Here is a 115772-nt window from a genome sequence, read left to right as displayed (position 1 = left end):
TCAAGGGTTACCACATTTTATTCTGCTGTTAGAATACAGTGAAAAGTATGCAGCAAACAGCAATGTCCAGACTTTTTAGAGCTAGTTTTGTGACCCTTTGTGTCACAGTTTTGTGACCTTTTATACAGTGCAAATTCCTTCAGACATTTCCTCTCTTCTCTAGCAGCCACTTCTTAGGCGACATCTCCACCATATGTTCAAGCAGAACTGAAAAACATTGCTAACTTACAGCAATTGGTTATCAACTACTAACTAACATGATAAACCAGACGTAAAACTGTAAGTACGGGCATGTTCTCCACTATCTGCCTAAGTGCTGGCAAAGCTGAGTTTGTTCTGCTTCATCTAAAGTTAAGTCTTTCAGAGGTAGAAAGGTGCTAAGGTGCAGTTCCAATCTAAACAGTGGCAACTGCTTAGCTGGACACTTAAGAAAATCTGATCTGATCCAGGCACCAGATAACCAGAACAGCATTTCCATTTCCATCAGCCTGCCAGTGTAAAACGCAGACCTCAGGCCATGACTGCATCCCATCCCCTCCAAAATCTGCTCTGAAGAGACTGGCTGTGCTGCATATGCTAGTCTACTCTAGTTCTTGTGTCCACAGGATTGTAAGTGCCATATTGTGATCAGGTAGGAAAATGTTCTTTTTATGTCCTCTTTGCACACATTAAGAAGGCTAGGAAAGGTTTTGCACTCTGTTTTTATTCAAGTGAAATGGTATACCATTGAAATTGTATGTGGATATTAGGGGAATTTCCTGATGGAACCACTATGTGTCAGTTCCAGTAAACAGAAAGCTGAAAATGCCTGATACAGGAAAAACCTATTCCAGAATAAACAGAAGATTGCATTCATAACTGCAGGCTTAAGCTGACCTTTGTTAGCAAAACGTTTGACTTAGGGAAGGTTCTGAGCTGCTGAACATAATAAAATGCAACAGTGATTTTGATGAAGAAAGGCTAACTTACTTCACCTGTGGAAATAGGCTTTATCTTCAACAAATTTAAACTTGCAATCGTCCATTTCATTTCGCTGAAAAGACTTTTTTCTTATACCGTGTGTCTTGCATCCTGATATTAAAGGCATAACACACAATTCCATGCAGAGCAAAGTGAGCTGTGCAAGTGTACAGGTTTTTCTACTTTTAGGTGAGGTAATGTTTCTCTTTCTAGTCAAGAGACAGAGTGATTAGGGTAAACAGTCATTTGTGGTAGCTCTAGAGCCAGGTATATGAAGTTCTTTAGAATTCCTGAGGTGAAATTAGAGATAAATAAATTATATATTTGGCTTGTTTTTCTGATTTTCAGATTAAATATGAACGCCCCACTCTTCTCCGATGTTTTCTCCTCTGACTTCCACCTGGCTGGAAACATGCATTTTTATTTTTTATCACTGAATATTAGATTTAAACCAAATTTGATCTGTATGAATATAAATGTTTGTGAGAAGCAAATTTGTATTTCTGAAAAGAAACAGAACATTTTATATTTATTTCATGTGCATTTTAATCACAGCTTACTGGTGCTTTCAACATCATCATGTGTCAAACTTGGATAGGTGTTGTAAGACTGCATTACCTGCCTACCTTTGGAGAGAGAAGGTGCTGTAAGGTTTTCTGTTCCCCACCAGTTTAATTTATATTTTGTTTCTAAAGAGTCAATATGTCCACATATCGTCCATACTGGGAAATTTGAAACTGTAAAAGAATAGTTATTATAAGTTATATTTAGGTGTTCAACTCTGGGCTTCCAAGTTAGCAAATTTCAGCCATAATGTTTAAGCTTAGACCTACTCTGCATCCAGCTATGAACCAGACAAGCTTTTGATATATACACATATATATATAAGAAAAAAAAAAAGAAAACTTTGCTAGTACTGCTAAGTGTGTACCATTCATGTGTATGTGTCTGCATAGAGATATACACTACTGAATGATATTTGCTTTTATTTTGTTCAATACTGAATTTTTCAATGTAATGTGCTTTAGAATACCCCTGCAAATGGAAGCCAGAGACCTGCATTACCTTGGTAAAGGACAGATGTTTAAAATGCATGACTGTCTGTGCAAGGCAAGTTTGTAAGGCAGAGCCCATAGAGTTCATTTTATACTTATGGTGTTTATTTTTATAATTATATCTGTAGCATTTATTTTATATTTATTTATAGAAGGCATGCATCAAACACAGCATTGCTAGCCAGTCAAGGGAAGGGATTGTCCTACTCTGCTCTGTACTGGTGCGGCCTCACCTCCAGTACTGCATGAAGTTTTGAATTCCACAGTATAAAAAGGACATAAAACTATGAGAGTGTGTCCAAAGGAGGTCTACAAGGATCGTGAAGGGTTCAGAAGGTAAGATGTATGGCGAAAAGCTGAGGTCCCTTGGTTTGTTCAGCCCAGAGCAGAGCAGGCTGAGGGGAGGCCTCATGGCGGCCTGCAGCTCCCTCACGAGGGGAGCGGAGGGGCAGGCGCTGAGCTCTGCTCTCTGGGGACAGCGACAGGACCCGAGGGAACGGCATGGAGCTGGGACAGGGGAGGGTCAGGCTGGGGGTTAGGGAAAGGTTCTGCACCCAGAGGGTGGTCGGGCACTGGGACAGGCTCCCCAGGGCAGAGGTCATGACATCGACCTGCTGGAGGTCAAGAAATGTTTGGACAATGCTCTCAGATATAGGGTTTGGTTTTTGGGTGGAATGGGACTCGATGATCCTTGTGGGTCCCTTCCAGCTCAGGATATTCTATGGTTCTATGATTCCACCTGGCCAACCAGCATAATGAGAAAAGCAGGTGATATCTGAATTTGTGAAGATCTGACCTTTTTTTCAAATCATACAACATCATACATCACATGCTTTTCTCTGAAAACGTGACACCTAGGGAAACTGGAGATATAGTTATGTCTTTACATTTAGAAACCTCTTATAAAGTCACAGCATTATAGAAATATGTCTGGGAGGAACCTCAGAAGATCATCTAGCTTATCTGCATCCCCACTAAAAGATCAGCTAAGCAATTCCAGACAAACATTTGCCCAGTCTCTTCTCAAAAACTTCAGACACATCTGAAGGAAAATTAAGTCCAGTGCTTTGCAGTCTGTAGTGGTTCAAAAGTTTTCTTAATGAGTAAAACACACTCTTCTGCAGTTTAAGGGAGACATTAGAAGCTGGGCCTTTCAGCCTGAAATGTGATGCAAATTACATCTCTCAGTTGCAGTGGCTCAGAAGCACTTTATAGCAGATCTCCAGTGCAAGTTTTGTTTGATACTTGTGCATGTGCATGTGTGCATAAATAATACAAGAAGGGTTTAAGACACTACCCAAAAAAGATTGTTTGTCTTGCTAGGATTACCCTGATAACAATAACATTTAGTTAAGTTGTTATAGAACTGAAAAGAGAAAAACAAAACAAAACAGCTACTAACTTGTAAAGGAGCTTGCAGCTTTCTGGTATGCATCCCTTCTGATGCTCAGACCAAATTGCCACACAACCAACACTACAAGCTTGAGGACACCCAGTTAAATCCCCTCTGACATTTACTATTTTGGTGCAACAAGGCACCACAAGACTGTGATGTGTCTACGTGTAAGCAGAAAGAAAATATATATATATATAAAGAAATTTCAAAATTATGTAAGATGCTATTGCATCGTATACCAAGCATGTTGCAGGCTCATAGTTACCTACACTGTACAGAGGAATGCTGACCATGCTCCCCTATAAAGATGGAACAAAGAAAGATTTTTGTGGGATTTCTGGTTGGGAGATAACCAGGATCCCTCCCAGCTGCCCCAGCATAAAGGTTGTCCTTTACTCTTGATCTCGAGCAGGTGAAGAAATGCAGCTGATCAGGTGAGTGAGAACTTATACACTTCGTATAAGCTTTGTTACACAAAGGCTTTTGATACTTTTCTATCATTTCCACTACATTTTAACAAGTAATTTCATAAGTTAGTGACAGCTGTTTAATTGTCTTCTACTCATTCTCATTTTAGAGAAACATAGCCTTTTGTATTAATCATTAGTTTCTTAACAGGTTACAAGAAGACAAGAAAGGCTAAGGCCCATTTGGAATTAAATCTGTCAAGGGATGTCAAGCACAACAAGAACGGCTTCTTCAATACATCAGTAACAAGAGGAAGACTAAGGAAAATGTGTGCTTGCTGCTGAAGGGGTAGGTGCCCTTGTGAACAAGGATACAGAGAAAGCAGAGTTACTGAATGCCTTCTTTGCTTCAGTCTTTACTGCTAAGGCCAGCATGACCCCAGAGGCAAGAGAAGAAGTCTGGAGAAAGGAAAACTTTCAGCAAGGCTTCTGACACTGTCTCCAACAATGTCCTCATAGCTAAGATCAGGAGGTGTGGGATAGATGAGCGGACAGTGAGGTGGATTGAGAACTGGCTGGATTGCAGAGCTCAGAGGGTTGTGATCAGCAGTGTTGAGTCTAGCTGGAGGCCTGTAGCTAGCGGTGTCCCCGAGGGGTCCATACTGGGTCCAGTCCTGTTCCACTTATTCATCAATGACCTGGATGAAGGACGTGCACCTCAGCAAGTTTATTGACAATACGAAGCTCAGAGGAGCGGCTGATACCCCAGAGGACTGTGCTGCCATTCAGAGGGACCTGGACAGTCCAGAGAGTTGGGCAAAAAGGAAACCTCACGAAACACAACAAAAGCAAGTGCAGGTTCCTTCCCCCAGGGAGAGATAACCTCATGCACCAGTGCAGGTCGGGGGCTGAACTGCTGGGAAACAGCTCTGTGGAGGACCTGGGGGTCCTCGTGGACAAGTTAACCATGAGCCAGCAATGCCCCCTTGTGGCCAAGAAGGTGCAGTGGTTTTACTCGGGTGGGCAGCCAAGCTCCACCACAGCTGCTCTCTCACTCCCCCTCCTTAAAGGGGATGAGGGAGAAAGTACAACACCAAGGGTTCAAGGTTTGAGATAAGGATGTTTTAATTAAAGGGAAAAGGAAGAGGGGAAAAAAAAAGAAAAAAGAAAAGAAAAAAGAAAAAAAGGAAAAAAAATTAAAAAAAAGCAAAGGCAGTGCATAAACACAGAGAGAGGAAAGCGGTTACTCTCTACTTCCCATCAATGAGTGATGTTCAGCCATGTTCTGGGAAGTGGGACCTCAATACGCATAGCAGTTGTTTGGGAGGACAGACGTTTCCACTACGAGAGCCCCCCCCCCCCCCCCCTTCCCCTTCCCCTTCCCCATCTTTTATTGCTGAGTGTGCCATCACACCCTTTAGTCTGTTTAGGCCAACTACCCTAGTGATGTCCCCTCCCCACCTCTTGCCCTCTGACTCTATGGGGTTTGGAGGGAATCCTGATGCGGTGCCAGTATTGCGCAGTAATAGACACAACACTGGTGTGATACCAGTGCTGTTCTAGCTACACGTGCAGAGCACAGCACTGTATGGGCTGCTGCAGGGAAAGTTACCTCTAACCTAGCCAGACCCAGCACAGAAAGCCAATGGTATCCTGGGCTGCATTCGGAAGAGTGTTGCCAGCAGCTCAAGGGAGGTGATCCTGCCCCTCTACTCAGCCCTGGTGAGGCCCCACCTGGAGTATTGTGTCCAGTTCTGGGCTCCCCAGCACAAGAGGGACATAGAACCACTGGAGCAAGTCCAGAAGAGGGCTATGAAGATGATGAGAGGACTGGAGCACCTGTCATATGAGGACAGGCTGAGAGAGCTGGGCCTGTTTAGCCTGGAGAAGAGGAGACTGAGGGGAGACCTCATTAATGTGTATAAATATCTGAAGGGAGGGTGTTGAGAGGATGGAGCCAGTCTCTTTTCAGTTGTGCCCAGTGAGTGGACGAGACACAATGGGCACAAAGTGAAGCACAGGATGTTCTGACTGAATAGGAGAGGGCATTTCTTTACTGTGAGGGTGACAGAGCACTGGAACAGGTTGCCCAGAGAGGTTGTGGAGTCTCCTTCTCCGGAGATACTCAAAACCCACCTGGATGCCACCCTGCGCAATGTGCTCTAGGTGATCCTTCTTGGCAGGGGGGTTGGACTAGATGATCTTCATAGGTCCCTTCCAACCCTGCCCATTCTGTGATTTTGTGGTTCTGTGATGATTCTATGATGACACCACCACTTCAGGTAACCAAGAGATGCTGTTCGATTCTACTGTCCTCCTCGGACAGCCAATAGCTGATAATGTTCCTGATATTCTTTAAACATCTCTTGATTTCTCATGCATGTTCCCACTTTCTTGGGCCAATTTCCTCATGCCCAGGCTCTTTTTCACCTTCCCATGTGATAAGCTGCTCCTCAGTTTCTTGTTGTGTCCTCCTTGATGGTCGCTTCAGGGCGTCCCCTGTGCTCAGGTGTCCAGCTGCACATCAAGGACGTCCCTGGCTCCCAGGCACAGTTCCCAGGCCGAAGGCCGAGCTCCCGGCCTGGACCCCAGCCTGGCAGACATTGCTCCTGTCAGTGTGGAGCAGCCATTTCACGTCAGCATTTTCTTACAACAGTCATGTTAATTCCCTAAGTGCTGCCACCAGGGGCACCCCAAGAGCCTTGTGATGTCACCAGAGAGTCGCTGTCACCCTATGGCCTCACAAAAGGCAGCTGGCCATAAGTGCCCTGAGTGTCCAGCCTGTGTCCAGTCCAGCTGGTGGCACTCGAGAGGTCGAGATCCTACTGCTGGAGCGTGAGAGTTGGAGGTGTTGCTAGTGGAAGGCACGACATCACGGTCATTCTGGTGGCACGCGAGATGTCAAGGTCCTTCCTGTGAAACGAGAGATGCGAGGTCCTTCTGGGTGGCAGGTGAGGCACCCCGGTCCTTCTTGTGGAATGTGAGACGTCAACGTCCTTCTGGTGGCACGTAAGATGTTGAGATCCCTCTGGTTGCAGGCAAGGTGTCAAGGTCTTCCTGGTGGAGCACAAAGCATCAAGGTACTGCTGGAGAGCTGCGGCTCTCTGAGATTCTGCCAGCGACCCGTGAGGGAGGTGCTGAGGACCGGAGGTGCTTGATACCTGCTTGTCATCAGAGCAGCGTCCCACAGAGGACAAGCATCTCCCCACCAGGACAGAGGCAGGCACCATGAGCCAGCCACGCCAGGAGCTGAGGACCGGAGGTGCCCAGAGAAGAGTCGTGCACCATCTGCCTGGGCCCGCTGGCTGACGCAGCTCAGCTGGACCCCTGCAGGCACTCCTTCTGCAGGGAGTGCATCCAGCCGTGGGCTGCCCACAGAGCCTCCTGCCCACTCTGCCAGTGGCCCATCCTAGCCTAGCTGGTGCCACGCTCTGTGCAGGACGCCTCGGCTCGCCGGCCCTGGGGAAGGGCCCAACGCAACGCGGGGCTGGAGCAGCGGCAGCAGCAGGGGCGGCGGAGTCCCTCCAGCTACCGGTCCTGCAGCGTCTCACCCAGGTGCAGGGAGCACAGCCCCTCCATGCCACGAAAGCTCGTCCGAAGCTTCTCGTGGCACTGGGAGCAGGATGGGCGCAGACAGCCCCGGTCCCCGCTAAACACCAATGCTGGGGACACATCATGGCTGCGCAGGGCTCAGCAGGAGGAGCCGGGGGCCGGTGACCACAGAGGCTGCCAGGCCAGGCCCCGCATTTAAGGAAAAAATTTAAAAAAATCCTAAAAAGCAACCCAGATGGAAGTCATTTGAGGGATGGGAAATTATCATGGGATTGGGTAACGGGGTGAGGCAGCAACCCTAAAGGTGACCATGCCCTACTGGAAAAAGGCTGACAGAAAAAGTCTCCTGAGCCTGGGGCAGAATAAAATGCCTGCCGGCCTGAGAACTGCCAGCCTGGAAGCAGTACCACAGGGTGCAGTCCTTCAGGAATTGACTGCTCCAGCAGGGGCTGCTCTCCACAGAGCAGCACAGGAAGCTTCTCAGACAAAAGGAGCTCCATCTGGGGTAAAAATCAGGCCTGTTTTATACCATTTACACCTCTTACCCATAAGAAGGCATAGGACAAGGGGGAGTGGTCTTAAACCAGAAGAGGATAGACTAGGCACTATGAGGAAATTCTTCACCATAGAAGGGTGGTGAGGCACTGGAACAGGTTACCCTGAGAAGCTGTGGATGCCCCATCGCTGGAGGTGTTCAAGGCCAGGCTGGATGGGGCTTTGGGCAACCTGATCTAGTAGGTGGCATCCCTGCCTATGGCAGGGGGGTTGGAGTTAGATGGTCTTTAAGGTCTCTTACAACCCAAGCCATTCTTGGAGGCCTGGATCTAGCTGGCGATGTCCCCCAGGGGTCAGTACTGGGTCCAGGATTGTTCAACATATTCCTCAACCATCTGGATGATGGAGCGGAATGCACCCTCAGAAAGTTTGCTGATGACACAAAGCTGGGAGGAGTGGCTGATACCCCAGAGGGCTGTGCTGCCATCCAGAGGGACCTCGACAGGCTGGAGAGTAGGACCGAGAGGAACCTCATGAAGTTCAACAAGGGCAAGTGCAGGATCCTGCACCTCAGGAGGAATAACCCCAAGCACCAGTACAGCTGGGGGCTGACCTGCTGGAGAGCAGCTCTGCAGAGAGAGACCGGGGAGTCCTGGTGGACAGCAGGCTGACCGTGAGCCAGCAATGTGCCCTTGTGGCCAAGAAGGCCAACTGTATCCGGGGCTGCATTCGGAAGAGTGTTGCCAGCAGCTCAAGGGAGGTGATCTTGCCCCTCTACTCAGCCCTGGTGAGGCCCCACCTGGAGTATTGTGTCCAGTTCTGGGCTTCCCAGTACAAGAGGGACATGGAACTACTGGAGAGAGTCCAGCAGAGGGCTACAAATATGATTAAGGGACAGGAGCATCTCTTATGAGGAAAGGCTGAAAGAGTTGGGCCTGTTTAGCCTGGAGAAGAGGAGGCTGAGAGGGGATCTTATCAATGTATATAAAGATCTTGAGGGTGTCAAGACAGTGGGCCCAGGCTCTTTTCAGTGGTGCCCAGTGACAGGACAAAAAGCAACAGGCAGAAAGTGAAACACTGGAAGTTCTATCTGAATATGAGGAAAATGTTCTTTGCTGTGAGGGTGACAGAGCACTGGCACAGATTGCATAGAGCGGTTATAGCATCTCCTTCTCTGGAGATATTCAAAACCCCTCTGGATTCAATTCTTTGCAATGTGCTCCAGGTGTCCCTCCTTGAGCAGGGAGGCTTGGACTAGATGATCTCCAGAGGTCTCTTACAACCTCAACAGCTCTGTGATTCTCTGAACAGCCTTTCTCATAAACATTGCTGTTTGCTCATATTTTCTGTTATTATCATAGAGATCTAAGAACAGTATAAATGACATTGCTTTCAATTTATTAACCTAACTTCCTGTTCAGAGAGTTTCAACTGAGTTGTTCGGAAGTTTTAGTTGAACTATGCTGTCACCTTGTGGTGACCAGTGTTTATCATTCAAATTAAAACATTAAAGTTTTATTTTCAAACTGAAGAATCTGAACACCGTACAAACAAAGGTATATTTTCAAACTAGATACTCTTCTTGTGAGTGCTTTTTAACAGATATTCAGGGCAGCTTTTTCACCACTATTTCCAATGAGGTGTCTACCTTTGAAGATCAAGATGACATACAGAAACAAAAGCATCGAAACTGTCATGAAAATCTTGTCCTTCAATTATTCAATTTTCCTGCAGCCCAACAGAGACACTGTTACCTAGGTCAAAGTGTCCAGTTCCCAACAGGATCAAACATTTGTTTGATCTCAGAGAACACATTTAGAAATAAATACTTCAGCTGACCTGCATTTCTGAAGATAATTGGTATCAAGCACCTACTAGCTTCTAGCATATATTAAGCTTGAATCTTCACTGTTCCTATCCCTTGTAGTCATCCCCATTTGTGCAAACAATGCGCCACGTGTGCACAACTAAGAGATGACACATGATGACATCTGACAGAAGTTGTTTGGGTATCAGTCTCGCATTTGCCACACAGAATTCCTTTCAGCAGTGTTCAGGTTTTGAAGAACCAGAACAACTACTCTGCTTTGGAGCAAATCCCACCATAGTCACTTCAGGGACTGTATAGCTGTACTGTACCCTGGTGATGTTGCTAACTAGCAGTATAACACCAAACCCATGAGAAGCAAATGCCACTGAGGCTATTAGGTGCTTATATCTACCTCGCTCTTTACTGCCTAGGCAGCCCTGTTTTGGCCTCCCCTGTCCCCCAGTTGGACTTATGTGTAAGGCGACACTGTGTTAGTGCAGCCAGGGACTGGAAGTAGGCGATTCTCCTCCTCTTTCCCAGCAAAGTGCCAGGGCAAAGCAAGGAGGTCAGGCAGGTCTATGGATGGGATCAGGTTGAGGCAGAGAGGCTTGTACACCTGAGGGATGGAAGGAAAAATGGGTGGGTATGTCCAGTGTTTCTTTTGGCTTCAGTTTTTCATTCCCAACTATATCAGACAGGCTGCAAAATACTGTGTTAGGGGATACAGAGAAAGGCACCCACCTCCACAGTATTCAATAAACCTTTATCTAGATGCATAGTAGGATCACATTTTCTGCTGGCATTGCAACGACAGTTTCCCCCATCACTGGCTGGACGCCAGGTGCTGTGCAGGAGCTGCAGTATGTTGTAGTGACAGACTGGTGTTTCCTGCATCAGAAGGACAGTCCTGAAATCCAGACCTTCTATATCATTTGGGTTACTTCCTATTGCATTGAAAAAGAGTGAATTGGTCAGTGAATTTAGGCTGGTGACATTCAGCAGCTGTTAGTATGCGAGCCTGTGGTTTTAAGTAGGCCGGAGTTCACAACTGGCAGTGAATGCCATCTTCATGCATGACCTGTGTGGGGGCTAAGAGCTGCTGGGATGATATGGGGTCAGCCACGGCTCTGCCCATTCCCTACTCTGTAAGTTTTCAGTCCTGAATACTGAAGAAGACTGCATGATGATACCAAGAGTCCTTCTTTCCTAACAGGTTTGAAAATATTTAAATGAACAAGATTATTTTTACCCCACAGAGGACAAGAATAATTCCTTTGGCAATGTATCCTTGCAGGCAGCCAAACCAACACACTTCTGTTGGAGGCTGTTGCTATGGTATCTGTCCAACGTCTTCACAGCATCTTACAGATTTCTGAGACCTATCGTGAAAAAAAGAGAAGAAAGGAGGCACCAGATGAAAGATGCACACCCAGGTTTCAGGGAAAATATGACCCAGTCCAGCCTGTAGGATGAATTCATACTTAAACAGTTGTTTGTTTTTTGTTTTTGTTTTTGTTTTTTCAGTGAGAGTTGAGAGAGACTTGTCTCTCACCTTTCACTACAGATGGACCGTGGATGGACTAGATGCGATATATTTCCATCTGGGGATGGAAATCGCCAAAGTGAAAGAAGTGAGGTGCCTGGAACACACCTTTATGTGTCTGGAAACAACGCAGATAATGTCAAAATGGCGTTTTTGCCCCATCTCTCAATCCTAGAAGAAGTCAAAAGCCTTCCAGCACATAAACCAGCGCTGAAGGAATTCGGTGGGAGGCCACGCTCAGGAAACAAATGACAAATTAACATCAGGACAACTGCACAAGGCTGATTTGTACCAAAGCGAATATGCAACACGTGAGGCCTAATTGCTTTTGAGATTGTGCCATGGGCTGATCTCTTTTTCTGTTGAAAATGCTCTACATTACAGGGTTTCAGTTGTCCACGTTCTTCACAAGAGGGCTCCTCATGGTTTGCAGGCTTATAATTCCACAATCAAAGTTAAATAAAGTGGCTTTATCATCATTTCCTGATTTTCGTTTAGGAGTGTATGCATTGAACTGGTGATAAAATAAACACAAATTTATGCCGTTTTCTCTGTATGTGTAATTTTGTCCAGTATTAACTCTGATGTAATTTCCTATAGTCTCTAGGTCTATTGGAGATGTATGGTAGGAGAATGTATGTGGTGCATCTGAATAACAACTGATTTCTCACTGATGATGTGTTTTAATGCTTTAGACGGTATCACAGGAGCTGTGTGCCACGGACGAGCGGACTCTCCACTGTTTACAACAGCTCACTTCGTATTTGTCACAGCCAAAAACGCCCCGCTCCTGCATGTTAACTGTGCGAGCAGCTCTCCCCAAGCACCGCAGCCCAGCAGTGAGGTTTTGGGGGGGGGCGGGCCGCAGCGGGGACAGCACAGGGGAAGGCGGCACGTAGGCCCTGAGGGGCCGGGCCGGGGGTGGGGGGCCGGGCTTGCCTGTGCGGCCGCTCCCCCGGAAGCCGTTTCGGGGCTATAGCGGAAGGGAGGCGGGGCCCGGCCTCTTTGGTGCTGGCGGCGGGGGAAGATGGTGAGCGCCGGGCCGCGGGCGCGGGGCATCGGCCGCCATCCGCCGCCACGCCGCGCCCGGCGGCACCGCGGGCCTCGGCGGGGGCTCGGGGAAGCCCCAGCGCCATGCTGCGGGCCCGACCGGCGGCGGGGCGGCCGATGGAGGGCCGCGGCCTCGGGGCCTGGCCTCGGGGCCTGGCGTGGCGGCGGGGGGGTTGGGGTGGTGCTGCCGGCGGGGCTCCTGATGGGGCCCCTCATAGGGCCCCTCGGCTGGGCTGTGCGGGGAGCCTAAAGGGACGGGGTTCGGTTGACCTGGCCGCCCGCGGTGAGCGTGTGGCAGGCATGCGGGAGACAGGCGCCTCTTGTTAGGAAAAGCAAGTTTAATATTCCTTGGTGAGGAGGTTGGGGGAGACGAGAAGGGCTTTGGGGATAAACGCTGGGTGGTTTCATGTGGATCAGTGCACAGCAGGGAGTGGGGCCGGAGTGGTGGAGGGAAGTATAAGGAACCCATTTCTGAAAGCGGAGGAGGCCTACAGGTAAAACTGGGGTGGTGGTTTAGAGTTCAGCGAGGCTCTGACATGCTCACTGTGCCAGAGTTCCACCCAGCAACTAATTCCCCAGAGGAGTTAGGGAATTTCTGCCAGTATTTTAGACAAAGTTATTCTTTGAGGTAAGTATCTATCTTTCAAGTGGTAGTGATATTTACAGTGTGCAATGTCTTGAAATCCTTTTCAGACGAAGGGTACGTCATCATTTGGTAAGCGAAGAAATAAGACACACACCTTGTGTCGTCGATGTGGGTCCAAGGCATACCACCTGCAGAAGTCTACCTGTGGGAAATGTGGATATCCTGCAAAGCGTAAGAGAAAGTGTAAGTATGGAGCTTTTAACTGACTTGAGCTTAAATACTTGCATTTTTCTTTTTCAGTAGTTCGACTTTTTTTTTTTTTCAAACCATGGAAGAATAATCTGTCATCCTGGAGTATTTGAAGCTTTTCTGAAATTGGAAATTAATACTGATTTAACTAATTTAGCTGATACTTAAGCTACATTGCAGTATTACTACATAAAAATTGACTTGGTTTAAAAGGTTTTTTTTCTTTTGTTGGTCAGTATTTGTGCTATTCAAATGTACTGTGCAGCAAATTATTTTGTGGACATTGTGAGTAACAGTAACTTGCATGTTCTAGATAACTGGAGCGCAAAGGCTAAGAGACGCAACACCACTGGTACTGGTCGCATGAGGCACCTGAAAAAGGTCTATCGTCGATTCAGGTATGATGTTTCATTGCAAACTAGTGTAACTTGAAATCTTAACGTGGATTTCACTGTATTCTGAAATCCATCTTGATTCGGGGTTAACATGTTTGGTTAGCACATTTAATGTGGTAGGGTCTTTTTAAAATATATCATGAGATAAGGAATGCCTTATATAATAGGTAGCATATTCCTTTGAGGTTATAAAGCTTACCATTAGTAATACATGTGCTGTGTAAGAAGCTCTGATGTTTCTTTTAAATGCAGGTAGTGCAGAACAGAGAGGGTATTGTAATAGAATGGCCAAATTTGAAAAGATACTCCCTGTATTTGTGAGTCAGTTAAGTGCTGGTTGCACTCAAGTGTGGGTTTTTATAAGAGAATTCTTGAAATGTGTTCTAATCGCTTCACTTAAATCAACAAAAAAAGTTGAGAATTGAAATAGTTCTGTAGTCCCTCTGTTACCTGGGACTCAGTTAGCAGTAAGTAGTTACAATACCAGATTATGTTGGAGGTTTCAAGAGCTTACTATAAAGCTGGGAGTTGTACTTACGAAGTAATGTAGGGGAAGGTACTGTGCTGTTAAATTAAGAATTCTTCTTGTATTAAATCCATGACAAAAACAGAACTGTGTAACTTCTGGTCTAGTAAGTCCTGGAACTAGGTGTAGTAGAGGGATCATTTTCATAGGTGTTTTTTTTTTTAATTAGCACAGTCTATCACAGCAGCAGCTAGAAAATGGCTCTTTTATAACTGCAACCTCTGTTCCACCAAGTGTGGCTGAAATATAAGTGTCATGTCCAACAGCAAGCTTGGGGGCTGACTTTTGTCATGCCTGTGCTAATTTTTGGTTGGAAGCACGGAGAACTTCTGTAAGAAATGGACTTGCTTTTTTAAGTTCTAACAAACTGAAATGTATTGTTGAGTTGCTTAGTAGAACATAAAATATGGGATGCCTTCAGCTGATGTGCTAGATCTGATTCAGTCTCACTGTTTGCACTCAGTTACTGAAATCTTCCTATTTGAAGAAGTCAAATCCACTTTAACAGAAGAAAGAAAACCATGCCACTAATTCCAAACAGCTTGTCAATGATGCTTCTTACTAAAAATGTCTGAACATATGAACTTCATACTGATTTCAGTGCATTACTGAGATAAGCTGACAAAAAGATGGTAAACTTGATCTGTAATATTGTTAGAATAAATGACCTGGAGTGAAAATACACCTTTCAAAAAGTGATAACTATTTCTAATTGCAGGAATGGATTCCGTGAGGGAACCACACCGAAGCCGAAGAGAGCAGCTGTTGCAGCCTCCAGTTCATCATAAAGATTCATCTATTTGCTAAAATAAATGGTCTTATCCAGAAAATGTTACCTTTTATGCATGCTTTACTTTATTGAAACATGGGATTCCTGAAAATACATATGCTTACACACAAAAATTCTTAAGAGGTTTTATGTGTTACTTGAGAAATCACTTGCAGGAGAAATGGAATGCTGGCAGTGTGGACTTGCCTTTGAGTTTCACCGTGTCCGTAAAGGTGTCCATAAACAACCCTGAACACCTGAGTATTTCTGATGAGTCTCTTAGCATGGAGAATTTATTTCAAAAACAGTAACTTGTATAACAGCTCTTCAGTGCTGTTCTAAGATGCAATAGTTTAAGAGGGATGCTCAATCATAGACGTTGTTCACGGTTTTGTGGCTCTGAAAGGCCGCAAAGAATACTGCTTATTCAGTGGGTGGTTGTTCCAGGGAGGGGGAGAAACTCCCAGATCTGGAGGGACTTATTGCCAGATGAGAAGGGATGGGAGATAGGGAGTTAAAGCAGAAGTTACCCAAATGGTCTGAGAAGGTCAGTGTGGAAAGTTGAGGCACAGACAAATTATGCTGGGTGTAAACAAGTAATAGTAAGGTACATAAGTGAGTGGGTTATGTTTGAATTACGGAATGATACCTGATAAATTTGCACCCTGTGTGGTGTTGCTGGGTCACTCAGCTAGCTTCAAGCTCCCAGCCTTTAAAAAGTTCCTCATAATACAGAGGATGGTAGTCACTGGAAGGGTTTAGAGGATTTTCAGATGCCTTGAAGACAAAATACGGAGTGGCGGTTGGGGGGAACCTGATGTTTCCTTGAAGCATTGGCCTGTTTTTAATTTCTTTGGTTTCATCATAGATTTTACAGAATCACAGAATGGTTTGGGTTGGAAGGGACCTTAAAGGTTACCCAGTTCCAACCCCCCTGCCATGGGCAGGGACACCTCCCACCAGACCAGGTTGCCCAAAGCCCCATCCAGCCTGGTCTTGAGCACTTCCAGGGGTGGGGCATCCACTGCTTCTCTGGGCAGCCTGTGCCAGAAATTTCCAGAGATTGCACACAGCTTTGTCAATACTCGAGGATTAGCGGTTAACAAATGTGTCAACTAGTGCAAATCTTTAAGGAAATTTTCAGCTAGGTTTGAGATTGGGGTGTATACACCTGGAGTGTCTTTAAAAGACATACAGTTTGTGCACTTCAATAATTTAATGTATCTACTTAGGCTGTTTCTAAGCAAGAGAAAATTCGCTCTGTTTTTGCCTTAGCCTGTAACAAGCACACTGCGCTCTGTTTTCAACTGGTCATCTGAGAGATTCACAGTGTAAGTGTTGAGGTCTTAAAATAGATACATTTTGCACATATACATCTATGTATTCACAAGTTTCAGGAATACCTCTGAAATGAGTTTGTTGATGAGGTACTGGAAAATGCTTAAATAGACAAAGTAATCGTACATGCTTTTTTATTAGAGCATCCCCTCAAAGCATCTTAAAACAGAAGGTCAGCAAGGCAATAGGCTTGTTGAACAATACTACACGATACAACACTGCAAAGGCAAGTGCTCAGCAATTTGATGCTGCTACCTGTTAGTTGCTTAGCATTAATTATATTACACTGTACTGTGCTCCTGAAAAAAACAAGCATTTGTAATAATACGCAAAGTAGGTAACAGTGACTGAAACTTGAAATGACTTGCGGTAACTTTTAAACCTACAAACTTTTTCAAGAGAGACTTTTACCTGCAATAAGAGCAAATTCTATGTTGAAGCAGGTTGACAGCATTTTCAACTGTTCTTAAAATGCTTTTCGGTTATATTAAATCAAAGAGCTTGGGTAATCACTAATACATAAGTCATAGCTGGACTACAAGTCAGCTTTGCTGGATGTAGATTCTGAAGCACTTCATTTGCAGTGTTTCCTTAAATGCTGAAAACTTAAACTTTGTTTTTGTTTTTTAGTGTATAGATAATCTTTTGTTGAGATCTCATTAAAATAATCTTGAGGGTTATCCGTTAGAATTGAACCCCTGTGTAGTACTCGCTGTAGTTTACATCAGCCCCTTTCTGCACAGAACTATTACCATACAGTCTATAATTACTGATTTTTGCACCCTTCAGACTGATACACGTGACACAGTTAATCTAAGAGACCATTACACGGTATTACCTAAATTATATCTGAAATTACTAAATGTCATATTCAGTGTTGCAAGTCTCACTTTTCAGACAACACTGTATCAGATTATTTAAATTAAGGTTTCTCAAAGATAGAGAGGTATTTGAGCAACTGTGGTGGCAGAAGATAAATCAGTTTTTGGCACGTCTAGCTCCAGAAGTGTAATAGCATGCTAGAGTTTAAAAAGCAAAACGGATCCTTGTCAGCCTGACTTGAGGGTCAGAATGTTTTTTCAGTCTCCAGCTTGTAAACAGGAATTCTGCTTAGTGCCATGGAGCAGTATTTCATCTGTGTTGTTTCATACTGTAAGCTGAAGGGATGGTGGGATCTGACACAGCTGCTGAATGTATAGTGAACCATACATACTGGACAACTAACCAGGGACCCTCTTTAAACCCAGAGTTCTAGTTTTATAGTAGGGTGATTTTGTTTTCCTTACGTATGGTCTTTTGAGGGTAAGAAGGAACAAATGCGTAGACCAGTACTAATGTTTGTTAGTTGCAGTTGATAAAATTAATGCAATCCCTTAAAGGCAATTTAGACATTTACTACTGTTGTACTTCCTGCAAGTACACACAAACAGTAGTACCTATTTCAGATTGCACGTGTGCACTGGCAAGCCCAATCTCACCTGTATCAACATGAGGTTGTTGCCTCCACCACAGGAACAGCTGAAGATGTTTCTATGATCCGGTGTACTGACATACAGTCAGTTTGCTTTAGGTAGGAGTTGTGACTAACTCCTCTGCTGCTGTATTGATAGGTAGTATGGACACCAGTCCAGCTACTTTTTTTTTTTTTTTTTTTTTTTTCACAATGACACAAAACAAAATTCACCAGATTTTAGTAGCATCCTGGAAAAGGGAGGGATAAAAGTTGAGGAAACTGTTGTGGAGAAGTGTTAATCACTTTTTCCTTATGAGTTTACATGAAAATGGTTTGTGCTTTGATTCATGACAATGATGTAAAGATCTCTCCTAAATTACTTTTCCACACACTGCCTAAATACTACACTGGATTCTTAAGCTTCTCTCACCCTAACTGAGAACCTTTGAGGTCTTGACCTTACAATATAAATGTGAGAGGGCTTTTAGCTCAAAATACCAAATAACTTAACTGATGTTATTTCTCTTACTCAGAATGTGTATAAACTCCACTGCCACATCATGGGGCAGTTGGCATAGGCTGTGTCAGTAAAAACATAAAGGTAAGCTCCAATTTCTGGGTTTTTGTTGTTGTTGTTTCATGAACTAAATAGGTTAATGAACGGTTAATGAACCAGTTAACTAACATGTTGCAGCAGTCCTCAATTCAGGTTGTGTACAAGTTGGCCAAACTCTGCAATTTCTTCCTGGAAACAGCCATATTTCTTGACTGATAGGGAGATCAATGTTCTAGTGCTTTCCATGGAGCATTACTTTCTCAGTGTTTTTATCCCTAGGGAGCCAGCAAACTGTGGCCTATGCCTCCTAACAAGGTGTTTTATATGTAGGACAGAGATCATACATTTATGTATAGGGAAAGATGCTGGAAGACAGACTGAATTTTCTAATTGCAATAAATCTGGGATTAATAACACATTTCATCCCACTTTTTTCTCATGGTAAGCTTACCTAGTGATTCTCTGCTGTTGTATATGCAAAATAACTTTCCATTAGAATTCGAGATATAATTAGTCACTGGAATTCTGTAATCCAATAAGGAACAATTACAGGAATTATTTTCAACTATTTTATCAAATACATGCACTCTTAGTATGTACTCCCCATATGCCCTGGAAATACTGGTAGACACTTTCAGGCTTTTTGCTTCAGTAGTTGCAGGTGGTCCCAGCTATCCCGTGGTTCAAGCATGTCCTACTGAGCAGCATTAAACTCTTGCAGCCATTTTTTCCTTGTTTTTGTATTTCTGTGGCTTCCATCAACAGTTCATGCTTATCTTGTGTGGTTTCTTCAAGGACAACACTGCAGGTTTCTCAAATGTGAATCTATTAATCAGCTTTCTGTGGAAAACATTTTCAACAAACAATGTCTAACCCTGATGCTTATTATTCTGCTGTGGGATATGGGAGGTTGTAGTGGGTTTATGTGGCAAGGTTTTGGTAGCAGGAGGCCGTAAGGATGGCTTCTGTGAGAAGAATCTAGAAGCTGCCCCATGTTAGGTAAGTGCCCTGCTGCTGACCAGAGCCGAGCCAATAAGCCAATAAGATGTTGTTTGCTCCTCTGTGAGAACATATTTAAGGAAAGGGAAAAACAAAACAAAACAAAACAAACAAACAAAAACAAACAAAAGCAAACAAACAAACAAAACCACAACTCTGCTACACAGCAGCTGGGAGAGAGAGAGGAGTGAGAAACTGCCTTGTAGGCACCTAAGTCAGTGAAGAAGGAGGGGGAGAGGTGCTCTATTTCTGGAGCAGAAGTCCCCAGCGGCCTGTGGTGAGGCCCATGGTGAAGCAGGCCGTCCCCCTGCAGCCCACGGAGTACCACGGTGGAGCAGGGTTCCACGCTGCAGCCTGTGGAGGAGACCACAGTGGAACAGGTGGACCTGCACCGACGGAGGCTGCGGCCTGTGGAAGACCCCTGCCGGAGCAGATTCTGGGGCAGACCTGCATGGCAGACCATGGAGAGGAGCCCACAGAGGAGCAGGGGGTCTGGGGGGGAGCTGCTGCCTGTGGGGGATACAGGTTGGAGCAGTTTGCTCCTGATGGATGGACCCCGTGGTACGGAGCCATATCTGGAGCAGTTCTTGAAGAGCTGCTGCCTGTGGGCAGCCCACGCAGGATCAGTTCAGAAGGACGGCATCCCGTGGGAGGGACCCCACAGCACAGGGGAAGAGAGTGACTGAGGAGTGGTGGAGACGAAGTGCTATAGACTGACCACAACCCTCATTCCCCCGTTCCCCTGCACCACTCAGGGGAAGGAGGTAGAAGAAGGTGGATGGGGGGGAAGGTGTTTTCCGTTTCTTTCCTTTATTTCTCACTTCTCTAGCATGTTAGTAATAGGCAATAAATCTTACTGTCTCCATACTCTGAGTCTGTTTTGCTTGTCACAATAATTGTTGAGCGATCTCCCTGTCCTTATCTCAACCCTTGAGTCCTTTGCATCGTATTTTCTCCCCCTTTCCGTTTGGGGGGGGGGGGAGTGAGAGAGTGGCTGTGGTGGAACTTGGCTGCCCACCCAAGTAAAACCACCACAGAGGTAATGGTGGTGGATAAAATATGTCACAGAGTAGAAAGTTAAGTTTATGTAAATCAACATAAAATAGTTTTAGTGTTAGCACTTTTAAAGCTCAGGCGTCATTTTATTACAGAATTGAAATTCAAGTAAATTAAAAGCTTTAATTACTGCTTGCTGATAGCTCTGAATTTGTTCTGCTCTTCCTTAAGAATAGAGGATGCCCAGATGGGAACAAAGCCTGATGCTCGCGCATTTCCCTCCAGTGCTGTACATATGCTGAGGATCTGTTACAGACGGATGGGAACTGCTGCAGAAGACAGGAAGTTCTGCTACAGAGATCAAAACTGCACAAAGAGAAACTGCCAAATTTCTGTACTCTATTCTTTCCCAGTTACATGAACTAAAAAAATTGTACAACCATATGGTTCTTAGTCCTCCTAGTGCTGAACATGAGCTGTGATACAAATTAGAATTTCTGTGGAAATACTTCTCTTTAGATGATGTCCAGAAAGGGCAAAACTAACATTCCTGAATCAGAAGTCAGAAAGAGAACAATCTGGCATCTTTACACATTAACACAGGCTTACTAAAGAACATTAATATCTTCTTTTCCTGCATTACATACTATCTTTTTATATGAATTTATTATGTTTAAATAAAAGCTTTTTACTGGTCAATTAGTGCTTGCTGAAAGCATCTCATATTTTCTGCTCAGATGATCTTCATGAAAATGCTTGAAATTAAAATTCTAAAATACTCAAATCACAATCATTACTTTTATTTTCCTTGTTTTTACTATTTTACCATGTAAAATGTTATTTTATTTCATGTCATGGAAAATTTTACAGGATAAATATTAAGAGGAGTACCTACTTTGCTTAACAACTTATATTTTGGCACTGGCTGAACAAATTACTTTTTTTTTTCTCAAATAATAATAATAATAATAAAGTTTTTTAAACTAATTTGTATGAAATCTTTTTTTTTTGTTTTCCTTTCACAGTAATAAACAGATGGGTTTTAATTTTTTACCCCCTTACGGCAGAGGGATGATTTTAAATATACATTAAAATAAAATTAACAATATAAAAATATTAGTAACATAGATATATGATATATATAATTAATAATTATCAGTCATGTAAATAATATAAATAATATAAAAATATCTTCCAAGGACCAGAGTTTGTTTTCCAACCTCCCGTTAAATTCATGACTGCTGCAACGTAAGTAATACTGAATACTCTCTGAACCAAGTTTAAGGTCATTAGCAGATTTTTTAACTTCCTGTCGTCTGCACAGTGAAAAATCTTTGTGTGGTCTGTATTATAATACATTAATCTACTTGCAGACACGTTTATGGGCTGTGCATTGGGTAGGCAAGGGAAAGCATTTCATTTGGCATCATTCACTCAGTCTGGAGAGCAGCGGAATGGAGAAAGGATGGGAGTTGGCAGCAGCCTTCCTCTCGAGTCGATGATCTCCCCAGACAAAAGTATCTACCCAATTGTCACTTTTTTCCCCCCCAGTTTCATCCGTTTCTTTGAAGGCAGGGCGGGACAGTGCTTTGGGACAACCCGGCTGCAGGCGGCAACAAGGAAGCGCGGTCTGTGGCGCGTCTCCCTGAGGAGAGGGGACAGGTTTAAACCAAGGCTTTGTTAAAACAAAACAAAACAAAACAAAAAAACGACTCCGCGGGCCTGTTTCTGTGAGGGCCTGTGTTTTCAGAGCCGCCTAACCAAGATGTCGCCTCACTGTGGCGCCGGGAGGGACAACCCCCTCTCAGCCCCGAACAAACCGCTCCCCCCCCCCCTCCGCAGGGCCGCTGGGCTGGCCCGCCCCCCCCGCCGAGCCGCAATGGTTCGTTCCGCGCAGGGCGGCGAGGCGGTAAATGCGGCGTTCATTTCCGGGGTTCGGTGCGGGCGGGCGCAGTGTGGTTGCTCCTCCCCCGCCGGCCCACTGTCCCGGCGCGGGCGGGCGGCACTATGCGCAGACTCGGCCCTTGGCTCAAGATGGCGGCGGCGGATAAACAGAAGCACGAGCACGGGCGGGTGAAGATCGGGCACTACATCCTGGGCGATACGCTCGGCGTCGGCACCTTCGGCAAAGTCAAGGGTGAGCCGCTGCCCCGGCTCCTCCGGCCGGGGGAGGGCGAGGTGGCGGTGGGCGAGGTGCGGGGCCGCGCTGTCAGGCGGGGGGAGGGGGAAGAGCGGTGGCTGTCGCGACAGAGTCGCGACTGCGGGGTTGCCGACCGGGGGTGTGTCGGGGGTGTCGTGCTCCGTGTGTGTGGAAGCAGCGCTGGGAGCCGGGCGGTGTCCGGCCGGGGGAGGCGTTAAAAACGGCGGGCTGGGGACGGGGATGAGGGTGTCTCGGCCGCCCCAAGTCTTTGTGACGGATTTGGTCGGTTCTTACCCAACTTCTGCTCTTTTCCGACTTAAAAAAAAGTTTTCCGGGTATGGGTGCAGGTACCCCGCAGCGGACTTGAAATGGAATAGAGATTAAGGTTTCCCTTTATTCCTCTTCCTCATCTGGCGACTCTGATAAAGGTTTCGTTACTTGGCAATTTCAGAAAAAGCACTAAAAAAAAGTCACATTGCTCAGTTCTTATTCAGGTAGGGTTTCCTGTGATGTCTGGGTCAGACATCTGACTTCTTGGAAGTGGGGTTTTAGTTCTAACAGTAGTGGCAACCCCAAAAATGGGCTGGAAAACCAGCGCTTTACACAGTGACCGTTAAAGGTCTCCTGCTGCCAAGGTATCTGTCAGACGAATTTGCCCTTTCACTTGCCTTTTTACCATCCCAGATAACTGACTGGTGTGATGTTTTGCCAATTTAACTCTTCTTCTAGTTCTTGGAGCCCAAATTAACCACTGACCTCATTCACTTGACTGTGCCTCAGATGGGCATCCGTGGAGAAGACAGCTGTGGTTCTAGCCAATACACGGGCAAAGCAAAATACCACAGAAAGGAAAGACTGGGTAAAAGAGAATGCTGAAAATAAATGAGTTTTGTGAAGCATGTTCTCATTTAAATTTTACAAGGATTCAGCATAAAATATTACCCCTGTTATAGAGTTCTCTATTTTTAAAATACCACTGATGTTTCCTGCTGAAACCAAAAGCAAAGTTAATTCCCAGGTGTTTCAAATGATTAGCTTTCATAAAGGAAGGAGTAGTCAGACTTTGTGTAATTTGTGCTGAGATGAGGTTACTATTTGTGGTTGTAAATATACAATACTTGTCCTAGTCTTTAGAACTAGGTTAAGAATGCTGATCTGGATAGTCTGCAACACTGATGTAAATAGGCCTTGATGAAGGCAGTGATAAGACACCTGGCAGGGGACTGTGAAGATCAGTTTTCTATCTAATGTAGTTGTTCAGGAATATGCCTTTGCACAGTGTTAACTTGTGTCCATGTAATTTAGTAGAAACATTAATTTAGCTCTTTTTAAGAGTACATTCTACTGAGCTGTGGATTGGGTTGTTTTTGGTCCCTGTCAAAGTATTTGTGTACCTAGCATGCTTGTTCAGCTTTTTTTTTTGTAGCCTTTATAACTGGTATCTGTATTTCGTAAGAATGACATATTTACTCTGAATGGCCTCACCATTTTTCTTTTCCAGCTGAAACCCTGCTGAGCTGACTTTAGTTTGTTGCTCCTGCATTTAAACAGTTAAAACAAATCATTGCAGCTTTGAGACTTTGTCTCTGAGTGTCTTTGAAAACTTGCTGCTTGTGCATAGTGAAATTTGAAGGCAATTGGTGTTAGTGATAGGGTGTGAGGAAACTGGTTCTAGTTGCACCAGGGGAGGCTTAGATTGGATATCAGAATCTCTCCAGAGAGGATGGTCAAACTTTGGAATGGAGTCCCCACCACTGGAGGTGTTTAAGGGACGTGCACTAAGGGACATGGTTTAGTGATGGGACTTCAGTAAGTCAGGTTGATGATTGGAGTTCTTAGTCTGGAAGAGACTTATCAAGACCAGGTGATTCCGTAATTCTCTTACCAAATAATAAAGAAATACAGAGAAATACTAGGAGCTTCTTTTTGCAGTGCTTTTCTTTTTGAAGGACTGATAGCTGGTACACAGTTGGAATGATTAACAAATATATTTTGATTATTTCTAATTTCTGAGCCAGCCCCTTTTATAGGTAAAACTTACGTTAAGAGGTAATACAGAGTAGCTTTCAGAAAAATAACACTGGCTTCTTGGTTTTCTCTGGGCTTTATATAATGTTATCATCTGAAGTCATGTTTTCAGTTCTGTCTTAATGCTGAATGCAAAAATAGTCAGTGGTCTGTTACCAGTTAGTGTCTGCTGTTTTGCTGGTAACGCATCAGAGTTTGAAAAAGTTTCAGTCATTGTGGCAATTAGTCAACTTATCATTCAAAACACAAAAAAATTGTTGCCTTTGTCCTCGCTGTATGCAATGTGTCAGTGTACACTGGACGCCCAATTATCACTTCAGGACTAAATTGTAATGGGACTTTACCCTGTCCTTTGGAGCACAGGGTGTGGACCTATCAAAAGGGAAAAGACTGACAAACAGTTGATGTGAATGAAGGTGGTGTTCTAGGACAATGAGGTTTCATTTGTGAGAGTAACACTCCTAAAGCTCAAGATAACCTATTTAGATATAGAATAAAATATCTGTCACTTCAAAATATATCCCATCAAGATTTCCAGAATGGTAGTCCTATATGTCAGGAAAGGATGTGTATGTATGTGAACATTTGTGTGAATCCTTCCTAATAGATGATGTTGTTCATAGTGTTACATACACATGAATTAGAGCGATTGATAACTTTTCCATAAATACCAGTTCTGATCTTAATCTTTCTGCACCCATAATTATTTGCAAAGATTTTTCTTTTGATTATATGCTGTGTCGCCAACTGCAACCAACACCTGTTGGAGTGAATTTGACCCTAGTCAAGTGGCTTCTCCATAATCCTGACCTAGCAAGCCTCCTACAGCAGGCCCAGAGAACAGGACAAAAATCTCTTACCAGAGTCCATCATGAAAGTGAAGAAATACATCAGGTATTGTAGAGAGTCAAGAAGGATGGAGAGCATCAGTGGTGCAAGTCCTTCTTGGATGGTCTCCTACAGCAGCAGGAGTACTGAACCTGACTCTGCACCCCAATGTGATTTTACTAACTCTTGATGTTTTCTGTTTACTGCTAGCCATTGCCTTACATATCAGGGTCTGGATGATGGCTAAACAAGTTGCACTGCTGGAAGAACCCCCTCATGTATACAGATTTGTTTAAATTTTCAGTTTATACAATAGGGCGTGTGGAAAACAAAGGAATAAGTGTTGTGCTGTAGCTCATACTAATGATTCTTAAAGTTGCCCACATACAGGCATTAAACACTTGCCAATACATTTATCCCACGGAGGCAGAGTCATGCTGCCACTCAGAGGGTAAAGTGAATTGACTGTACTGATGGGGTGGAGTGTGGCAGGTACACTCTACTCCTTCACCTGAGCTAAGACTTGCTCAGAATTAGGAGCCACAGTAGGCCTTGATGTGATTGTTCCTTGAACTGCTGCACAGTTCTAGGGATGGAGCGCCAGCAGATAGATGCCCGATGCCTTGAAATCTGTCTCTGGAAAATGATGAATCGCATCGGAGTCCAGGAACAACATGAAGCAATTGACTTGTAGTTAAGTTCCCTATCTAATAAATATGGTGCTGCATCATCTTTTCTTATCTGTGATTCAAAGAAAAGCTGTTGGGCATTGTTTCTCTGTTATCTACAGAGTGTGGTGAAGCCTAACACTGGCTCACCCTGCTGTCACAGATGTGGTACAGGCATGGGATGATCAGGCCTCCCCCCGACCATATCTGGGGCCCCTGTGGTGTAACTAATTGGTAAAGGCACAATTAAATGCCGAGGGTAAAGGGACTGCACAAAATGAGCCATAAACAAAATGAAAAAATACTGGAATCCTGGAAAATTCTAAAAGTCACTTATTTCACAATCCTGTAAATACTGATACCAAGGAAGAACTCTTCGAGTTCTTGAGGGACAGCAGTGGGCTGGACCCTTGTTTCCCCCTGAGCTGGGATGCTTTTTCGTGGCAGCCCTGAGAGGACTGCGTCTCGGGGCTGACACCTTGAGGTTCAGGCTTGTCTGTGGACAACTGCAGGTGAGAGAGAAGGGTGATAAATTCACCTCAAAGGGGGATTTTGGAAGCATGTGTCTGAGTTTAGAACCGCCCCCCCAGTACCATGGAATAAGTCTTGCGTGAGCCTTGCCATTCTTGAAGCTTTAACTAAGTTGCTGTTTCCATCGTAGCAAATTATTTTATATAATAAATCCTTAATTACTGCTTAAGTAGAGTTGTGTACAATCAATTCTGTGGCAGCACCATGTACTTTGAACTGCTTCAGCTTCAAGTAAGTTCTTAGGGCACGTGGATAAAGGTTTATACTACATGACAACTATGGTTTTAAGGTGTTTTCTTGGTGGAATTAACCAGCTTACTTCTAATGTGAGGTATACAGTCAATAACAAAGCTGCAAAGCCACTCTACAGTGAAGAAATAAGTCAATTATTTTATTTTTTAAAAAGCATGTGGAAAATCTTGTATTTGCTATTATATTGTAAAGCAAAGTGAAGATTACTTGTGCCTGGGAAGAATGAAAGATTTATGAAAAGAATGTAGTTTGAGATTTAAAGTATGTGATTTGTGGTAGCTGAACAGGAGTAGTGGATACCCTATATATTTGCAACAAGACAGTTTTCATGAAATAAATGGTGGTTGGAAACTCCAGTCTTAGAGCTAGATTTAATATAATCTTGAGTAAAAAAGGGGAGTAAAAACTTGGTAAAATATTACTGAAGAAAACAATCATTAAATTTGTTAACTTGCTAAAGACTTTTCAGACTTCTGGGGATTTTTCTGTATATGCACAAAACCACAATATTTTTTATTTCAATATTTTATTCAAAGTTGTTGAACAGGTGAAGAAGCAGAGAAGCATTTCTTCCAGTCCTTGAATAAAATCAAGGCTTGAGGCACACAGTTGTGATGACTAAGGCTCAGTCCACTGCAAATGTTGCTGCCTAATAAGTACTTCAAATAAAAAAGTTTCAATAAAATGCTTCTTATGTACCTTGCATATTGAATATAGCTTGTTTGTACCTAATAAATAAACTTCTATTGCTTTTTTCTGGGTTCTAATTAAATTCCAGTTGTCATCTAAGGTAGCCTGACAAATCAGAAAAACAAATTGGCTGATTAATTAGACTTTACAACACAATGCATGTCAGAACTGAATATCTGAGCATTTATATGGTAAGCTGTAAAATTGCTCAAATGCATGTGCTACTTAAGAAGGTATTTAACTTAGTACTTTGTAAACCAAAGGGTGCTGCAAATTCTTGTGTAGTGGATTCTCATTTAGTTTCTAAGACATTTCTTATTAACTAGAATTAATGTTAAATTTAACTTACTACTAAAAGGATTTTTTAAATACTTCTGACTTACCTCTGTTCATATTATAGGTAGGTAAAGACACACTAATTCAAATGGAATAATTGTTTTTTGATTGTTTCATGTTAATGATTTGTTACTCCTTAGGTTGCGAACATAAGTGGTATAATTTCTTGGCTTCCTTTGAAACCTCAATCACATTTGAATTGGAGAAAGCAAGAGATAATTGCTCTAATTGTATGCTTGGTTGAAAGCAAATACTTCTTGTGCGCAACATGACTTTACAGTACCAGGCACTCACCTCTAATAATTTGTGGTCTGTCTAGAATTTGTGATTAATTGTCAGCCTTGTCCTGCATTCCTCGGCAGTGTGAATGTGCTTGCCCAGCGTTTGGTTATTGTGTCCCTATTTAGGTAATAGCTCCTGTGCGCTGGGGGATGTGTTTTCCATCCCGTAGTTGGAGCCTTTCTGTGATCTCAGATAAAAAAGGTGTCTCATCACCACATCATGGTGGTTCAGTTTTGTGTGGTCCACTACTCAGTTACTTCCCAACTTAGACATGCTGCTTTGTTTTACATGATAAACATCTTTTTGTCATAAAAATAATCATTCAGAGAGGCTTATCGTTATCTATATCTCACTGCTAAGAATTGCTTCTCACTTGCATTTTTTTTATCTTAGTGTAGAGGTAAATGGCAGCAGGAGGGTTTTGTACTAGAAATGAGATCAACAGATTGATAATCTTTTGCTAATTCTGTCAATTATCTTGAGTGCAGGAAGTTTTTTTTTGTGGATAACTGCAGCAAAATAATGATTCATCCACTAGGGAAGGAACTGTCTTATACTTTCAGAAGAATTAGTCAGTCATGTAGTTCTGGCCTTAAGCTTTAACATCTGAGGTGTTGGCTTAGTCCCTGGTTCTGTGCAGTCTTTGCAATTCTCAATAATGTGGAGTGACATATTTTCTACTTTGTGAACAAGCAACTGTTTCTTGCAAGCAAGATAAGTACTTCCAGATCCATTAGCTATACTGTAAAATAATAAAATGCAAAATTGTTGAGGGCTGTGTGGATAAACGTGTTAATTGTGCTGTGTCAGGTAAACTATATAGGTACAACTTCCAGGGTAAAGTTATTAATTATATCAGAATTGTTTATCACAGCTTCCTATGGATGTACTTAAATATGTCTTGAAGCCTGGGAGTTGGTCAGATTTTCAAGTGAGGAGATCACCCAAATGAGAGAGTACTATGTTCAGCAGAGGTTTGTTGCCAATGTCCAAGTGGACATTTAGCTGTCTTGGAATCTGGCTTGCCTTTAGAATATTGCAGAGGATGGCAGCTGTACGTCTGAAAATGGATATAGTCGTGATATTAGCAGTGTTAAACTACTGCATGCAGAAACTGATGCAGATAGCAAAGTCTTCTAGTGCAAGAGATGCTTACATCCTGTAGTATATCTGTGATGCAGCACTGGATTCTAAAAAAATACTGGCACTGGATTTAAAAAAATATATTCATAGCAACTTTGAAGCCATTTTAAAAAGCACCTGCAAAATTAAGGAATTCAAGAAGGGTAACTGTCTAGTGTTTTACACTTTAAAATTCCTTAAAGAAAAAAAGGAAACAACTTCTTGAAGTAGGAAGGAAACCGAGGAATGTAAGAGGTTGCCTATTTGTATTGCTTCTCATAGTTGTTAGATTCTATTGTGTGCGTTTCATATGTTTTTTGCTATTTATATAATAAAGCTCTGGTATGATAGTCTTTTTTACTGCACAGAATGTGTAGCTTATATAGGTTCAGATTGCTACATGGACAGATAAGTAATTAATTTTCAAGTAAACTGGTCCCTCTTAGCAGTAATTCTGAATAACTGCTGAAACATGCTACTTGAGGGGAAAGGAAACATTTTTTTTAAGTAAATGCAATGCTTGTAGATTGAGTAGGAAAGCTGCAGGAGAATATGTCTGAGTGGATTACCATGTGAGTCTAAAGCTTGGAGTGACTTATACAGTGAAATAAGATGGTCTCCTACTTAGCAAGGATGGCAGTGTTTTGGATAGAAAAATGTTTTGTTTGTAATAGTGCAAAATGTAGTCATGCTGCAAGACTTCTGAGGATGAGGTTTAAGGTTCATTCTTACATTTCCAGTGAATCTTCTAACAATAAAATTGAGAGAGGAATTAGGGTGAAGTGAAGGATATGATATGCCATCTGGTTTTCTATCTCCCTAAAGATAATGGGGATATGTGGAATGATTAATATCTTAACTGTGGTATTTCTTGGTTGTAGTTGAAATGATCCAGTAAATGTTCTTATGGGGTAATTGAAAACCCTGGCTAACTAAATGTTTTCTTGTTCCTTGCAGTTGGCAAACATGAGTTAACTGGGCATAAAGTTGCAGTGAAGATCCTGAATCGACAGAAGATTCGCAGCCTTGATGTTGTAGGAAAAATCCGCAGAGAGATTCAGAACCTCAAACTCTTCAGACATCCACATATAATTAAGCTGTAAGTTTTGTTTGCTATAATCAGATCTATTTAAACAATCTCTTGTGCTATCTTTGACCTAAAACATGGTCAAAGGGCAAAAGCACTATCGGTAACTTGTTAGAGAACTAACTAGCTTCCACGTATTCCATTTTCAGTATCCTCTGATACATTTTCACAGAATTGATATTTTCTGTAGGGCACAGAACTTTCTTTAGGCAGGTTAAAAGGTAGTGGCATAATAGATCCTTCTTGTACCATCAGTTTTATTGTTTTTAGCTGCTGTTTCAGTATTCTTTTTCTGGTTGTATCTGATCCTTTTTTTCTGCTTAGAAATTGATTAAGAACAAAACTGTAGAGTGCTTTCCTGTGCAAGCTTACTGTGTTTTTTTCCTCAAAATATCTTTTATCAACATGATGATCAGTGATTTACGGTTTTCTGATGTAGACAGTGGATTGCAAAACTTTTCTGAATTAAAGATGTGCAGTATGTTAAGTGTGATCTATATAAAAGAATTCTGAAATATCTGCTACCACTTGTCTGAATTAGTACAGCATTTATATTGTGCCTGTTCAGTCTCTTAGTTATTAGTCAATCAATAACTTACCAGCAGAGTTCAGAATACAATTAAATATGTGCTAGACTTGTGATGTATTTTCTCAGACCAGATATAAATGCCACTTATTTTTGACTTTTTTGTTTCATATAGCATACCTACGCATCTAGCAGGGCACATCTATTGTGTATGTAACTTCTACTCTTAATTGTGGTGTTACAGTTCCAAATTTTTTTATTGGCAAAGTCTTGTGTTAAGACCATGCTACCACTGATAGATGCCATGCCAGTACATTCCTTTAGTTTGGCAACAGTATGTAAGTCAGTGCTAAATCAGATTGAAGCAGGTGGTGAGATGATCTGAAGTGGATTGGTTTCAGAAGGCTGTTGAGCTTCTTTGTCTGTCTGCAGCATTGCTAGTGCTTCCAGTGAAGAGTTCATGAACTAGTCCAAAGCACATACCTGTAGCCAAAACAAATGGAAGTATCAATGTATCAGCTGACATATGGGGTGAAGCCGGAATATGTACTTTTGGTTAAGCTGATTTAACAGCAGAATAGGTTTCAGGTAAATATTTCTAGTGAATTATGGGGAAAAATTCTTTTTCTTCTGTGTGCGGAGGAAAGGGTCGAGATAGGAGATAATATAGGAGATATGTAGGAGATAGTGGAAAAGGTGATGGATACCCAAATTTTAAGTTGTTCAGCCTGTACTCCCAAAGCAGAAGGGTTATTAGCATGCATGTAAATATTGTTTGAGCTATAATTGATACAGCTGTGCAGGTAGATGTGCTGGGAACTTAGGATCATGCTGCTTGCTCTACTAGGAACTAGATTGAGGAATTGCTGGGTTAAAAGTAAATGGATTTCTTCAGCTGAACATTACAAATTAGACAATGTATAATTTGGAACACTGTGCTTTACTAAAAATTGTATAAAATGCTTCAAATCTGTCTCAAGATTTTTTTTCTATACCATAGTTTAATTCAAAAACCTTTAGACCATCTCTTTTTCTGGTTTTTAACCTCTAGCAACAGGATGCATTTTGCTTTTCTAAAAATTCCTCTTCCTGCATTCAGTCAACTATGATGTGGGGTTTGATGACTGTACTTGTGTTATAGGTACGTAACTCTTCTTTTCCACAGCGACCTTCTCCATAACAAGAAAAAGCAAACTGACTATAGAGAGGCATTGCTGAATCTTCCAAGAGATGCAGACTTATTGTCTGAGATGATGAGGTTATTTCCCAACATTTTGTTACCTTGCTGTCCAGAAGGTGGACATCTCTGAAGATCTCAGCTATAAACTGTTGCTCATGGTTCCTGAAGTTTATAGTTTACCGATTTCACAACTATGTGAAGTCACACATGTTGTTAGGAATGAGGTTGCAGTGTAACTTTTGACGAAAAAGGATTAAAATACTATTTCTGTATTAGTGGGTCTTGGCCATAGCTTCAAATAAATGGTGATGTTTAAGTATGTGAGGCACTTTCAACCAAGGAATTAGAAAGAAAAATCAGTGAAGATAATTGCTTGTAATTCAAGATACTTCAGGGTAAAACTAACTTTGGAGATCTTATTCTGATATTTGCCTCAGTGGTATCCAGGTTATTACACTACTTTAATATTAAGCTGTTAAAACATGTACACGTACACCTGAATAGTCTGATTTCACTGTCTATGCAGTTGAAGAATAATTTGTCTCAGCAAGCTGAGAAATGTTTGTTTTCCTGTCTTGTCTTAGAATCGGTCTTTTGATGAGTGTTGGAGTTCTGTAGTATGTGTGAATTAACTTTTCTTTAGTTGGAATATATTTGTATGCTTAAGGACAGTACCTAAAAGCATTCATTTTAATCCAATTGCTACCTTCTGTCTTCTCAATAGTTTACCTGAATTTTGACTGAGGAGTCATCAGTGTGCTTTCTTTTTCTGTGTAAAGAACAGTCATTTCTCACTGCTATAAGAGGAAAAGTACTAAACACCTTTTCAGTTAAGGATACACAGAAAATATTTCAAAATCTTCTAAGTAGGGCATTTGTTCATAACCTGCTTATTTCAGAACTCCATTTTCCCCCCAATTTAATTGAAGTATAATGATAAAAACGTGTAGACCTCATAATCAAAGAGAATTAATTTGCATCATCATGAACATTTTTTTCCAGTCTTGAAATACACTTCATTTATGAGAAGGCAGTTTTATTGTCTATTAGGGTTGAAAAGTGTGGATTTTTGAGGCAGTAGCAAAATCCTTTTGTACTTTTGTATTCCTTCCTCACTATGCTAAGCTGTCTGTGAGGTACTTCAATTCAGCACTTCAAATACTTTCATTGAAATATCTGATCTAAGAATGTTCCTCTGAAAGTATGGAGATTGATCTTCCTGGTGGGAAATATAAGTTTTCTTCTAGTCTTTACAATGATGTTATCACATAGTGAAAAGAGAAGTAGGTTCTGAAAAATAGTGTTATTGCAGTAACTGTAAATCGACTGATGAAACTAGTGTTGTGCAAGGAGTTGTGCAGAAGTATACTTTACTCTAAAATGTTTATCTGAATGTAACTAGCTTCTTATACTGAGTACACAGACTAACAGATACCTTCCTCTATCAGGTACCAGGTCATCAGTACACCAACTGACATTTTCATGGTGATGGAATATGTTTCAGGAGGAGAACTGTTTGACTATATCTGTAAAAACGGAAGGGTAAGAAGTAGTCCAACTCTACAAGTCAATGACTTGCATTCTGTTTTTGCTTTTACAACATTTCTATTAAAAGAAGGTTTGTTTTTGTGTTCAGCATTAATTTTGCTGTTAGCAATTAAAGATACTTTATGGCTACATTTTGTAAACATTTCTCATTCCAGAGCATGCTAACTTAGCATAGTTCAGATCTTAATGTATGACTGTTGTAGCATTTTTTCAACTCAACTAAAGAATTATTCCAATTATGGGGAAGCTGCTATTCTGCCCTTACTATTATCTTTGACTAGTAGAATGGTTTCTGTGAATGCCCAACTCCCTTATGTTAAGCTATCTAGATAGGCAGGATCCTTTTACTTAGTTAGACTGAGCTGACTTCCCCATGTTATAGGGCGTGTTGATAGGAAGTGCCTAGCTAAGTCTGCTGTCTGGGGAAAGCTGCAAACAGAACATAAATTGCATCAAAATTTACTGCCTTTGTGCCAATTATCAGCAGCTTTTGTGTTAAGTCTTGTACTGTGCTTAAGTACCAAAGTTCATTGATACTCTGTTTAGACAAAGTTAGAGTTTCAGTGATGATAATTTCAAAAACATGACTGAGAAACTTCCGTAATTCTGAGTGGATACAGTTTTGTCTTAGTCATTTTAGAGTTGTGGTGGAAGCAAAATGATATAAGTTATGAAGCTTTCTACTGCAAAGATGCAGTCATTTGCTGTATAAAATATTAAAACTAAAAATGTTAACTTTAGGTCTTTGGAAACATTTCTGCAATTCATATAAATGAAAAATAATTCATTTCCACTGTTTCAAAACTGTTTAAAACTTTTGTTTGTCTTAGCTTGATGAGAAGGAAAGTAGACGTCTGTTCCAGCAAATCCTTTCTGGCGTGGATTACTGTCACAGGCATATGGTAGTACATAGAGATCTGAAGCCTGAGAATGTGCTGCTTGATGCACACATGAATGCCAAGATAGCTGACTTTGGTAAGCATTAATATCTTGTATGATCACACTTTTGGTGTTACTTAGGTTCTGTTAATTGCTATGGAAAATACTTAATAAAATGTAGTTACTTGGTTATCCTGAAGATGGAACAGAATCCAGGAAGAGTATAAATGCAAAGCAAAACTGTGTTCTTGCACATCTGTAGTTTGTTTTCCTCAAGCTTTCTTTTTCAAGCCAGGTATTTTGTATGAGTGGATGAAACTGAGCTGTCTGGTTTAGTTTTGTTTAAAAATATTTCTCTGAAATGCTGAATTTCAGTGGGGACATAGTTCCCCACTTTGTCACTTGAAAACTGACCCTCCTGTTGCCACCTCCTCCATCTGTAAAATGCAGATGCGTAGCTCTCTTGGAAGTACAGTGCAAGGGCAGTCGTATTTAAGAGCCACTTTGCTCTAGTAAAATGTTACTACTTCTATGAAACTACTCTAAATTCCCTTTAAAAACTAAAGATGTGATTTGGGAAGAAAGTTAAAGTGTAAAAGGTAAAATTGTTAATTTTGCAAAGTCCTAGGCTCTTTGCTACATAGATGCTTAACTAGTCAGAAAGCTAACTTGTTTATACTAGCTGTTTGTGACACAGTGAGGAGACTGGTAGCTAGTTTTTCTTTTTTTTAAAAAAAGGGAAGAATGACTATATAAATACAGTAAGGTATCCATACTGCTGTGTTCATTATGATGTATCTCCTGTAGATGTAGTAGATAATACCTGCCCTTATGAAGCATTTTGAGGTGTCTGATCAAAGATGCTAGCTAATGCTAAGTATTCTAAGTATATTTTGAAAGTGTAGGTGTTCGAGTATGTGGGTATTGGGGATCCTAACAATTTCTCAAGTGTAGAGAATGCTTTGGGTGAAATTGCATACCTGGTGAAGAAAAGAAGTACAGCAACCTATAAAAATTGTCCTGCAACTCCAGCATAAGCAAATCAGTAGCACTCAGTTAATTGTGACTAGCTTACTAAATAAGAGCTTAATAAAAGCTTTTATTTGAGTGTGAAAGCTAGTCAGGCTGTGTTCCTTAGTCTCCCCTCCTGCCCTTGGTGAAAGGGCATAATTCCTTCTCTTTGGACTGAGTTTTCGGGCCTGTAGTAATCTTTATAATGCAGCCTCCACTGAGGAAATCGGAAAATATTTTCCACAGCTATTCTGGAAGTGGTAGTTCAGACTGTGCTGAGAGCTGGTGAACAAAAATGGCCTGGTCCTAAAGTATACTTTAATCACTAACAGTATCTAAACCAAAACTGTACTAAGCTGCAGTGATTCAGGAACTAGTTGAGAGTGCAGGTGGTTGTGGTGACTGTCGCCTGCATATATATATATGTGTGTGTGTGTACATATATATATATAAAACCTCTTAGAGAATTGTGGGCAATTGTTTGGTAACATCTTCCACTTTACTATTTAGAAACGAATATGTTTAAAATGCCTTCTTGTTAATGATCAAAATCCTATCTTGTTCTAAGGGAGACAGAGCAGCATAACAACTCCTTTCTGTCATGTCTGTGTAATCAAAATCGTTTGTCTTAGAATGAATGTATATTTTCAAACATGCCTTGGCTGTGTACAATAATGGATTATGTCAGACACAAATTTCTGCTAAACCTAGGACCACGTAGTGTTCTCATGTATGAAACTTTTGGTAATTCCAAACAACTATGCTTCTTAACTGAGCTAAATGTTAACTTTCCTATTTAAATTACTGGTGACTTGTTCTAGGTGGTATATGCAGTGTGAAATCACTTTGCTCTCTGAATTTTTAGTAGCTACTCTTATACACTTTCAGGTCTATCAAATATGATGTCAGATGGAGAATTTTTAAGAACAAGCTGTGGTTCCCCTAACTATGCTGCACCAGAAGTAATTTCAGGAAGGTAGTTTCTTTTATTTTGGATACATGTGTGCATGTATTTCAGTTATTTTGCTGCTTGATTCTAAAGGTTACAAAACTGTTGACATTCTCAGCTTGATGCTGAGAAACTGGGCTGACTTGTTAATTGCCGTGATAATTTTTTCGTAAGCATTTGAGGCTCCCATAAACTAGCTTTGAATAGCTCCTGTAAGTTGGAGGTGATGTCTAATGCCACAAAATCCACTGTGTACTGTGTCTGAATTAGTTTAAAAATATCACAGCTCACATCTTGGAAACAGGTATGGATAGAATTAGAGGTGACATCTGCTGTGAAGTTGAATAGCAGTGAAACACCCATTGCAGAATTATATTCAGCCTGAACATAACTTCTACTTTTTACTGGACTCTTATTGTTAAGTCTGCTGTTTACAGCAACTCTAATACAATCTATTGCTGATGGCAGGCTGAATATCTATTTTATCTGGGCGGTAGCATATAATGTGTGAAAAGTCCTGTTATATGGACTTCTTTCAGTTTACCATCATATTAAATTGCATTTGTGGAGTATTTATACACAGAGGAGAAAATTACATACTTGTTCCCTAGCTTTCATTATATTTTTGAAAGGAAAGGATGCTAGAGTTCAAGGGAGGCATAGCATAGAACTGAAATATTATAATAATTGCAGATTAGTTGTCCCCAAGTTCACACGATTACAGTAATATAAGTTAAAGTATGTGTGCATGTGTATGTTTGAAATCTATTTAAAAGTATTAAACACAAACCACTAATAGCTAACTTTTTCCCAGGTTATATGCAGGTCCAGAAGTAGATATTTGGAGCAGTGGAGTTATTCTCTATGCTTTGTTATGTGGAACACTTCCATTTGATGATGATCACGTGCCAACACTTTTTAAGAAGATATGTGATGGTATCTTCTATACCCCTCAGTACCTGAATCCATCTGTCATAAGTCTTCTGAAACACATGCTGCAGGTGGATCCAATGAAGAGAGCAACGATCAGAGACATTAGGTAAAACACTGACATCTGCTTGCATCATTGTCTTGGTTTGTGTATGTGCAGTATGAAGAAACCACTTGTACCATTTGTCCTTGTTTTATAGTCTGAGACAAAATAAAAAAAATCAACTTCTGGTCATTTGGCTTTAGCTGTAATGGTTAGAATCATAGAATGTTTCAGGTTGGAAGGGACATTAAAGATCATCTATTTCCAGACCCCCTGCCATGGACAGGGACACCTCCCACTAGATCTATATGGCTAAAGAAGTATTAGTTGGAGGTCACAGTAAAATGTATACATTACAGGAATCTTCAGAAACTCTTGGTTTAAGTAAAGCTGTTTACCTGCAGAGTGGTTTGCAAAAACTGCACACTACTATTCTTTCTGGGGAAAAAAATCTTTGCTTGAAGAACTATTAAAGCACTAATCTGTGCTTTAAATATCTGATGGGAAATTACAACTCTTAACATAGCTACTGCTTAATCCAAGTTTATACAGACCTTGGAAAAATCATGTTAAGATAGTGAATATTCTGTTGATAGCACTCTTTGGTCTGGCTTCAAACCCTAGCATAAACTGGTGTATAAGTGACGATTACTATATAGAATATTGAGGAGCTAAAGCTACAGATAGCTATCATGGGCTCCAGATTCCAAGATGGGATTCTGGAGGGGGTGACTGCTTTGACAAGTGTGAAGTAAGTAAAACAACAACAAAAGAACTTAAGCTGTAATTCATCCAGTAGCATAATTACATTTTCCTGTCTCCTTTGTGAGAAACTCTAAGAAGGAAGCACTACCTTAGTGAAAATGCTTCTTCCTTTAGGCTTGGAAGTTAGGAAGCTAGCAATGTCTGTGTTTTTTCAATAAAAGAAAAAAAATGTGGTACACATCGTTTGGTACTTTATTACAACAGGGAGTATTTTCTTGCAGCTCCAATCAGAAAACATGGAAACACTGAAAACTAAGAACTGTAAAACTTGAGTGGAAAGGAACTCTAGCTTATCTAAGTTATCTTAAGCATGTCCAGATGACAAGTGATATGAAAATGTTGAAAAATGTTGGTGACAGAACATGGGTGGATTTTGAATCCTAACCAGTTCTATACTCAGCTGTAAAACAACAGTTTAAAGGGCAGCATTATTTTAATTACTGAATACCTTAACTGTTCTAGGGGGAAGTGTGCACGTGTGCAAGAGGAGAGGCTCATTGCAGTGAATAGTAATAAAATATTTTTCTGAGCTCAGTTGCCCAGTTAGGGCTGTGGTTTGTGTTAGTATAGGAAAAGCTTTTTCTGCTTCCGAACTGTTTGTTACTGATGAAAGCGCCTTTTGCACAATGTGTTGGTGATGAGGCATTGTTGTGGTTTAACCCGGCTGGCAGCTAAATACCACACAGCCGTTCGCTCACCCTCCCCCCTCCCTCTCTGGGATGGGGGAGAGAAACGGGAAAGTGAAGCCGGTGAGTTGAGATAAAGACAGTTTATTAAGACAGGAATATAATAATAACAATAATAATAATAATAGTGATAATGATAATAGTATTAATAATGTGTAAGAAAACAAGTGATGCACAATGCAGTTGCTCACCACCCGCTGACCGATGCCCAGCCTATCCCCGAGCAGCCGGCCCCCACCCCGGCCAGCCACCCCTATATATTGTTTAGCATGACCCCAGATGGTATGGAATACCCCTGTGGCCAGTTGGGGTCAGCTGTCCTGGGTCTCTCCCCTCCCAGCTCCCGCTGCACCCCTAGCCTGCTCGCTGGCAGGACAGAGCGAGAAGCCGAAAAGTCCTTGGCCTGGTGTAAACACTGCTCTGCAACAATTAAAACATCAGCATGTTATCAGCGCTCTTCTCATCCTAATCCAAAACATAGCACCCTACCAGCTACTATGAGGAAAAATTAACTCTGTCCTAACTGGAACCAGGACAGGCATATTTTCAGATTAATGCTGACTAGATAGAGCTTGATCAGCGTAACTGCTCTTTAATCTGTAGTAAACCTAGTTTTGATAGTTTTCATTTCTGCAACATAGCGTCATGCCATATTCTTTGGCTGTTTAAGCAATTTACTGTAGGCACACAAGTTGCTCAGTCATAGAGGGAAAAAATAAGGTTAATTATCTGGTTAATTCTGGATCTTTCCTTTTCCCCTCTTATGAATACAGCTCATGGATACAGTAGTAAAGAGGTACAGATTGACTTATATGTAGCCTTCCCTCAATTCTGTATGTGTTGGAGACAAGCTGGCTTTTTTCTGAATGGAAGAAAAAATAACTTGTTGGGGGTGTGGAGCATGTGAGTTTGTTCAATAATCCTTGTCAGAACATCTGTCAAAGAAACTATTCAGCACTGAGTTTTCTTTATTTTGTTATTTATTATGTATGTGCTTGTGGAGGAGGGAGCACTTTTCAGATGAAATGGTCTCAAAACTAAGGTACTGGCAGTTAAAACTAAATATATGTATCACTTATGTAAAAAGCAGATTGAGTTACAAAAAGGTATTTTTTGAGCTAAGGTAGTTGCAATGCTTCTAGGAATTTTTTTTAAGTCTCCTGCCAAATGTCAAGCAAAATGTTGTGAAGGAGGCAATTTTTACTTTCCTCTATGTAGAAATGTCCAGTTGCCTTATCATACTTAACTTGCTTCGTCAGAAGCACAGGAGGAGTGCTTGGGCTGACAATTGTTTTTTTTTGTACAGACTGAAAATAACTTCTAAAGAATTTAATGCTAGAAAGGCTTGCTTTACATACATAGCCTTAAACTTGTTGTTTTTAAATCTAGGGAACATGAATGGTTTAAGCAGGACCTTCCCAAATACTTATTTCCCGAAGACCCTTCATACAGCTCTACCATGATTGATGATGAAGCCTTAAAAGAAGTGTGTGAGAAGTTTGAATGCACCGAAGAGGAAGTTCTAAGCTGTCTGTATAGCCGAAATCATCAGGACCCCTTAGCTGTTGCTTATCACCTCATTATAGATAATAGAAGAATAATGAATGAGGCCAAAGACTTCTACCTGGCTACAAGCCCACCAGATTCTTTTCTTGATGATCACCATCTGTCTCGCCCTCATCCTGAAAGAGTGCCATTCTTGGTAGCTGAAGCACCTCGTCCTCGCCATACTCTTGATGAGCTGAATCCACAAAAATCAAAACACCAAGGTGTAAGAAGAGCTAAGTGGCATTTGGGAATACGGAGTCAGAGTCGACCAAATGATATCATGGCTGAAGTGTGTCGAGCAATTAAGCAGCTGGATTATGAATGGAAGGTAAAAGAATAGAAGGTCTTAATAATAGATAATAGATATACTAATAGATAACAGTGTTAATAATAGATAACAGTAAATTTTTGCTTGAGCTGTGTGATTAAATAGACCAGAAGTCTAAAAAAAAAAAAATGCATCTTCTTGTGCAGGAAAAAATCTTGTGCATCTGTGCTGACAGCTTTTGCTTGCTGTACGGGAAGGGTTTTGGGAGAGGCAGTTTATGCTGACAGGATAAATCTTTGTAACATGTCAAACCTTTCTGTTGGGGCTGTAGGAATGTTTTTTTCTATTGGGGGGGAAGCTGTGACAGGTAAGCCTTAAATCACTTAATACCAGTGAGTTGAAATGAGAGAAACAATATGCAGTGTATCTCAAGCAGTTCTGGTAACTTGCTCAAATCTTATTTGTCCTAGGTTGTAAATCCATACTACTTGCGTGTTCGAAGGAAGAATCCAGTGACAAGTGCATACTCTAAAATGAGTCTACAGCTGTATCAGGTGGACAGCAGGACATACTTGCTGGACTTCCGTAGCATTGATGGTATGTGGAGACTTACATAAGTTAGAATGATTTCCCTTACAACTCAGCTAACTGCCAGGTCTTGATTTACTTAGGTAGAAGTAAAGTGAAATTCTTGCCCTTTGTCAGTTGAAATCAAGTGTTTATTTCTTCAATCCTGGTGTTCCTGTGATCAAATGGTTAGCTGGTTCATCCCAAAAATCACTTTTTAGCTGTATTAACTCCTGAATCGCTCCTTTCATGTCTGCACTAGCACTAATGCCACTGGTACAAAAGGGGACAGAGCTATGAGAGGCAATATAGGAATCAACCTAAACTGCCTGTGGGGCTTAGATTTAAACATTAATTTAAATCTGAGCTAAGACTGTGAACATCTCTTCCTAGTGAAGATAAAGCTTGACATGTAGGTGTGCCAGTTTGGCTTGGATTATACATTGTTTTACTGGGTCTGGCTGAGATGGAATTAACTTCTTTATAGCAGGCGGTATGGTGCTGTGTTTTGGATTTGTGACTAGAAGTGTTAGTAGTACTATTGTTTGGGCTGTTGCTGAGCAGTACTTGTGCAGTATCAAGGCCTTTTCTTTTTCCCAACTTTGCCACACATGGTGAGCAGGCCAGGGATGAGCAAGAAGCTGGGAGGGGACACGCACTGTACAGGTGATCCAGACATACCCAAGAGAGATTTGGTGACAAATAATACCATGCTTAGCAAAACATGCTACACAAAGCAAACAAACTGAGGGGAGGGAGAATTTGGGGAGGTAGCCTTTGCTCAGAGGCTGGCTAGACATCAGTCTGCTTGTGGGAGGTAGTGAATGGTCTCCTTTGCATCACTTTTTTCTTGGTTCTATTATCCATGTTTATCTTGACTCATGAGTTTCTTGATCTTGGCCTTCTGATTCTCTTCCTCCATTGGGCTGAGAAATAGAGGAGTGAACTATATAGTTCACTATATTCAGTATATATAGTACAGAAATTAGCTAGACATTCAGCTGCCAGCCAAGGTCCACTGATCAATGGTGGTAGTAGACGATTTGAAATAAGAATTGTAGTAACTGAAGTCTTCAAAGGTGATGGTTTAACCTGCAGCAAGGTCATACTTCGTAAGGTGACTGTCGTACTGCATAAAACTAAGTTGGCTATTTCCTTGAAAATGAATGGAAGAAGGTGTAACCTAACAAGGGTGTAGTAGAATAAAAGCAGAATTACATACAGCTAATGGGGTACATAACTTGCCTAGGAAAACGTGGCAGAGAAGGGATTTACTGGAGTCTGACTGGATTACCGTATAGGATGGCTAAGGCTGGTTTTAGGTCAGTTTAATGTAACTTGTTATTCCTGTTCTTGCCTCATCCCTTCTGACAATACAGGTGTTTGCCTAGATCCAGTGGTACTTGATAGAGGGGACCAACCACTTTCCTAACAACTGTATATAGGAAAAATGCTAATTTAGTTGGAGGGGAGATGACTGCCTAGAGCCATGCAGCTGTGGGAGGTTAGACTGCTGCAGTCCTGCCTTCAACTCCTGAGAAAATACAACCCCAGGGCATGGATTTGGCAGCTCTTCCAGTCATGACGCTTATTTGATACTCTGTTTCTGACACAGTTAACAGTTCTCTACTGCTCTTACCTAAGTAGTTTAAAGTAGCTTTGACTGATGTGAAAAGGCAGACCCTTTTGTGTTCACTAATTTCTCCTGGAAATAACTTCTTAGTGACAAGTGAGTCAAGCTAATGTTCTGTTTAAGTAAGAATAGAGATACTTCAGCAGAACATTACTTCTAAGGTAGGAGTATTTCTTCATACGGGAGGTAAGCTTAAGTTGCTGCAGTATAGGTGTAAAATATACTAAAGGAAAATCTTCCAAAAGAGAAGGATAAATTAATGTAAATTAATAGCAATTGATGCATCAATTATAATAAAAATATTATAGCCAAATATAATTAAATCAAAGCCAAATAAAAATAACAAAGTACTAGCAAAAAGCATCTACAAAATGTGTACGAAGTGTTATTTGACTTACATGGGGTAGCATCATAAGGTTAAATTTAAAAGATAAATTAAGCAGATTAAATCAATTGAACTGTTAGTCACTGAAATTAGACCAGCACCTGCCATGTTTTTCATTAACTAGCTAAAGTAGATGAGATAGGCCTGAAGCACAGTTCATAGCACAATACTAATTTGCATAAGGACATCTGCACAAGATTAAGTCTCAGGAAGGGAAGACATTTGCTGTTCCCCTGGTCAATATGATGTTGATAACTAATTTTTCTACTCTCTCCTTCCCCATTCAGATGAAATTACTGAAGCAAAGTCTGGGACTGCAACTCCACAGAGATCAGGTTCCGTGAGCAACTATAGATCCTGTCAGAAAGATTCAGATGGTGATGCACAAGGAAAATCTGCAGATACATCCCTTACCTCATCAGTGACCTCTTCACTTGACTCTTCAACGGCTGACCTAACTCCAAGATCAGGGAGTCATACAATAGAATTTTTTGAGATGTGTGCAAATCTTATTAAAATACTTGCACAGTAACTTTGAAGATGGGCTTATTTCTTTTACAGCAATAAGCATGCCTAAGTCATAGTCAGATGCTTCCAGTTGTAATCAAGTTAAATTAACTAAGGCGCTGAAAAAACTAGCTGCAAAATGCAATTTACCCAGGGACTGAAATGATTTTGGGCAGTTAGATATATTGCTTTGAAGCTGGAGCAAATTCTGATTGTCTGCTGTCCAATAGCTTAATACAGGTACAGGAAGTCACATGTCCTTTGGACAGTGTTCATAACACTTTACATCAAGTGCACATTAGGCTTCATATAACACTTAAGTTACACGGACCTTCTTGTTTTTTTGCTAGCGATGCATACATCTGATGCACTGTAAGAAAATGTACAATTACTAGTTCAATGACCTAAGAATGACTTGCTGGTCACCACCTACAATTGTGCCTCAGTTGATTGGAACTATTAGTATCTCCTAACAGTAATATGTTAGAACTACTGTTTTTTTCCCCCTTATTTGGCAGCAAATGAAATCAAAGATAGTTTAATATGCTATAATGTACTACTTTTAATAACTGATAAATCTGTTTAAATCCAATCAATTGGAATTTTTAAAGCACATAGGTGCTTTGTAGCACACTTAAAGGTGAAGTTCTGTGGGGTGTAAGTAGAACAACTGAAGGTACAGTAGTGCCAAGAGATTTGATGCTGATATTTGGCACCCAGTGGGCTGAAACAAAATGTTGATCTGAAGAACTGTCAGCAAGCTCCTGATTTGTACAGATTTGCTAGCTCATAACTTAGTGTGGTAGCAGCACAGCAGCTCCCTGATGCTACTGCAGGCTGAGAATCCTTAGAAACACATGCATTTATTTAAGAGCACAGCTTAGGGGTTGTTGCATATTATTCCACAAACTAAAATTGACAGTTCTAAAAAAGAAATTTTTTTTTTGATATGGCTGCTTATATTACATGCTGACTTAGCATATGTGATATAGAATTCACGGCAGTTGAAACTACATATGTAGGTTAGGCTTTTCCAAGCCACTTGTATTAGTAAATTTTGCCACTTTAATTGTGGAAGTAGTCCAATTTATCAATTGAACATTGTAAACTGAAGATGACAACTCAAGTGTCAACATTCAAAACGTTTTCAAGTGTAGATTGCAATTAAATGCAAAAAACAAATACAGAAGAATTTGTCAGTGTTTCAGAAAGAAAACAACCTTAAATGTTAAAATCACAGCAAATATTTGCACAAAGACATAATCTTTTGTACATCCAACTTGTATACCCACAGTTCTAGTTTCACCTCGCACTAATGGATGTAAACATTAATAGACTCCTATTATAAAACATTGTAAATTCTCATTCAAGGATTCTTCCCTTCAAAATAAACTTCATGACTTAATTTCAAAGATTGCTCTCCCATTTAGAAACTGGAAATTAATGAATTAATGCAAACACTCTAACCTGGACTCTGTTAGAACAGATGGGGATTCTTGCCAATGACCAGTGAGTTAGATTTTATTAATGGCAAACTGCTAACTACAGGTAGAACAATATAATGCAGTCCAGCTGGGTGCAGTCCAGAAATTCATCTATTAGGAATTTGAAGAAATTTACACCTGCTTAAGTCCTGGAACTGCTGTAACTCTGTTCTGAACTGGGCAATTGTGGTCTGTCTAGTATATAGGTACAGCTTTCAGTTCTTGTCCTCAAGTAGTGTCTCACGTGGTCCCTGTAATGGAAGGTTATATTCTCATTCTCAAAGTGGAAGGTTTTTCTTAGAGCTTTGGGTTTTAACCGAGATTGAGATGTCAACGTGAGGGACCAGCTGCAAATCCTTCTTAAGTCCTTTTTTAGTCTTGTAAGAATTGGTTCTGATGTAATGAATAAATGTGTGCTCATTTTTGTTATCCTTTTGTTTTGAAACTGTTAAGTATTGCACTTGTACAAATATAAAAAAAAACGCACAGATTTTTTTATTGAAGTAATTCCTCACTGGAATTGGTTTGGGATCACTGAAACTGTCTCTTGCATATGTTAAAATAAGTATTTGCAAATGGTATCTGCTCCTGGTTTGTAAATTTGTAGTGCTGATCACAAATGCAAGGTGTCAAGGTGCAAATAACTTATTTTATATACTTTTTTGGCCCTCTTGTGCTTTAAAGCAACCATGGTTTTTACTTTGTCTTGGTATCTGGGGATTAAAATAAGTTTCTGGCAGAAATGTACTGTATGCAAGTTTTAAATAAAGTAAATTTTATTGGTATGATAAATCAGTTTTGATGGCCAAAAGTTTTCTGATTGAACTGAGTTTTTTATACAGGGAGGGAGAAAAGGACTGACAGGCTATTTGAATCCAGTACAGTTATCTTTAGTGTGACTTTCTTATGCTTTGTAGATCGTGGTGTTGAAACTGCTTTCTTCACACGTTCCTACTGATCTTGCAGATCTTTTTTTAGCATCACATCAGGCTGTGAAACCAAATTTCACAGAGAAATATGCCAGGGTTGTAAGGATGCAGTTTAAGCAAGTATACAAATCGGACAAGTGTGTTACTCTATAATCTCACGTTTACTCAGTTGAGTATGCTGAATTGTTTTGCCTTTGCATTGTAGCTTTACAAAAGCATAGATAAACCTTGTTGTCCATGAGCAATATGACTCACTAGGAAATAGGTAAAAATTCATTTGGGGATATAATACTTTGAAAAAACAAAACTTTCATGTTTGTCTTGCTCTAAGCATTTAATACGAACTTTGAAATAAATTTTATTTTATCAGTTGATTATCATTGTAAGATGTGCAGTCTTGTTCTTTTAATACAGATGTGCCTACTGCCTGTGTTGATTTTTTTTGACAAAGCTGATGAATGCAAAAGTGCTTTCTAACTGTGTGACTTTTTAAACTTTCACAACATGAGTAAATACAAACTGTATTAACCACGTTATTCTGAAGCTGTGTGCATGCTGTCTTGTAGTGTTATAAGCCCTGCCTTCTGCCCTTATAACTATGGAGCGACTTTTAACCCCCGTACCCTGCCTGTTTTCTTTTTGTTTCTTTTGTTTAGTTTTATTTGTTTTATTCGCCCTCCTGGCGGCCAGCAGCAGGGGGCCCTGCCCGTCACCACGACCCCCCCCCCGTCGCGTCATGGCCGCCGCCACAGCCCAGCGCCCCCGGTGGCTGCCGTTACCCGCGGGGACTACATCTCCCATCACCCCCCGCGGCGCCACAGCCGCACCCGCCCTTCTCGTCTTGCCTCCGCGCGTGGACTACATCTCCCGTCACGCCCCGCGGCGTCCACAGCCGCACCTGTCCTCCGGCTGCGCGCCCTTCCTCTTCCTGCCGGCCGGCGGGGGGGTGCCGGGGGTCTCGGCGCTCCCGCAGCGCTCCCCATGGCCTCCTTCGGGTGGAAGAGGAGGATCGGCGAGAAGGTTTCCAGGGCCACCTCCCGGCAGTTCGAGGCAGACGCTGCGGATGACAGGGGTCTGGCGGGGGAGGAGGACGACGAGGGCTGGGTGCTCGCGGCGAAGAGGAGGAAGGAAGGCCTCGTGGGGGGCTGCGTGGAGAAAAGCAGGCGGCTGAAGGATGAAGGCGCAAGTCTGGCCGAAAACAGGAGGTACCAGTGCAACCTTTCTCCGTCTAGCCAAGTGCTTGATGGTATTTTGATCCCTTTTCTGAACACCAGGCAACTTGCTATACTCCTGCGCTCGATTTCGTATTTAAGAAACACAGCAGTCATTCTTTTTTTGTTTCGCTCTGCCATCTGCACTGAATAAGCGGTGTTCCTTGCTGGTGGGGTTAGCTGCTGTGACGTGAAGTTTGTATTCAGGTCTCTCATTTCTGTGTGGCTGCGTAACAAAAAAAATGATAAAGGGAGAGAGACAAAAAAAAATGGGTCTGAAACTTGAGAAGGTAAATAAGGTATTGTGGGGTAAGCCATAGCGTAAGTAATGCTTCAGCTACTCTGCAAGCTTTCTCTTACCTTGCAGATGTGTGCTCATCCTGTGCAGCGGTTTTTACAAGTAAGCGTATTTTCACATATGCAGTGACCAGGCAAATAGTGCAGAGCAGTTAATGCACAGTAATTCTGTCCAATTCTTTGGAGAAGTCAGGTTCAGGTTCAGGTGGCCACTCTGAACATCTTCTAATAGGTGTACTGAGCTTTTGGATTTCAGCAAGATTTTTGAAGGGATATTGCATAAATGGTTCCGTTCTCCTGTTATGCTTCAAGCAGAAAATCACTTTGGAGTGGGGGATGGATAAAGGAGGTATGAGTGGCTATAAGTAATATGTTAACTACATAATTTGACTAGTTCTTCTCTAGAACAACAACAAAAAAAAACAAACTACAATTCTAAGAATAGTCCTCTTAAAATCTTCAGAATGCTGGATATTTAACTCTATTCTGACTTTAGTCATATAAAGCATCTCTGCTTTATTCATTGTTCCAAATCAGCAATGACATTATTTTCCTGATACAAATATTTCCATAATAGGTCAGCATGCACTTATCTTCTGTTAAACTGGTGAGGGCTTGTTTACAGACCGCCAAACCAGGATGAAAAGACGGATGCGGTGTTCTATAAGCAGCTGGTGGAAGTCGCTCAATCGTCAGCACTTGTTCTCATGGGGGACTTTAACTTCCTGGACATATGCTGGAAATACAGCTGGACATATGCTGGAAGTACAGCCCCGAGGAAGCAGTCTTGGAGGTTCCTGGAGCATGTGGAAGAGAGCTTCCTGACTCAGCTGGTTAGTGAGCCTACCAGAGGGGGTGCCCCGCTAGGCCTGCTGTTCACAAACAGAGAAGGACTGGTGGGAGATGTGGTGGTAGGGAGCTGTCTTGGGCAGAGTGACCACAAAATGGTAGAGTTCTCTATTCTTTGTGAAGCCACAAAGTTACTGACCCCCCTGGGTCAGTAAAACTGCTACCTTGGACTTGCAGAGGGCAGACTTTGAACTGTTCAGGACACTGGCAGGGAGGGTCCCTTGGGAGCCAGCCCTGGAGGGCAGAGGGGCCCAGGATGGCTGGAGCTCCTCAAGAAGGAAGTCTTAAAGGTGCAGGAGCAGGCTGTCTCTGTGTGCCGTAAGTCTAGCTGGTGGGGAAGAAGACCGGTGTGGCTGAACAGGGAACTTTTGATGTGTGTCTGGGACAAAAAGAGAGTTTATGTCCAGTGGAAGAAGGGACAGGCAACCTGGGGAGCGTGCAAGGAATTTCCTAGCGTATGCAGGGGACAGATCAGAAAGGCTAAAGCCTAACAAGAGCTCAACGTGGCCACTATGGTTAAGGATAACAAAAAATGTTTTTATAAATATATTAATGGCAAGAGGTGGGCCAAGGAGAATCTCCATTCTTTACTGGACGCAGTGGGGAACATGGCTACTGAGGATAAGGAAAAGGCCAAGATTCCCAATGCCTTCTTTGCATCTGTCTTTAATAGTCAGACCATTTATCCTCGGGGTACTCACCCTCCCGACCTGGAAGTCTGGGATGAGGAACAGAATAAACCCCTCACAGTTCAGGTGGAAACAGTTAGAGACCTGCTGCTCCACCTGGACTGTCACAAATCTGTGGTGCCAGGTGCTGAGGGAGCTGGTGGATGTGATTGCTGAGCCACTTTACATCATCTGTCAGCGGTCATGGACATCCAGACAGGTCTGGAGCATTAATTAGCAAGACTGGAGACTTGCTAATGGGATGCCCATCTATAAGAAGGGTTGTAAGGAGGATTCAGGGAACTCCGGGCCTGTCAGCCTGACCTCAGTGCCAGGGAAGGCGATGGAACAGGTCATCCTGAGTACAGTGGCACAGCATGTGTGGGACAATCAGGGGATCAGGCCCAGTCAGCATGGGTTCATGAAAGGCAAGTCCTGCCTCACCAACCTCATCTTCTATGACTGGATGACCCTCTTGGTGGATGAGGGAGAGGCTGTTGGTGTAGTCTACCTAGACTTCAGCAAGGCCTTTGACACGGTCTCCCCCAGTAATCTCCAGGAGAAGCTGCCAGCCCATGGCTTGGACAGGTACACTCTTGGCTGGGTTAAAAACTGGCTGGGTGGCTGGGCCCAGAGAATGGTGGTGAACGGAGTGAAATCCAGCTGGCAACTGGTCACCAGTTGTGTTCCCCAGGGGTCGGTGTTGGGGCCCATCCTCTTTAATATCTTCATTGATGACTTGAATGAGGGAATTGAGTGCACCCTCAGTAAGTTTGCAGAGGACACCAAGCTGGGGGGAAGTGTTGACCTGCCAGAGGGTAGGGAGGCCCTACAGAGGGATCTGGACAGGTTGGGTCGATGGGCAGAGGCCAGTGGGATGAGGTTCAGCATGGCTAAGTGCCAGGTCCTGCACTTTGGCCACAACAACCCCATGCAGTGCTACAGGCTTGGGGCAGAGTGTCTGGAAAGCTGTGCAGGGGAAAAGGCTCTGGGGGTGTTGGTCAATGCTCACCTGAACATGAGCTGGCAGTGTGCCCACATGGCCGAGAAGGCCAATGGCATCCTGGCTTGGACAAGGAGTAGTGCAGCCAGCAGGACCAGGGAGGTGATCGTCCCCATGTACTCTGCCCTGGTGAGGCCACAACTTGAGTGCTGTATTCACCTTTAGGCCCCTCACCACAGGAAGGATATCGAGGCCCTGGAGCATGTCCAGAGAAGGGCTACGAAGCTGGTGAAGGGCCTGGAACACAAGTCCTGTGAGGAGCGGCTGAGGGAACTGGGGTTGTTTAGTCTGGAGAAGAGGAGGCTCAGGGGAGGCCTCATTCCTCTCTACAACTGCCTGAAAGGAAGGTGTGGGGAGCTGGGGGTCAGCCTCTTCTCACAGGTAACTAATGGCCTCAAGCTGCACCAGGGGAGGCTCATGCTGGAAATGAGGAGACATTTCTTCTCAGAAAGAGCAGTCAGGCATTGGGATGGGTTGCCCAGGGAGGTGGTGGAGTCACTGTCCCTGAGGGTGTTTAGGGAAAGGTTGGACGTGGTGCTTAGGGACGTGGTTTAGTGGGTGACATTGGTAGTAGGGTGGTGGTTGGACCAGGTGATCTTGGAGGTCTTTTCCAACCCTTGTGATTCTATAAACTGTACCTGTCAGTAAAAAGAAGGGATGACTGAGGCAATCTGTAAGAGAGAAAAACTTAGAAGTCTAAACCAGTAAAATTTATATGTTATTTTAAAAACACTTCATGTGTTCTTATTAAAATGTTTTCTTTGAGGAAAGGCTTTCTGCTCAAATAATTGAAGAGGTTCATCTTCTTACTGTTCGTTCTGATGTTGACACTATTCAAGGGGGTAGTGGTTCATTCCTATACATACACCTCTGTTCGTGAGTTCTGTAGGTTCCAAGTTCAGAAATTTGTCAATACAATTTTGAAACTTTTAAAAGGTGACTTTAAATTAAACTGAAATTAAGATAAATCGTTTCAAACATGCTGCCACTATATTAATCAACACCTTTAATGCAGTAGCCACATCAATCGGCTACAGGAATATAAAAGTCTTCGAACACAAAATAACCCAAGTAATTGTGTATTGTTAACATATTCGTATAAACCATTTCCAATGTTAAAAACAATGATCTAAGAACGGTAGACCTATTCTGTCCTTTTTGAGATACAGAGTTTGCCTTTTTCAGCTTGAGAAAATGAATTATTTCTAAATGCTTTCATTCTGCAGCTGGTAATCACTAATATTTACTATATATGAAACAGAAATTCATCTTTATTTCTGTCATCCTCCTTCCCACCTTTATCCTCCTCATATTTTGCTTTAGGATGATATATTCTGTGAAACACGCCTCAGTTCCCTGTAGATGTTTTTATCTCTTAGTTTGCTTTTAAAATAAATTTTAAGTTTTGTTTGTAAAATGCAATAAATCTCTTGAACAGTAGCAAATAATCCATGTGGTCTGCAGCTGCTTTATTGCCTGCTGCTCAGAATAAATATTCTTTGTGCCTTTAATATCATGGGTTAGTGTGAGGGACTGAGTTTTGTCCTAAGACTTTCCTTTTAATGTTGGTTAGAGAACCTTACAAAAAACTCAACCTATTAATGAGTAGCAACTTGTGGTTTTGTTTCTGATTTTAATGAGAACTGTATCTCACTGTGGTGCTTATGTGAGCTACTGAGAAACACTGAATGGTTTATAAGAAATGTGGAAAAAAAATAGCAAGAAATTAAGATGTAGTTTTCAGGAGACTTTTCATTCTCTGGTGTTAACACTGGTATCTTAGGTTTAACTTAAGTTCCGAGTTAAATCTGTAGTCCTTATACTTGAGGGGAAATTATCACATGTTGCAGAGTTTAGGCAATTGTGGTAATATGGCATTGTCACCATATGTAACTTTCAGGTGGACCTCCTGTAGAAAAGATTTAGCACAGATATTTAATCTATGGAGGCTTTTATTACTTGGACAGGTGGAATAGTTGGCATACCATCACAATGAACTTGAAGAAGCAGTATGAAAGGAATGTTCATTCTCTCTGGTGAAAAGTGGTGGTTGTAATCGTGGGTTAGACTTCTGTGGTCTGTTTTCTGAATAAACCTCTGTACAAATTGTGTAGAAATGAAATACTTAACGCAGATTGTTTCAAAAAGTAGCAAAGTTTACTAACAGTTAAAGATTTTGAGTTGTATTGTGCTGCATTCAGTTAAAAGGATGATATTTTGATGATATTTTTTGATAAACGGATGATTTCTTGGCAACAAAGATGATACGGGGCCTGGAGCATCTTCCCTATGAGCAAAGACTGAGAGACCAGGGTCTGTTCAGCCTGGAGAAGAGAACACTGAGAGGGGATCTTATCAATGTTTACAAATACCTGAGGCGTGGGAGACAGAGGGATTTGGCCAACCTCTTTTCAGTGGTTTGTGGGGACAGGACAAGGGGCAATGGCCACAACATGGAGCACAGGAAGTTCCGCACCAACACGCGAAAGAACTTCTTCACAGTGAGGGTGACGGAGCACTGGGACAGGCTGCCCAGGGAGGTTGTGGAGTCTCCTTCTCTGGAGATATTCAAGGCCCGCCTGGACGCCTACCTGGGCAGCCTGCTCTAAGGAACCTGCTTTGGCAGCGGGGTTGGACCTGATGATCTCTCGAGGTCCCTTCCAACCCCTACAATTCTGTGATTCTGTGATATTCATTGCAGAACTTCAGAAGAAAAGCAAAGCCTGAAAACTAGTGGGAATTGAAGGTGGTATCTTAGTTGGTGTTACTTGTGGGATGGAGAAAAGAAGCAGGTTCTGGAAGGAAACAGATGGGAAGAAGCAAGACTAAATAAAGAATGGAAAGTAATAAATTCAACTTCATTTCTTTTTGAAAAGAGACAACAAGGTAACGGGCATGGCAAAATTAATATGATGAAGGGTGAATTTTGTAAGTGGATCCACTATCACATATACAGAACAGCGTTTACCACTTCTGTGTTTGGTTAGGTCAGGTAGCTTGTTCTTCTGGTAAGGGAGCATCACAGCAGTGATGGTGTTACTTCCCCACAAATGTTCCTGTTTTCATTTTTGGTAAGTACGTGTCTGCGTATAAGTGAGATGAAACTGACTGATTTGTGCTTGTAAAGTGAGTCTCAGTGTTTTTGGGGGGAGCAAGGAATAATGGGGCCGCTAGAAAAACTCATATGGCCTGCTCTTTGCCCATTGTTAAGCTCAGGAGTGGCACAGGTGAATCGTATGGGGCTGCAGGCACCAGCAAAATGGGTTTTCAGCTTTTATGCCAGTTGCTTGTGCAGTGTTTGTATGTACCTGGTGTAATGCATGTGCAGTAAGCCCGTTAAGTGTGGAGACAGAGCAAAAGTGGTGCTGAAGGGAACAGTTTCTGATCCACACTTCAGTCTTCTGAGGAGTGGGAAGGAAGGTGGGGAGATGCTGGGAATGGGTGTAGAACAAGTTGATTACCCCAGTGGTCTAATATATTGTGGAGGACATGGGTTAGGAAGTTCTGAGCTACAGTTTTGATTGGTAGGTTGTTATAATCAGTAATCCTTTTTTTTTTTTTTCTTTCTTTCTGATAGTGTGAAAAATCAGATATATGGAAGAAGTCTCACATTTGTCTGCTCTTTATATATGTGGAAAGGAGTGATATAACAAAAAAACAAACAAACACAACATGTACGTTCTTTTGAGAAGCAGTCTGTTGGTTGAAAGAATGCAGTATATTTTAGAAGAGAGATTACTTTTGCTTATATGAAACTTATAATGCTGGCACATTGTCCAAACTGAGATACTAGCATGGATGTATCCCCATGCACTGGGAGTTAAAAAAAAAAAAAAAAAAGTTTTTAAAATAAAAAAAAATGTTTTTTGTTGATTGTCCTATATATTTTTTCTTTAAATCCAGCACTACACAAAAGAATAAAAAATTATACTCAACTTCAGGATATTGAAAACAGCAGATTGTTGCAGTGTATTTAGAATGCTAGGTAACAATTCCTGTGGACACAAGCCTAAGAATGGGTTCAGATGAGATTAAATAATGGAATGGTCTCAAACATAAGATGTGTTGAAAGCTAACAGCAAGGAGTGGAAATCTTTTGTCTGACTAGCATCTCCGATATAAGTGAATTGCATATTGATGTAGATAAATTTTCAATCTCTCTTTTTTTTTTAAAACAAGGAAACGTTTTCATAGCTGCCCACTAGGTGGAGGTAGAGTTCTTCTCATTAAAACCTAAGAAGTGCAAAAAATGGTTTTTTTTTTTTTTTTTTTTTTTTACAGATAGACACTATTGGGTTTAAGTTCTTATTGATTTGCATTTAATGTTTCAATTAATTCTGAAAAATAAAAGTTACACTAGTCTCTTATTTCTGATGGTTCATTTTCTTTATTACGTTAAAAAAATATCTCCATCTCTCAAACTGGCACTGTTTTTGGAAGGTCACGGTTTCATCTGTAAAACTCTCTTTTGGCTGAGCTTACAGAGATTTACCAATGTTGAAATAAATAATTGATGTTGCTTTGTCACTTGTTGATCTAAATTAGACTGACTAATAATGTTTTACAATTAGCTTTTGCAGTGGCACATTAAAGAAGGATATATTAAAGTGCTACAGACAGAGCAGGCAATAGATTGATCTTCGTGACATGGTGTGTTCTTCTAGGGGAATTATTCAAATTCGTTCTCTAAACCATTATAATATAAAAAAAAAAGTCCAACTTTTCTGATCTGCTGCTTAATCCACATTTTAACAGTTGAGAGTTAAACTTTTTTTTGCTGACACTAATATGCCAGCATCACTTCAACATGCGTAGTCTCTTAGGTCACTCCTTAGGTATATATGCTGTAGCTGAGCTTTTTTCTCACTAGATACCTTTTTTCTCACTAGATACCTTTAAGGTGTCAGCATAAAATGATAAGAGGCACAGAGCTTTTAAAAGCATGTTTAATGTAGTGATCTGTTGGATTAAGCATTATAAAAAGTTCCATTTAGCAAATGGAGCAAAAGAGTAACATCTAGTTCCAAAACAAATGAGCAACAAATGAAGAGTTGAAAAAACTTTGCCATGATTTTATGTTTGTATGTGTTCAACTTACCAGTGTCTTTCAGGTTTAGATCATAGAATAACAGAATGGTATGGGTTGGAAGGGACCTTACAGATCACCCAATTCCAATGCCCCACACCTCCCACCAGCTCAGGTTGCCCAAAGCCCCATCCAGCCTGGCCTTGAGCACTGCCAGGGATGGAGCATCCACAGCTTCTCTGGGCAGCCTGTGCCAGTGCCTCACCATCCTCTGAGTAAAAAACTTATTCTTAATGCCTTATCTAAATTTACCCTCTTTTAGATTAAAGCCTGTATTTCTGCTTGGGGTTGCCCCATCCCAGGTGCAGGACCTTGTAGTTGGCCTTGTTAAACTTCAAGAGGTTTGCACAGGCCTACCTCTCAAGCCTGTCTAGATCCCTCTTGCTTATTGTAAGTACTTGATTACTAATGAATTACGAAAGCACTAAAGTAATAGACTTCCTTTCAGGTTATCTGGCATATTTATTTATATGCAACTAACATGGCAAAGGTCACTGGAAAATTTGCCTTTCAATTTTCAGATAATAGAACACTTAATTATTTACATAATAAAGTGTTAATATATATTTCTCAGAAAATCCAAGAGCTCTCTTTGGCAGAAACTTTTCAGGAGGCTCAATTACATTATGTAGTAGCCTAGAAGAAGTAGGGTGTGTTAGAATATACTGGGTATTTTAGGTGGAGTGGGTTACGTTAGGAAGATGGGGGCTGGGTCTAGGAGACCTGGTTGCATTTTGTTTAACAGCGCTCTCCTCCATGCTCAAGAACGGCTCATCCCAATGAGGAGAAAACTGGGAAAAGGCGATTTGCTCTTCCATAAGTATGATCTGAAAGCCTTACACTGTTGGATTTTGTAACTGCATATAGGCAAAATCAGTGTAAAATAGTTATGATGAAACTGGGTGAGCACAGGAGGCACTTCTACTCTTTGTAGGTTCAGAGTAACTGCTTGGTATCAGTCCCCAGGTATTATTAGCTCTTCCAGATAGTACTTGCCTCTTTCAGAGTGAGTATTCTATAAGGAAAATGAAAATTTTTAATTTCAGTAATTATTTGCTTTGATTAAGTGTAATGTCAGTCATAAAAAAATGCAGAGAAAATAGGTAGGCGTATTCCTCTAGAACTGTGTAGTGCAAACAGGGGCTTGATAAAATTGTCTCAACTTCTAGTCCAAATGCCCAGTCACTACTTTTCAGGGCTTAGCATGATTACCTATTGTGCAATTGTGTATATTGTGTATATAAACTACTTTGCTGTTAGCTTCCTTGAGAACGCTTTACACGTGACATACTTACTAAAATGAGGCTAAGGGTGTGTGATCTGCAGCTCTTCAGTGCAGAATACATGAGCTGAAACAGAGAAGTCTGAACAAGTATGGACTTTTTACCTCCAGTTTTTTGGAAAAGCACATGTTGCAGCTTCTCTCCCATTAGTCAGAACATAGGATTTGTTCTGCAGGCCTCAACCTTTCCACAGAGTTAAGAGCACTTTCTGCACTTTTTTGTTATGTTCAACAACCTCCTATAAATCGTTTGCCTGAAATAGCACTTTAATTTTTGTCTTTAAGTTAATTTTTATTGCTAGCATTACTGTTTTCCCTCACTTGCTGATAAGAGTTGTTGTTTCCTGGTGATGCATATAGTTGGCTTCTGTTGTCGAGGAGGAAATTATTTGCAGAATGTTGAAGTAGTTCCTTTTGTATAAATTGTTGTTTATCTTTGGTTTAGCTATTTTCCTCTTACTCTGACAACTGGTTATTGTTTGGCAAAGGAGGAGTTCAGTTTTGAAGTTTTGTTATTAATTTATTGCAGATTTTTCTAGAGAGTATGTGCACAAGAATCAAAGATTATTTAAGAACTGTACAAAAACTGATCAAATTTGGGAATGTCTTTTTGTTACAGTTACTTGAGGATACTGTGTTGTGTTGTAGTATCCATGTATATTTGAATGTGTGCACGTTTATGTAGGTATCTATTTGTAAATTGTAAATCAAATATTCATAGAACAAATGTAGTCTTTGTGAAAAACATATATAAGGAAATATTTTAATATACATATATGTGGAAAACAAAGTTTATCTGCCTTCACTCTGTATAATTTCTAGGTACTGAAGGGAGGCAGTGAAGAAATGAATCTGTATTTATTCAAGGTCTCCTCACAATATAGGAGAAAAAGGTATCTCCAAAGCACAATTCAGCTCACATAGGTGCTTAAATTGCACTTTGTTGGGTCCTCCTGATGTTAACCATATATAACTACACTATAAAGGTACCAGGACTGCTTTTGGGTGCACCAGCACAGAGTGATCTGTGGTCCGTATACAAAATGGTTTTGTGACCTCGGAGAGGATGACCATGGACAAACTATCTTCTGGGGAATGCCGGTGGCCAGCTCTAACCCCACCTCGTCCTGGGAAGTAGCTGGGGAGAGGTGTCTGGCCACAGCCGTGCCAAGGACCCATCTGAAAAATACCACTGAGTAACACTGCTGGAGTGCCAGTGGCCAGCGACGTTCCCTGGCGGTGCTGGTTTTGTAGTACGGAAGCAACCTGTCACTACAAGATGGATGAAGTCTTAATCTAAATGCTCAGCATTAGGTACCTAAGGTTATGTGGGGTGAATCAGGTGTAACTGCTCATACCTGTCGGGAGATGAAGGGTAGTCCTTGTGCTACCTGTCCTTGCACTGAAGTTTAGAGGGTCAGTGTGTTTCTATCGCGTTTCTTGCGTAGAAGAATTTGATCAGAGAAAAGCTCCTATGTTCACCAGAGATGCGTTAAAAATACTATTATTTTTTTAAATAAAAGCAGAGAGGATGTCTGTTTACTTAAAAAGAAACAAAAATAACAAAGACTTCTGTTGATATGTGTTTTGAACCCTGGATACAATATGCATGTGCCTCAGCCTTCCTTCACTTTTTTAAAGCAAGAAAAACTCTGTAATAATAATAAAAGATCTGTAACATAACAGTATACTAGTGTAAAGACAAAAATTTGTTATTTTTATTTATTTTTACCAATTATGACTATTTTACATTTAATTTTTATAAGTTGTCATTGCTGTGCTTTAAAAGGTAATTTAAAAAATCTTTGAAAGCACATGCTGGCATTTTTTTTTGACTTGTAAATTATACATAAGTAGAGTTAATTACTTTTTTTTTCTAGTTTATTTTTTTGACAGTCTGTTATTTTGCATGCTGCATGTATGCCATGAGGGATTTGATAAGATGTATTTTCTCAGCAACACTTAGAGCCTTCTGCTGCATATGAGGGATAATAAGAATATACAGCAGAGTACACCTGGCACGTTTTTGTTTCCTCTAACTGTTGTGTTGGAGCAGTTCGTATCACAGTTGTCTTTTTTTTGTCTCCAAAGTTGATTGCTGAAATTTCCTTCATTTTTTTCCACTCATTGTTTATTTCTATTATAAGCAGGCTGGAATACGGACCATCTCTTAAAAGCCTAGACATGGTAACAGCAAAGTCAGCACCCTTGCCATCCTGCAGAAGCCCATTTCTGCAGTAGGTCTGTACTGATGGATAGGTGCAGGTTAGAGATTCGTGTACGTACTTCAATGCAAAAGTCCATTGAGGAAGTTAAAGAAAACGTTGCTAATTTGAGCTAAGGGGTTTTGCCCATAGTTTCAATCAGACATTGTAATAACACAGCTTTTAAATGAAGAGAATTCTATTATTTATACACATAGTATAATACAACTTAGTAAAATCTAGTAATTCACATAATCTAAGAAATATTTTACAGAGAAATACAGGCTGCAGCCTTTTCCAGACCCTTTAGATAACAGACACTGGCAAGAGTTGCTCAACTGAAGTACTGATTTCGGTGTCCAATATTCTCGATATTAATGATGTTGTGTTCCGACTTGCATACTGTCACATGGCTGCATTTATTTTTTTTCTCTCAACATTACTGTTGTTGATGCTTCTATATATTGTCCAGATCTACTTTTATATATACCTGGTTGCTTTTACCTGAATAATAAAAGCTTTTAAAAAATTAAAAATAAAATTCATATTTATAAATGATTTTAAAAGTAATTATTTTTGTTCATTGTTGAAGCGAAAGAAACTAACCTGTTTCCTAATTTAATACTTTTGTCCGGTTGCTCTGAAAAGCTAGCTATTGTTCCTGAGAAAGACAACAGCATTTTTCTACTACTACATACATTTGGCTGTAAAGCTCATGATCATAGAAACATAGAATGATCTAGGTTGGAAGGGATCCTGTGAGCAGGGACACCTCCCACCAGACCAGGTTGTCCAGCCTGGCCTAGAGCACTTCCAGGGATGGGGCATCTACAGCTTCTCTGGGCAGTCTGTGCCAGGGCCTCATCATCGTATGAGCAAAGAATTTCCTCCTAATGCCTGATCTAAATTTACCCTTTTTTTTAGTTTAAAGCCATTCCCCCCTGTCCTATCACTCCACCCCCTGACAAAGAGTCTCTCCTCAGCTTTCCTGTAGGCCCCCTTTAGGTACTGGAAGGCTGCTGTAAGGTCTTCTCTTCTCCAGGCTGAACACCCTCAGCTCTCTTGGTCCCTCTCTATAGGAGAGGTGCTCCAGCCCTCTGATTGTCCCTGTGGCCCTTCTCTGGACTCGATCCAACAGCTCCATGTCCTTCTTGTGCTGGGGGCACCAGAGCTGGATGCAGGACTCCAGGTGGGGTCTCACAAGGGCAGAGCAGAGGGGGACAATCCCCTCCCTCGCCCTGTTGCCCATGCTGCTTCTTACACAGCCCAGGATATGGTTGGCTTTCTAGCTGCAAGGGCACATTGCCAGCTCATGGTGAGTTTCTTGTCAACCAATACCCCCAGGTCCTTCTTCTCAGGGCTGCTCTCAATCCGTTCTCTGCCCAGCCTGTATTGGTGCTTGGGATTGCCCTGGCCCAGGTGCAGGACTTTGCACTTGGCCGTGTTGAACTTCAAGACGTTTGCACAGGCCCACCTCTCAAGCCTATCATCCATCTGAATAGCATCCCCCTCTTCCACTGTGTCAACTGCACCATTTAGCTTGGTGTCATCTACAGACTCGGTGAGCGTGCATGATCAGCGCGTGCATCAATCCCAATCTCAAAAGAACAATCACAGCACTGTAGTATCACACTCTGTTTTCTGTTACGACATTGAATCTGACAGCTCAAAAGTTCTTAGACAATGAGTTGTACGTCTCTCTACCTCTGGGTGGTGTCCAGAACCCTAATAATAGGGAGAACATATCCCTCACCTTCTTCTTACCTCCTGAAAAACAATTGTAGAAATCTTTCCTTGAGAAACTGAGGCTTGCACTTTTGAAGTTGTTTCAAACTGATAACTTTTCGAGGCCTGCCATTCTTAGTGTACATTGAACGTGTTTTGATGCCAGTCTCTGGAGCTTCAATGTCTAGACAAGTCTTAAAAAACATTGTTTTGTCTTTGACCTGTCAGCTGGTAATAAAAATCTGATGTAGTAGACCATGACTTAAGCTTTTTTCTCATCTGAAAAAAAATAAGAAATGACAGTTAAGACATAATACGGACCATGGCTGTAGATTTTTTTTATTTTAAAACTAGATTCCTTGGGTAAGGGATTTTGGCGATGAATAATGACTTGCCGTCAACTGGCTCCACAGTCCTATTTTACTGTTAAAAATAGAAGACATCTATTAAGTATGTTAAATAACATAAACTTACTGAAAGGCTTTCTTCTGCCTGTGTTTCTCTGTAGGAAGTTGTATTTGTCTGGAGGCTTTAGTACAACCATTCCTTTTCCTGGCAATTAACTCCTGTGATGATCATGATAAACTTACCTCCATGAATCTGGATGTTGACAGAAGTGTTTTTAATTGTCTTCAGCCTAATCTGTCAATGAAACTGTTCTGTTTGTCAGAAGATTAACTTTCCTTGGTATTACTCACACATAATTTATTTTTCTGGACATTTTATTTGATGTGTTGCATGTTCTAAACTAAAATCGTGGTTCAGTAAGCATTTCAACTTTTGGTTTTCAAAAAATATTACTGATCTGAATTTGATAAATATTTTTTGAGATTTTAAAGAAAACTTAGGGTCTTAAAAGAATTGTATAAACCAAGTGTTTGGGGATGGTAGAATCACACGCTGATATTGAAATAAGTTTTCTAATGTTTTATTTTTCACTGAAAATGCATTTTGTTTTAGTTGACCCTTGCTAAACCATCTTTCATTGCCAGATTGAAAAATCTATTTGCAGAGCTCTTAATGTGAAGGTGGTAGGAAGCTATTTGCTATGGATGCTGTTTTTATAATGCATTCTGTGTTTTATGAATATCACAATATTTGCCTTGTTTAGTCAAGTAGGGAGTGTGAACTGCTTCTCCAGCATCCAAAAATATACTTGAGATGCTGGTGTACAATATAGTGGTGCCACTATTGCTTAACAAAGCTCTGTTCATTGTGTTTGTGTAGCCAAATGGAGAATTAGACTGGGGAGCTGCTTGGTGTTTTAAAATAAACAAATTTTTGGGTAGGTCATAACTTGTTTCAGATCATTGCCATGGTATAAGAAGCACAAGTATTTATGCTGGTGCAAAGTAGGGGGCAAGAAAGAGGAGACTGAGGAGAGTGTACTACTGAGAACTGACTAAAAGTCTTTTTACAACTTTATATTAATACATTTTGTATTTGCCTTTCAAAAATTAATTCTCATACTTCTGTATTGTGGGTGAAACTGAATTAACTGGGTTTTGTGAATTTTGTATATTAGTGGCTGATTTTATTTAAGAGATTTGAAGAGAGAAATTCCAAGTGATACTAGGGCTAAACTGTTAGAATCACTACTGGTACACAGAATGAAATAAGCAAATACTAAAATTAGAATAATAAATATTAAAATAGAATTAGTTTACACAGTCTAATATCTGTCATACAACATAAGAAAGTTTTAGGTAGAGAAAGTTTTAGGTAAATTAGTATAAGCTATTGTATGCAGTATTGTATCAGTATGGGAGAAATCTTTAACCTGGACTTTTGTAGGTAACTTATAATTGTTGAATATATCTTAACTGATTGTAACAATGCCCAAGTTATTCAGTTTCAGCAATTATATCCTGAAAATAAATTGAAATTGAGAGGGTGAAATTTTAAATAGTGAGCAAAACATGAAAAAAAAAACACGAAAGGAAACAGGGTGAGTGTATTTCTATGTCTAAAGTGAATTCATTGACATTTTGAGTTTGTGGATGAATTAAATACAGGATTCATTTAATACAGGAAATAGATTTATAGAAAAGATAAGGCATTAGCGAGTCAGACTTAATTGTGTTTATCTTATCAGTGGAATCAATCTAATGTTTAAAGACATAAGGTAGTAAGGAATATATGTTAAAGGGCATATTTTTGTAATTGAGACATCCTTTCTCCAGATACAAAGCTAAAATTACCAAGCTTTGATTACTTCACTTTTTTTTCTTCTGAAGAAAGGTGTCTTTTTTTTTTTTTTTTTTAATTTCAGTTGTGTGGATTATCTGAGCAAATTCATCTCTGCTGTCCTGTCCTTTGCTCAAAGTGTGTTGTAAATTCATGAGTAATTTAATGGACAGGGTGTCCTTTCCAGAACTTGAAATATTCTTTGTATGTGTTCCCCTCTAGAGCATGGGATTTGAGTCATGTAAGAGGAAGACTTTATTTCAGAAGTTAGGCTTCAGAAGTGTAAGATAGTGTGAAATAAATGCCTTAATTATTGGTACCAGTAACCAGTGTTGATAAAAACATATGAAATACTAATCTTTTGTTTATCTTTAATATTTTTTTTCATCTCATATTGTGGTATGAGAAAAATGGAAGGAGCTAGTTCAAACAGTTCTTGCTGTTTTTCTCACTTAATAGGCAGTATTTATGTGTGTGCAAAATCATGCTGCCAAAAACCATCATTGGTCTGCATCTATAGCTTCCTGTAAGGCTGCTCATCAGTAGATGAACATTTTATTTAGTACATCATTTTAAGCATTACAGCATGGCACAACATTTTAGGCTATTTTAACTGTTGTGGGAATGCGAGCACAAACTTGTGCTTGCCTCTTCTCCCACCTTACCAAACATTTTTGGTTAACGACACTTAGGCTCAGTGCTCCTTGTACCTGTAGTGCTGGTAGTCAGAGTTCCCACTCTACTTGCCACTTTAATTTTAAATTTGTATGTTTGTGTATATTCGCAGGTCCTCCTGGGATTTAGAATTATTTGATGTATATTCATTTGGTTTTGGGTGATAATGGTCCCTCCCTGTAAACAATCTGTGTATGTTATGTCCTTTTATGTAGATTGTACTGTTTATTGCACAATTATATTTCACTTCAGGATAAGTGACATTTTTTGCTTACCAGTACTTGGATTGATACTTTAGTCATTTTATGTCAATACTTTCTAATCATTTCAGTTATACTGGGAGAGTAGTTTAACTTGTAGGTCTTTTCATTAATCATAAATCGTAATTGCCCTCTATAAGTCTCACAATGCCATGGAGAATTGCACATTTCCCCTGTCTTTATCTATTTGTGTCTTTTTAATGTAACTTATTTAATTATTACTCTGTGATATTGGTATCAGCAAACATTGTAAAGAGGTTAGAAGTAATAGAAGGAGAATTACATTATTTAGTACAGGTAACAAGAGCATATCATCGAGATGAAATGCGACTACGCAGAGCAGAATGTGAACAGGCTAAAGACTACTGCTTTTTCTGTATCATCTCTCCCCAGGTGTTTTGCACTTACTCTCAAGCATTTTTGTCCTTACTCTCAAGCATTTTTTTTTTTTTTGGCAATAAGTCATTCTGAGAGGGAGGTAAAGAAACAGTGTTATTGAAATCCCAGAAGGGGGTGTTTGTGTGTGTGTGTGTGTGTGTATGTGTATTTGCTTTTTGTGTGGTGAACAGCTTTTGAGTTTGTCCTAGTTTTGGTGATTAATTTGTGAGAACTAGTAGGACCATAGTATGAGGTGCTAGAGATGAATCTGTCTGCCATTGTGGACAAAAATATTTGAAAGATTGAGTTGAAATGCCTGTTCAACTAAGAAAACAACGTAGTTGTAATGAGTGTTCAACCAAGAAAACAAATAGCATCCATCATTCTAGCTGTACTTCAATGTTTCTAAAAGATATCTGAACAGATATCTCAAATAAGACCAGAATACAACCTCAAAATTGCTTTAAATACATCACAACAGTTTTTCTTCTACATTTTTCTTCCTGTTGCTTTGAGAGGAAGTACTGTTGAAGCTGTTTTGAGGAACTGAGGCTTTGTATTTAAGATTTCATTTTAGCAATAAAAATACATTGCTTCATTACCTACTATATTAAAATATTTATAAAATATTACAACTATTGCAAGACCTGAAACTTGATCTATATTAATTTGGATCTTTTTGTTTAAGGATAGTAAAGTAATGAATTGATTTTACCTTAACTATGCAATTCCGTTTCTCATGAAGCTTGTAAGGTTACTGTGGCCTGTTCTTACTGCTTACATAATAGTGAAATGGCAGGTTCAGGAATAATAAAACTTGTATTCTTCTTCTTGATTTGAATTTATTTGTGTAAACCTCATTTCTGCTCTTATTTGTTATTGTTTGTTTCGGCTTCCTACAGGTTTGTCACCCATAGAATCACAATCATCTAGGTTGGAAAAGACCATCAAGATCATCAAGTCCAACAGCTGACCTGACTTGCTGAGTCCCATCACTAAACCATGTCCCTTAGGGCTATGTCCGCATCTCTCTTAAATACTTCCAGAGGTGGGAACCCCACCAAAATGACAATACCATTGTCATTTTGATTTTAGTCAGGTAACGTTAAATTACAGGGCTGGGATTTAATGAAATGTTCCATGTTTATAGATAGTTGCAAAGCAGATTTAGAAACAGCAAGAGGGTTCTGTAGGTGTTTAAGCTAGAAATATCTCATTTCTTTTTGAATCCTTAAAGTCAAACATTTATCCTTACTGTAGCTGAGTTTTCTGTGGTAATAATGAAAATACTAATCCCTACAGTCCTTCTATCTGGTAATGTTTCTGTAGTTAATCAGGTATGCAGTCACAGACAGTAGGGTCTTGTGGTTTTTATGACAAAACTAGAACAGCAAAACCACCACTTACATGGAGGAAGCATAGTAAATTCTTCCAATTCTGTTCTTGCACTCTGAATAGCATGCTGGTGTCGAAGTTAGCAGCTTGTAGAGAACTTCTGCTATTAACCATTCTCACTTTCAAAGTTACACTACAGAGTTCTGAATACTACCACAAATAATTAAAATTAGCCTGAACTTGTCAAATAATGTTAGTTATTTGGACTCATTGGAGTATTTTTGTAGGATCATTTACAAAGATAAAGAAGTCTTTTTGATTACCAGGGAGCCAGTGCCTAGGATGCCCTGGGATGCTCAGTGTAGGGGGGGTTGGGAGGGGAGTAGGTGAGGGTATGGTACTTGACTGCACTCGTGATGAGTCAGTAATGTAATCCTATTACAGGTAAGTAATTTCCTCTGTGTTACATGGTATAAATAATTTTATATCTAATTCATATTTGGGGGTGGGGTGTAGGGGGCTGCAATTATGAAGTAGCAGTGCCAGGCCTGAGGATATTCTTCAGCAGGGCCAGAAACAAAACTCTGTAATTCCCAGTTTTTAGAATGTTGAGTGTAACTGACATGTTTAACTAAGATTTTATTTAGCAGCATGCAACTTGTTCAAGTTTATGATGATTGTAAGGATTATTTTAAGAAGAAAAATATGTGCCTCGGTCTTTCTTGAAGCAGTGCTTGTCAATCAGCTGTGCAATTCTGTGTTCATCAGAGGTGAAATAAGTATTTCATGGTTCTAGAATAAACACAAGCATATGCATACACATACACTCTTTCCAAAGCTCTCCTTGAGGACAAAGCCCTGTAACTGTGCATACTGATAGTAGTAATTGTTCAGTTAGCAGTGAGAGAATTGACTAGCTGCCAGATAAGTTGCATTTGTGTTGCAAATTAGCTTGTCTTCTTACAGGTAGGTGCAGTAGCTGAGTGGGTTTGACCATGAGTCAGTGATTTGCCAGATTGAAAAGAAGGATATAAAACATGGCAAAGGCAGCAGGGCCCTCTGGACACAGTTAAATATAAAATGTTTTTGTGAAAGACATCTTACGACAGACCGTCAAGTCTAGACACTGATTACTCCCGTCATTATCTACTACTTTCAATTTATTGCATTAATTCCTGTCGTTTGTCATTAAAGTAATGTACTGCAGTATGCTCCATACCTGGCCCTCAAAACAATAAAATAACCATGAAGTAGTAATAAGTGATTTCTGATAAAGTTTCTTCACATGTTTTATGTGAGAAAATTAAAATGTTACTCTGCATGAGGGAGGATGTCTCTATCAGAGAGAGTACCAGAATCCTGATGACATGTTTTTCACTCCTGGACATTAGCTACAGAAATATCTTTCTCTATTTATTGGATTTGGTAGGTTTTCTTTGACAAAGGCAGTTTCAAAAGAAACTGCATTTGCCTAATAGATGAAATGATAAAAACGTACATAGGTACATGTGCCAATGAAATACAGCTTAAGAAACTGAGATTGAACTCATGTTGAAAACCTCATTTTATAATTTTGGCATGATAATGGGTGGTAATTGTTCTGGCATGTGATGAAATGGTATTTCTCATCTGCTCTTCTGTGGAAGTTCCTAAGAGAGAGAAGTCTCTTTGAAGTAATTGTGGAGCTGTTTAATTGTGGGCTATATTCATTCAGCTGATTGATTTAGTTGTAGCAGAATTTTGCTGCATAAAAAATTCTGCTGTATAAATCCGACTTCTTTTCACTGTTTACACTATGTGTGCCCAGATATCAATGACCTGATATCATGGGGTCTAGTATGTGCAGGAACACAAACTCTTACGAATAGTTAAGCTTTGAAATGATGGGCATCAGCTGTGTGCATGCTGTTTTGTCCAGTGGTAAGTTCTGTATAGTTCACCAACTTGAAGGGCAGCTACAACAAGCTTGTTTGCTTTTATATGGCATTTACTGTGGGGTAAGAACATGTATGTGGTCAGTTGCTGTTGAAGAACTATAATGTACTTTTTTACCTGTGGTAATTAGTGTGGCCATATTGAATCAGCCTGTTTAAAAAAAAATGTTTCATTGGAAGCTGTAGCAGGTAGCAAAGCAGACAGTTTTAACTTTATCCCTTTAAAATCACAGGTAGTGTAGAGTACATTATTTACTATAAAATAACTATTCTGTTGAGCTTCAGCCTGTTGGTGATTCATCAATAGCATCACAATCATCTGCAATTAAAAAAAAATGGTTTAAAGACATGATAATCTTGTGAAGACTGCCTGTGAGGTTAAATGTGCTGTAGGTCACTAATGATGGATTAACAAAATTAGATTAACAAAAAAAATTGTTTTCACCTGCAACTGCACATTGCTCTTGCTAGATGCTTGTATAAAGTACCAGTTCCCTCCCCACACCCAGCAGAGGAAGCATTTTACTACTAAAAAATCTGTCATAGAGGACTCTCAAGTTGTTTAACCCAAGAAAGCTGTGCTACATTCATTCTCTTTTGTTGCTTTTAGTTTTCTCCTTTACCTATTTCGTGAATCTTCTCCCACAGTGCAACCCTGCATCATCACCCAGCTTGTGAAAAAGAAAGTTGGTTCTTATGATCAGATTCTCGTTTGCTTTTCATTTCTCTCTCCTTTCCATTTTATGTATCCTGTATAGTTACTGGCTGGTGTTCTTTTCCTCTAGCTCCCACCAAAGTTTGTTGAGTTTGTCCCAACACTTGATTAAGATTGCTCTTGCTGGTGTTTCTGGTGGTCACAGACCATTCACCTTCATCCTCTGTGATACGGTTCAAGTATTCGAAATGCTCTTTTTGAAATCTTGTTTTCCTCTGGCCTCTGTCTGTGTTGTTCGTTGTCCTCCTGAAAACATCTGAGCCTCTCCAAGTCCCTGAGAATTCTGGTGGGTTATGTCTCCTCTTTTCTGCTGACATGGCACTTCTGTGATTTGCCTCTCTCCTGCAGGCATGTCTCCTGAATTTGCTACCATCTCATCTCTTCAGTATATCTTAAGATGTTTTCAATGTCATTCTGCATGTGCCCTGTTTCAGTCTTTGCCTGCAGCATCAACTGTGGCAAGCCTGTCAGAATAAAGCTACAGGACTCTCTGGTCTGTTATATGTAACTTGAATCAAGTTGTTTTGTTTTCTGGATTTTTTTTTAAACCCAGAAGCATCTAATTAAATACAATTAATGAATATACAAATTTGGCATAACAATTTTGTTTAAGAGCACAAGAGATCCCGTTTTCCCAGAAGTGTTATTGAAGAAATGAAGTGTAAGCATAAGATGTGTGTTTCATAAGTTCACAAAGCTGTATGAAAATCTGCCAAGTCTCTATAGCTCCCAGATGGTCAGTAGCATGTCTTAAGAGAGCAATTTTAGTATTTCAGGGGAGCCATGGGATTTCATGTTGTTAAATAAAAATTGGCAAGATCCATCACATCTTGTACTCTGAAACCATCCCAGATGTGTCAAGTTTTCAGTAATTTCTTCTTTTTTTTTTGAATTTCAATGAAGAAAATAATAACTATGTTCTGGTTATAATTGCATAATCTTTTCCTTTGTAGTAAGGTGTACTATTTTATTGAAATCACTGTGGGTAGATAAAAGTCAGTATACTGTATCTTTGTACTTGCATAAATAGCAACTCAATACTTCAAAATACAACAGTCTTTTCTTAAAAATGTTTTGTATTACTGGAGTTTAGAGGCTTAGTTACAATGCATACTTTTGCAGCAGGTTTTACTTTTGCAGCAATATTAATTTGATTTTCTAAAAATGAATATATGTCCATTACAAATGTTTTGTGATTTCTTTATGGTTATATTAGGTAAGCCTTATAGTAATCTCATATGTGTGAAAATTAATGACTTTGTAAGATTCTGTTTTGTTTTCATTTTGTCAGGAGATGATCAGATGTCCTTTTAAACTACATGCCACTGAGGTTGCCGATGTCATAGAATCATACAGTCTTAATGAACCTCAGGACATTTTTCTACTCCATTTACCACCTCAAAGCAGGATCAACTAGAGCAGGTTGCTCAGGATGTTGCCCAATTGGCGTTTGGATATCTTAAAATGATGGACACTCCACCACCTGTGTGGGCAACCTGTTCCAATATTCAGTCACCCTTTACAGTATTTTTTTTTTCTTTCTTTCTTACATTTAAACAGAATTTCCTCTGCTTCACTTTGTGCCCATTGTCTCTTTTCCTGTCACTGGGCACCAATGAGAAGAGTTTGGCTCCATCTTCTTTACTCCTGCACCCACTTCTGAATCAGATATCTCTACGCTTTGATAAGATCTCCTGTGAGCCTTTTCCTCTCCAGGCTGCACAGTTTCATCTCTCTTAGCCTCCCCTTACATGATAAGGGCCCTCCATGCCTTTAATCATCTTTGTGGCCCCTGGCTGGACATGCTTTGGTATGTCCATGTCTCTCTTGTACTGGGCAGCCTGGAACTGGACCCTGCACTCCAGATATCATCTCACCAGAGCTGAGAAAGATCCCCTCTCTCAACCTGCTGGCGATGCTTAAAGCCCTCCACGATGCTGTTGGGCTTCTTTTCTATGGGGGCACATTGCTGGCCTTAACTTGGTTTGTTGGCCACCAGGACTCATGGGTCTTTTTTCTGCAAAGCTGCTCTCCAGGCAGTAGGCCCCCAGCCTACTGGTGCTGGGACTATTTCCCAGTGTGATAAATATCAGAGTTTTCTGAGGAAAGTTTATAAAATCACCGGTGGATGGATCTGGGGTTTTTGAGTCTCATTCTTGTTTTTGATGCAAGTTATTTTAATTTTTTTAAGTACTAGGTTTCATATCCCTTTTTTCTGAAGGGACATAGGATTCAAATGCACGTTACTGCACATCATCTGTGCTATATATAGCATGTGTTCTGGATAGATGTGCTCTCATTCTCTGTCAGGCACATTGGAAGAGTTAAGTTAGGCATGTGATCTGCATTAAGATAAATGGAACAGCATTAAGCAAAAATTATTTACCAGACATGACATGGTAGTTTTTGCAGCTTGGCTGATGGATACTGGCTTGTTACATGCTAGTAACTCAATTGTATGAGTTTATTTGTTTTCTAAGAAAAAAAATGGGAATAGCAAGTGGAATATTCATTAAATTTGTTTTAATTAAACCCAGAGCATGTATATTTATATTGAAGCTCTCTTTTTCAAAATCATTTTTTCTTCCTTACAATGATAAAGATCCTGTACAACAGGATCCTGACGGACAGTAAAATGATCAGGATTTTAATTTTTTTTATTTTAGCAACTTTAACTATGTATTAGCTCATTTCTTATGTCGGCCAAGGCTTACGGTTTTTCCGTGAACAATGGAAACATTTTTTTTTCCCTGAGTATTTGTAAAACAATAAAACAGGTGTGTTTTATCACCCTTTCTTTTAGGGTAATACATGTGCCGAAAAGATCAATGTTTCACTGCAGTGTGGGTATGTCCATGTTGTAAACTGGTTGTCATCGGTCTGTCTTGAGCAGGTGGTTCAGCATATGTACCTGCAGACAAATCTTCCCTTATCAGCCCTCTTCTGGTGTGCTCTTTCTGGCATTCCATCTTCATTTCTCTCAGATAAATCTTTCTGAGGCTCAAAGGTTGGACTGAGTTTTTTCCTGACGAATGTTCACTATTCTGCACCTTCTGGATCACTGAACTGCTCTGTTCGTACATATATCATACATGTTGTACAATGCTTTTGTGAATAAACGGCCTCCTTTCCCTTGCCTATCTTTATTCTGTTGACAGACTGTTGACAAATTGGCAGCAAAACCCAACAGAATTTTGAGCTTTATTTGCCTGTATTTGACACTACCTTCAGAGGTAACCTGCTCTTGCTGTGAGTTTTATCTCATTCAGATTGACGCTTTCATGAACAATGATGTCCTCTTCATAGAAGTAAAATGCTTGTTCTTGAAAAGAAACTTTGATCTTGTGCCTTTCTATTTCCAGAATGCAAGTGTTGTGCCTTCTTTTCTATCTATTAAATACTGTCACTGTGTTGCTCAGATTTGTAGTCTTCTGTTTCTAACCTTTTTTCCCCTACAGTCACAGTCTTGTGGCTTCCTGCGTGGCCAGGACACCGCCTAACTGAGCTCAAAATGCCCTTTACTGGTGTATTTCTCATAGCCAGTTAAGGTTTTGTTGTGCTATGGCTGTGCTGGGTTTTAGACAAAGCTATAGTTTTCTACTGAAAAAGTGGTTTTTGCTAACTAAAAGACGGCTTATATTTCTACTAACGTGTAAAAGATGTGGTGATGCTTCCTGTAGTGTGAACACCTGCCCATGGAGAATGAACTGAGATTGCAAATGCACAGCTGGAAGCTAAACTTGGAGGAAATGGGAAAATGTATTGAAACATCTTTTTCCTTGTGGTTAATTTGAGTACTAAGCATACTTAGCAGTGTCACCTACAAACATTTACAAATAATACCCGCATCATTACTGAGTGCTCAACTTCAATTTTGTTGCTTTTCCAATCTATTATTTACTTCCAGTCAGTTCAGAAATCTCTCATGTGACTGATTTGGTGTGATGCGTGCCAGAGGACTGAAAAATGGGGGAAGGGAAAGAGAAGGGAGAATGGGAGTGAGTGAAGGTAACTATTTTAACTATATATCAGGTGTGTATGAAAACTAGTTTTATTTATACTATATTAAAAGTGCAGTGTGTATATCAAGAGTAACTGCTTCATACCTTCACAGTGAAGTTAGTGAAGTTAATAGAAATGTAGTGGTTCCTACACAGTTCTGTGACAAAGGTGAATTTTGAAGTGGAGGATTCAGAGAACTTGCTGCACTCACAATACTCATTGATGTTAATGTGTGGCTTTCTTTTAGTCTGGAAGATTGCACCCCTCTAACTGTTTATTATGCTGTTACAGTTTTTCGGTGTGGTTTAAAACCATAGTATGCGTTTGTCAAAGTTCCACCTCTTTGTTTAGACAAAGACCTACTTTTTATCTTTTTATTGGGTTTGGTGAACTCATTTCTTCTCTCTCTCTCTCTCTTTTTTTTTTTTTTTTTTTTTTAAGGGGAGGGCAAAATATTACAAATCTACTGTGTATCTTCCCAAAGTTGAATAATTTCAGTATACCTGTTTACTGTTTCCTTTTTATCCTTATATACTAAGGTTACTTGAACTTATGTATTTTAGTCTTTGTAACAATACAGAAATGCTGGTTTGTAACTCCAACAGGCTTTTGAAATTGAAAACAAATTTTAAATGATGACTGTAGTAAGGCATGTTGCATTCAGATTACATTTTTTTAATACGTGACTGAACATGATTTTTGACGACGAGGGGAACTGGATTCAGTTCAAGAATTCTAACTTTAGTTCACTGTTTTGACATAGGTTTCCTATGTTGACTTGTAAATTCAGTTAAGGCAAGTTGCACGCTAGTACTTAGCATTCATTGGTCACAAAAACAAATACCCAGTTCCTCAAAGCAATTCAGCATGTTTTAAGGGGAAGTGATTAGAAAAATTATTAATATTAATGAGATGCTTTTGCACTTTAATTAGGAAAACGTCGGGTTTAAAAATAGAAATTCTTAATTTAAGTCTCCTTTAAATATAGTGAGAGTGTAATATTGTTTTAACTGCAGGTACCGGGAGGCTATTCAGAAGTGGGATGAAGCACTTCAGCTAACTCCGGAGGATGCTACGCTTTATGAGATGAAATCACAGGTAAATCATGACAATTCTTTGTGAGTTTAGAAATTAAAACTCTGTGGTCATTGACCACTGGCCAATGTTGCTGTATGCATAAACTACATCAAAATTAATTTAGGATTTCCATTTATTCTCAACACAGCAGGGTATCTTTTAGCAGGAGTTAAAAATATGCTGTATTCCAGCCAATCATAATAAATAACATCTTTGCTAGGATCTGAATTAGGATGTTACAATGTAGAAGAAGCAACCGAAATATCTGAAAATTATATTTTTGAGGGAGCAGAGAGAACCTTACTCTTGACAGATGAACAAGATGAACAGTGTGCCTTGGAGGCCACAAGGGCCAACCGCACTCTGGGGAGCATCAGGCACGGCACTGCTAGCTGGCTGAGGGAAGGGGTTGTCCTGCTCTGCTCTGCGCTGGTGCGGCCTCACCTCCAGTACTGTGTGAAGATTTCGTCCTCATTATAAAAAGGACATAAAACTATCAGAGAATGTCCAAAGGAGGACTACAAAGTTGGTGAAGGGTGTAGAGGGCAAGATGTATGAGGACTGGCTGAGGTCCCTTGGTTTGTTCAGCCCAGAGCAGAGCAGGCTGAGGGGAGGCCTCATGGCGGCCTGCAGCTCCCTCACGAGGGGAGCGGAGGGGCAGGCGCTGAGCTCTGCTCTCTGGGGACAGCGACAGGACCCGAGGGAACGGCATGGGGCTGGGACAGGGGAGGGTCAGGCTGGGGGTTAGGGAAAGGTTCTGCACCCAGAGGGTGGTCGGGCACTGGGACAGGCTCCCCAGGGTAGGGGTCATGGCACCAAGCTGCCAGAGTTCAAGAGAAGTGTTTGGACAACACTCTCAGACATATGGTTTGGTTTTTCAGATGGTCCTTTGGGGACCCAGGAGTTGGACTTGATGATCCTTGTGGGTCCCTTCCAGTTCTGATATTCTGTCATTCTATAAAGTTTGACTCTGCCATTAGAAATCTGCCTGCTCTTTTTAGTCGAAAGAGTTGGTTTAATATTCTCAACATTAAACACGGGTACTGTACACAAGACGTGCTACACTCTGTTTTCACATTAAGTATTTCAAAGATAAATTGGTCTTGGAAAACAGCGTTAGTTGGAGTATATTTATGACATTAATTCATCAAAGCCTTTATTTTACGAATGTTTTGATGAAAAAGGCTTGCAGCCATCAACACTGCTTGTCAAAGTTATGACATGAGCTTGTAATTTAAGTGTGTCTCTTCGTGTAGCTTAGATGGCAAAAGTGCCAAGATTTGTCATTTTGTTTGGATCAAGAAGCTTTTGTCTCCATCTGTTTGCCAAGGTATGAGAGTACTTTTTTTCTCCCCCATATTAAATAAAGATGCTGTTCTACAAATACATTTTTAATTTGAATTGAGAATGAGAACAAGAAAATACATGGCTTCTGCTTTTTTATCACATTATTTTTCTGTGTTTAATACCTGTTAAAGCTGCTTGTTCTGTTTGCTAAAGGCTTTTGTCGATCTTCCTCATCACATTTTTTCTATTTTTTAATTAATTTTATTCTTTTTCTTTTAAGAATATAAAGGTTGTGCTATGTCATAGTTGAGATGAATGGAAACAGAAAACACTTGCCAAGCTGCTGAACATGTTACCTGTGTTTTAATGTTTTTGTTTGTAGAGTGTAGTAGATTAGCAGGCTAGAGGGAAGATGAAAAGTAGCGATGTTGTATATTTTTGCACATTTACAGAGACTGCTTCAACAGGAATGGACAGGAACTATCTCCTCACATTGACAGTTTAGGTTTTTTTTTTGGAAACATAAAAAGCTTTTCTTCTTGCTAATGTGCCACAGTATAACCACATTTGTATCCTCTGTGAGAGAGCCATTTGTTGCTTCAGAGGAAACAGTGAGAGCTATTTCTTCTTCATTCATGTTTTCTGAAATCCTTAACTAATAGTTTAAGCCATAAATTGTGTATGACGTTGAGTCACTTAATGTATGTGACTACAAAAGTCAGAGGACAGGTAAATAAATTGAGATGAAGGGAGAACACTGAAACTTACATGTGGAAGAAAGGCTCTTTAAAAAACAATCTTCCATCTGTTTTACAGATTAGAAAGGGAAAAAAAGTACTCTTAGGGAAATAGCTACCAAAAATATGGGGGAAAAATACTTTGTTTCAAGCTGGGAGAAGAAAAAGAGAAAGGAAAAACAGCACATCAATGAATGTACTATGCCACTGTTGGGAAGCATGGTATATTTTTTAGTATTAAAATTGTTATTGCTGCTGCAATTTGATTCTGGTATAAAGATAACAAAACCGAAAACACAAGATGTGGTAACTGCTACTTTTTTTTTCTTCTGGATGTTATCACAACTGCTCATGTTGTCTGTGAACTGAAAAAAGTTAGATTCTCTAAAATAATAAATTGAGTATTGTTGGATTACTTTGTCAACATATATGTATATACGGGGTGAATATAGCTTGTATTAGAAAAACTTGGGTGGTGTGGGTGGGAAGATTTGAAAAGGATATCAGTCCTATAGATTTTTTGGCTATAAATAAAAATTTAACTCGTTTGAGTAAAACAGACCACCTAGTAGGATATCTTGATATCCTTGATATCTTGATAAGATATCTTGAGAAGAAATGATTCGAGTGCTTTCTTGCTGGCTCCTTTATGCAGAATGCTTTTGCTGTAGCATTTATTTTGCAATTTGTTTCTTCTGTGTTTTACTCAAGAGTATTCTGTTGAAAAAGGCAGTGGAAATAACAGAAGTACAGGGAATTGTTAGCTTACCAAGGTCTGGACTAGGGTGTGGAGTGACCTGTGCATACAGGTGCTTACTACATCACCATTCAATTGGTACTCCAGATGCAATAGGTAATACTGATGTGTGGTTGCATGCTTGGCACCCCCAATCCTTTTATATTTCATCTAAGTGACCAAGGTATATAGAATCATAGAATCGTACAATATCCCAAGTTGGAAGGGACCGCCAAGGATCATCGTGTCCAACTCCTGGCTCCACACAGGTCTACCCAAAAATTCAGACCACATGTCTGAGAGCGTAGTCCAAACTTTTCTTAAACTCCGACAGGCTTGGTGCTGTGACTACGTCCCTGTGGGGAGCCTGTTCCAGTGTGACCACCGTCTTGGTGAAGAACCTCTTCCTGATAACCAGCCTGAACCTCCCCTGTCGCAGCTTGACCCCATTCCCTCGGGTCCTATCACTGGTGACTAAAGAGAATAGATCGGCGCCAGCCCCTCCACTCCCCCTCATGAGGAAGCCGTAGGCTGTGATGAGGTCTCCCCTCAGCCTCCTCTTTTCCAGGCTGAAGACTGTATAAGTGACTTGGAGGAATATATAAGTGACTTGGAGGAAGAGGATACGTTGCTTTCCTGCTTACCAGGAAGGGCTCAGAAACCAGCTGTGTGACTGTAATTTGGCTTGTAAAATTTGGCTTGTAAAACTTCTTTGCCTGTCTTAATGATACTGTTGGAGAGGAACAAAACCTGAAAGAATGGTGGAATTCAGGCTTTCACTTCCAGTGCATCTTTGCTCCCTTTCCTGTAGAAGGGAGCACAGCTGGACAGTTGCACTGTTTCTCTTTGGTTTCACTTTTTGTTATTACGTAATATATTCTCATTCACAGTGTAACAGAAGATAAGTTTATGTACAAAATAGTGTGCATTTATAAAATTATTTCTTAAATCTTTTCAACAAAACCTCTATTTTAATCTTGTAAATTGGCAGTATTTCTTTAGTACATGCAAATAACTATTACAGATGTTGTTTGCAGTATGACTTATGCTTACTGGAAGCTGATTAGTATAATGTGTAATCTGATACCTTTCTACTTTTAAAGGCACTAATATGAGCTGTAAAAGTCCATTTTTTGCCAAAATAGGAATATGTTAAGTCATTCCAAAAATATTGTGGTTAATATTTAAATGATACCGTCTTATGGCTGAGTATGTAACTCCAATCCATCACACGAGCACAAATACTGAAGCTATTACTGTGTAGCTAAATGAGAAAGTTTAGGCAGCTCCAGATTTGGAAGAAAGCTGTACACCAATTTCAGCGAGGGCTTGACCAGTATTGGGACCATGAAAATCTGCCTGTCTTGATGTGAGTCACATACTAGAGGAGGTGATTCATGCTAAGAATGACTTTGCACTATATGCAAAGATTCTTTATGGTCTATACTGATTTTCTGTCAGTGAAGAAAAGCCTCCCCGTGAGTCACGCTTTTTGAGAATTAACATAGGATGGGATGGTTTTAATGGGTCTGAATATCTGTGTATCCTTTTAGGTTTATAAAGATTGTCTTAGGTTGGGCTATATAGCAGCTCCCCAGTTCATCAGTATTTGCTTTCTCGGCAGCAAAGTAACATCTTAAATATCCTGTTGTTTAATATGCAGCTCAGAAAAATACACTAAGGACACAATAGGAATCTAAATATTTATGGAAAGACTTAAAGATCCCTATTTTAACTGATGTGGGACAAATGTCTTTCCTAATTTCTGAAGAACGGAAATACCGTTTAAAGTTTTCAATTGTCAATGACAGTTGCATTAAGAGTGTTTCCAGAAAATCATATGGGAGCTATGGAATTGCTCAACTGTATTTTGGTTCAAAACCCATAAAAGTAGATGAGTTTCTTTCCATCGCTCTCAGCTACCCTTTGATCCCTTTAAAAACAGATGATTATGGTGTGTTGAGAGGTTAGGGTTGCACATACTGTTCTCCTTTTCATGCAAGATGTTTCAATTTATATAGCTTATATTCCCTTACCAGCTTAAATTGTTTCCCTGTTGCAAGAACACTGAGTATCCAGTAAATGTTTATGCAAGCAGTTCAGTTCTGTATTATTATAATTATTTATTGTTTTGGCAAAACTAACACCCCTAGTATTAATTCTGGTATTAGACACTTAGTATCATATTCAAAGGAGTGTATAAAGCCCACCTACATTAATGTAGTCTCTTAGATGGCTTGAAATTCATTGAGGCCTAAGTTTTTATACATTCATTGCATTATTTCACTGCTGCTTTGAATTACGAAGATGGAGGAGCGTGCATGAAGGAGATGTGTGAATTTGGGTCTGAACTTTTGTACAGTGGACCAGCCAGGACTCTCTTCTTGGGGCAAGAGAGGTATCAAAAAAGGGCCATGGTACATATAATGAACTTGCTTGGGATTCAGGCAGGATTCCTGAGAATTCACCTGGCTAGTGTTACTCATGCAGTGATACTTGTACCACAGAGATCTCAGGTAACAAATTCTCGAACACCCTGTGCAACTATGACAGCATTCCTACCGTTCTTCTGGGATCCTGAATCTGCATAATGGTTTAACATTGACGGAGTTTAAATGAATTCCCCTATATTTGGGGGACAGGATCAATCTATTTGTTTTGCCATGCCTTAACATATTCTTAGCATGTCAGGTTTAAAGTAATGTGAGTATTTCAAAGTAAATGTAAAATAACTTATTTAAAGGAATCCTAAAGTGCACATACAATTGTATATAGATATGTATTGAAACGAGTGAATACTAATGTAAACAAGCAAAAAGGGTTATCATAGAATTATAGAATGGTTCGGTTTGGAAGGGACCTTTAATATCAAATAATTCCCACTCCCTGCCACGGGAGGGAAACCTCTCACTAGATCAGGTTGCTCAAAGCCCCCATCCTGGTCTTGTACACTTGGGATGGAGAATCCACAACTTTTCTGGGCAACCTGTTCCAGTGCCTCACCATCCTCTGAGTACTCCTCTTTTTTACTAATGTCTAATCTAAATCTCCCCTCTTTTAGTTTAAAGCCATTCCCCCTTGTCCTGTGACTGTACCCCCTGACAAAGAGTCCCTCCCCAGCTTTCCTGTAGGCCCCCTTTAGGTACTGGAAGGCCACTATAAGGTCTCCCCGGAGCCTTCCCTTCATCAGGCTGAACAACCCCAACTCCCTCAGCCTGTCTTCATAAGGGAGGTGCTCTGGTCTTCTGATCATCTGGACTCTGGATTCACTCCAACAGGTCCATGTCCTTCTTGTTCTGGGTGCCCCACGGCTGGGTGCAGGACTCCAAGTAGGGTCCAATGAGTGCAGAGCGGAGGTGGAAAATCAGCTCCCTTGCCCTGCTGGCCACGTTGCTTTTCATGCAGCCCAGGTTACACTTGGCTTTCAGGGCTGCAAGCATGCATTGCCAGCTCAAGTTATGTAAATTTAATAAGCTTTTTGGCTGTTTATCAGCTGTCTGAGGATCTAGTTTCCGTACAGCCGTGCATCCTCAATTTGCATTCATTGAACAGGATCAGGATTTCAGCTGCATATCTCTCTTTGTATGCCAAGCCCATTATATGGATATTTAAATTGTTCTACCCTTGTTCTTAAGGCTTACGAAATTCATAGCTCAATGAAGAAATAATTTCAACTTCCCTCTTTCCCTCTTTGTGCCTAAGAAATGATAAAGTTTCTAAGAAATGGCCAGATTTCATAATCGGTAGTTTAAGTTATAACAAATCAGCTAATAATTGCTGATTTATATATAGTTGGTCATATATAAATGGTCATTGGTAATGATATGTTTGTTACGGAATTATAAATTTAGCTTAATACAAGCTCTGCATTACTGGCAATCAGTTGGAACCAGACATGATGGTAAAAGATCAATTTATGGTGATGACTGCTGCCAATCTATTCATGAGGGATACTATGACAAAATAAAGAAACAAAATAAGAGAGGAATGTGGGTATTATTTTTTTTTCCCCAGGCCCACTAGAGTCCCTCTGTTGGAACAGACCTTTGGCTAACGTGGCTATTACAGTCACTAAACTGTATAGGTACGAACCACTCTGAGCTGAATTTAGTGTACTCTTCCAAGAGGCAGTCTTATACTCCTATTTTCTTATAACAGACAGAAACTCTGCTACCAACTGCTGAGATCAGTTGATTTAAAAATAGCATTGTACATTTCTGTGAATAGAAAAAAAAAAGTCTACTAAAAAAAAGTTACTAATTAAATATTACTTCTAAGCAAAACAGCAGGTCATGCTTACAGTGCAAATGATGTACCTGTGTAAGTTTAAGAGGAGATTCGCTGCGAGAGTTGGGGCAGAGCGTCTGCCTACTCTGAAGTTCTTGTGCTGTCCTTGAACTGTATTTGGCCTCTGTGGAACTGGAGGAACTTCAGAATATGAACTGCTGAATTCTTCATGTATTCTTTGTCAATATTACAGCTGTATGCATTATATTGACTCTATAGTTGTGTTCAAAAGATTTTTAGTTGTTGATTTGTGTTGGTTGAGATTAACCAGTTTGTGATGTACTGTAATTATGTAATGTTCTAATGTTACTTCCACTGTGCAAGCTAGTAAGCTAATAAATATTTTAGTGTTTTAGATAGGTTGGTTTATTTCATCTGCAAAGAAATAAACTTCACAGATACCTATCTATGAAGGATATAGAACCATCGGTGTCCAAAGGAGGGCTACAAAGATGGTGAAGGGTCTGGAGGGCAAGATGTATGAGGAGCGGCTGAGGTCCCTTGGTTTGCTCAGCCCAGAGCAGAGCAGGCTGAGGGGAGGCCTCATGGCGGCCTGCAGCTCCCTCACGAGGGGAGCGGAGGGGCAGGCGCTGAGCTCTGCTCTCTGGGGACAGCGACAGGACCCGAGGGAACGGCATGGGGCTGGGACAGGGGAGGGTCAGGCTGGGGGTTAGGGAAAGGTTCTGCACCCAGAAGGTGGTCAGGCCCTGGGACAGGCTCCCCAGGGCTGTGGTCATGGCACCAAGCTGCCAGAGTTCAAGAGAAGTGTTTGGACAACACTCTCAGACATATGGTTTGGTTTTTCAGATGGTCCTTTGGGGACCCAGGAGTTGGACTTGATGATCCTTGTGGATCCCTTCCAACTCAGGATATTCTGTGGTTCTATGTTTCGTAAGATCCCTATTACCTAGTGGGAGGGTGGGGGTGTGTGTAACAGAGGAGAGAGATTCTTCCCAGAAGCGTCCACCAAAATAGTAAAAGGCAATGCTTACCAATGACAGCAAGAGAAATTCCAGTGTTACATGAGCAAGAAAAAAACACTTTTCAGTGAAAATGATTATTCTTTAAACAGATTTCTGAAGAAACTAGAGATATTTAGTTTATTTGAAAAAGATGTTGAACAACCAGATTCAAGTTAACAGTCTTTGTTCGAGGAGGTTGGACTACATGACCTCCAGAGGTTCCTACTAACCTAATTGAGTTTGTAATTCTCTTCTCTGATCACAACATAAGCAAGTATAAGCAGTAGGGAGTTTCATTTTATTTGTTTTTTAAACTGGGATGTAGTAAAAGGAGTTTACCAAGAAAACTTAGAAAATTCCAGAAAGGTCTGTTAGAAAAGGTTTTGTTGTATGGTACAACAGTAATTGCTTTGTGGCATGCGTAAATGTGAACTGGTTACAGGTAGGAAGAATTTTATTCATGACTGTTTCAAAATGGGTTTCTGGGTGGAAGAAGGAATTGGGTCGTTTTCACTGGACTTGGAATGTGTCTATATATAGTGATTCAGCTTCAAGCCGTTGATCTCATCTAAAGTGAGGACTCATTCGAATTCATAACACTTCCAAAATATTGTGGGTAGCACAGGACAGGTCATGCTAGTGCCTGGATTTTTTCGCTTGGTCAGTCTCCTGATGACTGTTGCAATATTTGATTTTTTTTTTCTCCACAGCGTTCTCCACTTACACTTTTTTTTAAAAAAGCTAGACCTATTAAACAAAGTCACCATAGTGACAAAGATGTTCTTTGTTTCAATGCATGCGATAATTGTAAGTCTGTGTTGGAATAAAATAACCTCAGAGAAGCCACCTACTGAACAGCTTTATAAGAAATATATTAAAAATGACTAGACAGAAGCATGTGCATAGGAAGAGAGAGCCTTTTCTGTTTTGTAAGATTTTGTTTTCTTCTCTAATTGATTAGTTTTAACAATGTTTTCTAATGAATTGCATTCACTGTAACTGGAAAATAAAATTTGCAATGAGATTACTTAACTGTGAAGCTTGAGTGCCATCTTGTTAATGAAATTTGCAAAAGAAGTTTCATGCAAGAAATTAGTAACAGAAAACGAATAGAATCTTAGTGTCAGCTCCTAAAAGGGACATTCATAAATACACACGTATCTTGATCCGTACTTTACAGGCAGGTGATTCTGGCAAAACAACCCTTTTCCCTCATAGCTTGCTTCAAAATAAACATCTGTTTTGCTGATAAGATTGTCTCTTTGTGGAGGTTTTTCCCAGAATAATTATGACAAGTAAAAGCTTGATATCTTTGTCCTTTTGAATTACAAGGTTATATTGGCACATTTTTCTGAGTGATACGTAGTTTCTCTGAAGCATCATCCTATTTGTCTGGTTATTGAAAAATACCCTAGTGCAACTGAATTTTTTTTTTCTTTCAAGGTAAAATCCATTTTAAAGAAATGCTGCGTGACTAGTCTAATTTATTCTAGTAGTTTGTGACCATTAAAATAACGCTTGCTTGTTCCTGTTTACTTTCATAATCTGAGTATTTGTTAGAAGTGACTAGCAGAGAATAGCAGAGAGTAACAACAATTAATCTCTGTCCAAAAAAAAAAATTCCTACCAAAAATACGGACATAGTTGTCAATATAAATTGAACCAAAAGACATCACACAAAGCAGCTGATGAAGTAATGTAATTGTATGTGTGTCTGGATTCATGCTGATTATAGCTTGTGGTTTAGAATCAATTGTACTGTAGTCCAAAAAAGATTAAGAAAAGGTCAAGAGCTTTGTTATACTAAGTATAATAGAGCTCCCAACAAGATATATTCTCCACATGGAGGAGTTCCTTCTGAAAGGAGTTCAACTAAATCAAAGAGCATGGTTATTTCAGAGAGAGCATTTGGGGGTAGGTTACTTCACCCAGTTTTCTTCAGAATAATTGTGGCAATACAGTTAAATATCCAAGTCTAAACAAACTTACAAATATAACAAATGACTGTAACAATGAGAAGATAAAATACAGCCAAGTGGCTGCAAGTATTCTAATAAATCCGGATGTAGGGACTGCTACTGGTTGACAGATTCCTGTTTTGTTCACATATCTGAAGGAAAAAATAATAGATCAGCTCAAGTATTTCAAGCATCTGCGTTGAGATGAAAGAGGACCTGGAGACATCTTTGTGAGAAACAGAAAACTAGACTATTATGTTCATGCCATGTTTGACCAAGTAAAAATAATGTATTCAAAACCAGATAAATGAACCAAAAACCATAAATTCTTAAAATGAGGGTAAAATCAATTTGTGTACAGTAGGAACTGAGCCCAAGACTTTGAACAAGACACTGTCATTCATTGTGTCTTAAATTTTTTTTTTTAATCAAATGAACAGTGGTTCATTATAGTGCGATATGTAGGGATCAAGGAAACCAACAATGAAGAGAATATAATCAAAACAATGTGAAAGAACTTTAGAGAGAGCAAAAGAACCTTCATAGACTCATAGAATGGCTCGGGTTGGAAGGAACCTTAAAGATCACCCAGTTCCACCGCCCCTGCCATAGGCAGGGATGCCACCCACTAGATCAGGTTGCTCAGGGCCTCATCTAACCTGGCCTTGAACACCTCCAGGAATGGGGCATCCACAGCTTTTCTGGGCAACCTGTTCCAGTGCCTCACTACCCTTTGAAGAATTTCCTCCTAACCTGTAATCTAAATCTCCCACCTTTTAGTTTAAAACCGTTCCCCCTTGTCCTGACATTATCTGATTGATCAAAGAGTCCATCTTTTATAAGGCTCATTTAAGTACTGAAAGGCTGCGATGAGGTCTCCCCAGAGCCTTCTCTTCCATAGGCTGAACACCCCCAGCTCTCTCAGCCTTTCTTCACAGGAGAGGTGCTCCAGCTCTCTGATCATCCTCGTGGCCCTCCTCTGGACCCACTCTAACAGCCCCACATCCTTCTCGTGCTGGGGGCCCCAGACCAGGACGCAGCACTGCAGGTGGGGCCTCACAAGGGCAGAGCAGAGGGGCACCATCCCCTCCCTCCACCTGCTGCCCACCCCTCTGTTGGTGCAGCCCAGGACGCAGTTGGCCTTCTGGGCTGCAGGCACACACTGCTGGCTCACGTCGAGCTTTTTGTCCACCAGAGCCCCCAAATCCTTCTCTGCAGGGCTGCTCTCAGTGGGTTCTTCTGCCAGTCTGTGCTCATGTCTGGGATTGCCCCGACCCAGGGGCAGCACCTTGCACTTGGACTTGTTGATCCTCATTAGGTTCATGTAGGCCCACTTTTCCAGCCTGTCCAGGTCCCTTTGGATGGCATCCCTTCCTTCTGTTGTATCAACTGCACCTCTCAGCTTGGTATCATCTACAAACTTGCCAAGGGTGCACTCAATCCCACTGTCTGTGTCATTGATGAAGATATTGAAAAGCACCAGGCCCAAAACAGACCCTGAGGGACACTGCTCATCACCAGCCTCCACCTGGACATAGAGCCATTGACCACCACTCTCTGGGTGCAGCCATCAAGCCAATTCCGTATCCAATGGATGGTCCACCCTTCAAATCCATATCTCTCCAACGTAGAGATCAGGATGTTGTGTGGGACTGTGTCAAAGGCCTTACAGGAGTCCAGGTAGATGACATTAGTTGTTCTTCCCTTGTCGACTGATGCAGTCACTCCATCATAGAAGGCCACCAGATTGATCAGGCATGATTTACCTTTGGTGAAGCCATGCTGCCTGTCCCAGATCACCTCTTTGTCCTGCATGTGCCTTGATACTGTGTCCAGGAGCATTCATTCAATGATCTTGCCAGGCGCAGAGATGAGAATGTTTATATTTATATTTATAATGATGTTTTGGAGTTGTTGCAGTAGGAAATACTTGTAAAAAGTACTGATTAGTCTGAGGTGGCATAAAATTGTTCAAGTAATGATATACTTGGATTTGTTTTCTCTTATGAGAATAAATACATTAAAGAGACGAATGTAAAAGCTAATTGAGGGGTGCAAAATTGTTTAATCTTGGTAGGATGTACACCTCTCCTCAGGTAACAGTTTGACTCAATTCATAGATCTGTTGCAGATTGGAGAAGCTGCACACAAAAAGCAGTTGAACTGAAAGTTTTAGAAAAATAAATAATATTCAGTACCAACTTTGCTGAGAAAGTACAGTTATTGGGAACTACTAAGAAAAAAGAGGGAGAAATGCCAGTGACATGACATACAGCTATGGAGTGTGTTTAAAGATTTTTAGGTACTTTAGATTCCAGTGTACAGTCTGTTAAATCAAATTAAAGCAAAAACATGCAATTACTCTCCAGAAAAAAATAATCTTACTAAAGCATCAGAGGTATGGATCCAAAGGCTTTGTTGGAAGTTTTGCTTGCTGTGTTTCTTGTGTGCAGGGTTACTTTCTGAGGTAAAGCTCTCTTACTCTTCTACTCCAGTTACCCTTGTACTGTGCAAGTACTTTGTGAATTAAAGTTAATTAATTAATTAATTCAAGGTAATTGCATTTGAATCTTCCTTTATGCTACACTTATATTTGTCTGTTTAATATATCGTGGGGCTGTAAGGTTAAATAAATGTGTTTTACTCTTCAGCAGCAGTGAGAATGTATTCTGATATTATTTGTCATGCTTCTGGGTTGACCAGTTGGGAAGAAAGTGGTTGCCCACACATGAGTCTTACTTGTGTGGTTCACTTTTTCATCATACTGTTGGAATGCAGTTGTCATTTGTTTCTTACACTGTTATCTATCACCATAGCATGCGGGTGTCTGAAATCATGATCTCAGAGTGATGCAGGTCTTCAGGTAACATGCCAGTCTCATGGAGGTCTTGGAAAAATAAAGCAAGCTTTGAGACATGATATGTGCTGTTAGCTATGATTTATAGGCTTAGTTATGGAGATTCAATGCAAGGGATAGAATGCTTTGGTAACAGGCTAACACTAACCTGTAGTGTTTGTTGAGTAAACGAGATTTCCAGATTCAGAAACCACCGTTTTACATTTTTTATGTAGATTACTTCCTATACAAGTAAAGCATTCTACAATAGCAAAGACTTCTCTTGAAATCATCATTTTTACAGTTGTTTTCAAGCTGAATTACAAGGGTTATTGCTATAATTGTATCACATGCACTGTAACTATGTAGGGTAAATTTTGGTTTTCTATTAAAAAAAAAAACATATGGGCATTTTGCAACAGCACTTGCTTATGTATTGTGATTAATTCTCAGTGTTACTCTTTCTGTGTAATATCACAGTTCTGTTAGTCTTCTACAGAATGTAGGATATGTAGGGCAGAGGGAGAGACACGGATGCCTTCACTAGGAGAGTTGCGTAAATTGTTCAGATAAATCATCCTGTAGCACGCCTATTTCTCTCCGTGAGTTACGGGGCGGCACTGGGTGACTCTTAGATTAGGCAACTGACTTGTAAACTATAAAAACCGAGGTGAGACAAACCTGTCCTTATTATTGAAACAAGGGTGATTGCTTGTGTAATCCCAGAAAATTTAATTCCGTTTTCAGTTTGTTTATTCTTATTCCTCTTATTTTTCTGCCATAGGTCCTGATGTCATTACATGAAATGTTTCCAGCAGTGCATGCAGCAGAAATGGCTGTTCAGAGAAACCCACGTTCCTGGGATGCCTGGCAGACTTTGGGACGTGCCCAGCTTGGATTAGGAGAGATAGCATTGGTAGGAAAATTGACAACATTGATATGCTAAAATTATAAACTGCATCTTCTGACTTGTGCATGAGAGAATGAAAGTACAGAAATATCCAAGGTAGCTCAATATCTATAAATAACCTGAAAATAGGCAAGGAAAGAGGTTCTTGCTATTAATTGCCAGTATGTCCTCTACTTGGTTGTTTTTCACAAGTGCTTTCTTTGTGGTTATGTCACTGGGCTTGTGCAAGACTTGTCTAGCTCAAAGCCTTTTGTGTAACATGCTGTGTTTGAGTGATGGCTTTATGTAACAATATGTTGACATAACTGCACATACTACATTCTGGGTGCTGTACCGCTACAGTGCTTAAAGCTGAAGGTCCTGTGAAGTGCCAGGTGATAACCCAGCCTCACCTTTGTACATGGCTGTTAACAGACGTCTAGCATCTTTTTTGTTTTTCCTGTCTCCTACTTTCCAGCTTCAGGTGCAGCAAATCGTATATGCACCTACACGCTTCCCTGTGGCTTCTTGACTCCAAATGGTGGGTGAAGTTGATTCTCTTGCTAAAAAGAGAGTAAAAAGATAGGGTGCTCTGCAGTAGCTCAAGTGCAACTTTTTTGTAGCTCCAGCTGTACTGTCCCATCCTACTGTCTTGGCCACATTGTGACCAGATGACTCATCCCCCACATCAAATCACCCACTGTTTACAGGTTATAATGGAATAATTTTCTGAGTGTTAAAGTGTGGAAACATAGCAAGTGAACCTTTAAATTCCGATACATTCAGAAAAGTCCATTTGAAAAATAACTTGTCACGAGCTCTTAGATTAAAAAAAAGAAAAAAAAAGATACTGGCTTGATTTTAGTTCTAATGCAAAGTAGCTTTATGTTGGTTTGGTAGAAATAAAGAATTTGTTGTTAGTTAGAGTATTTCTGGAAAGTTAAAGTGTTTGGGCTGAAAAATTTTCAAGAATAAATTTTTTTTTTTTGAGTGAGGCTAATGAATCATGCATAAACTTTTTTTTTTTTTAATATAGTAAGGAGCAATATTAAAAAAAAAAAAAAGCAGTCCCAAAATGTGAGAATAACATAAGGCGAAATCTGAGCATTGCAGATGTGTTTGTAGTGTGCTCCTTTATATTGTCACACTATGATAATATGAAATATTTAGTATAAATCCATACATACCTGCATCACATCAAATAACTGGTGACATTTTGTTGTTTTTGTGTTCTAGAAGGTAAGGGCAGATGGTCTGTCATGTCTGGATCAACGATCCATAAATCCTTCTTTTTTCCTTAAGTGCTTCAAATTGTCTCTGTAAATTATGTCTGAGATTTTAAATACATTTAAATACATTATAAATCCTTTTTTTTTTTCCTTAAGTGACTGAAATTGTCACTGTAAATTATGTCTGAGATTTTAAATACATTAGTCTCAGGAAATTCCAAGTTATTTCCTGCAAGGTAACCGATGCTTCTTATTCTATAAAAAATGTTACAATCACAGTAATGAAAATTATAGGTACTGATTTACCCTTATTAGTTATACCACCAGGTCTGCTCACCAGGTCCTGTAAGCTTCATCTGCATTAACTAGGCACATCATGCCAACAGGAGTGGGTATCTCAAGTTAATAGTGTTGGGGACTTACCCACACAGTGTTCATTTTGCTGTAGTTCAGACTAGCTCTGTTTGGAGCTTCAGGTGCTGTCCTGGAATACGAGTTTAATCTCAAAGGAATCCAGTTTATGTTGTCTGAGACTACTCTACAGTGCAAGCCAAATCGTTTTCAGTGGGAACAATCAGAGATTTGCATCAAAGCACATTATGGATCTGAAACAAAACACTTCTGTGTACACCTGTAGTTATGTTATGTTGACCTTACTGTCTGAGAAGAGAGAAACAGGTTATGGGGGTTAATCACTGGGTAGGTTTTGCTCTCTGAATGCTTTTGTCTCTCTGTTTTCCAAGCAGGGATCCCAGAGGAGGGTAAGCTCCCTCCCATTGGCTTCTCCAGTGCTCTGACATGGGATGTTTCTTCTTCTTTGCTTTTCTGTGTGCTTAAGGCATATTGAGTTGTCTTCTGATGAATGTGTTCTCATACAGAAAAGTGCTTTGGGAGGTATAATGCTCACTATTTTCAAGTGAATGAATTTTTAAGGAATCTTAAAAGATTCCTTAAGGAGTTTTTAAAAGACTGGAGAAGCCTTAACAGGTTAAATGATTTTTCAACTAATGAGCCTGTGGAGGCTTCTTGAACTAGAGATCTATTGTAATTATACTCTTCCCATTAGCTTTTCATGATTTTCTCATCTTTCACTGAATTATATTTTTTACAAAGAAAACCTAATAAAATATAAACGTCATCACTTTTAGTAATGTTTGAGATGTGGGAATTATTGCCCTTCTACAGAGCAGCTTTACTGTTTCATTGTTTGAATTCTCTTCCCCCACCTCCCAACCCTCAATGTGTTTCTTTGCTACCCACATCCTGCCAAATGTTCTGTCGTAAACATTTTCATTACTTCACAACAAATGATGCACTTTTCTTAGGAAAAACAATTTATTGTATTTTGATCTTGTTTCCCCTGTCTAAAATACGGCTTCCAAACAAATCTAATCTATAATATGTGCTGCACAATATATTCATTTCTTTCAAGTGAAAAGAAGGATTTTTTGTCAAACTTGTGAAAAGAAACAGAATGAGATAAATTAGCCCCATTTTCATTAACTTTTACAAAAAGTATTTTGTTCTTTTTTCTGAATTTAGTAAGTAGGATAAGTCAATAGTAACAAATGCAAACAAGCAGAACTTAATTTCTGCAACTCAAGTAAGACGTAATTCCGTAAATTCTAGAAACCAATTTGTAAAAGCACACTTAAGAGTAAACTGCAACATGAATATAGAAACTGCAGAAATGTATTTTCAAGCTTGCAGTATTTCTTTAATTGTAAATGTTTTGCTTTTATAAGTGAGTTTTACTGTATTGGTGATGACAGTTTAAACAGTAGCAACTTCTTCATATCTTCATTAGAACAATCCTTCCCGTTAGAGAAAGTGAGACCCATGCTTTCATTGAAAAAAAAAAAAAAAAAGAAGAACAAAACCCGCCAAACAAATGACAACAACAAAGGCAGCATTAAGAAATGACCAACTGAAAGCAACTGAGTCTCCCACCTTGGAGATATTCAGAAGCTATCTGGACATGGTCTGCAGCAACCATTTGTGGGTGTCCCTGCTTGAGCAGGGTGTTGGACCAGGTGAATCCCGAGGTCATTGCCAGCCGCAACCATTCTGTGACATAAGTTTACCCCATTGTGAGCTGGGCACTCGTTTTCAAAGCTGTGATATTCATGATTGCGAAGATGTGTAAATACGAACCAGCTGTGGGCACTTGCTGCTTGATGTGTAGAAGAATGCACTTTGCTGTGTTATTACTAAGTAGGTGGTGGTGTAAGAGTGAGACTGCATTCTGTAAAAGAAATCCAGGCTTGACAATATGAATCTTCAAATCGGGCTTTTCCTTTAATTTCTCCTGAAAGAAATAGTGTTGAGGTCTTTATGTAGTGATAACAGTTATGCAAAGAGGAATTATTATATTTTATTGGAATCTATTTGGGAATCAAAAGGAACATTAACAGAATGTCATGCCATTTATGTGTAGCCTTCATAAACTGATAGTTGGTCTTCCACTGAAATGCAAAAAAGCCTGTACTTCAGATTGTGTTCCTGCCACATTGAGGGGATAAACAACTCAGATTTTATTTTTATAGACTTATATGGGATTAAAATATTTAATTACACTGCTCTGATGATCTTCCTTCTAAGCCCACCACAATGTGTGGATGATTTTTGTAGTCAACTATTTATGCACATTGATGGCATATTTAACTTTATTATACTAATGTAGTCAGCACTTGCTATTCTTATGTGCATAAATGAAAATGAGAAGATCCAATTCAATTTTAAAAATAGTTACTTGGTTTATAATTTTGGCTTAGAATTTCTTGTTACTCCATTTGAAGTGTGAAACAAAAGCTCTGTCATTTATATATAAATATATATGTTTATATTTATATATATAAAGTGCCTATCACCGTATTGATAAACACTCTTTGGAACCACTCTGATGGCAGGGGTAAGAACAGGAGTTGGCCTGGTACTGCCTTCCTTATCAGGATTTGATAAAGGACATTTATTTAAAATAAAAAATCACAGGGCATGTTTTTGTCCTGCTCACTCCATCCTGAACTACATGCTAGGCACATACACATTCTAGCACATAGTATCTGGGAGGTATTAAACTATAATTTGAGAGAAAATAAAACGCTTGGTCAAATAAAGGAGATTAGGTTCTCTTCAATAGCTTTGAACAGTCTAGTCAGGAATAGGTACCGCTTGGTGATGGAAGGTTCCCAACAGGTCCTGTGTCTGTCCTGTAGTCCCCAGCTCCTATAGTGTATTCTTTTTTTTTTTTTTAAACACTGTTGGAAGTCATAAATAAATTTTAGTATACCATCAAATATATGTATAATTTTAATGCATGAAAATGTCACCTACTCAGAGATTACTTTTATTTTCAGGAAGTAAAGCAGAAGAGCAAGCAAATTTCTGTAAGTTTTGAGTGTTCTTTCAGCTACATTTCTAGCAGATTTATAAGCATTCTTTAGAACATGTTCATGTAACAATTTTATCCGTATCATTTGGTAATAGAGAAGTCAAATATTTCAAGTTTTAGGATGGGATAGTTTTTTTTGTTCCCTTGATCAACCTGGATTATGCTTATGTATGCAGTAGAACATACTGTACAGATCTCTAAGGTAGAGCCAGCCTAAAACAATTACTTGTACAGAGCTTGCTGCAGTGTCTTCCGAGGATACTCACTGAGGGATGGCTAATGGCAGAGAGGTGATAAGGATTGTGAAGAAAGAAGGCCAGGAAGAAATGAGTTCCCCCAGGATATGGAGAACGCTGAGGTACTCAATGATTTTTTTGTCTCAGCCTTCACAAGCAAGAGCTCCAGCCTTTTAGCCCAAGCTCCAGAAAGCAAAGCCAGGGGCTGTGAGAATGAAGAGCTCTCCACTGTAGGAGATCATGTCTGAGACCAGTGAAAGAACCTAAAGGTGCACAAGTCCATGGGACCTGATGAGGTGCATTCATGGTCCTGAATGAACTGGCAAATGTAGATGCTAAACCACTATCCATCATACTGGAGAAGTCTTGGCAGTCCAGTAAAGTTCCCACTGACTGGAAGAGCAGAAACATAACCCCCACTTTTAAAGGAAAAAAGGAAGATCCAGGGAACTACAGGCCAGTCAGTCTCACCTCTGTGCCTGGCAAGATCATGGAGCAGATCCTCCTGGAAACTATGCAAAGGCACACAGAAAATGAGGTGACTGGTGACAGCCAACATGGCTTTTTAAGGACAGATTGTGCCTGACAAATCTGGTGGCCTTATATGATGCATAAGGACATGGACCTATTAGAGCAAGTCCAGAGGATGTCCTCAGAGATGATCAGAGGGCTGGAGCACCTTTCTTATGAAGACAGGCTGAGGGAGTTGGGGTTGTTCAGCCTGATGAAGGGAAGGCTCCGGGGAGACCTTATAGTGGCCTTCCAGTACCTAAAGGGGGCCTACAGGAAAGCTGGGGAGGGACTCTTTGAGTGCAGTGATAGGACACGGAGTAAACTAAAAGACTGTAGACTTAGATTAGGCAGTAGTAGGAAATTCTTTACTCAGAGGGTTGTGAGGCACTGCAACATGTTTCCCAGAGAAGTTGTGGATGTCCCATCCCTGGAAGTGCTCAAGGCCAGGTTGGATGGGACATTGGGCAACGTCGTCTAGAGGTAGGTGTCTCTGCCCATTGCAGGGGGTCTTTGAGGTCCCTTCCAACCCAAACCATTCTGTGATTCTATGAGTTGGTGCAAAGGAAGCTCAGGGAAGTGGGAGCACCTCACTGGAGCAAAAGAAAGTAGGACAGAAATGCCTGTGTCATTGTCAGATGAAGAATGAACATGCACACTGAAGAGAAACCCGAAGTGGACACTGTGACTGACAAACTTTCTATAATGCAAGTCTGTATGGAGACATGGGCTCAGGGCCGAAGAAACCGAAGAAGATTTTTCTACTAGTTGCCAGAGGCCGCTGTGTACTTGCTGTATTCTTGTAACTCTGGGGTAATGCATGTCAGGCTCACGTCCTGTGGCCTTTTGTGTCAGCCCTCAGATGCTGTGCCCCAGGGAGGATGTATGCTGAGTCACCCCTGGGGATGATGCATCCTAATCCACTCCGCATGAATACTCTGCAACGGAGAAGTTCAGCGTGGGAGAACTAAGCTACTGTTGCCTCAGACGTCTGGCAAATGGGAACGACTTTTACAGGTGTATAGCGTGGCCGAATTCCAGTATGTTTAATGCAAAAATCTTTCACATCTGGAAAATTTCCTATTATAACTCAAGTCATATTTCCACATGAAAACACTATACCTTCTGAATAAAATGGATTTATAAACTTAAGAACTGCAAAACATAAGGTGTTCATCTCGTTCTTGAATGCGGAAGAATTATTTTTGTTGGAAAGAAATTTTCAGTGAAAAAATGTCTATTGGAAAGAAGAAATAATCTGAACAGAAATCTTGTATAGGAAATTTTAGCCTATTTTAAATTAAAATAAAAGCATTTGCTATTCAGATTAAGTCAAAAAAATAATTAAACTAGAGTGAAAATATCTGGAAGAATTGGATTTCTTTGGGTTTAAAGAAGAGAAATATAAAGAGGAATTTGCTCAGTGTCTTTAAATATACTAAAGGTTTCTGCAAAAATGAGTTATGTTAACTGTGAATAGTACAAGAAATAACAGGCCTAAATTGCAATAAAACATGTTGGAAAAAAGTCCTTCTGTAAGGATCATCAAAAATGGAAAGAGATTACTTATAGGTGTATATACATCTCCACTGTTGGACAACTTTTAAAATAGGTCAGCTAGACTCCTGTCAGATGTAACATAAAAACCTACTGTAAGCCCTGGGGACAGGTGTGAACTGCATAATCTTTTGAGATGCTTCCTTACTTTTTCTTAAGGGGAAAGGTCACTGTATAGCAGCAATTACTAGGTCCATGTGATATAAAAGCATGTTACTAATGATTGTAGTCAGATCAAAACTGCATTTTACATTTAAAGACTCTGCATACCAGCAAGAGAGATTCTGCTCATGAGATGAATAACAGGATGATTGTTTGCAGTAGAAAACCCAATAGTATGACAAAATGGCAAATATTTAAAAAATACAAATTCTTCAGATTCTTAACTCAGCAAGCTAGAACGTCATGCAGTAGCTTTTATAGTACGCTTATTTGAAGAACCAAAACAAATGCATGAACCTCTACTGGGTTAAAATCACAACATCCTTAGATGCAAGGTCCCTGAGACCACAGCTGCCCATTAAAATGAAGCCAAAAATATCAAGTTTGTCTAGCACCATCACATTTTCCCATAAGGCCATAATTGAAGTAAGAGATTTACATCTCCATCAGCAGGAGATTTAACAGTAGCACTTCCTGGATTGACCCAAGTGAATGAGTGAATGACTTCAGTACAAGAGTAAAGAAAGATGCATCCCAATTTGCTTTCAGCAGCTGTTTGTCATGATTAAAGTTGTAAACAAGATGAGAAATAGGAATATAAATCACTTTTGTACATTTTTTCTGGCATATTCTAGATGGATGGATAGATTAACTGCCACCCGTGACAGTTTGGGGTATACTTACGGATTTCTGTCTTCCTGTTATTTTCAGTTCTTTGTCTTAATAGAAATTGATGACTGTAGAAGCAAGTACAATAGCAACATGAGATTTTATGTGAATAATAATTTGGCATTTTTCAGTATTGTGTTGTAGCTTTAAAAGTAATCCCTCTGATCTTTTGCGCTACTTCAAATCTAAATTATTTATAGCAATGTCATGTCCAATTTTTTTTTTCTAATGGATTTACAAAGAGGATTGTTTCATGCTGTATCATACAACTGTCAAGGCAGCTTCTCAGCCTATTAAATGTAGCTGTACATTGATCTGTATTTGATTACTGTGTTTAATGTTGTTTAATGTGCATGAACATAACTATATAGAAAGGTTTTAATTAAAGGGCTTCTTTCATGGAAGGTTTAAAGGCAGATGGTGTTTGTTTATATTTTGTGTTTAACAGAAATAAAAAAAAAAATAAAAGAGCATTTAGTGTTTACTTGTAGCTCATCTATCCCTGGAAATTAAAGGAAGCAAAGTTGAACAAAGTGACACTGTTCTGCAAGAATAAACTGTACTCCTCCTGTTTAAAGTCCAGCGTGCTCCTACACTTCAGATCTGGCTGTGGACCAATTATAAAGTATTTCTTTTTCCTGGAACTGAAAGGCTGCCTATTACAACAGCAATAATGCTGATAGCATAATCAACATTACTTAAAATCTGCTTTGTATCTCTCATCTGTTGCTTCTGAGTTTACGTCATACAGAGTTGTATATTACTGTGTGCCAGAAGAAGGATGAATTGGCAGTTTCTGTTAATGCAGATGAAAAGCAGTGATTTTTCAGATTTATTTGCATCCTGTGAGTATTTATAAATTATGAAAGAATACATCATTTGATGATTGTTCATGTCTTTAAAGTCTTTATATGCAAGTTACTGGAACTTTTCCCAAATACTATTCAGCAGTATTATCCCCGGTTTTCTACCCCATGGGAAGGCTTCTGTGCATCGTCATGCAAGAATTTCATCATTCAGGTGGCCACTATCATAACTGACCATAAAATTGTAAATGTGAAATAGTTATGTGCCTGTGTGTACATACCTGTAAATCAGAGTAGATAAAGTTAGTCTTGACCTTTCCACTGTTAATATAACTATAAATCCAATACAGTTTTAATTTTTGTTCTGGCATTTTTCCAATGTTGTAGCAATTTCTTCTTATTGCTGATTATCACATCTACTGGATTAGACAGATTTTTTATATTTAGCAATGTCTGTGCTGGGTATTTGTGTTTGCCAAACTTCTCACAATTGAGCTTAAAGAAAAGACAAAAAATGTCAACTATACTTAATTAATTTTATTAATATTACATGGTTTATAAGATTAGAGGATTTCTTTCTTAGAGCAGCTCTCCAAATTGGAAGTTCATTTGTGTACTTTTGCCTGATTCAGCGTGTTTGCAACCAATTTGCTTAGTTGACCTGGTACAGAGACTTCTTATCATGAGGGTAGGATTACTGTAGTATTAGGTCTGCATATGAAATGACTACGTGCTAATTTAAAAGGAGCGATGTTAGTGATGCTTCAAATCCCAGTCATTCCTTTTCTGTATTTGTTTAAACTCTTTACACTTGCCTTCCCATACATCTGATGTCAGGAGAAAAGTGGGATAGAAAGCCATCAAAACAAAAATTATTTGGCTTTTAGCCTTTTAATTACAGTATTATTTTTGACATGTGAACTCTTATTTGTTGTGCCTTTGTTGCCAGGTACCTGATCTGTTCATGCATTCTTGGTGCTTTCAGACACTTGCATGCAGTGTTATCTGGGGGTAATGCTATTACTGAACTTTGAGCTGAGTAAGGATGTTCCATTAAAGACAGATTGGAGTGAAATTATTTTTGTCTTTGCTTGAACAATATGCTTTTTTTTTTTTGTCAATTTCTGCGATGAAATGTGTAGGCATTAAAGTTGCTAATCTGTGTTTTTCTCCCTATTCTGTTTGTAGGCAATTCGGAGTTTTCAGGTATCCTTACACATATTTCCAATGAACCCTGAAGTATGGAAGGAGGACCTTTCGTGGGCAAGAAAACTATATGAACAGCAGAAGGCAACAAAGACTGAGACAGTGCAAGCACTGGCCAAAGGAGAAGAGATGGCACAAGCATCAATCCCAGACTATGACTTTGAAAGCGATGAAATTGTGGCGGTATGTGCTGCCATTGCAGAGAAGGAGAAAGCTCTTTCAGCAGCTAAAACTGTAGTGATTGTGTCTGCTTCAGGCACAGTAGAAACTGTTACTGAGAAGGAGAATTGCACTGCAACTCCTGATGAAACCCTTTTTATCAGAGCCCGATAGGGCCACCCTATGTCTTGTCAGTACTGTTTCAAGAACTAGCGTTATTTATTGCATTGGGTTTCTTTTGTTTTTTAAGCAGTGGGAGAGCCTGCACAATAAAAGGATTGAAATTATTTTTCTTTTGTAAAGTGAAAAAACAATAACCTGAGTTGTACTTCAATCCATATTTTTGGAGAAGAAAGCCAAGACTTGATTTTGAAAATCTCATGAACAAATGTAATGTTAAAATGCTTAACTACATTCTAGCAACTGCGTTCTTCTTACTGTATTCCATAGTTTTACAGGTTAATGTCTATGTTTTCTGAGTAATTAATGAACTCTTATTTAAAATGCAAAAGGAAAAGAGATTTTAAACAAAACATATTTCAATCCTTAATCATTAGCATTATTTGTCCTAGAGCTAGTGTGACCTGTTCTCTGTTATCAGAAGTCTTTATTTTCATCAAGATTAATTTTTCTATGGTGAAGTTTTCTGTGAAGCAGAGATAGATTTTCATTTTGTGTGTTGGTGTGTGATAGCCCTGGGATCTGATCTGTACTCAGCGTAATCAGTAGAAACTTTCTTGTTGCCTTCATAGGTGAATGGTTAAATACTTTATATATATAAATACTTTCTGATTAGATGAAAGGCCATGCTATACCAAACAAGCACCTGAATGCTTAGTTGTTATTAAATGTTTCACCAGAAGAAAGAACATTCAGCGGAGACTGAAGCTGGCCTTCCCTTAAGTGCTATACTACAATATATACTATACACCACTGAAAGTAAAATGGTGGGAGTTGGACATTGTTACATCTGAAGGCTAGTGTATTACATTTAGCCTTTTTTTTGTCCTAGTAAGGCTAATCTGATAAGGGAATCAATTTGCTTTTCATAATTCTTGTGAATTTAAAGTGTGCTCTCAGTGAACCAGTTGCTCAGGACAGCATTGCCCAAGTCTCCCTTTTTGTATTCTTTGTGGATTTTAGATGCTGTGGTGGTTATGGGTATTCATACTGTGAGAGACTTAAGAGACTTGTTTGCCTGGTCTTCATCTTTCTTTAGGGGAAGGTGGCTGTTGGTTCCTCACATGGACAGTTAAAAAAACAAAATCAACCTATTTCTCTTATGTGCTCCGTGTTAAGACTACTCTCTTTTCATTCTCAGGGGAGACATGACAGAGACGATAGGTTCCTAACTGGACTGGAAAAAACAGTTTAGTGTGGAACTCTCAGAGAATTCAGGATTGGGAACATATCATTTCCACTTAATTTTTATAATATTTTGCATGAAAAAAAAAATTTCAAATAAGAGGTTTGTAGCCAGGTGAAACCTTTTGAAATCTTTGCATTTGTAATACTTGATTTCTATTTTCAAAATAACACATTTTTAAAGGCAATAACATCCTTTTTGCTCAAGAAGCATAGTGTTTTTTGAAATAGAAAGTGTATTGTAGAAAAATCACTTCTCTCAGAGCATAGTACAGTTGAATATTGTTAATTCTTAAGAGGGCATTTACAGTTGTTGCAGAAATTAATTGTCCTTTTCAAAGACTTAATTGCCATGTTGGTCTTACATGACTAAGCGTTCATTAATTTTTGCAAACGTGAATTTTTAGATCAGTGTGCATGCACACACACATATAATCATCACTTTTCAACATCTAATTATCCAAAACAATTACTATTAATTTTATAAAAAATGTAAAACATCACCAAGATATATTTTTATTTGTTCATTCAGTTCTGAAATAGATTCATAAGTGCTTATTGAATAGGCATTTGATTAGATACGGTTTCATTCAAGTTTAAAGTCATGTTTTTTGAAGAACTTCTTCATCTTGTTTTTTCATAACAAATAATATAACCTGTTCAGACATAGGAATAGTTAGCGTGAGAAAGATTTTGACATTTCTTCAAAGAAGAGACGTTCTCTGTCTAGAAAAGGAAGTGTGCAAGAAGCTGTAAGGTGTTTTCTGTTTCCTGTTTTGAAGGAGCTCAGCTATAATCAAACACATCTTTCCTTTCTTTGCCTTTTGTGCTTGTGTCAGTGTTGTGTATTTACTCATATGGGAAGGACTGCCTCCCTGCTTTCAGAGGTCAGTGTTATCAGTGTATCTATTTCCACTGAAATGCTTTGCAAAAGTGCTATTAACTTCAGCACTGTTGAGCAAAGTTAGAGGGGTGTTCATCTACACCATCAGGCTCAACAGTTGTGCTGGGTTTGAAGGGTTGTCGTTCCCATCTCCAGCAGTAAATGTGATTTTCCTTCTGATGATATTAGGTTATGAATTCTAGTTATTGTCGTGATAGTGACATCTTGAAACAGGGAGCAGAAAAGTTCTTGTGACCATCTTATTCTCAAACTGGAATGAAGCTTGACAATTGGTGATTGCAACATCTGTGTTTTTTGTTTTGTTTTGGTTTGTTTTTTTGTACAGCATGCCATGTTTTGCATGTATAGGATTTCCTGGATCTGTTTGAATAAAATACTGACTTCTCTGCTGTTTAATGATGCCTGTTTATTCTTTTGGTTTTAAAAAGAAAAAGGGTTAACATTGACCACTTTAGGATGTTACTGAATTAATTAGTTGGCTTCTTCTGTCTCTGCAGAACATGTTAATTAGTTGTGGTGGAAAATAAAACATAACTGTCTGGAGAAAAATTGTTAATAAAGGGTAGTTGTCAGCTGTTTTGAATCTCTCAGGAGTATCCAAATGAGAGGGATCTAAAGGAGAAAGCCTTTGTTATTAAAAATGAAGTACTTGTGAAGTACACTGCCACTTTGCCAGCAGGGATTTATTTATATATTTATTGTTCATCATCATCACTAGCAGCCAGTGGCTGCACTAGCTTCTCTGTCTTTGTCTTTCGTATGAATTGAATATGAAAATGCTGAAGTGTTACAATGTAGTTAAAGAGGAAATCTCAGTGGCAACAGTAGTTTCGCTGGGATTCATTTTTGCTTAATTTATTATATACAGCTAAACATTTAAATCTGTTCTTTTTTTTTTTCTTTTTTTTTTCTGTTTGAATCTTTTTATATCCAGTGGAAAGAAATACACAGCCTTAGAGGGCCATTCATATGCCTCGTGCTAGATAAGTATCTTTGAATTAGATGAATCAGCCTCCCAAGGTGCTTAATTATTTCCATTGACTACAAGGGAAGCCTAAGTTGACTGGCAGTTAACTTCAAATGCTGAAATAGAGTAGATGAATTCCACCCGTACAGACTGAGATAAACATCTTTGAAAAATTAAACATAGATTATAGTGAGAGAGAACAAATGCTTTCTGACAATACTGGAAGATAAAGTATGGATCAGATAACTGTGACTCGGATTTAATAATATGAGATTGGATTTTAAAAATAGTTATGGAAGGCAAAACAATTTTTTTTCCTCTAGTCTTCTAATTTCTAAGATTTCTTTGAGTAACTGTTGATATTTGGAATCAAGATGAGAAAGGTAGCATTGAAAACTTATCTGGCTACATGTGGTAAGTGCTCCCCAGATCATAAAACCAATGGAAAGAAAGTAAAAGCTTGTGTTGAAGGTTGGTGCTCTCTTAGTTTATTTCTAGGTCATACAACAGCTATGAAATTATAGTAAGGTAAGAGGACTGAGGTTCAGGAAAGCAGAAGCATGTGGTCTTGGCTTATTGTCAGATTGCAGATAAAGCATTTTATTGTAGGTTGGTGTCATGTTGATAATTATGTTCTCAAGTGGAGAGTCCTTGGTATTTTCACAGAGAACGAGTTTAGAAGCAAAATAAGCTTATGAGCATGGATTACTGCTGGATCCTGACAGATGTGCTGTCCTGGTTTTGAGGGCTGGCTTTCTAAGAGCAGCAACTCTAGGAACTCTACGAATTGTAGAGGGTAAATAATCAAGGGGAAATATTGGAGGTAGGGAATGAATCGAGTATTTGGGTTCAGAAAGGAGGGGATTTAGACTTGGATTCCAGATCTCATCAAGCTGACAGGTCTAGAACGGGACCTAGCAGTGGAACGGTCTGTCGGTGTTTAGTAGCTTGAAAAGTAAGTAAATCTGCCGTAAGTAACACAGATTTGCCATTGTTTTGCAGCAGAATACAGAGTAAAAAGCTTTGTAGGAGACTTCTTGTTTAGGATGATGGGTGGTACCATTTGAAGATAGTGGATTACGTTGCATTGCTATTAGTGCTTTGGCATTGCACCTGTAGCACTGATTTGGGTTAGGTAACACTTGTGTTGTAGACAGCAGAGATGTATAAGCAGCGCTACAGGCTTGGGGGAGAGTGGCTCGAAAACTGTAAAGAAGAAAAGACCAACTGTAATGCTAACGTATTATTACCAGAGATTGAAATTAATTTTCATAGAAACCTGTCTCTTATAAGTACTGACTTTCCTCTACCTGTGGTGGGTAGGTTCTCCACACCTCGCCATAGGACAGGGGCTTAACTTGAGTTTGGGACAAGGGTTTGGGGAGTGGTACAGGTGTGGGAGGTCTAGCAGAACTTGTGGATGGAAAGGGTTCTGTGAAGTTGCGGTTGGGGGCGTGTGGGCAGAGGCAGGCTGTTGGAAGTGAGAGAGCAGGACCACTGGTGATGGGACCAACAGGGTGGAGTCAGGCAGATACAAATTGTGTATGTTTTTGAACTGGGAATTAATGCATTTTCTGTGAACACATAGAGGACAGGAAAGCGGATACATATGTGAAGATGGACTGTATCACAGGGTATGTGGGTTGCCAGGGGTGAGGAGTGGAAGGGAACTACCGTGTATGAGAAAGGAAGCCCTTTCAAACATCTGAAAACTACTCCTAATACCTAGCAGGAAAATAACTTTTTTTTTTTTAATATATATTTAACTTGCGTGGTGCAAATTAATCTCTACAAACTTAGAGCTTTATTTATATTTTGCTAGACTTAACCTAAGGGAAGCCAAGGAAGAGAATTCAGCAACGTGTCCATTGTTCAGCCTGGAGGCAGAATGGAGCAGGGTTCCAAAGCTGATCAGCACTCTCAGGTATGAGGAGAGAGACGTTGGTGGTCTGTCACCCTAAACACAGGCACACTTGCCTGGTTCTTTTAGCCAGGCTGCTTCTGAACATCCTCGTTTGCAGCTAAGTGGTAGATGGACTCCTATTTTGTTTTCATGCACTGCCATTGAGTTCTCATAGACAGTTCCAGTATTGCTCATGAGACTTTTTAATCTGTAGGTTGATTGTGAATTCTTGAGTTCATTACTGAGGAAATTAGTGCTGATTTTGTTGTGTGCCTGTGAGTCCAGTCCACTACTGATACACCAGCAGTACTATGGAAGGAGGAAGACTTCAGGCTTATTTGAGTTTGCTAAGGGAAGGTTAGCTGCTTACAATGGTCTATTCCTGCTTAAAAGTCTTCCAGAACACATGCATTTTCCATCAATAATGCATAGGCCTTATAAAAATACTGGACTCTTACACACCGGTGATATTTCCTTCTGTCATTGCATCCAGCACCAATAATTCATTCTGCTGTTTTGTTCCAGCTGTGAAGGTGTGGCTCAGTATTCTTATAGGTTGCACAGTTGCAGGTGGTGGTCCCACCTTCCTGCTCTGTCAGGTACTGCTTCCTATCTTAGGCAGTACTAGTGTGTTCTGTTTGCTGGTCACTAGTAAGCAACAGACCATGGCTAAGTGATTCAATTGCAAAGAACTCGGGCAGATCTTTATCTGTAGCTCCAGCAGGAGCTTGAGTAATACTGTTCTCCAACTTAATCAGTGCAATATTGGCTTCTGCTGCAAATATTTGTGCACAGATTTAACTTCACTTCCTACATGGGTAGAGGTAAATAAGCTCAAGTGCTCCCATGTTAAAGGAACACAATGAAGCAGGCCTGAGGTTTAACTGCATGGGGGTTTTGATTTTTTTTGTTGTGTGAAAAATTTTCATGGCTCTGTGTCAATGCTCTCAGGGACATTTTCAAAGAAGGCTTCCTCTTGCTAATGGTGATCGTTCTGTGGTGTTTTGGAAACTTCCAGACCCAAGTATGTTTTGAGAGTAGCTAAGCACAAAGTGTTCCAAATGGGTGGCTTTTTAAAGTGAGGAGTTGGCACTGAATGGCAGACTCTCATAAACTTTTGAGCTCAAGCAGAACATTTTCATTTAATTGTTATCCCCAAAGTGATTTTGGTCAGTACAACTGCTTAAACATACCATCAACATAAGGCTCAAGATTTTCATTACAATAAAGCATTTCACATGAGAACACTTTAAGCAGCATAACATGCTTAGTATTTAACAAAACATTCTCCAAATATCTGTACAGAATTATTTTAGTAAATGGTCTTTCTGGAACAAGACCTACCCCTTACAAAACAAAACACCAGAAGTCCTTTTGTCACTAGTTAACAGCTGTTTTGGGTGATGTCTTTGCCATTAAAACTCTAGGAACAAATAATCTGCAAGAGGTACAAGACCAGAAGATGGTTCTATATAACCTACACTTTTAAATGAAGATTCTGCTTCCATGGTTTTGTATGTTTATTTGGTGGAATATCAGATTACAGCGTCATAAAATTCTATTTACTATTTAAAGTAAAATGATAAATGTTATGAAAAAATACCTTTATTACATCAGTGATGCTTTAACTAAAGTGAATATTAAGACTATTAACCAGGGGTGGAAAGTTTTAGGCCCTGATATTAAAAGCACTTCTATATGTCCTTAACTTTACGTATAAGGAGTCTCCCTGGCAGCGGAAGGGCTACTCTGATGGGCAGTGTTAAGTGTGTGCCTAAGTGCGTGCAGAATGTGGGCCGAAGTACTCAGAGAGGAGCAATGTGTTTATACATGGAAACATTCTCAGCACATAAATAAAATCTGGCTTTTTAGTATGTACATACACTGAAAGAATATTCTTAACTGAAAGGATGTGTTTTCTTTTTCTCAATGGTACATATGTTTCCGTTTCACTCGAAGTGTTTACGTATTCTCAGCTAAAGAATTATATCGGCCGTGAATGTAGCACGGATAACAAATCTAAAACAAGAATGTCTTATCAGCAGGCAATACTGGGGGAAGAGAAGGCTGGCAATCATTTCTACATACCTGGTATTAGTAAGAACCCTTCTCATAGAGAAGAATAGACTTTTAAATATTTTCAGTCCTGATACATGTACAACAGTAAAAATTCACATTTTCATGCTTTAGTGAGACGCTTTAAAATCCTACTGCAGGCAGCTGTCAGAGTAGCTCTGTCCAGTTCCTAGTAGCTGCCTCACATTCTGCTCTAGTACCAGAAGCTTAAACTCTTGATAGTTGAGCAGCCACAGGAAAACACAGTTCTACCAGATTTATAAAGGGAAAGAGAAAGAAAGAAAGTGATGGGTCTTTCTATTTCAAGAGGCCCAGTAGCTCTCCTGCGTCCCAGAACAAGACCTGTTCATGTTTCCAGTCCCATTAGACCTGTCTTGTACAATTTCTGATGGCAGCGCCAATGTCTGTTCCACACAGTCCTCAGTAGTCTAAGAGAAATGTACCCATCACATGGCAAGAGAAAAATAGCCCTTTGGAGCATAGCTGAACCCCTCTCCCTTTGAATAGGCGGAATACCTATCTATTGCACCAGTTTTTCCAGCGTACCGGGAAGGATCACCAGGGTCGATGCCTTTCGTTGCTATATACACTTCTCTGATAAATTCAATGTCTCTGTGGGGAAGGTGACCTGGAGCGGGCTGCCCTTGGATGTAGAGCTGGCCCCACCACCAGACCTGATCTCATTCACCAGGAAGACACTCTCTGAGTCCTGCCCGTGTGAAGAGTCTGAGGTCTCTGAGCTGCGCAGTGTCCTTACGGATGTAGTGTCAGACTGAGCCAGACTTGCACTGGGGCCGGGAAGCAGCACACGCCCCCCAATGCTGCTTTCACTTAACTCCGGGGGATAGAGCAGTGTTTGTGAGGTGCTGCTGATCTCCCGCAGCTCGCGGGAGATGAAGGAGGGTGACTGACTTGACACGGCAGAAGAGGTCCTGCGGCCATCCACGCAGTTGAAATTGCTCCCCGAGTGCTGCCTCCGGGCCCCTCCAATGCGGCAGAAGAGACACTTGATCTTCTCGATGGCTTTGCTGAGCACAGTCTTGCGGAGGAGGATGTAGACCCACGGGTCCAAAATGGGGTTCACCGAGGCAATGCGGATGGCTTGCAGGTCGGGGTTTTGCCTCACATCCTCCACTAATGCGGGCTGATAGAGCTGATTCACGAAGACACGGACCTACCCAGAGAGATGGGGGAGGAGAAAGGTGCAATTTTACAATTACATCAGGAAATCAAAGTTTATGTATCGAAGCAGAGATCTCGATTTACATCTGCAAGCTAGAACATGAGAAGAACCTGGCAAAGCAAAGCACCTTGGATTAGCAGCCACAAATTTATTTTTGGAAATGGCAAGAAAACCAGAGATTAATCTGTTGTAAATTGATCTTCTGTGCTACAGGTAGGAAAAGAATGGCTCTTTCTCCCTGCTCCCCTCATAATTAATCCTTCAACCTTCAGTTTGGGCTGCTGCTTTTGAAACTTCTTTGTTGATGGATATAACCCAGGAACAAGGATTTAGACCTGTATCCTGCTTCCTTAGTATATCTCAAGTCTTACGCAATCTGCAAAGGGATATCTGAGTTCACTGAAGAGACCTGGCCAATCAGTTCCTCCAGTAGGGGTCTAATAATTGTATGTTTAGAAATAAACTGAAACCCATATTCTATTCCAGGTATATTAACTTCCAGAAATAAGCCCAGAGCTGTTGATTCCCTAGTTTAGAAATACCTTTTGCTGGCACCTGTCCTTACTGGAATTGTTTGTGTACCCTCAGCTGTTTGCTTATTGCAGCATGTTTTGGACAAAAGAAATAAAGGAACAAAAAGAAAGGTCCCTCACAGTTTGGAGATTTTTAATAGGTCAAGATGATGAGATCATTCCAGTGCTGGACTGGAGTGCTTTGCTCACCTACATGAGCCATCATCGGGTCCTACTTAGAAAAGCGTGAAAATGCTTATCGAGTAGTTAGGAATTGGAGATTCTGAAGCTGCCTTTTGAATTAGCACTTTCAGTTTATCATGCACAAAATTTAAGACAGGATCCTGTCATCTACACAGAAATGCCTCCTTCAAGTTCTTCCTTTGAATCTAAGAAAAAAAAAACAGTCCCTACCCTGGATTTGGGGCTACTTCTGTAATGCTGTTCTAAGGCACAGGCCAGTTCTTTGACATGAGTTGTTGTTATCTTTCCAGTGTCCCTAAAGAACATGATGTCATACGAGTTTGTTTATCAGTCCCAAATAGCTGCTCTGTTTTAGCAAGACCTACGCAGTGTCCTGCATTTTAGGAAGGCCTAGGAAAGCCACTGAAAAGAACGGATAATGGAACATGAAGTTTACTTTGGACTTCTTAAGGTAAGGCTAAATAAATCTATTACTTCTCTTTTTATGTGATACAGTAGAAATCTAGTAGCAAAACTATGGATGTTTTAAAGTCTCAGACTTAGCTCCTGAAATGAATCAAGCCTGGCCTAGCTAGGAGAAGGTTACAGGCAAGGAGGCAGACAAGCATTTAAACAACAGCCAAACTAGAACAGCCTCCTCGAGTCATTTTTACTAGAAGTTATACTTGTGAAGCCTGGTGAAAAAAATCACAAATCTTTTAGAGAAATTTTCCTGCAGCAGGGCAATGTGGGGGTATTCTGCCTGTCAGGATTCAGAGCTTGAATGTGCTCCAAAGCTATAAACAAAGTATATTTAAAATAATGCAGAGTGCTTCTTCGGAAGTCCTATGCATACAATCTCTCTCAAATCAGTGAGTGTGAAACTGATGATCATCTATATTTTCTTTCTCACTACTTTTGTATGGGTTTATGGGTAACAAAACCTTCACACAGAATTCCAAACATGGGAAAATCTTGAACTGATACAGAACTATAATGATCTGAGTTTTACTCTCTGTTACTTTCCTAATTATTTCTAACATTGCGTATGTTTTTTTGACAACTAATTTACAGAGCTGATTTTTCTGTTAAGCCGCACACACAATTGAAGTACTTTAAAGCATATTCCTATGCATGTAGATCTTGTCTGGTTTTTTATTTATTTATTTATTTTTCTTTGAATTTTTTCATTATTTGTTTGTCTCCAAACTGCTGCCACTCTTATCTGATATCCATCACCAAAGAACTCTGTGTACTGCTGGCTGAGAGACGACCAGTCCCTCCAGAGTCCAAAATTCGTAAATACAGTTTTGCAGGCATTCACTGAGGATTATTTCTTTAAAAAAGGCACATTGCTGAAATCTCCTGCTGTGGGCTTTTGGAAGTGGTGTCCAGGAGAGCCGTCCTCTCCCCCGCGGTGAGTGCAGCTTGCAGGAGCGCACCGCTAGGTGGCACAGATGTCCCGCAGTCGCAGCATCCCCGCTCCCCAGACCGGGTACCCGCAGCTCTTGCTAGCTGCCCCCATTCCCATGGGCAGCAGTTGCAGCCCCAAGGGCGGGAGAGCAAACGTAAAGGCACTGCCAGTGATATCAACTCTGCAGGTGGGGATTAGTCCTGGGACTTGCATAAGCTTATGCAAGTAGAGCTGCACTTGGTGACACAGGCTCTGAACCTGAAAAGCAGATGTCAGGTTTCCATAACGTGAAACTCTGAAAAATGAGTTGATGAGACGATGGCATCAGCTAAATGCTGGTTTGAAATCTACTTGGCCATGTGTGTGAGATTCCCTTCTCCCCCCTTCCCCTCCCCCCCCCCCCCCCCCAAAAAAAAAAAAAGCTGGTAAGAGGTCATAAATACATGAAGAACCAATTTCCCTTAAGGATTTGACCTGCACCGTAACAACATTTCTTTACAGATGCTCCTCCTTTTTCTATGCTGAGATTTTCCTTTATGCAAGGGAATATACCCTGAAGGTGTGTAAATGCTGGTCGATGTATCTAACCATTGATCATGGGAAGGGTACCTGCCCTGAGAGGCAGGAATCTAAAGGACAGTGTTGTGGGAGTGGAGGACTGCTAGCAGCTCATGCTAACTACATACAGTCATTACCACGAATATCAGAGGTGTGACACGGAGAGGTATTTACTGATAAATTCATCCACATCACAGAACCAGAAGGCATACTTTGAAGATAGCTGAAGTACACAGACCAACTTTGGAGACCTGATTTTTATTTTCCTTTTTTTTTTTTTTTAAAGTTAGACCTATAGTTACACATCAGTGACTTAATAGTGGGATTGTTCCTTTGATAAGCACCACCTGAAGTTGAAGTACCTGATTCACCTTTCTCTGACTACCTGGTAGAGTTTACGGAAAGACAAAAATGTCTTTAAGTGCTGACGCTGTGGTTGAAAAGTACAATCGCAAATTGCACAGCTTGCTTTATGTTATCTCTGTATGCTTTATTTCCTTGTGACAGATATGTGACGTGTAGGGAAGAGATTCCTAAAATGGACTTATTGAAAACTTTGTACCGTACAAAACTGTTTCAATTTCACAGAAAGGTCCCATGTCTTTTCTTAGCAGCCCCCCAAAATGTCAAATGCATTAATCAAATCAGACCTGTTGCATGGATTACATATTAATCACAATATGGTAAAAATTAATCTGTGTTGGAATGTCACTTTATGATTTCTTTACAACCTGGTAAAGAAAGAGCATTTGTTAACGTATCACCTACACTAACAGTAAGAGATGTATCCTATTTTGGCTACAAGTCTTCTGTTACAGGATGAAGCATGATGAAGGATATTGCCTTGCATCTTCTTAGTAAATCCCGAGTAAGTGGAATTCATTACTGTGTTAGCTAAGCTGATGTTTGAATTTCTGCAGTTTAAAATCCTGATTAAAGAAAGAAGCGAATGGGAACAATTCAAGTCTCAATAGAACGAGGTTTAAATGTTACATCTGCAGCCACAGAATACAGGCAACATATTTTGAAAGTATTTGTGGTTTGTTTGCAGTTGTGTTAAGAAGCACGTTGCTTCATGGTGCATTGAGTTTATGGTGAAGCGATAGGTAGTTGTAGATCACAGTCCTGCGTGTTTGCTGCTTTTCTTTTTTACTAAATATGAATGTGAATCATGACTTCTATTCCTATGCAGTATGATAAAGTGACTAACATACTTATTGTTCCAGAATAATTAAAGGAGTAGTTATCTTCATAGCTTCTACCTGCCCTCATAAAATCTCCCCACATACTGATAGGATAATTTTAAAATCTGTATAGTAGAAAGCAGGAAACAAGTTTTTCAGCTCTACAAGCCAATACCCTTTGCCCTTCAAGGGTTTGGTGTCTGCTGTAGCAAATCACTCCATTGCTCGAAAATCATGCCTGCCACCTTGCTGGTTTTGGCTGCAGACAGCCCCTGTACTTCCGAGACAAGCCAAAACAAACCAAAAGAAAATCCAAACTTTTAGGTCAATTAAACATTAAGTTAGAAACCTTTGATTATTTCATATGATCAAGCACATGCACACCTTGAAACATAGCATTTTATTTTCAGTTTCACTGCAATTCAGCAATGTTCAGTGGTCAGGATCAGGAAAAGTCACATACTTAAAAATCTAAAAGTGTCTGACAGGCTGCTGGAGTGAACTGGAGTTTGAATACTATGTGCTTGTGTACACTCAAAAGGGTTGGTTTTGTTTTTTGTAAAGGCTGGATAGCAATTTCTAATATGTTCTTGACACCCCTCCCCTCCCATGAAACTCATCCCCTACTTTTAAGTATATTCAATTCTGTTTTCTAAAAACTCACAGATTTTTAAAAGATGAAATAACCAATGTGGAGTGCAGGAAAGAGGCAGCATGCAATTTGTGTATTTTTTTCCTTATTTCATTTTTAAACTGTTGTAAGAGTCTTCTTCATGCCTTCCACACCACTTTCTGTACACTGAGAACACATCAGGTTACATCAGAAGGTTATTTTTGCTAATGATTTTTGTTCAACTTTTTTCCCTTAATAAATTTGATCAGCCTTCAGCTCTGCAAAGTTAATTCAGTCTTTTGTACAATGCTCAATAATTTTGCTATAGTAGTTGTCATTGTAAAATTTTGCTGATTTTATGAATAAATCACTAAAATGCTAAACAACTTTACTTGCAAACCAAGTCCTGGAACATTTCATTATTAAGAACGTCTGTTCTCTGTGACTCAGCTTGCTGTTCTTTAACCACTTTTTAAATCAAGCCAAGCCTTTTCTTATTATTTCAGGGCTATTTAATATTTTAAGACGTGAAAATTTTTGTTAAACCCTAGTAAATACAGTTTGCTGGACTGCCTCTCTGTACTAGTTTATTGTCTTGTGAAAGTGTTAATTCTAAAAAGTTAGAAGCTTACGTCTCTCTTTCTGAAGTTGCTTTGACTTCAGTGATAGTTTATTCAGCTGAAATCATCAGTAGGAAATCAGCTCATCAGAAAATGTCAGTCACAAATCACCCTCTGAGCTTCCTTTGTGTATCTGAATCATGCCACCACCACCTTACTACTTGTATGTTCTTGGTGCCCGCCAGGATCTCTTGTTATAAACGCACCTCTCAGTCTCCTCTGTGGTGACAGCTCCGTAGTTTAATTCAGAGGAGCTCGTCTGAGTCATGAAAATGTATGTGTATATGAGTGATTTTCCTGTCTCTGCTGGTGGCTCTTTCTAAGGATTTATAGCATAAAGGTGTCACTTCTCTGAGTTTATCCTGGAATGCTTAACCTCAGTGCATAAGTAACACAGAGGGCTTAATACACATATGCAACAGTGCATCACCGTATAAAGAAACATAAACGGGTACAGGTTATTCCCACGGGGGAGGCAAATGACTGATAAAAGCTACCTTTACAATGAAGCAGTTTAACCATGCTGGACACCGTAATGATGTGTCTATATGTGTTTAAAAAAAAAAAAAGTTTTTTTTTCCTAGTCACGCACCTAAGTGAAATACGGAAATAGTGAAATGACAGTCTTTTACTTTGTTTTACATACAGAAGAAATCTGCGGCTTTAGCTGAGAAAAGCTACCATCTGTGAGCACTCTCGAGGCAACACCATGCCTTTGTAAGAAGCGAAATCAAGGTCTGAGAGAGCTTCAGAACTTCGTCACCCGCACCTTCACACATGTTAAGGTTTTCACCAGCTACTGTTTAAATAATAAATCTCTCGCCCCACCCAAGTTCATTAATTTTAAGTGTCAACAATCTAGTTTCCTTTCTGGCAATCTCTCCCTCTTGATTTCCGCCCCCCCCCCCTTTTTTTTTTTAAAGACTTTATAAAAGCTTCCCTAGCTCCTAATGTATATGAACAATTTCATTTTGCACTCAGCTGTTCTCTAGCTAGTCCTCCGTGGGATAAGGTTTTGGCTTTTTCCTGACACCACAGAAGTCCATCAGCTGGTACCCTGCACTGTGTTGTGACATTGCATTTAATTCCCAGAACCTGTTCTCTGCGTTTGCCAGCATCTCTTTTGAAGACAGCATATTGTTATTTTGTGAAGTAGCTGCTACAATATTAGATTAATCGCATTAAGTACTGTGGGCCCACAGGTACTCTCAGGGTTTGGCCACTCTACAACCTGATTCCTTCCAGTGTGGCAAGTCGGCTTGCCCGTGAGGTTTCTGGTGCTGGACTGCAGAACAGGTTGCGTGAGGTTCCTCGATCTAACACGCGTGCCGCTCAGAGGCAGCCTGTGCACAACTCAAACGGCATGTTTTGATTTCCTTTAGGCGACGAGCAATAAATGGACAGGAAAGTGTCCAGTTATGCCATGGCACAACGCGAAGTGACACGGCGCTGTGGGACAGGAGACAGCCTTCAGCGACAGCCCGAGCACTGGTGCTCCAGCAAAGCCACACTCCACTGGCTTCTGTTTATGTTAGTAATGTGGCAAAACTGGCCTGACCCTTGCAGTTACACCCTCCTTTGAAGCAGGGGGATGGACTCACTGACCTCTCCGAGCTTTCAGACGTATTTTTCTGAACTTCCTTACTGAGCTGTAGCCTGTTTGTTTCGCATCCCCAGCTGGCCACTTGCATCTCACGCACATCACAACCCCTCTGTGACACTGGGATTGCAGAATAGTTCCTACCTAAAATAAAATCCCTGAAAACAATCCATCTTCCAAAAACACTTTCTGTCTAAGAAGTAGTGCTTGGCTCCCTAAACTGTGTTTTGGAAGGTGGCGAATAAGGCAAGCCAGCTGCTTGTTTAATGTTTCTGAGCCAGAAGGGGAGAGAAGTTCGCCAAGTTTTATTATGGTGGGTGGCAAGCAAGAACTGAGCCTCGAGCTGGTGTGGTTTTTTTTTGTCTTCCTTTGAGATAAGGTGGAGGAATAGAAGAAAGTAGATCCTGCATGTTCAAGTCAATGACAGTAATTGTACCAGCTGTTTCAGAAAATTAGCAAATGGTTAGTGGTAATGTTGTCTGGCATTTTGGTATGATCTCTAGCTTCATGTGGGCCAGAATCCTCCAATTCCCATTTAACAGAAAATTGCACTAAGTGGCTCCACTGAATTTAGCCCTCCAACACTGGGGAGCTGTTTGAGGGCTATAAATGCATGGGATCTACCCCCAGTGAATCCTTCAGGACGGGACCTCAGTTCTGGTTTTGGGCGCGAAGCGCTCTGCACCTTGCTGGTGCCACATGAAGAGAACTCTCTCCTCCTGCCAGATCCTACAGACTGCTGTACACTTCATCAGCAGAGTGCCTATTTTAAAAACACAATAAGCATCCAGCAGTGTGGGCCAGCCCCAAACCTCACTCATCACAAATTAATTTTGGAAATGAACTTTAAAGTGCCTTTAGCTCTCAATAAGATTTTTTCTGTGTGGATTCCAGTTAAAGGGTGGAAAATTTGTTAAGAATTTTTGGCACTGTATGTCAGCCAATCAAAGGAGCCTGGGACTTGGGATGAGCGTGTTTCTTTTCTTGTAAATATAAACCAGTACAACTCTCTTCTATCACCACGTATGCATGCTAACTGCACTGAAATTACTCTAGAGTTTGCAGCACCAGCTAAATGGGATTCTGTCCTACAGGCACAGGCTAGGAGGAGAAAAGACTCAGCAATGTGGGTGATGGAAGAAGAAGGGTTGCACAATGTTACTCACCACAAGAGGAATGGAGCAGATGAGCACCACCAGGGAAGTGGCAATGAGCAGAATAACCATCTGGATCTCTGCTCCGGCCATCCGACGGAAGCTCCGGCGTCTGCGAAAGTCAGATAAGCGGCTGGAGGTGGTGTCTGTCCCCAGGGATGTGCGTCGCATGAACTGGCGGTGCATGCGAATTAGGGCCACGCAGACCAGGATGTTGCAGATCACTGTAACCATGATCAGGAAGGAGCTGAAGCCAGCGTACATGTAGGAATATGCTGCATGAGTGGCCTTCTTTGCTCGCCAGTCTATGAAACACCAAGTGTCAGGGTACTGCCGGGTTGATTTGCCAAGCCCCATGCTGGGGAGGGCACAGAACAAGACGTTGGAAGCGTAGATGGCGAAGAGCGTGAGCCCTGCCAGCTTCTTATCTACGTAATGGTTGTAGAAATAGGCATGGTTGATAGCCAGGTACCTTTCAATTGACATGGCACAGATAATGCTGAGGCCAGACAGTCCAAAGAAGAGGAGGATGAAGGAGCTGTACTCGCACAGCGCGTCTCCTCCTGGCCAGCGATTCTGCAGGTAAGTGGCAATAGTGACCGGACTCACCAGGCAAGTCCCCAGGAGGTCGGTGACCGCCAGCCCGCAGACCAGTGTGTAGAAGGTGGTCTCCTTCTGCTCCTTCCGGGACTTGCAGAGCACCACGATGGCGATGAGGTTGCCCACCACACCGAAGATGAACATGACGGTGGGGATGGTGGGGGGCTTCCCACCCTCGGCCCCGCCGGCGGTCCCGTTGGCGGAGCCGTTGGCAGGTGGCATGATGGTGGGGCTGAAGGACATGGCGCTGCCGCTGCGGAGCCGAGGCAAGGAGAGGGTCCGGGAAGGAAAAGCAAAGGAGGAATCGGGGAGGAAAAAATGGAAATTACGAAAGAGGAGAGAGGAAAATTGCCGGTGTGGTTTAGGCAAGAAAAAAAAAAAAAAAAAGAGGAAGGAAAAAAAAAATCGTGAGAGGAGACGAAGCGGGGGCAGCCCCGGCTGGCAGCGGGGAGAGCCGAGCGCAGCCCAGCACCGGATCCCAGCGGATCCCCGCGGATCCCGGCGTCCTTCGCCGCCCCTCTCTCTCTCAGCGGCACCGGCGAGGGCTCCAGGTGCCGGCGGGGGCGTCGCGGGAAGGTGCCGGAGCGCGGTGCCCGCCGCTCATCCCCTCCTTCTTCCCTCCCTCCCTTCCCTTCCTTCCCTTCCCTCCGCGTCGCGGGGCTGCGGCTCCTCTCCCCTCAGCGCCGCGCTCCCGCCGAGTTTCGCCGCGGAGGGCGGAGGCGGCCCGGGGCAGCCGCCGCCGCCGCTCCCCGCCCTCTCGCTCCATTGGCCGGGCGGCGGCGGGCAGGGCCGGCCCGCGGCACCTCCGCCCGCGGCGGGGGCGGCTGGGCGGGAGGGGGCGCCCAACGGCCGTGAGGGGCCGCGAGGGGACCGCGAGGGGACCGCGAGGGGACGTGGAGGGGCACCTGCCGCCGCCCCGGCCCGCTGAGGGAGGGTCGGTCCCGCCGTGGGGGCGGGTGGCCGGGAGATAAGGCGGGTGGTGCCGCGGGACCGCGGCGGGAGCTCTTGCATCAGGCTCCCGCTGCCAGCCGTCGGCTTTCCTCACAGCCCGTCATCGATGTATTGCTTCTCCCTGGCTCCCGTGCGCTGCTGATGGCGTTGCTAAACACAGGAAGGGTGTGTGTGCGTGTGAGGGACGTGTTTGTGTGTTTGTGTCGAGGGCTCGCTTTAGCTTGACCACGAGGAGATCACGTACGGGCTTGGGAATAGGATTGTACTTGCCGGCGGAGCCCGGTCGTTGTGGCTGGGCTGACGGTGGGACGAGAGCTGTGTTTATCTGATGCTTGGCGCGGTGGCACTCAACGAGCAGCGGTGATTGACGAGTTCCTGGAGCAGAAACACCGGCATGGAGCTCACACCACGACAGGTGGACACACGCAAAGGTGTTCCTCTGAGAGGAGATGCACCAGTGGTGCCTGTGCCTGGTCAGGAGCAAGGTCCTCAGACCGCCATGCCGTGTCCAACACCTGGCTCATGCTGGCCGCACGGCCTCTCTCCTACATGAGATGACATCAGTTGCTACAGTGGATACGAAACCCGTGCCCTGAAGCACGAAATTTATATCCTTAAGCAGAACCTCTTCTCTGAAGTAAAGGCAAAACATGTTACCAAAGTCTAATCTTTTTTCACTCTTACTATCCTCCACCCCCCCCTTTCTCTAAACCTCTGGCAGCGGTGATGTCATGGTGTGCTGACAGTAAAAATTCTGCCAGGGCAAAGTGCATGAGGCCGTGTATCGAAGGGAAGAGGGTGAATAATACCAGTTTTCAACGTTGTGTGAGCAGATGTGGAAAAAAAGGCGACTTTTATGATTTGATCATTCAGCATTTTAGTGTTGTTATCTTGCTTCTTGGAAAATAAAGTTCATTCTTAGGAAATATATTTGGCTTTAAAATAACTCGTATATAAATAAGCTATACTAGTTTTGGTGGTCTGTTCAGATAGAGTAAATAGGACTTTATACGTTTGGCTGGTATGACAGCTCTTCAAGCCTCTACAAAATCAGAAGAATATTCTGTCATAAACGTAGAGCTACATGTGGGAGTAGAGGTTGCTCAATTAAGTTTGCCTAATTGTCAGAAACAAATCAGAAGCAGCCCAAAACACTTGCAAAGGACATGCACAATGTAATGCACTGCACAATGATTTTTTTTTCTTATCTTTTAAATAGTTTTCCGGGTGTTGCAGCATAAGAACACCTGGTCTGGGTGTTCCAGGAAAGCTGCCCCCTGGTACACAGCAGGCTCTGAATTCAAGCTGTGTAACTGTATGTGTTTTCTCTGTTGTCCTTCTTATAAACTGGGACTTTGGTGCTCTGGTATTAGAGGCCATTATGTGGGATTAAGTTAACACAGGTGCAGCAGTATAGGAGAAGAATTGCCTGACTTCCCTGAAGCAGAGCAAAGGTTTCTAATAACTAAGGGCAGAGGAAATGATTTGTGCTTCTGTGTTGCTGCTTTTTCTTTGACTTTTTCCTTACTTACAGATCCAGTCT

The 115772-nt window shown here is 40.6% G+C and overlaps 4 protein-coding genes, 1 long non-coding RNA gene and 1 other non-coding gene across 7 annotated transcripts in view; 5 read left to right on the top strand and 1 right to left on the bottom strand.

Moving 5' to 3' along the window:
- Window positions 1–12091: 12091 nt before the first annotated feature.
- Window positions 12092–14859, top strand: RPL37 (ribosomal protein L37). Its single transcript, XM_066988987.1, has 4 exons — window positions 12092–12248; window positions 12962–13097; window positions 13417–13501; window positions 14743–14859. The coding sequence occupies exons 1-4, from the start codon at window positions 12246–12248 to the stop codon at window positions 14810–14812; spliced, it is 294 nt and encodes a 97-aa protein (XP_066845088.1). The 5' UTR covers window positions 12092–12245; the 3' UTR covers window positions 14813–14859.
- On the top strand, window positions 14564–14644 carry LOC125180127 (small nucleolar RNA SNORD72). The gene has a single exon (XR_007158416.2). It is a non-coding gene; the product is annotated as a small nucleolar RNA SNORD72 (small nucleolar RNA).
- Window positions 14860–22060: 7201 nt separating the features above from the next.
- Window positions 22061–46311, top strand: PRKAA1 (protein kinase AMP-activated catalytic subunit alpha 1). The gene is made up of 9 exons (XM_048048443.2): window positions 22061–22272; window positions 29970–30111; window positions 33254–33347; window positions 34184–34328; window positions 36132–36219; window positions 37007–37231; window positions 40006–40492; window positions 40903–41029; window positions 43305–46311. The coding sequence occupies exons 1-9, from the start codon at window positions 22143–22145 to the stop codon at window positions 43547–43549; spliced, it is 1683 nt and encodes a 560-aa protein (XP_047904400.1). The 5' UTR covers window positions 22061–22142; the 3' UTR covers window positions 43550–46311.
- Window positions 46312–46828: 517 nt separating this feature from the next.
- On the top strand, window positions 46829–99107 carry TTC33 (tetratricopeptide repeat domain 33). The gene is made up of 4 exons (XM_013181711.3): window positions 46829–47142; window positions 72765–72846; window positions 86413–86544; window positions 96266–99107. Exons 1-4 carry the CDS (start codon window positions 46919–46921, stop codon window positions 96614–96616), a joined length of 789 nt encoding a protein of 262 aa, XP_013037165.1. The 5' UTR covers window positions 46829–46918; the 3' UTR covers window positions 96617–99107.
- A 3586-nt stretch (window positions 99108–102693) lies between these two features.
- PTGER4 (prostaglandin E receptor 4) lies at window positions 102694–114059 on the bottom strand. Its single transcript, XM_013181778.3, has 2 exons — window positions 112691–114059; window positions 102694–104831 (listed from the first exon to the last, which is right to left on the bottom strand). The coding sequence occupies exons 1-2, from the start codon at window positions 113519–113521 to the stop codon at window positions 104238–104240; spliced, it is 1425 nt and encodes a 474-aa protein (XP_013037232.2). The 5' UTR covers window positions 113522–114059; the 3' UTR covers window positions 102694–104237.
- Window positions 114060–114160: 101 nt separating this feature from the next.
- Window positions 114161–115772, top strand: part of LOC106036281 (uncharacterized) — a 5223-nt gene continuing 3611 nt past the window's right edge. The window contains exons 1-2 of one of the 2 annotated variants that reach the window (XR_007158392.2): window positions 114161–114644; window positions 115764–115772. The exon at window positions 115764–115772 is cut by the window's right edge and continues 89 nt beyond it. This is a non-coding gene — a long non-coding RNA (uncharacterized lncRNA). The other variant, XR_007158391.2, reaches the window with a different exon arrangement.

This window comes from Anser cygnoides, chromosome Z (assembly GCF_040182565.1).
Source record: "Anser cygnoides isolate HZ-2024a breed goose chromosome Z, Taihu_goose_T2T_genome, whole genome shotgun sequence".
NCBI lineage: Eukaryota > Metazoa > Chordata > Aves > Anseriformes > Anatidae > Anser > Anser cygnoides.
This window is presented reverse-complemented; position numbering and strand designations above follow the sequence as displayed.

Bases quoted from the DNA above. Each gene is read 5' to 3' on its own strand.
- RPL37 (XM_066988987.1), top strand. The intron at 13,098-13,416 runs GTAAGTATGGAG...TGCATGTTCTAG, and splicing joins TGCAAAGCGTAAGAGAAAGT to ATAACTGGAGCGCAAAGGCT. The intron at 13,502-14,742 runs GTATGATGTTTC...TTCTAATTGCAG, and splicing joins AAGGTCTATCGTCGATTCAG to GAATGGATTCCGTGAGGGAA.
- PRKAA1 (XM_048048443.2), top strand. From the start codon at position 22,143: ATGCGCAGACTCGGCCCTTGGCTCAAGATGGCGGCGGCGGATAAACAG. The intron at 33,348-34,183 runs GTAAGAAGTAGT...TGTTTGTCTTAG, and splicing joins ATATCTGTAAAAACGGAAGG to CTTGATGAGAAGGAAAGTAG. The intron at 37,232-40,005 runs GTAAAACACTGA...TTTTAAATCTAG, and splicing joins GCAACGATCAGAGACATTAG to GGAACATGAATGGTTTAAGC.
- TTC33 (XM_013181711.3), top strand. From the start codon at position 46,919: ATGGCCTCCTTCGGGTGGAAGAGGAGGATCGGCGAGAAGGTTTCCAGG. The intron at 72,847-86,412 runs GTAAATCATGAC...TTTCTGCCATAG, and splicing joins TTTATGAGATGAAATCACAG to GTCCTGATGTCATTACATGA. The intron at 86,545-96,265 runs GTAGGAAAATTG...TTCTGTTTGTAG, and splicing joins GATTAGGAGAGATAGCATTG to GCAATTCGGAGTTTTCAGGT.
- PTGER4 (XM_013181778.3), bottom strand. From the start codon at position 113,521: ATGTCCTTCAGCCCCACCATCATGCCACCTGCCAACGGCTCCGCCAAC. The intron at 104,832-112,690 runs GTGAGTAACATT...CTCTCTGGGTAG, and splicing joins TCTGCTCCATTCCTCTTGTG to GTCCGTGTCTTCGTGAATCA.